The sequence below is a fragment of the Hesperophylax consimilis genome, chromosome 15 (genome assembly GCF_061612785.1).
Source record: "Hesperophylax consimilis isolate HC1 chromosome 15, BYU_Hcon_1.0, whole genome shotgun sequence".
Classification (NCBI taxonomy): domain Eukaryota; kingdom Metazoa; phylum Arthropoda; class Insecta; order Trichoptera; family Limnephilidae; genus Hesperophylax; species Hesperophylax consimilis.
The window spans coordinates 9,824,859-9,969,037 of NC_142850.1; the positions used below are offsets into that span (position 1 = coordinate 9,824,859).

Genomic DNA, 144,179 nt, shown 5'->3' on the forward strand with positions numbered 1-144,179 from the left:
CTGTGCAGGTTGATTCGCATTTTACATCCATTGGCATCTTATCAAATAAAAATGGCAAAAGATAAGAAAAAGTACGTTGGGCGTTTTTATTAGTAATTTTTGGAATGGAAAAACTTTCATTTTGAATAAAACTTGTGTTGTGTGTGTGATAATATCCCTAGAACAGGTAATATATTAACTGACTCATATAATTATTTTATATCTCTTCTTTGAGCATAAATACTTTTGTTTATCAAAAATTTAGTCATAGAATTTTGGATTGTTTGAATGTAACATATATATGGGTTATTGGTTGTATAACCTATAATGCAATAATATCATCAAAAACGGGGGAAACATGCATACAAAAAAGCAGTCATTTTCATAGTTCTGCCGATAAAATAACTTCAACACTAGTCTATCTATATTATATGACAATGAATGTTTCTTTGTTTTCTCCCTATAGACTCAAAAACTAGGACCGATTTCAATTTTTTTTGTTAATGTCAGGAGTATTCAAGGACTAGGAATGGTGGAAGAAGTTGGGATGCCCGAGGAACACTGATCGCTCTACTGGAATTAGATACGGAGTCAAATAATAGTTGATGTAATGTAGTTTTTTAGTAATAACAATTAAGTAGACAGTGGTAAATGACTTTATTGCATTAAAGTATGCAATAAAGTCAAATATGAATTATCTTTGCAATGAGATACTTAGTCGAAATAATGTGTTTTTTTTAATAATATCCACAAATCTGGATATCATGATAATACATGAAGTGGATGGTGGAAAAAGTCGGAGATGCCAGAGGAAGATATGGCAGGATCAAATAAATCAATTTGTCAGACCTCCTATGAAAAAAAGTTTTAAATACAATGCCATTAAGCTATTCAATTCTCTACCTAGTGACATTAGAAACACACAAACCGAAACTTCCTATAAAAGTAAAATCATTGATTACCTCCGATAAACATATACATTAGAAGTATTTCATAACATATTAAAAAAATTGTGCACACTGTGTTTATTTATGAACACTATGCCTTTTGATCAAAATGAAATTTTATTAAATAATTACTTAAAATTATTCTCGCTTCGTCTTCATCCTCTACATTCATTCTTGAATTGTTTAATTTAAAAATAAAATAAAATACTGATTTTATTTTATGTGGCCTTTTCATAATATTGTCTAAACAAAAACCAAGTTAACTACCACTCTGTAAATTGCCATCTCAACACAGGCGTTACACACCTAATGAGATGGGCAATACGTCATTATTGTAATTAAATATAATATTAAAATTATTAAATAATAAATATTTTTTTACTTATATGTTGTAAAATGTGGCATATGTTAAGACATGTTGATAAATACTTACAAAGTAAACAAAGTAATACTTATTCAACGACAATTACTGTGAGTAATGTTACAAATTACTGTGCTGCTATACAACTCCACTATATTAGACATTAATGTTTGTTTTATAATATGTTTTTATCAGTTATTCAATAATAGGCAATATGTATTCTTACTCTCCCTGATGAATAATTTAGACAAGATAACACATACTCAAAATAATGTACTCGCTCTCTACCTAATATACTACATAGGCCCAATAATAATTAAATGGTTGATTGGACTGGGTAGAGGAGAATCTCAAAAATGTTTAAAAACGTCACATAATAAATAGACATAGACTAATCACACACTATCACTAAACAAGAACTAATACTAATATTTTCTAAATTCAAACCAACATCTTCATCTGGTAGTGATGAAATCACAATGAAAACATTAAAATTTATACAAGATGAAATTACCGAACCGATACTCTTCCTAATAAACAAATCTATTACGGAAAGCAGATTTCCATCACAACTCAAAATAGGGACTATTACACCAATCTTTAAATCAGGAAATCGTACAGATATCAATAACTACAGACCAATCACAATTCTAAACACATTATCTAAAATCTTAGAAATAACAGTTAAAACTTAACTCATCGATTACCCAGAATCAAATAAACTATTATCACCAAAACAATTTGGTTTCAGAAAAAATCTAGGAACATCCAACGCCATAGCTTTAGTAATTGAATATATTAAAAATTCTCTAGATTCACATAAAAAATGCATTGGAGTATTTCTCGACCTTTCTAAAGCCTTCGACACAATAAATCACTCACATCTTTTTGAAAAACTAGTTAACATAGGGATCACTGATAATGAACTGATATTCTTTAAAAGCTACATGGGAAATAGAAAGCAAACTGTGAAACTTAACAACATAACCAGTGAGTGTATTGATGTCAAATGCGGGGTGCCTCAAGGAAGTATTCTGGGTCCGATTCTGTTCCTAATTTACATTAATGACCTATGCCACATAGAATGTGACGGAGAAATCATCAGTTATGCGGATGATACTGTTCTCCTTATAAATGGAAATAATTGGACAGAAACATTTAAGAAAGCAGAAGACACACTAAACAGGATTAAAAAATGGCTAGACTACTATTCACTTACACTAAATGCTAATAAAACCAAATTCATCACTTTCAAAATAAAAAATACAAAAAACTCTGAAGAAAACCTTAACTTGAAAATTCATAGCCCGCATCACTTAAATGAGCATTGTAATTGTCCCTCATTAGAAAACGTTGACCATATAACGTATCTAGGTCTAAAAATAGATGGAAATTTAAAATGGACCAATCACATTAGCTATTTAGATAATAAAATTAAAAAACTAAGTTATTTTTTCAAAACTATCAGGAATGTGCTCATTAAAAAAGACTTAATCAAAATCTACATGGCTCTCTGCCAATCACTGTTAGAATACGGTATCATCGGATGGGGCAGTGCAAATAAAAACATACTAAATCCACTTATTAAATCTCAAAAAGCCATAATGAAAATTATACTGAAAGTTCCTGTAAGAACTAGCACTAACGAAATTTTCACCAATCTTAACATCATGTCACTTAAACAACTATATTCTAAAACTATACTCATTTACATTCATAAGCACAAAACACAAGAAATAACAACAAACACGTACAATAGAAACACTAGATCTCATGATCAAAAACTAATCCAACAAATAATTACTAATACAACTTTTGGGCAAAAAAGCTTCTTATATCATAGTATTAAACTCTACAACAAAATACCACTCACACTCAAAAACCTCAACACTTTAACATTTAAATCTGAAATAAAAAGCTGGATACTTAACATAGGAAGATCTGAAATAGAAAATTTACTGAAATCAAACACAGACTAAAACAGAATCAACTGAACTATACCAAAAAACATTTCATATTTATAACTATACCAAAAAACACTTCATATATTAATATATATAAAAAAAAACATCTTACTTATTTTAAAATTATTAAAAAAAAATATATATATATTTCATGATATTTGTTCATAATTAAATTTATTTGTAACTTTGATGTAATATTAATTTTCTTATAATTAAATTATACATAAGTAAATGAAATCCTCAGCACGGGAGATACCAGTGAGGATATCATTATATCTATTTGTTACACAAAAAAAAAAGATAATAAAAACACTTATTATTATTATACTATATATATCTTCCACTATTCTAATTATTGCTCATACACAATTGAAACATACACAACAGCTCAAGTTCGACTCTATCATAAGATTGTAACGATTAAACATCACAAATTAAAACATTAATGAGATATATTGTAGACATAGACAAATCACACACTTACTTTCACATATTTTGGTTCCTTGGAACGGGCAATTTGCCTAGTTATGAACCATTAATTTCGACCTGATAAGGTGCAATAATCTATAATCATTAAAAATATTTTAATTATAACTTGTATCATATTTTACTGTGTGTGAATCTAAAGGAATAAATAGATAAATTAAAATTAGAAATATTTTTTACATCTTAAAAATAGACAGAGTTTTCAGGTACAATAGAATTCACAACTTTTAAACTTTATTACAAACCATTAATAACACCAAACAACGCCGGGTACACGTCAGCTAGTCGGAAATAAAACTGAAAGAAAGAAGCAAGGCATGTAATGAAATATCAATGTAACAGTGTATGATGATCATCTCAATTATTATCTCATTGGGGGAGACAATAATAGGGATTTTATATGCGGAGGGAATCTCGCACTCGCCGGAGAGCAAATTCGCTCGGGGATAATCTACGTTTTCGCTATCCTCCGTTTCAGCTATTTCAGAAGGCGCTTTCAGTCGCTTCCAGTTTCAGTCGCGTGAAAGCGTTCACACGCAGCGGTTGTATTCATCTTGCTACTAAGGCACGCCCACTGTGTCATATTCTTTGTCAGATGAAAAAGAATAAATAATTAAAAAAAAGTGAAAAACAAACATTTAAAAAAATAGCGTAAAAACAGTACTGTTTTGTTTTGTTGATTTAAAAAAATAGTTTTGCTTTTGATGCAAATCAGTGTCTTATAAACAATGTTTCATAACATCTGAAACTTTAATGTGTTTTAATCAAATAAATGATCCGTTCAAAGCTATTGCTACATTATGTGTTGTTTAAATGATTATATTTTAAAATGCGTAATTTTTTGAGGTGTTTTATTGGATGTTGAACTTATTAGATTAAAGTTGTGATTTTGAGAACAAAATGAAAACAAAATTAAAATTCATGGAGCCTTACTGGATAACTGTCACATTCCTTATTTTTCTTTTTGGTAAGTTGAACAAATTAATAACTTTAAATTAATGTAAAAAGTATTTCAAGTAACGTGAATATTCTCATTATGATAGGTACTCGTAGTTACGTACCCAATCTATGTCAAACTTTTTTGTTCCGGAGGAATAAATTGCTCGTCAAACGAGATTGATTATAACTGCTTTCGAAATCATTGATTTTATTATCTGCGTCCTTAAAATGAGGAAAGTTTTTTAATGTTGGTTTACCGCACAAGGATTGTAGTGTTACAAACCAGTGGTACTATGGCACACCTGCATTTGGGAGATGCTGTGAATCGGAAAAAAAGGGTTTTGACGATTTTGAAATATGTACCCGGTTGCTCTGATCAAAATATAGACAAATCCATTGCGCAAGTTCTGCATGAATTTTGAGCTGTTGTCTAATACCAGGACAATATTTATTTATTTATTTTTGTAAGAAACAAACAGCTTTTATATAATAAACAATGCTAGATATAAATATACAATTTAACTGAAGTCAAGCCACAGAAGTTTCTTATGTTAAAGTGCTTTCTTACTGGATAACTGTCACATTCCTTATTTTTCTTTTTGGTAAGTTGAACAAATTAATAACTTTAAATTAATGTAAAAAGTATCTCAAGTAACGTGAATATTCTCATTATAATAGGTACTCGTAGTTACGTACCCAATCTATGTCAAACTTTTTTGTTCCGGAGGAATAAATTGCTCGTCAAACGAGATTGATTATAACTGCTTTCGAAATCATTGATTTTATGATCTGCGTCCTTAAAATGAGGAAAGTTTTTTAATGTTGGTTTATCGCACAAGGATTTCAGTGTTACATACCAGTGGTACTATGGCGCACCTGCATTTGGGAGATGCTGTGAATCGGAAAAAAGGGTTTTGACGATTTTGAAATATGTACCCGGTTGCTCTGATCAAAATATAGACAAATCCATTGCGCAAGTTCTGCATGAATTTTGAGCTGTTGTCTAATACCAGGACAATATTTATTTATTTATTTTTGTAAGAAACAAACAGCTTTTATATAATAAACAATGCTAGATATAAATATACAAGTTAACTGAAGTCAAGCCACAGAAGTTTCTTATGTTAAAGTGCATTAAAAATGAAGTTTTAGTATCTTAAAATTAATTTGGTGCTAGGAAAGGGAGAGGAAGGGGAAAATGGGAAGAGGATAGGAGATGCTCCTGATACATTCCATACTCTTATATTAATAATCGATCGTACGCATTACTTCATATCGATATTTCTTTAGGTTATTACCAAAAATGTCAACAGCAATATTGTGCACATATACGAGGAATTGGGGAATTTTTTCGAATGTTTGTTCTACAATAGGGTACATAAAATAAATCAGATTGTCGGGTTGATCTAGACGGAATATGAAGATTTATTAAATTATTATTTTTTCGGAATAACTTATTGAGTAAAACCTCAAATTATAATATTTAAATACTGAAGACAATATTAGTGATTTTCGTTTGAAAAAATCACTAATATTGTCTTCAGTATTTAAATTTTATTTATTAAATTGGTTATTTCTGGTGAGTCCAGACCATTATTTAGGATTTTAAATAACAAGATTTGACCAAAAATTAGACGTCGTGTTTGGAGGGAGTTAAAATTATGAAATTTAATGGATTCGGTATAATTTGAGAAGTGTAAGTATATACTATATATATACTGTATGTAGTTAAAGAATGTATTTGTTGTCTTCTATATATTTTTATTATCTTTATATGTTTCATTGTTTGACTCAAAAACTACTGAACTGATTTGACTGAAAATTTCATACTTTGTTCTTGATAGTTTCAGGAGTGTTTAGAGAGTGATTTTAATGGTAGGAGAAGTTGGGGACACCCGAGAAAGCTTTAGAAATGCGTTATCTCTGCAATGGAGTGAGATACGGAGTCGAATTAAAGTTTACGTAATTTTTTTTTTTTTTTTTAACATTACTTAAGTGGATTTATTAATACTACTTGAAGTGAATGGCAGAAAAAGTCGGGGATACCCGAGGAAGACATGAATCAAATAATTATTTATGAGAAAATACGACGTAAGTGATGAACGAAGAACGAGGCATAAAGAGAATGTAAGACTTGGAAGTGCTTGGTTGAAGTCCAGAATGCCTGAGGAAGAAATGAAACGAATATTTATTACGATAAAATAATAATATTTCTACATTAAAAATGCTCCCTAAAGTAGTCGGGTACTTCATAACCTTAAAACTTTATCCCAAACCATTTATAGGTCCCCGAGTAACACCGGGTACACGTCAGCTAGTCATTTTTTTAATTGGAATTTTGTAGGTTCTTAAGCCCACAAATGATTCAAAGTAAACTGTATGCTTGTAAAAAGAATAATTAATACTTATTAACTTCGTACATTTTTTTCTTTGTGAACCTGTTATTATATATTATTCATAGGTCACCAAATACGGCTTAAGCCATTTTAAGCAACGAGCCATTTTTAGAACAAGCAATGGTGTTATTTCACCTGAGCGATACTGAGAGTATCTAATAATAATCTGGAACCTGCCACAAATATGCTTTTAATGTTTAAGTGTGAAATGACTTGTAATAATGAAATAAAATGTAATATTTCCGTAGACCACTCGACTTTTAGTCGAGGATTTTAACCACTTGACAACGGGATTAATATATAATAACCAAATAAACCATTTAATAACCGAAATGGTCTAGTTTTCTTCTTTGATCAAGATGTTATAATCTGAAAGGGAGTGAGGGAGGGATGGAGGGAGGGGGGGGGGAGGGGTCAATTTTAAGTGCATGGAGGTATGTCATGAATGGCTACATGAATTAATGATCAGAGAATGCTGTTAAATGTGTATACTTTCAATTCCTGTAAACATTTTTTTAAAGAAAAACACGCGAGAAATCATTATTGTGAGTGACAGTAACGTATTTAAAACATAATTACTATGGACGGGTTGTCTAATGTAATTTGAACAATTCATCAAATTTCAAAGTTGTTCTTCAAGTTAGGTGAAGGTTCTATTCAAGTTCTTTTATTATTTCAGTTTAATAATTTTAATATTTTCAATAATGACATAATAATAATAAAACTTGAATAGAACCTTCACAGAACTTAAAAATCAACTTGAAATTTGATGGATTGTTCAAATTACGTGAACCAACCCGATCTAAGTTTTTTATACAGAGTAGATGATTTTTCTAATCACAGGCCATTGAATTTTTTGCAATATCTTGTTTTTATTGGCAGTAAACAACGCTCGTCGAAATTGTAGCGCGGAAATTAGTGTAAAAATTCCTACCAATTATTCCATACTAGATCAGGATTGAAATTATAAAATTGCACTTAAGGCTTTTCATGTGAACAAAGCATACCTAATTTAAATAGAAGTCAAGAACTTTTGTCTTTGTACGTATCTTTTTTTTTAATTACTAAAAAAAGAGGATAAAAATAACCGAAATAGTATTATGAAATTCATGTGGAATAGCTTGATCCTGCTGCTTTAAAGATTATAACCAGTGGTGGTTTTTTCCTTTGTTTTGTAAACTCCCTTAAAAAAATAATGAAATTAGACAAACTTGCATTATAAAAACCAAACCAACGGGCGCTTTTCAAATTCTGCGCTAAAAAATTTACCCGTCTGTGTTAATACTGCTCAAGAGCTAGTCCTAAAGGAATCCATGCGTATATTTCAAAATCAACAACCATGGGCCTCTGTTCTAAGAAATAGTTTATACAAAACTTACGTACTCTTGGCGCTTCAGCGATAAACCGTGCGAGTGTGTAAACTTTAGAAATCCGTAAGCTCCGTAAATCCGTGCGCAGCGACTATGAGATTTGTTAACACCAAATTTGAACGGAACACCATTAGCGTTTTAAGTTGTTATTATAATAAGATTGTTATGAGTTGCTCTTATCCTCCATTAATCAAGCATAACATAAATGGTATATCAGTAAAACATACATAAAGTGTTTTCATTTTGATGGTTCCTCGAGAGATGGCCTGAAGTATTGATCACTGAGATTGTTATTAATTACCAGGTTTGAGTGTTATTACCATTGATGTATCATACTTTAGTCTATGGTTATTACATATAAATTATATTTATTTTAACAAGATGTTTAACAAATCCTTGCGTAAATTTAGATTTTAGAATTTAAAACAACTTATATAACAACCTAACGATATATTTTTTAATTTTTTTTTATTGTACAACAGAACATTCACTCCAGTTACAGTAAAATTTTACATATGGTAAAATTTTATATCATATCAGCATTTAGGTAAGTGACTCTTCAATAATTGTTTTAGGTCATTTAGAGAACAGTCACTTACATACAAATTCTTTGCTAGTTTGTTCAACAGCACCACTCCCCTCGTCATGCTATGCTTTGCCAGGACGTCGGTTTTGCCTTTTGGTACTCTGAATAAGTCATGATATTGACTTCGGCTGTAGTGATCTGGTACGTATAAATCATAGCATCACAAAAGGAATGGGCTATCAATAAAATTGTTCCAAATTTTGAAAGACATAATGGCTAGACTTGCTATACGCCTAGTTTCCAGACTCACAGAATTAGTTTCCTCAAGTAAGTCGAAATGGTGTATGAACCTAGGATAGGTTCCATGCGTCCGCATATGGACATACCTGAGGAATTTATTCTGTATTTGCTCTATCAAATATAATCTTTATTATATTCACTAGCCGTAATCAATCGCCAAATTGTATCTTGCTGTTATGTCACTAGCCTCTGGTGCAGTGATATTATGAAGTTGCTTTAGATCTAGTGAAAAATATAAATAATGCGGTATTTTCACAAAATACGAATGCTGTTAAAAATGTGTAAGGATTTAATGTTTGTTTTTCTGATATTGATTAACGTGCAAGAAATGTAACCTTAAAATAATAATTCATTTCAAAAAAGATCTAAACCGCACATTCCAAAGTGGTTTCAACTGACCACAATGACATAGAAAACGCCAATGTCTTTAAGAAGGCTGTCACCAACGCTGCCCGGCGCAACGTCAACGAATCCATCGAATCCACGAATAAAAACGAACTGGCCTTTTTTGCGGCAAATCGAAAATGTCAATATAAAAATACAGTAAAAATACCTTTACTATTGTAATTTTTTTCAAGTTGAAAAGATAGCGAATATCCCTAATTATGATATAAAATACCAACGTGGGATTTATAGATAATTGATTTTTTTGTCTCCCTTCTTTAATCTCCGATTGAACTCCAAATGAGATAGGTCGCCATGAACTCCTACCACTTCCTGCGAACCCTTCAGCGATCAGTGGTATAATAATTGGTTCATTTGTGGCAATAAAAATATTATTCCAAAGCCTTCTAACAATAATCATAGGCGTAAAATAGTAACGGATATTCTGAATGTGATGAACGAATACCGTAAATATAATTTTTCCTTTTTTTGTTAATGCTGATTTCGCCCTGTATACCAAATTTCAAATAAGCGTCTCTTTGCAGAGTGCAGCTGGGCAGAGAACTGAACCTAACGAGTTACGTTTGTTACATTCACTATTTTTTTCTCTTTTGTCACAACATTTTAACGACGATCTCCGACTTAAAAAAAAATATATTTTTATTTTTATTAAGTATTTTGTCTAGTATAAATAATTAATTACATTATTTTTTACATATTTTAGAGTGATGCATGCTTATAAGGATATTTATAACTAGGTAACTATTATAATAAAAAATAAAAATAAAATTGAAATATTATTTGATTATTTTTTAAATTTGGCTCACGCAGGAGCCCATGTCGCTTTTAGGGATGCTGTGTCGAGGATATTTTTGAGAAATGAACATGGGCCTTGAGGAGACTACTATTGCAGGAAGGAGGAAACATAGAAGCCAGAAAGCAGTGTAAAAGACCCGTTCTATAGTGATATACGTTAAGTGTACAGACGTTAGGTGCGCGTTTGTCGTGTTTCCTGATTGGATCGATGGGATTAATGACGCTATCTTTTTCCATTGAAATACTGGCGGAACAGGGACAGTATTCTCAAATGATCTCTAAATATTGCAATCCGTTTCATATGGGAAAATCTATCAAACGAATCGAGCGTTTATGTGCAAGAATTGATGTTTTTTCCAAGTGTTTTGGGGCTCCACACCAGAGGTGGCTGCCAAATTCAACAGTGGAGCGCATTTGTAATTTGTTCAGGGTCAGCAGATGTGCACTAATATTAAAGAAGTGCGTCCCTGTATAGTGCGCCCAGCTACTGATGGGCTAACTTGATTCTGGCTACGATGGAGCACTATCTTCGATAAGCATATCAATAGAAGGGATGTTGGAATAATAAAATATAAATAAATAATAAAAAAATATGCTACTAAGCTAACCGTTTAAGGCGAAGCTTAATGCTAAATCACTATTTTCGATTAATCTTTATAACGAATTGGTTTACATTATGAATACCAAAAAATGTGCTTTAGATACATTGAAGGTTTTTCTATCGTTTCCCTTGAGTAGAATACAAATAACATTGTTAATTTCTCAGTAAAAAATATAAATGTAAGCTAAAAAAAGTATTTTTTTCTATAGAAATTTATGAACACATTAAGGAAACAACTTAAATGAAATAGAATATTATAGCTATGATTATCTGTGACAGTTTCTTGATTCTTTTTTTTCATCAATTAGGTATTCTTTCTTATAAAATTATAATATTAAAAAAATTAATAGAATAAAATTATATAAAAACCAATTTGTGCTTGAAAACGAGCGTTCATAGACTCTGTCAAGCGTTTTTAATGCCTATTACCTATATTCGAGACGAAATAAGGCATACCAAGAATACTAATATTTTTGGCTTGTAGCTTCCTCTTAACATTAACGTTTTATTGCCAGTATAGTATGTTAGTAAACACGTTACAATAGTAACTAAAATGTTAAATGTCTTATTTTCAAGTAAATTTGGGTCCATTAGGAATTGTTGTAGCACAATGGGAATTCGAATCAGATGACGCCACATAGTTACCAATCTACCGCTGAAACATTTCCATCGGATTTGGAAGAAATATATATGTGCTCCAAGCCGATGCGTTTGAACCTTTCGGTTTTTGGATAATTTTTCTAATTGATTTATTATTAGAATTTTTTTTAATGAGATTAAACATTTTTTAATCCTTGTACTTGCTTTATAAATCACTAGCTTCAAAATCTAACATGGGCCTAAAATACGCGAATAACAAAGACGCTTTTTGCACATCAATAAACGTCAGAACCTTGGGTAGATTACACTGCATCCCAAAGCCGTGAAAAGTCACCAATAATAATGCAGATGGCCAACTACTTCACCTAACGAGATACTGCAGTGCTACAGATATGTTATTGGAAGGATGAATGCATTCTTTCAGGGCAATTCTCTGCCACCGCACGGGAAGCTTATAACTTCAGGTGAATGAACACGTGTTCCGATATGTTAGGAATTACTATTAGTTTATCAGAAAACGGCCTGCAATGCCGTTTTTAACCGGGTTAACAATAATTAAAAGAGATTTTTAATAAATTAGCAATACTCATTTGATCTTTTATGAAACATCCCAACCTGAGAGTTAGAGTATTAGAGGCATACCACATGATGACGTATAATTAATTATTTGTCTTACAAAAACAACAATGTTCAATTGCGTCCGATATCTAACAAGGCAGGGCTTGTCTAGTTTCACCCGTTAGAGGGCAGATGATGTGGGGGTTAAGCAAACTGTTGTAAGGTTATTACAGCATTAATCAAGGCTCCGAGAGATTTAATGGCCTTATTAGAGTTATAACTCTCCAATATTTCCGAAATGGCTACATTTCGGACTTTGTTAACAACATGTCCTTGAATTTCCTTTATGACTAAACATGGTCTTAGAGTTGTGAGATTCTGGCATCCGTAACGTTTATAGTACCTGCGTACTATTGTATCATTAACATTAATTTTAAGATGGGTTTCAACTCCCAATAAGAAAACGTTCTTAGCTTCAAACAGTATTACAAAACATTATGAAATCAGTATTGATTAAATATCGTAGAACAACAAAAAACTATCTATTAAGAAGAAAAAATATACATTAAATTACATTACATTACATTATACATTTTAATCAAACCCCGTTTTTTTGTTTGTCGCATGTTTTTACATTTGCAACCTCAGTATTAGTGTCTAGAAAATATTTTTTCCTTTTTTGGTAAACTTTGACATTATCATGCAGACCTTTCGCAGGACACGTTCAATAGGCCACGTGCAATGATTTTATATTTCCTGGATTGGAATTATAATCGTGATCAGATTAACTTAATAAAGTAACTGAGATTTTATTAAAATAACAATAAAAAACAACTAATAGTGTATTTGCTCAGTCTGTTAGAACCCACACTTTATAATTACTCATACACCTCATTACTCTACTACAAAGTTACTAGTTTAAAATAAATAACATAGCCTGGTTTATTTCAGTAAGTTAATTCTCATGTTTGAAATGTGTAGAAAAGACGTTTGGCACGATTGCGATTAATTGAAGGGCGTGTCACTATATATTTTTTTTCGAAATAATTGAAACATTCAGACTTCATCGAACATAAATTTAATTTTATCGTGATTTATTTTTGGGGTATTACGCCGTGTTGCGCTACCAACTTCTGTAGCGAACGTTTCGGATAGCATTACAGTATCTATCACCAGGGCAATGCGTAAGTATTTTTTTGAATTACGAAATATTTTAATGCATTTTATTTCCCTTCCGTGTTGCTTATTTTGTTTTTATTATAACAACAGCATGGCAAGTTAGATTATATGATAAACCATTTATAAAAACTCTTTAAAATATTAACAACTGTATTAGTGTAGATTTGATCATTTGGTAATTGAGACTGAATCTTAACTACTAGCAGTTAAACTAGACAAGTTTCCCGCTTGTACCACTAGTTTCCGGATACCATGTATAGAGGTAAACAGTATTGATAAGATATGATGTTTATGGTTTTAAAATACTCTTCTTCTAATATAAGATAATACGTTCAAAAAGAAAACATAATCTTTAATCCTTAGCCATTTTCCCGATAAGCCATTATTTTCCAATGCAAAATTTATTTTACATTGAAAATTCACCCAGAAAGTTTTCCCGTTGACTTAAAAGTACTAGACAAACAACAACGGATGCATATTCCCAGGTGCATAGTGACAAAGCTTATTTTAGGTAAAGTTCTTGGTGTTCCCACAGCCTACCTGAAGTGCTCTTCTCTGAAGCTTTTATGTTGTCGTTGCGGATAAAACGGATAAACTATCTAATCTCTCCTGGTATCGTAGCCTCAAGCCTGTATGTTTACCTTCAGACTTAATCCTTGAAAACAACCGTTTGATACTAGTCTTATAATATATTTATTTTGGTACTTTGCAAAATAATATCATATCGTTATAATATTCCTACTTGACATTCAATTTCAAATAGATTCGCTGGTATTCATCAAACCATTCAATAAACATTTTACACTTTAACTAATATGTATGGCGTACATAAGATCTTATCTCAAATTTGTAACTGTAATTCGGAATTCTCAATATCAAACTAATATTAACTGATAATTATAAGCAATAATTAGTCATCCGAAATACTAATACAAATTTAAAATATCTCCCGAGTAAAAATAAATGCCGCGAACGGGAATTGAACCCGTGCCTTCTGATGTCCGGTCAGGTGCTCTGTACACGTTGACAGATGACAACGAAACAAAAATATGTTTCTGACTCAACTCTCTGCCACTAAGTTGAAATTTTTTGTTTATATTCTGCTAAGGATAGTCTGACAGACGTGCATTTTAGAAATTGTTATTTTAGAAGTAATGAGTTTTTGTTTTTGAATGGTATTTAAAAAAAATATTTAATATGTATTTAAATAATTATTTGGAGGAAATGGTTTAACTCAACTCATTTATAAGAAAATATAAAATATGTTTACGAAATCAACTATTGCCAGAACCATCTTCAAAAAATATTAAAAAACATAAATAACAAAAATATAATCAAATAAATAAATATGTTTTTAGTATAAATATAATTTTGCTTTCGCCTGGCTTAAAATATTGCACTTTAAAATGTCTTTAGGGTAATTTAAAATCAGTTATAAATCTGGTAGAAAATTATCACAAAAAATTGCACTTTAATTTGGAGACTAATGCTTACAGATGTACTTGATATGTGTGTCACCAATTAACATTAAAACTCTTCACACTTTTTTCCCTGACAGGTTAATAAAATGAATATTCTGTTTTTTAGATTTTTGTAAATTATTTACCAATTTCAGTGGAAGGAAGAGAAAAATTAGCCAACTTCAGGCACACATATATGCGAAATATATTTCTGTGGCTTTATTTCTTCAGTATGATGGAATATGAACTTTATATTGATGAAAAAATTCTAAATGCCCAATTATAAAAAAAAAAATTTAACTCTCTTGCTGCCCCGTAGAGAAAAAGAATCGGATCTTTGCGATTATCGTGTTGTGTAAGCACCTACTTGTTTGAAAGCCGATTTCGTACTTTTCGGAGGCTTACCGGAAAGGAGAGGGATGGAAAGGAAATCATTATGGATACGTTCCATTGCTTTTGTAGTAGATTTTTCTCAATATTTAAATGTCTTCCCTTTTAAACGTATTTTACGATAGGAAGAGAGTCACTTTGACATATTTATTTTTTATTCAACCAAAAGAGAACCGAATTTCGGGAAAATTAAGACAGGGGCTCAATATTGGTCGAAGGTGATTTCGTTTGCGTTACTTGGAGATAGAAAACTGGCTGATGTTCCCGGCATTGCCCGGATTTTATACAAGGTTTTTTTAAATCAGACGTAGACAATCATTTTGAACGTCAAATAGAGAAAAATGACAATTTACATACCATGGTCTTACGATACACGTCAACTTTAACTGGTCAAACTACATTAAAATATGTCTAAAAGATTTGTATTGGGGAAATTTTATCAAAAACTCTTCTAGCAATAATATATTATACTGTATTTATAACGCATCAGCGGAATAAATTAAAGGATATAGAGTAATATGGATTAATTTACAAAACGTACTTAAATAAAATATAATAATATAATAAATACAACTCCATTTCCTAAAATTGACATCAGAAAGAAGTTTAGGAATTTAATGTACTCCCCACGCTGGATGAATTCCAGAACATGGAAATAAATAACAACAAAAAACCCGTGAACCACAACTACCCCACAAAGCAGATAGAAGCACAAATGTTTATAAATAATAAATCACAAAATATACACGTAGATACATAGAACAAAGAGGCATAAAATTCCTGAAATGTTTAACGCATTATCTGAAGACATAAAAAAGAAACACTTCTTTGGAAAATAAAACAAAAGTCAGGTCTCTCTACCTCCGTATAACATGAAAACAAATACCCATGCAACCATGAATGAATAATATTAATTAATGTGCATAACTACATACAATAGAAAATAGTACTTAGGAATAAAATTAATTTTTAAATACTGCAATATGCATCACGTAAAATTTTCATTGCTATAACCAAATCTAATTTAAATAACGTGAAATTTTAAACATAATGGAATAAAATGTAAAAATTATAGATTACTCGTACAATAAATCTGAACAATACACAGTTTTGTAAAACCCATGTAAAAATATAACCCATATAAAAAAGGTTGATGTACTTTCCATCCAAAATTCAATAGCTTAACTAAAATTTGCAAATGCCGAACAGTTTTTACCGTTCCATTAATGCATAAACAAAAAACTACTCAAAAGTGTGGTTTAAATATCGCTGGGCAGGTAAAGTCTTCTTAAATATTCTGTAGTGGCGGGAAGCTGGATAAAATTAAAAAAAGAATATAGCCTTAAGCATTTGAAAGTTTAACCCAAGCACCGTTGTTCAATGTTTAGCCTGCAAAAACACGTATCAACCACTTAAGCTTCTATAAAAGCAGGAGTGCTCCATTTCTATTACATTTGCAATGCAACTGGAAACGGAAAACGTAGGCGGAAAACTTTCAGCGGGTAATAAAACCAACTTCCGGTCAACAGGAATTGGCAGGTGAGAACGGAACCAGAAGTTGGAATGACTTAACCATTGCAACTAGATTTTATGCGTCGTTAATCAAGTATACGTATCTCAACTTTTGCTAGCGGAGTTGAAGATGGGATTCAAGATCAGTAAGGAGTGAACTGTTGGCAAGTTCCAGTTTGTTTGTCCCGAAAGTATTCCGATTTTCTTTTACGACTTCATCAATAAATTTATTTAATATATTCCAGAACGTTTTCAATCCAAAACGTCATTACAAAATTATATTATGCCCTTCGAAACGAAATTTAAAATACTATTGACATAAACAAGTTTAAAAACAACCTAAAATTAAAGTTATAAAAATTAGGAAGAAAAGTTATAATACCATCACAGCAAACTACAGCCAGTCTCGAAAAAGGAAACCGTAGTGATAAGGACTATGAATATCATAGGGCCACAGGGCTCGATTCTTGCACCTCTACTTTTCTTACTATACATCAATGATATAACTAAATGTGGCATCTCGGGAAAACTTCAACTTAACGCTGATGATACTGTGATTTACTACCATTGTAAAAATCTGAAGGAACTTGAAGCTTTAATGAATAAAGATTTCGCAAAGCTGGCTAAATGGCTTCGATTAAACAAATTAAGCCTCAATATTAAAAAAACCCATTACCTTACTTTCGGAAAAAAAGATAACATGGGTATGAATATCATTCTTGGAAATGAAAAGCTACAACATGCTCAAGTAACGAAATATTTGGGGTTACTCATAGACTCTAACCTCTCGTGGAACTCCCATGTTGAGAATGTAAAATCCAAAATTTCCCCGATAACCGCTGTACTTTATCGACTCCAAGGTGTGCTCCCCACATTTTTACTGCGTGCAACATATTATGCTATGATCCACTCCCACCTGAGTTATCTAGTTAGTATCTGGGGAACCATTACCAAAAAAAAAGTTCCGAAATACAAGTAATTCAAAATAGAGTCGTACGTAATATATATAATCTGCCATGGGATACACATGTCAAAGATATATACTCACAGACACAAATACTTCCTTTTACAGTCCTGCCAAAGTATAACATCACAACTGCCATTCTACAAATAATTCAACACTCCTCACACACCAACACTAAACCAGTCTTTAATTCTGACATACACCAGCACAAAACACGATCACAAAATCAAATACATTTATCATCATCTACTTACACGACCAAATTTGGAATTAACTCCTTACAATACATTGCACATAAACAATATAACGCATTACCTAGTAATTTAAAACTTCCGGCAACTAACAAAAAAACATTGACAAAAGCTCTTAAAAGATATTTCCTTAGCAGTTTCTTTAATGACTAACACAATCTTTCTCTGGTACTCCATAATAACATCTGCGTTAATTTATTTTAATGTATTTTATTTATTTGCCTTGTCCTTTCTAATGTTGTCTTTCCCGAAATGAGTTTTATAAACTCATTGGGAATAATACATTATTACTTTGTTATCATTATGTAATGTATTATCTTGTAATAAAAAAATAGTATATACATGAATACCTTCTAAAATACATACATATACAGTCGTCTTTGTATAATTCCTGATTTGAAGTAAAATATGTGGTACATAATAAAGTAGGTAAGAATTCAAGTACCAACTTAACAAATGTTGAGATTTCGAGACAAAATGCATCTATCTGCCGAGTTTTACCTCGATAGTATATCAGTGAGTTAATTTTCGCTTCCGATATTCTTTTAATTCTTTCAAGAAAACTAAATCACAATTTAAATGGTAGGTCTAATAAAAAGATGCAGATTCAGCCTTATTAATGTACTTACAATGCAAAACTCAACAAGAGGGTTAAAATATTAAAACGGAACTTCTTTCAAAGAAAGTAAAATTCACTAGAAAAATGGTGACTGTCGGAACTGTAAATATGTAAAATCACTGAGCTTTCATAAATTAGGCACGTAAATTACGTAAGTCTATATTTTGTGTTGTATTCAACTATTTCTACCTTATTAATTCCAAGTGAATGCTGTGAATTTTTATTAACACTCTGTTTTCCAGGCTGTGTAATTTAATAAAACTTTTTATAAATACGAGTAACAAATTTTAACAAACATGTGTAATTATTATTACTCGGTAAAATTTTCAGACAACATTGTTTAGCTTGTGGGGATTAGGTGTTCATATAAGGGCTGTAATTTTAAGGTAATTAATAATAATTGAGAGTGACGGGAAGCGGTTACCGCTGGTAATGTATGAGGGTTCACAATCTACATAACGTGGTAGCTGGTAGCGGTTAGCGGTTCTATTGATTTGTTTGGAGATAGGGTAAATATATCCTTCTAACCAGGTCTCCCCAGATGGTGTTGCGTGAGGTTAGTTATCTGCTTTCACGTATACGTGAGCTTTGCTTAATCATATTTCATTGTGCAAATACTTGATCATATCTTTACGAAAATACATGGTCCAGAGGTGAGGATCTTTTAAATTTATTTTTCAAAATTAGTTAACCATTCTGAAAAAAAGGCTTTATCTGTCTATGGTTACCCAATATTATTCTCACTCCTCTGTTGATCATGCCTATTTCATAGCTTTTCTGGCTCCGAGCACTTGTGTGATGTCAAATAAAATAAAATGAAAACTGCAGCCAATAAAAAGTTGTCAAAAGAAAAAAATGTTATCTTCTGTGAAGATATTTTATCAATGTCCACCAAATATAATATTCCACATCCCAACAGTTCTCAAACCTTGCAGCATCCATTAATTATAATAAAAAAACGTTAATACGTTTTGGAGACCGTAACTTCCCTGCCTAATACCAACGCTCTACGAAGGCAGCGGCGGTTTGAGCTTCTACAGCCGTGCGATTAATTTTCTTTAAATAATATTATTATTGCGTTTGCACAGCTTCGAATAGTTCAACTTTCATAACAAGTTCATTTAATAAAAAAATCAACAGTATATTTTATAATGCACAGCGTACCATTAATACCTATTTTTTATTAATTAAGAATAATTAATTAAGATTAAGATTAATTATTAACATTAAGATAAAGATTAATTATTGATTAATTATATAGTGTCGTGATAACCGCTTGCAACTTAACATAAGCAAATGTCAAATTATGAGGTTTCATCGAATAAAGAATCCAATATTTGTTGATTACTCCATTAAAAATATGTCGTTAGTATCTGTCTCGGAAATAAATTACTTAGGCATTTGGTTTGACACAAAACTTTACTTTATCAAGCATATTGAAATAATAACCAATAAAGCTTTGAAAATGTTGGTATTTATTTTAAGGGTATCTAGTGATTTCAATAATGTAAATACTGTAAAAACATTATATATGTCACTAGTAAGGAGTCATGTAGAAAACAATTCCACTGTTTGGTCCCCAAATTATGAGGTTCATTCACATGCGATTGAAAGAATCCAAAATAAATTTTTAAGATATGTAAATTTTAAAATGGGCATTCTTAGAGAAAACCTAAATTACGATAACGTACTTTGTTCATTAAATTTAATAAAATTATCTGATCGTAGAATTATTTCCGATTTATACTGTTTGTATAAAATTATTAATTCAATGTTTGATACCCCTGATTTATTATATGTAATCTCTTTTCATACTCCAAGCAGGTCGGTTACAAGACAGTACCTACCATATTATTGAAGCAATTCTATATCAACGTCCCAATATCACACTCCTATGCGACGGATTCAAGAGCTAGGAAACAAATACTACGATGATGTTGATATATTTTGTACATCAATTTCAATATATAAGCATACCCTATTGAAGTTTTTTTCATCAAGTAGTGGAATAATTTAATAAAAGTATTTAATTTAATTTGATTAACACATAATTATTTTTTTCAACTGAAACAGAAAAAAATATTTTGGATTTTTTATGTTTTGTCCCTGCATGCTGTGTAGATCAAGTTCAGTGATATTTTGACTTTATAGTTATTTTTCTGCAATTGTTTTAAATAGTCGCCTGCACTATTTTCATGTATAATTTCGTAAATATTGTTTATACATATGTATGTATAATAAATAAATGACTATAAAGTTATAGTCAACCCGAAAAAAAAACAGTTTTTTTACTATACAGTATTTTAAAATCTTTTTCAATAAAAAAAACAATGAAACATTGACCGGTCAGTGGTTGAGTGGGCATAGCGCTTGGGTCTCACCCGAGCGTCGCGTGTTCGATTCCTCGGCTGGCTAAGTCCTCCATCACAACACAAGCAACATTTTCGGCTTTCTGTGGTGGTAGTAGGAGATTTTCAAACATTGTTGGGTTATTCGTAACCCGGGAATGTTTGTCTTTCTTTTTAAAAAAAAAAATAAAAATGTATTGATTGAGGATTGAACCTTTAAACCCAGGAACTGGAGTCGACAACTATACCAACCTTAGGTAGGACTAACATTTATTTCGTATATTAACTGTTGTAATTTCATCCGATTTCGAAAAAAGATCCTTTAAAAAAAATTGAAAACATCCAAATTTTCCGATAAAATATTAGTCATTCATAATATATCGAGAAAACATGTTCTTTTTCTAATAATAATCATGACGGAAAGTGACAATATCAGTATGTCAATATCAATATCAATATTAGTATGAACCGTGTTCCGCCTTCCTCATTAAACATTCGCTTTTAAGTAATACTTCATTAGGAACTCATTCATCCGTTAAAGCAGTCCTTTGAATAGGAAAACAAATAATTTGACCAGATTTTTAATAGGTAAACTTTATTTTATACTAGTAAGTTTCCTCCTTGTACGTGATTGATGCATTGTCATCGATAACGAGTCTATCTATAGAGTTTCTGCTTGATCGGAGTTCGAGAAGTGGATTAATTTCCGCATCCAAGATTTGCATTCATTCATTCATAACTGAAAAAAAGTGAACTTCAAATAGAAATATTTATAAAATGTACATGTTTATAAAATGTACATGCTTATAAAATGTACATGCTTATAAAATGTACATATTTATATAATGTACATGCTTATAAAATGTACATGCTTATAAAATGTACATGTTTATATAATGTAAATGCTTATAAAATGTACATGCTTATAAAATGTACATGCTTATATAATGTACATGCTTTTAAAATGTACATGCTAATAAAAAGTACATGTTTATAAAATGTACATGCTTATAAAATATACATGCTTATAAAATGTACAAGCTTATATAGCTTATAAAATGTACATGTTTATAAAATGTACATGCTTATAAAATATACATGCTTATAAAATGTACAAGCTTATATAGCTTATAAAATGTACATGCTTATAAAATGTACAAGCTTATATAATGTACATGCTTATAATATGTACATGCTTATAAAATGTACATGTTTATAAAATGTAAATGCTTATAAAATGTACATGCTTATAAAATGTACATGCTTATATAATGTACATGCTTTTAAAATGTACATGCTAATAAAAGGTACATTTTTATAAAATGTACATGCTTATAAAATATACATGCTTATAAAATGTACAAGCTTATATAGCTTATAAAATGTACATGCTTATAAAATGTACAAGCTTATATAGCTTATAAAATGTACATGCTTATAAAATGTACAAGCTTATATAATGTACATGCTTATAAAATGTACATGCTTAGAAAATTCGTACGAATTAGAAATATTCTAAAATGAGTTGTTTTTCTTAGTCCTTGAAATACTTTTTTTTTAAGCTTAATCAACCTGGAAGACTGTTATACTCAACTTATGTTATGAGCTATCGAAATAACTTATAGACCAGTCGCGTTAAACTAGTACGTTCAATTTTCGAGCCATGCTTCAGGCTTCAATGAAATCCTCAATAATTGTTCGAATCAAAAAATGCGTAAACAATTAATTACCCTATCCCTAGGGCATCGTTTCGCAACCTTTTTAGTGTGGCGACCACAAATGGTTTTTCTCAAAAATGTTTTCTTCAAAACCAAGCCATTTTTTTTTCTTCAACGTGCCATCACTGGTCACTCTGCTAAGTGACCACCCGACCCCTCACCCCGTCCCTTGTCCAATGCCTACTATTTTTTTGAGTGTTTAAATTGTTTAATTGTTTAAATTGTTTAATTGTTTAAATTGTTTAATTATTAAATTCAAAAGTGTTTAATTTGAGTGTTTAGAGTGTTTAAATTGTCCACAAACAAATAAGCACAAACTCGACAGCCAAAATTCACACATCTTCGGATCTACCGGATCTGCCCTGATGATGGACACTGCAACGCTGTCCGAAACGTCGGCTAAAGAAGGAGTTAGCGCAACACGGCATAACACCCCAAAAACAAACAACAAAAAAAGTTTAAATTGTTGTTACAATGCCATTCACAATTTTTTCTCCAAATAATGTATATATAGCTAACGAACGTAAAATTTTAAAGTTAATTAATAGCCTCTTAAATCCGCATTTCAGTTTGTTTCTCAATATATATTTATCGAAACGCCCACTGACAATTATTTCAGTTAGTAAATTAGTAAAAAGATTCGCTGGAATTTGATAGGAAACATGAGATATTTCCTGCTCAATAAGTAATATCGGAAAACAAAAATAGAATCGTTGTAATAAGGAAAAATATATTCTAGGGTTTAAAATGAACCTACGCCCTTACATACACAGAATCAGCCTTTTATAAAAATAGTTGTCACCTTCCACGAAATATCTATCTTCCATCAATGTGGTTTCTTGGTAGGTTTCTATAGGAATTATAATTATTAAAGTTTAAAATACATTAAAACATATATTTATCTCACTTCTATAGAGGGTAATTCTTCCCAAAAGGCCTACGCCATCTTTAAGGGTTTTGTAATATTACAGTATACATACGTCTTATAAGGTAAATTTTAGCAATAAGACCAGAAACAAGGTCCTGCGCTCCAAAAAGTGATATGTATTATATGTAGTGCGATGAGTGTGCAAAAGATATATCGCGTGAGTGAGAAGGAATTCCTGCATATATTATAAATGTGTATGAATGTAATAAACAACTCTATTACTTAACCTCTACTCTTTTCATTTGAACACCATATTTGGCGCAGAATTGGAGAATCTTAGTTGGTGAACTTTAACAATTAAAAATATCCCGCGAGGAGTAGAAACGATGTACGTTTTAATGAATAATTTAGAAGTAATATTCATATAATGTACTGAGGGTTGACAAGTCTGAAAACCTTTAGCCCTTCTACCCAATTGCTTTTGGAATAAATTTGAATAAAATTTCCCCAGAACAGTGAATGCGATATTCATTTAGGTGGATTCCGATTTAAAGACGATGTAGGCTTTGATTTTAAATATTCATTGAAACGAAAATGAAGTCAAAAGACGAAAGAACATTATCAAATATAAAAGCTTTCAGTTGGTACTAAGGATTAAAATGAAATATTATAAGAATAGAGGAAGCAGCACAGCGATGAATATATTTACGATTATTTCCTACTACTTGTAAAAATATTTTTTTTGCAGTACCTATGTAGATTGAGCAACGCAATGCAGAAAGTATTTAAAAGATTTTTTTTGTAACATCACAAAATAGTGCCAGTATTTTCCAAATACTGACACGGTGATAATGTAAAATTACAATGTTATCATGGCAGCAGGAATTGAGAGATGTAATTAAGAAGAGAAAAGATGAAGAATTTGTGAAATAACCATAAAAATTCCAAACTTATTGATAAATAAAAAAATCACCTTTCGCCACTAAATTGAATTTTAAAACTCTGCCCCCCTAACATGAATTGATTTAATAAGTTTCAATTATCCAACGATTTGTAGTTCCTTAAATCTTCGATAAAATCAAAGGTCTCGGAACACATTAAGTGGATTTGGTCGATCGTAGAGGGCCGTTAATGTCATGACTAAATCATAATATTTATTTATTTAAAACCCTTTGGATTTGATACTATACTGATATGTTCATACTTCAATCAAGGGTAAAGGCGATTAGAAATTAGACCTAAGACAGAAATAATAAAGTTTTTTAATCACAACAACACCTTTGAACAGCACTACGAATTAAAGAAACAAAAAGAGGCATTCAAATATTTATTTATTGACTAAGGGTACCGAATACCATTTTAACTCGATTGTTTGGCATCTCATTTCAATGTTAATTACTTTTTTCAAGATAGTGACCGTATTAGTTTGTATATATTCTGGACAAAATACTTATGGTAAAAAAATAACATGTTATCTGAAAAAATGGTACAGTTTACAAAACAAAACATATAACTCATTACGAAAATATAATCAGCTGGCTCATGGAGAAAATTTATTGTCGCCAAGCGACGGGTTCAGTAAAGATTCTTTTTCCAAAAGTGAAATCGTAATTTTTTTTTTTTTGATATAAAAACACATTATAATAATTTACAAATGTTGATATTTCGAGGCTAATTGCGAAAAAAATTTTTTTTAATGAAAATGCCCGTCTCAATTGAGAAATTATTTATTGTGTTTGAATTGGTGACCATTGGTCATAATTATTCAATAAGTAGGAGAGTATTTAAGTACCTACTTACAAATCTTATCGTTAAGAGAAAAAAACATTTAGAAACCCACCTTTATGGTCGCGAAGTTTACTGTTCACAGAAATATCATTTTTTTATTGCATAATAGAGTCATGATGCTCAAATCCCAGAAATCTAAATGTTTTAAGCGTAATTAAACAACACATTCTCGTTAATTTTTGTTTCCCCATTTCTCTACCTATATGTATATAAATTCAATTGCAGAAGTGACTCGGCATCGCGTCAATGTCGATAAAATTCGTGTTTCATGTTTATTCTTATTACATATGGCAAAGTGAGTGAGAGGATCGCTTTAGACCGGGGTCCCGCTCATATTCTATCATCCCGTCAATTAAATTTTAAGCGCTCGAGCGATTATGGGAGTATTCATGTCATAAAATTTTAACATTGATTTAGAAAACCGGTTGGTTAAATTAAAAAAAAATCGCTTCCTTACATATAGTTTTATATGAGATATGATTATATTGCACCAATTATTTTGTGATCAATTCTTAATTAACTTTGTTTTTCCTTTAGTTAGGCTAGAATTGAGTTCAAAATGTTCTGTATAGTTTATCACTCTATCTAGGGGGTGGGATAAACCCGATCCTGCATTAACCCAGGTAATGAATCCCCCGAAAAAGCTGTCCCACAACCCACCTGCGCCTCCTCCATCGCTGTAAACTGGCCTGAGGTGTGACCATGCGGACTCGGTGCCCTTCCGCCCTGCCTCTGGTGACCCAATGCTCACTATTTTCTCCGGGTCTTCGGGCATTTTTCCCCTCTTTCCCACTACAGTTCGTTGAGGGCCAATCGGGAACCCGGCTAAGTGATGCGGAAACCAGTTTCCACTTGGGGTCTGGCTGATTACCGATTTCATTCTCAATAGGACTGCCTGGTGAAAGAGTTTAAGCTCACTTGGGTACGCGATGATGTAAGTACATTACCGTGTATACTTACGTATTTGTGTTTATATCTCAATTGTTTGTCTTTAAAATTATCACTTGTTACTCTTATTTTTTCAGATCTGTAATATTTGTGGCGTTGAGAGAATAATCCAGAATTGTCTCATTAATAATAAACAGCTTGACCTACTTAGGTATCTACTTGCGAGTTACTACTGACAGTTAAATTGTAAACAAAGCAACCTACCTGCTACAAGCATCTACTTGCCTACCTGCGACAATACGATTGCAAGTCGGTCTGGCACATTACGACAACTCACCAGAAGGTTCGAGCCTATCGCCTATGCATAATGTATGGTTATATGTATTTTTTCTATTATTTTTGTGAACTTGCAATCTTCAAAATATTACTCTTTTATGAACTATGTATGTAAAAGCCCAATGGGCGTATAAGTAAATAAATAAATAATTGAAGGGCCGCCAAAAGTTCCCGAAAGGTCCAGACTGAGCGAGTGTCTCCGATTTAGTTGCAATTCCACCTACCTTCTGTCGCCGCCGGCCGTACAGTATAAATAAGCCCGACTCAGCGAGCAGTCAATCAGTCATCAATCTGCCATCAGTTGACAAATCTCGCGAGTGACGACCGGCGTGTCCCGCGCCCCCGCGAAGGACAATACACCCGGTTTCGCACATACACATCATGGACTCCATCGAGACATCATCTTAGCGCCTTGGCCACCGTCCTTGGCCAGCGCTACACGGATTACAGCGCCCTGGTTCCATCGCCTATGACCAGCGCTTAATCCACGCACCATGACCACCACGAGGACACGCAGCATCCTCACTGGTCAACGCAGCTCCCGCTCAACCGCCTACAAGGTCCACCGTACCTTCGGCCTTCCCGTCAGCACTGGAGTGCATGAAGACCCACGTTGTTCGCCAGTGTCTGACCTTTATCGAGTCCCGGTCACCAGCGCCCGGCGTCGACTCACTGACCCGCGCTTGACCAGCCATCACAGCCAGCGTCCGGAGAATACCACACCAGTCCTACATCAACTCTCATCACGGCAAACTGACTCAAAAATAAACACTGTGACCTTCACCGACCGACTTTCATTTTGTGCCTCTCACCATAGATCCCCAAATATTCATTTTTTATTTTTTATATATTCAATAATATTGTTGTTGGGTTTATAAAAAAACAGTTTTTAAAGTGTTCTGGGGCTCCAGGCTAGAAGTGGCTCCCAAATTCAATTGTTGTTTGTACTTTAAATTTGTAAAGGGTTAGCAGCTTGAAGCAAATTGAAGAATCTGCTACCTCTACATAAGACGGCCAGTTTCTTGAAAGCCAGATCCAGACGGATTTTTATAGAGCCCCGATACTTGAGCCAGTCTGATATACTTACTCTAAGCATTTGGAGTCTATTAGGGAGGGTGCTTCCATCAATATGTACTAGATAGTTATTGATCTCCCTCTTTGCCAAAATCAGACACGCTGATAGTTTATTTAATTTCACTACACCACCGAGGAGATAAACTCAATGAAAGTGTGTTGGGGACGTTGTCTTAAAGTAGGCGCATTTTTTCCTTGGAAATTCTTTCAGAAACCTAAAAAAATGTATTTAGATCTAGGAATCGAATTGTTGATGGCAGTTTTCTTTCAAATCGCTATGGATCATATTTCTAGAAATTTCATGTTCAGTGAATGATTTATGAAAAATCAAAGCTAAATAGAATGCACTTAATTTTTTTTCTTACGTTTTTTCATCACTTTTTAAGATTTTCAGAAGTGTTGTTTTCTATCGTGGTACGAGAACATCCAATGGAACCCAGGAAGTACTATCTTTGATTCTTCTTCACATCAATTTATTTTAATTAAATATAAATACAAAAGTTACTAACTATCAACCATAGCCAAAATGTACTGTGATCATCAAGATCACTGAGTTTAGACAAAGGATCTATTTTCCCATAGTTTGTAGGTATTTGAACACCTATTGGCTAAACAACACTACTGGTTTGTGTAACTCAGTAACGGTCTAATTTCCCTTAATTTATAGGTACTCAACTACCTATCACTCCAATCAACTGCTGTCCTCCTGATACTGGGGCAATCGCTTCTTATAAACTATAAAAAATACACTAAGAAATTGACCTTACTAAGACCATATCCCACCCCCTGCATGGGTCTATATTAGCGTTGCCGTTGTTTAAAAAGCATCCGTGCAATTATATTACTTAGGGCCATAAACTCATACACTTTCTTTTTTAGAGGTGAATGGAATATATTTCGGGAGATTTTAAAAATGGAATAAGAGCTTCGGGAAGTGGGTAGGTAGTTAAGCTTCTTGGTCAATGAAAACGAACCTTAAAGCGATGCACTACGTCGTGTAATATTTTAAATTTAGCCGCTATCAATAACAACCCTTACGTAGATGGCGATAAGGTTTAAATTCCCACTTAACACCATCCGCCTGTTTTGATTTATGCAAGAAAAAAAAATGGCCAAAAAGTACCTTTTATTTTATTTTGTGGATGTTCAGGCATAAATATTAAATTTTTTTCCGATCATTTTATAAATAACTTAATTTGCCGCATTATACAATAAAATTATAACCGAAAATAGGTTCATCAGTAGGAGATTTTGAACTTTAAAGTAGTTTTCATAGGCCTGTACATTATTTTTTTCTTGGCTTATAAAAAGACTTATTTAAAAAAATACTCGATTATTTCAAAAGTCAAAATGTATTCTACTCGCAGTATTTAATTAAAGCATCTGAAACATTTCTAGGCGACCAAATTTTCAAACCAAAAACACATGATTTTGCATTACTACGTATGGCATCGCCTTAAACACTTACGCATTCATTTACAGTGAGCATTTATTTCTAAAATTCATGACAGCTTATTTCATTTTAAGGATTGGACCTTGTTTACAGATGTGTGGGAAATATGTTTTGTTTTTACGATAATACTAAAGTAAAAAAAATGGTGGTAAAATAAATCTTATGAATAAATTATAGTAAGTATTTTCACATTGTGGAATGAAAAAGTGCGTTGATTTATATATTAATAAAAAAAAAAACTCACCACAGGTTAAAAAACTTTTTTAAATATCCGATATATAGCCACTATTTAATGTTTTGGTTAGGTAATTTAAATATCCCGTAAAAACAGAAACAATCTACTCTATAGTGGGTTAAATACAATAGACACCAACTTCCATCTTGGCTTCACCTGAGACATAAATTGAAATCTCGATTGAAATCAAATTTAGGGCCACAGGGTATTCTTGTATACAGATGTTCAGCTTAACAATTATAGATAAACCGGAAATTTTTTTACAAAACCAATCACTAAATACAGTAGTTCAAACCAAAATTACAGCTGGGCACTACGTTTATAGTTCGCAACTCTAAACGTACTGCCCACATTCACTGTAAACTAAATAAGTGTTACAAAGTATCCTTAGTGGCTTACCATCACAGGGTGACCATACTGATATAGAGTAGAGGTATAACATGAAAAATTATTATCAAAAAAATAATAATATTTAAATGAAAATAAAAATGTGTAAATTCTAACAGGTAAGTAATAAAACGTCAATAATAAAGTAAATAATTACACGTAAATTTCAGTATTATTATAATGAAGGAATTAAGTTCATAATATTAAGTAAAAAATAAAAGTATGTAATTTATGTACATAAAAAAATTATAATTATTGCTTGCTGAAATTCATTCCATCGAAATATAAATTCCAGACATTAGCAGTTGTGCACATTTCATAACGCCAGAGTTCAAGGTTGGAGAGTATTAACTCCTCCTTCATTACACTGATTTTCTGCTACTTCGTTAAGATCTTAATTTTAACCTGAAAGTGTACATAACTGCAATCATAAAGTTGATGCACCAATAACCCATTATCTCTTTAACGACCCCTGCACCGTCATCGTCGACCATAAAAGTATAATAATGGTGAGAACGGTGAAGGTAAAATATTAATATCTTCCTCGGAAATCTTACAACATCGTCCGAGTAGCCTGTCTATGTCAGTAAGGTATTGATTATATAACATTTGTTTTTCCTACAAGCAACGTGCGAAGAAAAGGTTAACACCTTTTTTTAAATAATTTAATATGCCACAATAAACGAGAATACACTAGTGTTTCAGGATAACTTTCAAACAAAAAATATTCATACAGCTTGTTTTCCGTTTCGCGTAGAGCTACGAATTTGAATAATGTTTGTAACAGATTTAATCAAATTTGATTTCCAAGGATTTTGGATTCATATCCGCTGTAAAAAAATATTAACCGATGTGGTAATAATTTAGAGAGTGAGCTAGAATTAGAAAAAACAGTTCAAAATTTTAACCTTATTTACATGTAAAAAATATTTAAAATTGTTATCTACCAGTCAATCAGTGAGAAATAGTTAGGATGCAGGCGAATTCTCAAGTTATTGTTTAAGAAAATTATCTTTTAATTACTGTCTGTATCTGTGTTTTCTCCTTAAATAAATAAAAAAAAAAAAAAAAAAAAAAAAAAAAAAAAAAAAAAAAAAAAAAACATGTTCTTGAAATTCGTTAAAACTATACGGCAGGACCGTCTAGAAAACAGATTCTCAAACTTATTTCGACCACCGCTTTCAGATGAAAAACAAATCTAGTGCCCCATATTTTTTTACTTACCTTTTTACATTACGATCTGTTGCGTATCTTAAAAACAGGTATCGCAAATTTAATTTTTCAACGAGCATTATTATATAAATAGGATGTAAAGGGTGTGATCTATGTCCTTAAACTTGATTAGCCCTAATACGGCACGAACTGAAGGTGGCTAATCCGATGTAGTCTAACATAAAAACTTTGAGGAACCAATGACGGTGATAGAAAATATATAATTCCATTATTAGTGTTATACTTTATTTAAAAGACAAATTGTTAAAATAGTTAAGACAAATTGCAGTTATTGTAAAGGGTTTTCCAATAAGAGGTGTTATTTTGAAAGGCCCGCTATTTCGGTAGATCTTACTTTTGAAGCTGTCATTTTTTAACATTCGACAAGAAGAAACTACGCCATTCATAAAAATGGAACGATACACGCTTCAACAATGCATTTAAATTATTAAAATTCACTTGAGTGAATCAAATACAAATCATTTTGAGTGATGAGGCCCATTTCCATCTCGGTGGCTTCATCAACAATCAAAATTGTCGCATCTGGGGCTCGGAAAACCCAAGAGTTATTGTTGAAAAGCCTCTTTATCTTCGAAGTGTGACTGTTTGGTGCGGTTTATGATCCGGCGGAGTCATTGGACCTTATTTTTTCAAAAAATGAGGCTGGAGCAACAGTTACGGTGAATGGATTGCGCTAACGAGAGATGATTTTTTATGGCCGGAATTGGATGGTATTGATCTGGACAACGTTTATTTTCATCAAAACGGCGCTACGTGCCCCACAAGCAACGAAACCATTGATATTTTACGATTCAATATCAAAATAACACCTCTTATTGGAAAACCTTGTAGAATACATTTTGAATGTAAAATTATTGCAGTTATGTAATTAAAATCATTCCCAGCTGTACATTAATAATCTAAATTCAAGATGATTGCATCCATATAAGTAGGCAGAGAAAGATTTTAAAAAGATAAAATAAATACATAATATTATTTTATTTTATTGAAGTATAATTTTAAAACCTTTCGCAGAAAATTTATCAAATTAAATAAATATATATGAAGTTAGTTGCACACGCCCTACTTTGCCTAATAAAACATTCGATAATAATTTATTTTTATTACACTCACATGTAAAATACTAATACCGATAATAACTTAAAAAATGCTAATACCGATAATAACTTAAAAATACTAATACCGATAGTAACTTAAAAAATACTAATACCGATAATAACTTAAAAATACTAATACCGATAGTAAATTTCCTCAATTAAGATTTGCACATAATTTGGGAATACTTAAAACATAAAACAGAGGGAATAAGAACATTTTAAATATTGTTTTTCAAAGATTGTTTTAAATTATCAAGATAAATACCACATTCTTTTATAAACTTGAATATTTTCATCAAATTTTAGTAGCACGATTATCCTTAATAGTAGGTTTATATTGTAAACAGCACTACACATATACATACATGCCGTTGATTGAAGCACTAAAATTAAACTAAAAAGCAGCACAAAATTGTAATTTCTCATTACTTCAACTTTGGTGACTCGCTGTTCCTCCTGGCTTAGAACTAATTATAATACAATACTTAGAATTAGTTACGATATAACCATCTCTCTCTTAACGGGTTCCAATAATAGATTTGGTAATACCGTTTTTTGAGCTGGCTTGTTCTACTCGGACATGGTCTTCTGTGGAGCGGTACAGAAAAAAACAGTTTCCTGGAAAGTACTAGAAGATCCTCGATTCTGAGCACAGAACTCGTGGTTTTAATATCTGGTGAGCTGCAATCTTGGAATAAACATATTTAAAAAAGGAATGACGCAATTCTTTCCAAAATTGAAATTATTTTTAATTCTATTATATATATCATGCGAAATTATCAATACCGATGAGTTATCAGTTATAACTCATCTAAACCACATCTTAACATCAACTCAGAACGTTGGTGGTAAAATTGTATTAATTGGAGGCAAAAAAGTGGAACCAATTTTTCGCCTTGTGTCTCATCGAAATGGGATAGAATTTTTGACAAATCAGTTTTAATTTTGAAAACGGAAATTAAAATAATTCAATGTTAAAAATTCTATTTTAAAGATTGGTACTTTATATAATTCTCTAAAAAAGCATTTCCAATTTTGAAAATGAAACTTAAATTCGAAGCCAGAGTTTTAGAGTTTATTGTACCAGAGTAACAGACAGAGTCAAATCCGAAATTAGTATTTTTAATAAAGATCCCAATAGCTAATAACTTTTCAAACTTTGCTTTCATTACATTAATCAATATTGGGGGATCTTGGTCCACCGGCTCTATGATATTACGACTTTATATACTTTTTGCTATTATTATAATTGTTATAATGGCTGTGCCACTGTTATAATAAGGTTTCAGAATTAATAATATAATGATACTCGGCACATTAAAGATTAGTTTTATTTTTTAACCGTGCACAAAGATTACGAATGCACACTGTCTAGTTTTCTTGATGGGATGTGAGGGAGAGAGATAAAGCTAATACATGGACTTTTATACTGCTATAGAAAATCTGGCTCGCTCTACCCGGACAAAGATCAACTGATTTTCTTGTCCCACTTATACTAATCTTTGTAAAACAGATTCCAGAATATAAAAAAATATTGTTAAAACTATTGAGTAGTTAAAGATGACCTTTTATATCATGCATCATGTTTTTCAGTCATTACGTTATTTATTACATTAGCAATAGAGTTTTGAAACGTCTCTTTATGTTTAGAAAAAAATAACACGAGATGAAAAATTATTGTAACGTATTTTTTAAAATGTCATATTTACACAAAGAAGTAATATATTTTGAAGGATGGGGTGTAAGTATTAAGTATGTTAAATAAGTGACACAGTAAAATAATCCTAAACCAAGAAAGGTCTGTGGCGTTTTTAATCCCAGACCACAGCGGGTGATTACTTCGCAAAACGGGCCATTTCCTAACAACTTCCGAAGCTGAATATTTACGAAAAATCTGCATTTATAATTATTACATTTAAATATCTCGCGATAATGAAACAAGAAACCATCATCCATTGGTAATGAAAGCACCAGACGGTTAAAAATACTGATTGACTGAATTTAAGAATGAAGGTTTTTTTAAATAAGGAAACCAACATTTTATTTACTAGAAAATCACAACTAAATAATTTTTTGTTTTGCTTCGTTTTAATCTATGTTAATCTCAGAACAATATCTCTGTTGCGATATCAATTTTAAAAAATCGCTTGAAAATTTTCAGAATAGGAAGATGAAATTATTGTAAAACAAACCAAATGCATTGGTCCTGAGCTGTAACAAAAAATAATAGAATTCTATTATCTTTGACTGTAACAGATGCATTGTAAAGTCTTCAAGGTATAATATGTGAAAACTGTACGTAATGACAACTGAAATTCTCTTTAGAATTCATAGAAGTTAAAAATTCACTTGCCATTGCATAAAACATCAAAAACAACGCGTTGATATTTTACCGGGGAATAACTTATTGAAAAAAACATCGAAAAGTAATATTTAATCATTGAAGTTAATAAACAACTCTCAAACGAAAAAACGTTCCGAGAATCGACCGAAACTTTTTCTGCTTTTTTTTAACTTAAAATGGTCTGTAAGATTTTTTTTAACTCACAATGGTCTTAAATGGATGCCGTATTATCTATTAGTTGATATATTAAAGTGTTGAAACCTCGGACAAGACGAACTGGTAAAATGGCCATCATTCCCCTACAGATTAAATTTAGTTTTCATAAAAACAACCAAATTTAATTCATTTTTATAATATTGAAAATGTTGTGTGATATTAATTTAGAATTTTATTTCATTTTTAAAATTCCCAAAAGGTGAGAATCTCACAGAATTTTTGCGGGTTTATATTATATTCTTGGTTTTTTTGATTAAAATAATAACTCGGTAAATATTACGCAACAGTCGTTCTAGCAGTAAACTTTAAAATAACACAGAACATTCGCAAAAAACTTTATTAAAGCCGGCGGAAGGCTCAAATATACATTTTATATTAACAATTTACAATAAAACCAATGAACAGAAATATATTTGCAACATGCGGCAATTTTTATTAACGAGGAACAGCAGTAACAGCACTTAATCAATAGCACACAATTTGATTCTTAATACTAATAAAAAACGTTTTTATAGGACAGTAGTATCCGTTGTAATGAAAACGTATACCTCGTTGTTATTTAATTTCCTGTTTTCTACTTTTGAAAAATACTTACTAATCAATTGTGTCACATGTGTGTTAATCTTATAATACTCGTATAAGTTTTTACACAGTTCAGTATCGTCGTTAGTGTTGATTATACAGAAAATATATAGATTCCAATAATCGTTCGTTCTTTTGGTAGTTTGTCCATAGGCCGCTAGCAAACATAATAGTTTTTTGAGCAATTACCGCACAAGAGTCCCAACAGCTCCCAACCGCCTGGATGCAATGAGACTATAGCATCCCCTTTTGAGATATGTTGTGAGGCTGAAAGTAGAAGGGATAGGAAGGGGAGGGGAAAAAGGATGATGGGGGGGGGGGTATCTGGCTATTCAGATCTGGTAACAAAAAACGGCTAAAGCAGTTTTTTCAATTCCGAAAATTGGTCTTACGCCAGGGCGATAATCAGAATATTTTCCACTCAGATTGTCAAACTTTAAATTTTTGATTTGAGTACCTACCTGCCCAGGAGTACCTACTTCACTCAATTTCACACACAACATTTTTTTGTTACTGTTTTGATTTTGAAATGTTTGAATATGTAGAATTTTTATATGGGTGAATGTGTATAAATATTATATTGCCCATAGGTAATCCAGTAAAGGTTGACTAAATATGGCAGGTAACAGTGTATTAAAAAACGTAAATTTAAATCCAATAAACAACCCAATATAGATTTACTAAGTAAATAATATCCTGTTCTGTGGAATATGAAAAATATTTATGAACCACAAATAATAATATTAATAAATTTATGCTTGAAGTCAGTAGTTACTCTGTTTATCTTATGTATTCATAGCAACCCCGACAGTGGTTGTAGAGTTACACACGCATTACATATTTACCAGACCGTAAAATACGGCTTTGTGGAGACCAATCTGGCATATTTTTTATCAGAGTACCTACCTCATCCCACTAAGCATTTATTTTTCATTATAAATCTCAATTTTCAGAAGAGATATAAATCATTCTTTTTTGCTTACATAAACAGAAAAGAAAGGGGTTCAAGGGTTAACGAAAACAAAAATCCCAATTTTGTCTTTGGGAATTTTTAATTGTCGTATAATAAATCATTCGGCAAACTTTTTAGGGAATAAATACACAGACCGGAAAATTAGATTTGTTGCCATTGTTTCCTAATGTCTTTCGGTTCTGATGAACCGTGCAAAAAATAATTACAAAACTCTTCTCTTTGCTCAAAGAAGAGTCAACACTGCTGGCTTCTTGGCTTGAGCTTAATTAATACTATTTTTTGTCGTTTTGTCTTTCACCGTTAGCGAATAGATCACATTAATCATGGAAAGGATTGGCACAGGACATTGAAAATTTATAGTAATAATATTGAAACCGCTCAAAAAAAAAATTGTGTTTGCGCAATATATAGGGGATTGTTAGGTATGCATCCACAGGCTTAATGGACAAGTGTAATGTCAATAAAAAATCCTGTAAATGTCTTACCTACCCTTTTACCCATCCCAAAATGTCACCATAATAAAATGATTGTTTATTTATTTAATATCAACGGTATAAATATACCATTGATATTAAATAAATATAATATTAAATAATATTAAATTGTTGCGACACACTTATGATTGTTGTTCGTAGTGATTGTTGCGACACACGTAAAATCGGACAAGTGGCGTCAGTTGCTCATCAGAGTTCGTAGTGATAACTAATATCAGATAGGGCGATTATATATTTGTGAAGTGAATTCATCCAAAACTTCTGGAGAAGTTTGGTAATCATCAACGGGTGATTCCATCTTTCCTGCATTCCAATCTGGGCTTATATCGTGCTCCAGAAGCCCAGATTTATACCTTGACTATTGCACTGTCCATCGGGTTTTGTCGGATGCATAAATCGTCCCATAACCTAGCATTCGGTGTAGTTTGGGACTGGTCCTTTGAGCGTGTGGCATAGGGCTTTGCTCTGCACCACCTTAAAAAATATAAATATTCGAAAAATAAGGAATATTTTTATATAGGTTCAAAATAAGGAATAATTATTTAGGAATAATATTCCTTATTTTTAAATAAACATGTAAAATAACCAGTAAAAAACCCAACTTACAAGAAAATTAAGTAAATACACATAAATACTTGTACCATTTAATCAAAACCACGTAAACACCTCAGCACAGGTTCTCCTAGTGAGGTGTTCATGAAACATATAATATTATCCACCACAGTGTCACCACTCAAACCTACCTTACACCCAGCATAAAACAAACACCATATTAACAACAGCTCTAAATATAATATATGTATTATTTACAAATGTAAATAATTTGGTAGACACTGTAAAGTATCTATAGAAATAAATAAAAAAATTTTATACAGGTTTCACTTCCTTGCCATTTCTGAACAACGCATTGAAAAATAGAGAACAAACAAATCGGCTTGACTTATTTTCAGATATTTTAAATTCTGGAAAAATAAGGCAGTTGCGTTGACACTTATACTTTAACACCCGATTTAAAAAATCTTATTTCACGATCTTAGAGCTCATTGTTAAAGAGATTTGACTGATTCTTAGAACCAGATCTCTGATTTTTTGATAAAAATAATGTTGCATAGAAAATTTTCTGTTGCGAATAATAAAATATATAGTTAATAAATTATTTACAGTAAATAAAACAAATTATTGATGAGAACCAATTTTCACCAAGGGTTATACTATTATGTAAAGTGTTTTTTAAAAATGCGAATGGTTTCATCCTTTCTCATGTGACTTTTAACAATGTTACGAAGCAAAAATTTTCACAATAATAACCAATTTGAAATACCCAATCACGTTTCTGTACTCCTGTATGTTCTAGTCGGCACTTTTTAAAAATTATTTTGTATATTATGTAAAATTATCACTGCGGAAATTGACAAAAATTACCCTGTGACATTTTTGTTCTCCTGGTATTTTATTTCTGTCGACATTTATGCTCAACAGACCTAAGAAAAATCACGGATTATTTCAGACTAACGACAATTTTAAAAATTGCTTTTAAAAAAATTTCCCATTGAAAATATAAAATTATAGATAGGTACTTTATCGCTTTTCTGAATTTTTAAACAAACAATTAAATTTTTGGTAAAATGACACTTAAATTCAAAGCAAATCAGAGTTCTAGGGTTCATTGAACTGGGTTACAGGCAGAAAACTGAAATTAGTACCACAATTTTCAGATTTTCTCTTTTTAATCTCTTAGTTAATATTTACGAATCGAATTATATTATGGAAAGAAGATACAGAAGCCGTAGAGTTTTAGAAATAAAATGTTTTAATCGAAGATACCATAATCTGTGATATTGTAAGGAACCAATATGTCTATGTTTGTATAATAGTTATCGAGAAGACTTATCGCCTAGAAGTGTAACTGACAGTTGCGGTCGATAGTTCCATCTGATCCATAGATTCCCAAATTGTTTATTATTTTAAATATTACAATATAATTTTCCACAAAAAAAACCTTAAAACTATAGTTAATAAAACGATTTAGGAATAAATAAACACTGAATGGAAAAACTTTAACTCATCAAGCAAACAAAAAAATCATTAAAATTTGTTGGAACAACACAAATTAATATTTGTGGTCGAGGTAAGGCTTTAAGACTAGGAAGCCAAAAGTCGCGGGTTAAAATCCAGATACTCTCAGTGTCACCCTGGTGTAAGACCACCATTCAGAATTGAAACGTTGTTTGAAATGGCTTAAGCTGTGTTTGGTGACCAGATCTGAATGGCCAAGTACTCCCGCACCTCATCTTCCCCAGCTCCTTCCCCTCCTCATTACCTTCAGCCTTAAAACATATCCCAATTGGGGATGCCATATACTCACTGACTCCAGATGGTTGGGAGCAGTTGGGACTCATATAAAAAAATCATTAGTCATCTCTCGATAGCGCAATCCATTCACCGTAACTGTTGCTCCAGCCTCATTTTTGAAAAAGTAAGGTCCGATGACTCCGCCCGACAGTAAACCACACCAAACAGTCACACATTGAGGATAAAAAGGCTTTTCAACAATAACTCTTGGGCTCTAGCTATAACTAAAGGTTGAATAGCTATTGTTTATTATAACCACTTGTACTTACATTGAAATAACGATCCCTAGTACGTTTCGCCTTTATTGATAAGATAAGAGTAACTAGTGTCATTGATCCCTTTGACACTGGTGCTCAGTCGGGATACACGCGGTTTTTTCACATGAGAACTGATCGTTTATATGACTCTCGCTTGAGTTTGAGTTGATAAAAAGATTTTACGGCCTAGGTGTTTCTACTAAAACAATTTCCCTAAAGGCATATGACGTCTTTAAGGATGCTGTGTAAAGGGTATTTTAAATTAAGGAAAGAAATTCTGGGAAGGAAAAAGGTACGAGGGATAGGCAGGACTCAGGGGGTCAGTGTGTCCAGCCACGATGGACTTGTGAATCTATTCACTGCTGAATCTATCACAGAGCCATGTTCACCCCAAAAAAATGTCCACACAGCATCTCAAAAGATAACATAAACCAATGAATTATTATTTTTAAAGAGTTGATTAACAAAAAATAGAAAAAAAATGTTAGGCTAGGGATTTAAAGGGATATTATACCCAACTAGCTGACGTGTATCCGGTGTTGCTAAGGGTTACATAAGAGATAAACATGTACAATTTGTCTTTTTGAGATATACAATTCCATGGTACATTATTTTGATGTATCTTCTAAGGTTTAGCTAGCGTTAGCAATGTAAGCGCCCGAAAATATTTTTCTTCGACTTATTTACGAAACATTGACTTTTCTTTACTCTTTATAAATATATACATTTTTTTTAAAGTCGGAGGCGGTTTACTTACGTTCCCCGCGAGCACTTAGGCCATATGCCCATTGTACTATCTCCCATTTTACCTCATTCCCTTGCCAGTAACCCGGTCCCTTTTATGAAGTTCACCAGGGCTGTCATTGGATATGTGGCGATGTCTTCTGGTTCCACACTGTGTCTTCCCAGGTATCTGAGCCTTATTCCCAGCAGAGCGGGACATTGGCACTATAGGTGAATTAGAGTCTTCTTCCTCCTCTTCACATTTCCAACAAATGTTGGTGTTTTCCACTCCCAACAGTTGCATGTGTCTCCTGAGATAGCAATGTCCCGTTAATAGTCCTACCAGTTCCTTCAGTGAGTTTCTGTCCATATCGAGTAGTTGCCTGGTTCGGTTAGGGTCCGGTCCGTTTATGAGTACTTTAGATTGCCTCATTCCGGGTGCCTTCTTCCATTCCTTCCAGTGGTGGGATTTGACTTTGACTTTGACTTGCCACACCAAACTACATATCTTGATATGTAGTTTGGTGTGGCAAGCTGATACTCCTACGGCCGGCTCGGATCCCGCAAGTGGTGCTTTCGCCCCTTTCCTTGCTAGTTCGCCAGCCCGCTCGTTGCCCTCAATACCTTTATGTTACCCTCAATACCTTTGACGGCCGGCATAGTCCAGTGGTAACGCATTGGACTGCCATTCCGAAGGTCACGGGTTCGAACCCGGCGTGCGCAAATAAATTTTATTTGATTAATTTGTGTTATTTCACAATTAATTAATTAAAATAATATATAGTATATTTGCGGCACGTTCCAGAGTGGAAGATACTACCAGTATCGCCCTGGTGTAAGACCACCATTCAGAATTGAAACGTTGCTCCAAATGGCTTTAGCCGTGTTTAGTGACTAGATCTGAATAGCCAGGTACTTTCCCACCTTCCTCTTTCCCTTCCCCACTTACCTTAAGCCTCACAACATCCCCCAATTGGGGATGCCATAGTCTCACTGGCTCCAGACGGGAGCAGTTGGGACTCTTGTGAGGTATTCACTATAAAAATAAAAAAAATGTCCTGGTACCCAGAGCAGGGTTACTTTATTGATGGTCGCCAGTTCAATAAGGATAGTCCTGCATTCCATCACCAGTCTGGAGTCGCATCGGTTACTTTCTAGTGCCATTAAGGCCGCCTGGCTATCCGAACATATATTTATGTTCTTATTTTTGTACCCGATACTCATATTCTCCTGTGCGCAGGCTAAGATGGCTTTCATCTCAGCTTGAAACACAGTGCAGTGCATTCCTAGAGGTATACTGAGTTCCCTCTTAGATCCCTGTAGACAGACCCCGGCCCCTGTTCCTTCCTCCATCTTGGACCCGTCTGTGAATCAGATTAGTTCCTGTTTGGAGTTTGGACCTGGGACCGTGCTTCATAAATATAATTGGCAAGAAATATATATAAAACTTTCAGAAAAAAAATTCTAAATGATACTGAAAACTTTTTCAAAATCCGTTGCGTAGTTTAGGAGAAGTAAGCGCGCACACACACAGACGCGGATAACGAGGTTAGTTTATACTTTTTAGAGATATTAACAACTACAAAATTGTTGTATGACGTAGTTGGTAGCTTTATTTATTTGATAATATAACATGTCTGATTCGTTTGATATATGGCGTTCCTGTCCGACCGTAGATTAATTTCCCACGGGGTCAATGTGCGCTTGTTTCGGATATTTTACAGAGATTAAACGTAGGTATATAATATACAAGGGTGGCTACGAGTTTTCCAAGTCCCAGTGGATTGAAAAGTTAGTTTGGTAAAGCTCCTAATTTATCACGAGTTCCTTTGGTCAATAGCAGCCGAGCCAGAAGAGGATTGGATCCGTAAAATGCCGAAAATTTCCCAGTAGCTTCGACATATTATTTAAAGGTTTAAATTCAGTGAATTCATAATTTGTACCCGGCTAATTTAATTCCATTTCAAGCAGGGCGCTTGATCATAAATTAAAAATTCTGTTTTTCTTTAAATCTACCTCTCAATGTCAGTTAATATGTTAATTGAAGCGAGTAATCATTGCGAATCCATATGATATGCGATGTATTAAATGTGGAAAACGATATATGAGGTTTATTACATTATTTTTAACGAAAATAAAGCTGGAGACGAGCTCGTAGGTCGGAGGTACTTAACTCGGTCTAGCGCAAATAAATAATGAGCAGTTTTATTGGAATACGTTTTGGAGATTATATACATCAATGTAATACATCATTGAATAATAAATTTAAACGAAATATGAAATAAAATAAGGCAAAGAAAAATAAAAAAAAGGTAACGGTGTCAACTGGGAATCGAACCGAGGATCAACTTTATCCGAGAAACTAACTAGGTTACAAATAAATTTTTTAGAACTTTGTAATTATTTAAAAAGATATCAGCCAAAAATATGGGAAAAATAGTTGAAGATAATATTATTAATTCTGAATTTGAAATATGAGATCGACGACAATTATGTAAAATAATTGAAACACGTTGTAATTTGGTCCCAATGGCCGAGTGGTTAGAGGTATTGTCCCGGTAAGACAGAGATCTTGGGTTCGATTCCCAGTTGAGACCGTTGCTTTTTTATTTTTCTATGTCTTGAACTATTTCATGTTTCGATTAGATTTATTAGTATTATCTTCTCCTTCAATGATAAATAATTAACGCATTATGTATGATTGCTCACAAAAAGGAAAATTTATTTGATATAAATAACCATTCCCTATCCGAATCATTACTTCAGTGACTTTGCGAGAGTTAGTATTGATATTCTATATACACATTGTATCACAATGATCCAAATACTTTTACCTGCGATTCCTGAGCATATTAATAAATATCGATGACAATATGCTGGCAGATGATATTTAAATAAAAAAAAGGTTATTTTATCACACGTCACCACTGAACACACTGCCACATGTCGCAACGAATCACGTCATACGCAATCTTTCTCGTTTGTTCCGTGCTGCTGGAACGAGACGGAGTAAGAATCACGTGATGCGTAGATTAAACCCAGTGGCGACGTGTGACGGAAAAATATTTTTTGATTATAATTGAAAAAAATTTTGTCGAACAATAAAAAAGTATCTTCATTTTTTATCCCAAAATGTATTTATTACAGTCTTTCGGGTACGTGCTGATACACCATGTATGTGTATGTGGAATTGCCACAGTTTCATTTACTTCCAGAAGTTGAAATCATTAATACAAATAATACATTTCACAGATAAAATAATGTATTAGGCTCGTACCTTCTTCACTCTATCGAGAATGAATTAATTTATATGCGAATCTTTCCAAAAATAGTCTTCCGAAAAAAATATCTAATGTTATTATTGTGAGGTTATCATAAATATCTCCTGCAAAAACAAGTTTGTTCTGTAATCTACTATAACAACTATCGTACTGCTATGGTTAGTTTTAAACATTATTAACCTCGTGAAAATAAAAATAAAATAGTTCTTATGTACCTAAATTATTTATTGGGCGACAGCCGTTTTGCTCTTCAAAGGCATATTGAAATTACGGTACGGCCATTTTGAAATGATTTCCAATTTAAACAATGAAGGGGATAGTTATGAACATAATTAAAAATCAAACATAAGTAATCATGAAAAAAGGATTTCTACAAATTAAATATATAAACCCAAAAGTGTTAAAATGTTCTTGTTATTACAGCTTTTTGGCGATATCGATATAAAATCTACCTTTCTTATGATTTATAAAGCGATACTGTCAGGTCCCACCAAAATGTTTTCTTTGAAAAATTATTTATAAATACTGTAAGCCACCTAGAAAAGACAAAAGAATATTGTCAAAAATATAATAAGCCTTTAGCTTTCGTCAATATTATGTCAAGCACGATAAATAATTCAGCGGTTAAGTTGTACTCAAGATCGTTCACAATTTCATTTCCACTTTTCGAGCAATTTTTTTTCGAGTTTTTCGATCAATCCTGTCACGATTTGAAACATCCAGTTTTTTTCTGATACACGACAAATAAGTAAGTTTACATATAAACAAAATTTGTAGGGATGATCTTTTCAGGATATAACAGTAAGCATTTGGCAGATTTTTTAGTTAATTAAATAAACGTTTTAGAAATATACAGTTTTATGAAAAATAATTAAATTAATGAAATAATACTTGGCTACCAATGTTGATATTATTTAAGAATGACATAACACAATATTATATCTACAATAAATACAAGATATAATATTGTTTAATTATTGAAGACAACATTAGCGATTCTTAAACGAAAATCTGAAACAGAAAAAGAGAGGGTCACATCTAGGACTCGAATACAGGACCCTTGCCTTACCGGGGCACCGCTCTACCAACTGAGCTAATAGGACCCTATCTCCTTCGGTCATATTTAACTGTATCATACTTCCAAGAAGAACTACCGACATTGCCTTCAATTTTCTTACCGCACATTTTTATTTGCAACTACCTTTATGTATGATCGCAAGATTCAATCCGAACTAAACGCAATCTAGACAGCGTCTTTAGATGTATAGTAAAATAAAAATAAGATATGTAACAATTTGAGGATTTACTCACTAAGTTATTCCAAAAAATAAATATAATATTGTGTTATTGCATTTCCATTACATTACAATACAAGATGTAAAAATAATTTTCATGATTTATTTACATACGCCATAACCACTAAATGTGTTTCCCAACTGCTCCCAACCGTCTGAGCCAGTAAGACAATGGCATCCTTAATTGTTGTGAGGTTGAAGATAGTGGGGAGGGGTAAGAGACGGGATAGCGGAAAGTGGGATATACCCGACTATTCACATCAAAAGCCACTTCAAGCAACGTTTAAATTCTGAATTGTGGATTCTAAATGTGGTTGCATTAACTCTACACAGGAGGCCATGAGGATAGTCGTTTCCCTCGGGGCCTATGTCACTTTTGGGGTTGCTGTGATCAGTGTATCCAAATGTTTATTTATTTATTTATTAACGCCGATTATAGCAGCTTTTACAAAAGAATAACAATTGTTATACTTATTATAAATACAGAATATACATAGATAAAAAAATATAAATATAAAATATATAAAAGAGAACAATAGAAATAGTTATTATAAATACAATACAACAATATGTATATATAAATATATAAACAATTCATTTACAATAAATCCCGGATAAATTAATACTTTAAAACTGTATTTGGTTATAGTCAATCAGAGAAGCGCTGACATCAGTTTTAATTAAGTAGTGTTTGTATGAGGTTAAACTAGCAATGTTTATAGATTCATCCAAAACATATTTATTACCAAGTACATGTAGGCGATTCATTATGGAATTGAGTTAAGCGTTAGATCCTGTATTGTTGCAATGATAGGGTAATTTGAAACGAACTGATCGACTAGGTACATGGAAACATATTAACGAAAGAAGTTCAGGGGAGTTCAACAGGTTGGTAACGATTTTAAATAAATAAAATAGGTCAAAACAAATTCTTCTTTCTTTGAATGTATCGAGTCCCAATAATTGTAACAGAGAGGGGTAATTAATGTTTTCGATGAATATTCCCAATTTAAAATTAATATAACGTAAAAATTTATGTTGGACTCGCTCAAGGGAATTCTCATGTACACTGTAGTAAGGACTCCAAATGGTGGTGTTAAATTCTAGTTGGCTTCTAACACGTGAAGTGTAAAGTAATTTGACAGTTTTTAAATTTTTAAAATCCTTTGAAATCCGTAAGACAAATCCTAACATTTGCATTGCTTTACTGGTTATATTATTAATATGTTTAATGAATGTTAATTTAGTGTCAAAGGTTATACCAAGGTTTCTTTTTTCATCAACAGATAATAAGGTGTGATTATTGAGAAAGTAGGTGAACAACAATGGGTTTTTTTTTCTGTGGAATCTCATAAGTTTACATTAAGACAATTAACATTTTTTTACATTAAGTGTTAATTTGTTTATAAGACACCAATCGTTAAAGCTATTAATATTAAATTGAAGTGTTAGACAGTCCTCGATATTGTCAATAATTCTTTATGTGAGGAACAAATGAATATACCCTTCCCACTGAGCAGGCGATGGTTTGAGAAACCATTTGGTGAGGTCTAAGGGTCTTTCCAAACCAGCTTCTACCGATCTGACACGCCACGCAGCAATTGGGCAGGCTCATCCTGCTAAATCAGCAAACTAGCGAACCTGTGGCAGAGGTATTTGTTATCCAATTTATGGATCCAGGGGCGGTGGTACACAAACATGCCTTCTAAATTTAAGCAGATGTCTGGTTTGTTCTGATTCAAAGTCTTCATTTATAATGATTTCAATAAGTGAAACCAACTGCCACGCAACTGATGGGCAGGCGCATTCTGAACACATCTCACCCGGTAAAACCTGGAACCCCTGCTAAAGGTATCCTACAAGGTTCACACCTGAGACCTTTATTATTTATCCTATTCATCAATGACGTTACCAGCATTTTCTACAATGTCGAAGTTTTACTTTTTGCTGATATGAAGTCGTTTAGGGTCATTAATGATGTGTACGACTGCATAATCTTGCAAGAGAACCTTAACAACTTTTCAAATGGTGTTATAAATAAACTGTAACTAAATATTAACAAATGCCAAGTTATGAGGTTCCACAAAATCAAACACCCAATAATGTAAAATTATTCATTGTGTAATGTCGACTTAATCTCTGTAATCGAAATACTTGACCTAGGCATATTGTTTGATCAGAAACTCTGCTTTGTATCTCACATAACTTCTATCGCTAACAGGGCAATGAAAATGTAAGGTTTTATAGTAAGAATTTCCAAAGATTTTTAAAATAATTAATAATTCTGTTTACATCTCTCGTTAGAAGTATTCTAGAATACAACTCTACAATTTGGTCACCTGTCTTTAATAATCACATTAATATCATTGAAAGAGTCCAAATTAAAAATTAAACAATAACTTTGTAAACATCACTTATAAGTGATGTTTACAAAGCTATTGTTTAATTTTAAATTATAATGTCACATCACAAAGTAACCGCTTCATATGAAGAAATATAAATTATCAGTTTGAAAGCCCTGACATATTAATGTTGATTCAATTTCATGTACCTACCATTAGATCAAGGTCCTCTAGTATGTATAATTGTGACAATTATACCACAGTCTCGGGATATAACTCTGTTATAAATAGATTGCACACACTTGGGCAGATACCTTTAATATTCCCCTTTAAAAGTATAAAACAACACATTTTAACGCCACTTAATTTAATGAGGTCAGTACATAACAGGCTATTGTCATTGCTTCTTTCTTTACTGTTCTGCGATGCCGGAGAACTTACATGGATAGCAGATGATTAAACCCGCAACGCATTTGTCAACTCAGCTACTAAATAAGCTGCTTGGCAGTGATCTCCGTACACCTAAATAAATTAAAAAAATGTTTATTTTTTCAGGTGCCTACACTATTTTTGATCGTTGTTAGTTGTTCGAATCGTTTACATGTTAATATTAATGTTCAGTCGACCTTCCAAATTAGCTTTGAAACCTGTCATAGCAAGCTGTTAATCGGCATCGGAACTGATTGCACAGCTACGAGACGGCTTAGTAATTGGGCCGAATATGATAAGGGACAGTCTTACCTCAAGTCGTTCTTGGATGATTCCCCTAACTAACCTGTTGAGCTTTTTGTAAGACGGAAGTTTCAAAATTCAGGGACAGAGCATTTAAAGTATTAGTGTTACATTCATGGAATAATCACGACATTGTGTTCCGAGTTCTCAACTAACTTATTAGTACCTACTCAAAATAAAGCTATTAAATTTTCCTCAAAGCTTAATTTGAAATAAATATAAATTTATACTATAGTTGGAGTGAATACAGTTTCCATTAAAAACCTTGAAATTGAATTGAAATCAAATATTACAACTGTATTTTAAAAAATATATGTAATTCATTAAATGGTGCAAAATCATTGTAGCTTTTATTTTTCTGAAAACTAACAAGCTTTCTTAATGAAGTTAATCTCCGTGTGACCTTACCTTGAAATTCAATAATAATATTTTATCTAAAATGAGCACTGCTTTAACTTATCGAAGAAGGTCATACTGTATTTCATTGGTGGCTCTAATAACATATTTTTACATTAGCTTGACACAAGAGGCCTTGAGGAAAAATATTCTTTTAGAGCCTTCGTCGTCTTGGGGATCCTGTGTGGAGGGTTTTTTTAGGGAAAGGAAGGAGATCAAGTTCTGGGAAGGAAAAGGCATGAGGGGTGAGGGGTGAATGCATTCCTCCCACTGCGGTGTAAGGCGATGAGTCGAGAGAGAGTCCGGCTTAAGAGGTAAAAAGTTCTCCCTCAACCAGTCTCTCCCGATCAGTGAGAAAACGCATCCGCCGTCATAATCTAGACAAACCTCATCCCATGAACCCGGGCACCTCTGCTAAGTTACCAAACGTATTGAACCACTTGGGGTGATCTATGGCAGGGGAATTAGTTATCGAATAAATTCTTCCCGGGGCGGCGGTACCCATGGCATGGCGGTAGTTGATCTGGAATGGAATTAACGTTTTAAAAAGGTGGGCAGCTCACTGCGAGTATGATGGTAGTTGTGGGAGTTAAGTCGACTATAGCCTAGAGCAGTATCTCGGATAGTCTTCTCGTGAGATTTTCTTATGGTCAATTATTTAGTATAACGTAGAATCAACTAATTTACTTATTTGCCCAATGTACAGCAGACTTGGGCAAAACAATGTATCACGATTATTCATTTCCCAAACAAATCGTGCAAACATGCTCAAGATGCTTTTAAACTACATTTTAAAGATATTATCCTATCTGGTTCGGCATTGAGAGATATTAATTAGTGAAATATATGGTCCTAAACATATCTTTAAAGATGATCATTTGCCGACATTAAGAGAATCATCTATCTGTGATTGAGAGAAAAGCGTTCTTCTGTCACCCAGAAATCATTGTGATAGTACATGGCTTTCCAATAAGAGGTGTTATTTTGATATTTAATCGTAAAAGATCAATGGTTTCGTCGCTTGTGTGGCACGTAGTGCCGTTTTGTTGAAAACAAACGTTGTCCAAATTAATACCATCTAATCCCGGCCATAAAAAATCATTAATCATCTCTCGATAGCGATCCATTCACCGTAACTGTTGCTCCAGCCTCATTTTAAAAAAAGTAAGGCCAATGACTCCGCTGGATCATAAACCTCACCAAACAGTCACACGTTGAGAATAAGGAGGCTTTTCAACAATAATTCTTGGGTTTTCCGAGCCCCAGATGCGACAATTTTGCTTGTTACGAAGTCACCGAGGTGGAAATAGGCCTCACCACTCAAGATGATTTGCATTTGATTCACTAAAGTGAATTTTAATAATTTCAGTGCGTTGTTAAAGCGTGTATTGTTCCATTTTTATAAAAAACGTAGTTTTTACTTGTCAAATTTAAAAAAATGACAGCTTCAAAAGAAGCATCTACCGAAATAGCGGGCTATTTAAAATAACACCTCTTATTGAAAAAACCTGTAGATTAGAAATAACAAAAATGATATTTGGGTTACGGGAGGGTAGGCACGAACGCTCAATCCAAAGGGAAAGTATATTAAAACTGTAAAACCACAATTTTTACGAAAATTTTAGCAATAATGCGTGAACTCAAAATGAAACGAGTGATTTAAAAAAAAAAAATCAGGCATCAAAAATGAAATACTAGAGATACATATATCAGCTATGATTAGAGATTTTTACGGCCAAAAGTATAATAGTGATTTATTTTTATGTATTATGTGGTGTTGTGCTACCTCCTTCTTTAGCCAACGTTTCGGACATCATTACAATGTCAATCATCAGGGCAGATCTGTGGCAGCATCATGGCAGCTGAAGGCAACACGGCATAATACTCCAAAAATAAATCACTTGAATACTTACACAGATGTTAGAAACCAAAAATTTCGCCCGTATAATTTTAGCGTGAAGTAAGAATTTTGTATTTTTTTCCAAACTTTAGGTCCAGTGCTCAACTGAAAATAAAGCGTGAGATAGTTAAAAAAAATATTTTTCATTGAGTAACGTGCAAATACACAACTCTTAAGCCTTAGATATATACTAGAGTTCGATACTCGATAAATCGACTTTTTCACCCCAGTCTAATGTAGATACGCCCTAGAACGTATTTGTTGTTATTTTAGTATAAAAAAATCCTAGCTGATGTGTACTCAGCGTTGCTTGGGGTTCTAGTGTACCTGAAAACAGTGTCTATTTTTAAAGTGGATATTATATTATTCTAAAAAAAATACTTTTCATAAATTTTCATTTCACTTGATCGTGCCATGTCTTCCTCGGACGTCTCCGACTTTTACCAATCATACTGTATACAACATTGTGGAGATAATGCCTTCCATAATAATAAGTCGTCTTCGGGCGCCTCCAACTTCTTCCACCATTCAAACCACCCTTTTAAAAACACCAAGAATACTACGTATAGACACTAATAAGAACAAAATTTGAAATATTTAGCGAAATCGGTCCAGCAGTTGAGTCTAGGGGACAAACAAAGAAACATGTTTTGTAATTGATAATAATAATAATTATTATAAAATGGGGGCCTCAGCACGGGTAAACAACCCAGTGAGGCCAACATTACTGAATTAAAATATGAAATATTGTAAAATAATGTATCAACAATAAAAAAAAAAATAAAAAAAAATATATATAGATTTTTTCTTTTTTCTTTATTCATAAAATATATTTGGATACAGGTTTTTTACATGCTTTTCGACTACCACACTAGACACATGTCCGTATTATGGTAGTCGAAATTTGTGTTTAATTATATAAATGTAATACATGATTCATTCAGTTGTAAAATAGATATAGGTTAAAAAGGTTTAACTAAAAATAAGAAAGGGATGAAAATAAAGATAAATTAATGAATTATTTTAAAAAGAAATTTTAAACACAATTGAAATGAAAAAAAATAATAATAAAGCAAATGAACTTACAATAAATACACATAAATTATGATGAGCCACAAAGTGAATGCTTTTTATAGTTACGCAAATGAACTTTATTTGAGAATAACTTAAAATAAGAATATTTTTATTTCTATTATCGATATATCGATAGATTATGAATAAATACGGCTTTTTTTAAAATTTAAAATTAAAGGCATTAAAATTATATAAAAAATAAGTCCGCCTCTGGAAAAAGATGCTAGAAGGCGTTATGTGGCTTGTTTCACCTTAGCTGGAGCTTTAATAACGCGATGTCAGGGATTTGATGGTTATGTTTGGAAGCTGACGGGAGCTTTTAAGAAGAAAACCGTGTTAACGTACATTTACTGGGTATGATATTGTTTAAACGACTTTACTTTATTTCGACAAGGTGATGTGACTTTTGGAAGAGTTTAAATTACTAAGTCTACGTACCGAAATAAAGTTAATAATTGTAAGAGGTTTTAGCACCTATATACATATATGAGACGAAGATGGCAGCAGTTCATTTTCAAGGATATTAAATACGTAGTTTTATAACAACGGGATAATAAACAAGTTTCTGGAGCTAAGTTTTATTTAGCCGAGGACTTCAGATATAATAATCACCAGCTGTTATATTACCCGACGTTGCTCGGCGCCAGGGATGGTGTGGAGTAAAGTTTTGGGGTGAATTATATCAAACTGAGTGTAATATCTTAAGGCGGACGTAAAAATTACTTACTGTAAAATATTTATATTTTCAATTTTCGACCTAATTGCGCCATCTCTTGAGCCGGCTAGTATATTTTTTATAGTTTGACCGAGGACTGAACCTTTCTCCCCAGGGACTTGCTCTTAAACTGCTGTGTTTTAAAATTTATTTTACAACTTTAAAAAAAATTGACAGGTGATTGCGACTACTAAACTTTAAATTTACAACATTGGAAAAAAGAAGACAATTTGCGGACTTAATATGTTTATATAAAATTATTCACGATAAACTTCTTACCACTAATTGTCTGAGCAATATTCATATTAAAGTCCCTAGTAGACATAATTTAAGGAGCCAAAATATATTCCATATTGAAATATTTAATAACAATATTGCATATTTTAATCCACTATCTAGAATGTGTCGTATGTACAATACAGTTGAATGCGACCTTATAGATATATTTGCAAACAGTCTCGCATATTTTAAAAAACAGATTAACAATCTTCTACCATGATATGTTATAGAGAACAATTAAGAGATATAATAACTTTATTATTTTCTTTACTTTTCTTCCTTATCCTTTCTCTGTACATTTACTATATTTTATATTTCATATTAAATATTCATGTTTTACATTTCTTTTTAATTATTACTATATGTGTATTTTTTTTCTTTCACTACTAGCATCTCCGCCTAATATCAACTAAACCTTGTTTACGCATGCTGTGAACATTTTTAATTGGGGTGTTAATATCTGTGCACATTCCCACCCAAATAATATAAATGTAATAATTGTTAACACTCTGTAAATGTTTCAAACAATAAATAAAAATAATAAAAAATTGCTTTAACCTTCCTCCCCAGGGACTAGAATCAACCGTTTCAACAATGAGCTAAATCCCGATTAGGTGGAACTGACATTTATTTCGTATATTAACTGCTGTTATGTAATCCAATTTCAGAGAAATGCTTCTATGTCTGCTTGTGTTTGCCTAATTTCCACTATAATACGAGTATACTGATAGAATGGTCAACTCACGTCAAGAACTTGATTTTTTTGGTATAGTCAGAATGTTTTTTGTCGCTCACTACGCAATTAAAGATATTTTGTATCACTTTAGTTTTAGCAAGGTTTTGACTTGACTTGACACTTCTATTTCATTTCTATTTTCTTATGTTTTCCCTGTCTGACCCTGCTTTTATATACCATCCTTTACTCTTGCATTGTACATTGTCCCAAATCTCGTGTCGCTTTGTAATATATTGGACATAAGTCCGTTAATTAATTAAAAATAAATAAATAAATAATAATAGAATGCACTGTCATCGACAACGAGTCTATTTGCAGAGTTTTGTCAGGATGGAATGTCGGGAAAGGGGTTATCTTCCACTTCCAAGATTCGCATTCATTCATTAATGAAAATAAAATATTTTTAAAAAAGCAACCCACAAAAAACATAGTTTTTTTACAAATTTTTTAAAACATAAGATTTGAACGAGAATTGAACTTTCCTACCCAGGATCTGGAGTTGACAACTACCACCTCTCCTAATGCCTATCGGAGACCGATATATTTATTTCGCATATTAACTGCTGTAAAGTCATGCAATTTCAAAAGAATGCGAATATGTCTTGTGTGTACAGAATACATAAATGTCATTGACAACAAGTCTATTTGCTGAGTTTCAGCTTGATCGGATGTCGGGAAGTGGGTTAATTTCCGCTTCCAAGTTATGTATTCATTTATTACAAAAAACAAAATTTAAATCTAAATAGACATGCTTAAAAAGTGCCTGTCATAAGTAATATCTTTGAGCCGTACTTTAAACGACTAATAGTAATCTCTAGGTTCAAGAAGTCCTGGAAATACGACTACACGCATTTTTTCCTCCTATACAACATATTACCGGTATATCGCCGTTCCAATTCAAGGCATTACAGTCGTTACATTGCATTGTCAGTCCGCCTATTGAAAATATGTCATGCCCGGTATAATCCAATATACTGTCATTGTGCATTTTGGAAAAATATTCGAGTTCAGCAACCTCCTAACCCATCTTACACCAATACAGAACCATATCAGCCGAGAACTCTAGAATTTATAAAACATCCATACATATATATAACGTACATCAAAATTTGTATTATAATAGTACAGCGTTTTCCGCCTTGTATAGTTGTAAAGAATTACATAAGCAATTAAGTTTTGGTTGGCAAGAAAATCTGTTAAAAAATTTTCCATTACAACTTTGTACTACAATGTATGGTATTATGTACAATATATACGTAAGCGTTGATGTTAAGCTCGGCTTGGTTGAAATGTTGAGCTAAGCACGGCTTGGAAAATAATCCGTATATAGGTCGTAAGTCTAGATATCGGAAACATTACACGTATTGTCTATGATTTTAATAAAGTGACGTTTTTGATTTTTGTTTTTCAAAATCAAACTACTGTCTACGTGGATGGTTGATTTACGCTCTGTAAAGTCATCGCGAGATCGCAATCATTAAAAAAAAATTTTTGGTGGGTGTAATTTACTAGTTGATTTTTGATAAAGTTCCCCACTTCAATCAACATGGTGCTATATGCGAGGATACTTAATTTTAAAAGTGTTTGTTTTGATGGAGTCAATGCACTATTTGATCTCCTTTTATTATATAGAATTGTTCATTTAAGGTTGGACTGCCCTGACACTATACATTTGTTAACTTTACATATTCCTCCAAAATATATTAGACGGAATATTTTATTCTACAACAATATCTTCGCTACGAATTCTGTGTTAGAAAGTATACATAGATTGGGCAATGAACTAAGTGATGTCGCTGACATATTTAATTTAAACTTCAATACATTTAAAGCCAAATTAGTCCACCATTTTTAAATGTAAATAATTTATGAGAAATCATGATATTTTATTTCGATTTTCTATTGTTTGTTTTATACTGTTGTTAAAAATGAAATTTGTAATTGTTATGTACTTAAAATCCAAATAGGGCGTCAATAAATAAATAAATAAATTTACAGCACAGTGTGATGGTAGTAGGAGATTTTGATATATTGTCTGTTTATTAGTAACCTGTTAGTCTTTCTTTAAAAAAAAAAATGAAAATTTGACCAGATTTTTAGCAATATTTTATGTCAGTAAGTTTTCTTTGTGTATATTACGTTTTTGAACTCGCTCCGTGCGTCGTGTCGTAATTTGTTGTATTGCTATTAAACAGCTTTAAAAAATAAGTTTAAAGCTTTTTGCCACTAAAATCTAGAACACAAGGGATGAGGAGCATCCGAAGCATGTGTAGAAGGACCGTGCCCTATAGTTAGTCATTTCTAATGGCTTCGTTTAGAACTTGCATATTTATTGAATTGCCTACAGCCTCACAGTACCTGAGAAGTTATTAAGGACAACCCTGCTCAAAATTGAATTCGTTTGAAAATTTAAATATAACATGATATAAATATATGGTAGAGATGTAAAAGTTTTATTATTTTATTATTCAGAAAATTTAAGAAAATTAGGAAAATGTAATAATTTTTTTTAATTATTTTTTTGGTAAACTAATGTTTTAAGACAAGGTTTTTTATGCATAGCACAAAGGGTAACAATTATTTTACAAGCAATAATTATTCGCCTGAAACACTCATCCACATTGAAAAATTTCCTGATTAAAGATACATGACGCCAACGGGACTCGAACCCGTGTCCCTTCGATTTCCGGTCGACAGCTCTGACCACTGAGCTATGGCGGCTTATCTCTTACCCGCGAAATGATTCAATATATATTATACTAGTGTTTCATTCAACAATTACTGCTTGTTAAATTTTTTTTTTAATCTTTTTATGTAAACGCGATGAGATTTGCTTTGTTCGAATAATTATAATATATAACATGATATGGAATATGTAACTACTTATGTGGATCCAGTAGTTACGTAATTAATAGTTACGTTGACCTCCGTGGTCGAGGAGTAAAGCTCTTGACTAGCAAGCCGAAGGTCGCGGGTTCAAATCCTAGCTTAATTTTATTTGTGTTATTTCACAGTCAAATCATTTCAATAATATGAGGTATAGATGCGGCACGTTCCAGAGTGAATTATACTCTCGGTACCACCCTGGTTTAAAACAACATACAGAATTGAAACGTTGCTTGAATTGGCTTTATTCGATTTTGGTGACCAGATCTGAATAGCCAGGTACCCACCATTCTCTTCCTAATCTCCTTCCTCATCTCCTTCGCTACCTCCGGCCTCAAAAAATACCCCGTTTGAGTATGCCATAGTCTCAGATCCATATGGTTGGGATCAGTTAGGACTGTGTGGTATTCACATAAAAAAAATCCCGCATATATATTTCATTAGCGATTGTACTAATTATTGTACTTGTTCTTTTAGAGAATTACTGGATGATCAAATGAACTATTAATGATGGGTAAAATATATAATATTGAGATTTTGGTATAAAATGTACGAGTATACTCTTTATTGTCCCACTGTGGAAAAATATTCGAGTTCAGCACAATAAGTATCAGTTGCAATAAGGAAGATATATATATTTATAAAAAACGAGATAACAAAGAGACACACCTTTTTTTTCGATTGGCATAATCATGATGTCTCTTTCATACTTTAAGACATCTTTTCATTACACAGGAAAATTACACTCACAGAAATGGGACAAATATTACAAGATTTAAATATTGAATAAGACTGCAATTTTTTTCATGTGAATATCGCACAATAGTCAGAACTGTCTGGAACCATGGCAGGGTTACTGAGACTATGGCATCTCCAATTGGGGTATGTTGTGAGGCTGAATTTAGTTAGGAAGGGAGGGGGGATTAAGGAAGGTGGTGGAGTACCTGGCTATTCAGACCAGGTAACCAGACACGGCTAAAGCCATTTCAACCAATGTTTGAAATCTGAGTGGTAGTCATACACCAGGGCGATACTGACAGTATCTTCCACTCTGGAACATGCCGCAAGTATACTTTATATTATTTTGAAATAAAATAAATACAATTTACTTCCACACGCCGGGATTTGAACCCGCAACGTTCGGATTGCTAGTCGAGAGCCTTATCTCTCCATCACGGAGGCCGTCAAATCTACTATCGACTTTGGTAAATAATTTTTAGTATTTTTTGTAAAATCCAGATATAGTAAGGCATGATACTCGTAGATGTGAAAGCCTTTCTCTGAGAATGTAACTGGATATTTATTTTCCCAAAGCAAGGATAAGACTGTATTGTTGTGTCTCGAAGTGATCTTTACTAGGAATAGGGAATGGTTCGATTCCTGCAAGCTTTCCAGCAGAATTCTGAGAGTAAAGATTAGTAAAGCTTCTGCTGCTCGTTGATGCCCAGTCCGACGCCTTCTGATATCATACCAGAAGGTGAAATGCGGGTAGATCGGATTTCATTACAAAGTCGGACGTAAAGAATAGTGGGAAGAAGTAATATTGGGTTACTGAGATTATTAAGTCAGTCCACAGTCGCACAGTGGATCGTCTAGAACAAGCCAGCATGACAAAATTATTTTCATTTCTTTTATGTCATATTAAATGCTCATTTATTAAGTGTCATAATAAAAAGGATTAACGCTGGTTTGTTAATAACATGTAGCGTCATTAATGATTTTTGAAGGCACTTAAATTTCTTAGTCCAACCGTTTCCTCAATTATCATTTTTTTCTCTTCTTTCTCCAGTCCTCTGTAGTAACTCAAATTTCCCGTCCAACGCTAGACAATTTGTTTTTTCCTGGTTTCCCAGAATGTTCGCTTCATTTCAAATTCATATCGTTTCCTCACTTTTCCTGATCTCTCAGTCGTTAAGATTATGCGTTTTGACATTGATATCTGTACATCTTTTCTATTTCGATTCATCTGTCATCAGATACTGTCATTTATTTCCATGTAATTTAAAAAAAATTGTAGAATACATGTTCTGAGTGCATTTTGAATGAGGTATTATTATAATTATATAGTTGTAAATCGTGAAAAAGTGGGTGAATCCATTACAAAATTTTAAACCACAGCACTGCACAAATAAAAATATGTTGTTGATTGAAGGACTAAAACCAAAGTAAAAGGCAGTTCGAAATTGGAATGTCTCATCACCTCAACGTTGGTGACTAGCCGTTCCTTCTGGGCCTCGATTCTAGACGAAGTCATTCCATTTGAATAACGAGTGGTTTGACCTAGTCGTTGATCGAGTGGAATGACTTTTGACGTTTGGCGTATGTAATTATGTATCCTCGGCGAGACTCAAGAATAAGAATACTTTTTGACGGCTATTGCGAGCGGCCTGGATTGGAGAATCGATACCCGGGGTTGTGACTAATTATGTAATACATAGAAGTTTTTCTATCGAACTATCCCTTGACGTGTTTCACTAATCGATTTTGTATTATCGAGTATGCCTTTTGTCGAACTCGCTTGTTCTTCTATGAGCCGTGTAGATAGTGATGCTTTTATTTTTTCTAAGTATATTGTGAGCGCATCTACGAATCCGAAGTAAGGTCAATTTTTAATTACATCCGTAGAAATTGGTCAAACATTTTCAAATACTGTAATTCTATCCTGAACAGAAAAATATTTGAATTGGTCTGTCAGAGAAGATCACAAATTTGAGATTCATGTAAGTATAAAAGGTCACGGAGGCAGTTTTTCTATTTTGTGACATACGTCAAAAGATAGTTGCTGAACTGTCTGTAAGTAATGTTGAACATGTTGAGGGGCAATGCAGAATCGTTAAGGAGTTTAATCGCTTGGTTGATTGGCGCGTTCTAACAGACAAAAAAAGTGTATGGAATCTCCCACAAGTATACTGGTTAGGCACGTATAAGTTAACCTTTTTCAATATTAGTGGAATAAGATATATAACCTAGGTAAATAGATATATAACCTAGGTAAACTTTTAATTAACTCAAAAGATAAAGAAAATAATTTAAGCCATTCTGGCATCTATAAACTTAAATGTAAAGATTGCGAAGCATTTTACATTGGTAAAACTGCAAGAAATGTTCAAACGCGGGTAGTTGAGCACTTGAGATGCTTAAACAACGTAGGTTTTTCGGAATTTGCAACACATTTAATAGATAAAGATCACTCATTTGATAAGCCTTCAGGTATAGAAGTATTACATAGAAACGGAATAGGTCTACGCCTCAACAATTTAGAAGCACTCGAGATAAAAAATCCCTTAAAGTCAATTAAATCAATTTATTAAATAAACAATTAGATTTAACAAACAGCCCCATTTTAAATATATTTCCATTTCCTGCACCTATGTTTACCCCCTCTCTCCTACCTAAGTCTCCCACCAAAGTTGATGTTCTCTCTCCCTCTTCCAGCTTAACTATAAGTACCCATACACCTCTGTAATTAATTTAATATGTTTTTATTAACCCTGATGAAGGTTCGGGTTGAACTGAAACCGGTTGGTTATAAATATATACAATAAAGTGGTATTCAAACAAAGTAATTTTATTTTAATTATTATAATTATGTATACCCACAAAGTGTTTGCTACAAGTGAAAAATGAATAAGATATAGTTCAAGGGGTTAGTTTAATAAAATTTTTGCCTAAAAATATTTTTCGGCGTTAGGTGTTGGAATCGAGCATTCCTGTTAAGATAAAAGATGGATACGGGAATAGATAGTGCGTATATTACTTTTTATATATAGGTAACATCATTGTAATTTTTCTATTTATAGGATATGGTTTTGCTCAGAAAGGGTCCAAATAATGGAGCTATCGTATATTCCAGGATTCTGTGAACAAGGGTTTCATAAATCCAGACCAAGCATCAAAAGTAACGAATGTGAAATAATATCTGATAGTATTATTATCATAATGACTGTTCAGTTTAGGATTGTTGCAATCGATAGTGGCACCCTCTGTTATTTTTAAAAAGAACCACAAAAAAATTCAAACCGCGGCAGTGGTTTTTTAATATTCTTGCTTTTGGTTTTTATATAATCTCCTAGTTTTTATTTTTGAACAATCAGCTTTAGCGAGTTACTTTAATGTCAAGTGATGGTGTACTGAAATGTGTATCTTCACTTGTGAAAACATTTAGTTTTTCTTAAATTTTTACTCTAGATCTTCGGAAAATTTGTGATGTAAAGTGTTGTATGAATAACAGAAATCCTTCGCCTTAGAATTTTGAAATCTATCGTCCATAATATGGAGTTTAAGTACCATGGGGAGCTAACATTTTTTTATACGAGAAATATTATACAAAAAAAAATACACATGGAATTCAAGCCAATAATTACAGTAAGACTTGGAGATGATCTTATTTTTTTAATGTTATCCAGTTTTATTTGTAGAACTCGATTTTTGTTTTAAGTTTCTCTTTTATGTATTCAATAATATTATTATGCAATTGACAAAATACAGTTTATTTATTAAAAAGTTCTGCTGTATAGTTATAATTATGCTTGACAGCTGTTTTGCCTTCTGTCTATAAATTAAACTTTGATAGTGAAGGCGAAACAGCTGTTAAGCGTTAAAATAATTATTCTCGTAAAAAAATTGTTCATTTAATAATAATATTACAGAAATTATTGTTGAAGAAAAATTTAAAAAAATATAAATTTAAATTGCTTTTTTTAATATTTGAACAACCGACCAATACGAACAGGAAAAGTTGAATAGTTTTTGAGAGCCTTTTTTTCATGACTTTAAAACGTTTAAATGTTAAAACGATTAAAACTTTTCGACAGCATTTAAAAAAAATTATTAATAGTAGTTTTCCAATGAAAATTTTAAATCTGACACTAATTAAAACTATTTGTTGAAAACGCTTCAAAGTGTATGTCATTCTCTCAATAAAGCCTTGTCTTAAGTCTTTACCATCTAAAGTACCAGATTTATTCTTTTGCAATTTAATAATAATACAAGCATCTTTCAACAACTTTCGGTACGATACCCGAAGCAATTTTTCAACAACCGATCACAAACGTTCCTAACATAAATAAACTAGTTTTACTGTTCCTCGAAGTCCTAGTTTTTCGAAAACTATTTTATGGAACATTTTATAAAATGAAGATGGAACAAATAAGAAAGCTCGTTTCTTGTTTTAAAATAGCTAAATGGACATTTCAAAACAACAAAGCACTTGAAAGAAATGAAAAATTATTTCGTTGACCTGGAAATTTTAGACACAAAAAGTTGTGCATTTTCATTAAATACGTTGTTGAACAAAAAAATCATTTTGCGAGAAACACGTGCTTTATATTATTTAAAGAGCAATTGCAATTTATAGAGCAGTGCACAATGGAGTGCTGTTACCTACCCTGACATACACATGGAAGCGATGCATGGATCTGTCAAAGAAAGGGTGAAAGTAGACTGAATGCTGCAGAAATGAGATTCCTGAGGCCTATGTGCGATAAAACCATGCATGATCGTATGAGTAATGTGGAGATCCGCAAACAGTGCAAGGCTCATGTAAGCGTAATGAGTAAAATTAAGGAAGGGACTCTTAGATGGTTTGGGCATGTAGAGTGAATGAGCGAAGAAAGGAGTGTAAGGAGAATATATGACGCAAATATGAATGGTAGCAGCAGTCTAGGACGCCCGAGGAAGACGTGGCACGATCAAGTGAGTCAGATACTTGAGTCGACCCATGTCAAGAGTCAGAATAATAAAAAAAGAAAGTATGTTTGAGACGATGTATGAATGTGAATGAGGCAAGGAGTGTACGCCAAAACCAAATTGTTTGGCGGTAAGTCCTCTCTGCCTACTAACGGCGTAATGGTTAGTTAGTGATAGAGCAATTGAAGAAATAATTTTTCAACGGTATAGAATACATCTTGGCCTTTGAAAAAATCGATTATTTTTTAGATAATTCTTTTTATAAGCCCAGAAAAAATAATGTATAAGGCCTATGAAAACTGCTTTAAAGTTCAAAATCTCCTACTTATAAACCCATTTTCGGTTATGATTTTATTGTATAGTGTGGCAAATTAAGTTATTTGTAAAATGATCGAAAAAAAAAATATTTGAATCTGAACATCCACAAAATAAAATAAAAGGTAGTTTTGGCCATGTTTTTTTCTTGCATAAATCAAAACAGGCGGATGGTGTTAAGCGGGAATTTAAACCTTATCGCCATCTACGTAAGGGTTGTTGTTGATAGCGGCTCAATTTAAAATATTACACGACGTAGTGCATCGCCTTAATGATTGTTTGTAAATTGCAGTTATCCTCCGATTGCTATCGATCTAAATCGCTATCGTGAAAAAATTGTTACACCCAATATATATAGACAAAGAGACAAGAAATGTACAACTATTGTTTAGTTGACAGGGTATACTTAAAATTAAAGGACTTACAGGGTTCCTTAATATTATGGATAACAGTAGTGCACACTGCACAGTGACAGCACTCACTTTACGGAAAACAAACGTTTGATATTCTTCTAATATCAAATAAGTATGCCGAATGCTGGAATATTATGTACAAGTAATATTTAACAAACTAAAACAGAATTTGGGAATGAGAAACATAGTTAAAAACAAAAAAAGGTGGATTATAAAAGATAAAGGTGAGTAGGAATCTGGTGGTTAGTGTGTCCAGGAGTAGCGGACGATTGAAATCAAGCTGCAGTGAAAGGGAATATGTGGGGAGAGTCTTGCTGAAGAGGTAAAAATATCTCCCTCAACTAGTCTCCGTCTCACCACACAGTAGGTGGGCAGACGTATCCGCCGTCAAGACCTAGACAATCCTCACCACATGAACCTGAGCACCCCTGCTAAGTCACCAAACGTAGCGAACTACTTGGTGTGACCTATGGCAGATATGTTCGTTATCCAACAAATGGTTTCCGGCGTGGCGGTACACATACCCGCCTAATATTTTTTTTTTTTTTTTTTTTTCTTTAAAAAGAAAGACAAACATTCCCAGGTTACGAATAACCCAACAATGTTTGAAAATCTCCTACTACCACATTATTATACAATCATTATAACGATGTATAATATTTGGCTAATTAATATGGCGCCGTTTTTGTGAAAAATCATTTCAATATTGTGATGTTTTGAACATCCACATAAATAAACGATAAATAATAAACGAACGTGCTCTAAAATTTTTTTGTTTGGGCTAACAGATGGGATTTGTTGACAGACGGGCTAGAAGTGCCATGTTCCCACGGGAAAGGAGCAGAGATCGATGAAACAGTCGAGTCTTGAACTTAGATACGTTCACAGCTCCGAGAAATAAATACAAATCAAAAGTGTTGTGTGAAATTAGAGTTAATTAGTGAATTCAGATGGTGTAAGAAAGCTTTGTTGGTTTTTGAATTAAAGTGAAAGATTATTGAACCAGTGTTTGTGTGAAGTGAAAGTGGTTCGACTCAGTGAGAAAATAATAATAATAATGATTTCGTTAAAACAGAGTGAACGTATATGAAGGCAGCAAGTTTTAATCGGTCTAGGGAGAAATTGATTTGGCGAGATCTATCCACGGAGACCGAAAACCAGAGGATCAAACAAATTATAAACTCCGGTTCGAATCCCAACAGAGATTAGGGAGGTACAATTGTATTTACAGAATTATTTAATTACCCTTTTATAGGCGTAGGGAGGAGGTCGAAAATTAAAGTGATTTAGCTATATAGTGTAACCAGGTAAGCTTCACGCTGAGAATGAGAGATGACTAACTGGGTGAGTTTTTTATATTATTTATTAAATTTCAGAGGACCCTTTTAAAAGACGGATACAACCGAGGTACAGGAACTAAGTTTACGACACCTGCCGCCCAAATAATGTTATCATTTAAAGGGATGTGCTAGGCGAAATGTCAATCAGCCGTGAGCGAGAGACGAGCCAATGACCTTTTCATATATAGGCCGAGAGGCGCGGTGTACAGTCGGTCAAAGGGGAAGTTTTGCTGGCGTATGCCCTCCCGAATTGAAAGCGATCGGATGCAACCAGACGGAACAAAATGAAAACTTTTCTTCCGTTATTTGACTTTCTAATTTAATACTTTTCATCTATTGTTTGACTTTCTAAGTTACGAATTGGGATGCACAAAAACAAATCTAAAGTCGAAAGAGGGAGATGGTAATCTCCGAAATAAAACTACCAACCGAACAACTTTTCTCAACAGGTACCTTTCGAGAGGTAGGCAGCCTATTTAAATTAAATGCAAAAATCAAACCAATTATCCGTTCATACCTACCTGAGAGGATAGGTATTCAGTAGGAGTTACCCATACCTAATACACGAGGATGCTAGTAACCTCATAAAATAATTACTAGAACCGAATATTAAAATACAGACAGTCCTCATCCTAAATTTGGCATTTCGAGTAGACCTTACATATATCTCACATGATAATTGGCTGAATGGGTAGGCACACAACCTATCGTTAAAAAGCAGGCTAAATGTCGACAAGATCGTCGTGTGTTATCTATGTATTGACCTAGAAAGGGATGTAAATCCCCGACGGCGTGGGAGTTACAACGTTTTCTAGAGGTGGCACGTAACTTAGGACCTTGCGTGTCACATTTTCGCGACTAGATTCGTGACAAGGGATGTCATGGTTTTCCCCTTCTACACTCAGTAAAGTAGATTTTCCTGGAGGTGTATGAGATTGGGGCAATTCTGAAATTGGTGATGAGACCTGGTTTTCTTTATTCTGGCGTGACGGTTGCCGATTTGGAACAAGGGGAGACCCGGCCGGTTGTGATATCCAGACACGCAGATATCGATCGCCTTGCTCAAATTATCATCCATCAGTTTTGTTTGGTAAGAGGAGGAGTCAATCTTAGCTTGAAAAAAATTCATTTCCTTTCCTCTCCCTTCCCTCCTAAAATATATACATGGATGGCGCCGACAACTAACACCATAAATTTATCGTATGTATATCACATATATAAAATCTAACACTTTATTATACTCACATTACCCTATGACAGGTAGAATCACGTAGCTAGTTTGAAGAGCAGGCGACTTTAGAAAATAAGGTTTATGAAATGGTTTTAAAACACAGCGATAATGGATTCAACTCACTCTATCTCAAAAGAACCAAGGGATACCACACATACATAGATAACTAGGTTTCTAAACCGAGAAACAAAAAACCAACACAACGTTCGGTGAAGCCTTTTTATACTGAACCGTCACGTGAAATGAGTACGTTCAAGGTCGTACGTCACGTGGACAAACTAGGATGTACACACTTGAAGGGGTGTGTAATAAAGAGAGGAGCAAAGGCTTGTAGAGACGGCAGGGGAGGAATTTTCCATCCCTGCGAACACATATGCAAAGCCTTATGGAAAGGTTACCTATGGGACTTTAAAGAAATTTATCGTAGAAAGAAGAGAAGGAAAAGTTTGAAGTAGAAAGGGCGGATCATTACAATATGTACAAATATAACATTTTAAAATATAAAATTTGAAAAAAGCGATTTTCATCATGAATTCTCATTGCAGCTGCAAAACTCTAATTGAACTTTTCATAATTCGGCAAATCCTAAAAAATGCCTGCATAGCCTCGTAGTTAGAATCCCTCAGTAATAATTATAACAAAATCTTTTCCAATTCTGCAAGATGAGAGTATAATTTTTAGAAGATAAAATTTACATTTACGTTTAAAAACGTTCTTGCATACGGTCTACTTCGGCAAGCCATCATTTATTCAACATTGATCTATTGCAAGCTATATCTCTCCTCACAGTCTCTTTATCTGTCCTTCGCTTAGGCCCCCTTCGCATTTTTAAGAACCGAAAGAACACGTTTTATCAATATTTGTTGGCATCCTTACCGTAGACTCCGTCTAACGTCCCTTAAAAGTAGCGGTAATTAAGTTTTGCGCGAAAACTGCCATTAATACAATATTGATCGTATGGATAACTTTTAAAGTGATTAAAATAACTTAAATGGATAAATTTTAAAAAGCTTGATTTATTTAACAGTGAAAAAATATGTTGAACAAATTTGTGGTGAAGTATATTTTAAAATAACTATACAGTGTATACATGTTGTAAAGTAGCGCCCTCGAGGTGATTTTGCACAAAAACTGCGCTATACAAATCATCTAAATACTATTATTTTTACAAAATATAAGAATAGCATAAAAAATAGTTACTTACCACGCAATACAAAGCTAAATAATTTGTCGATATCCAAATTGATTCTGTTCAACAACAAGATTGCCTTTAATTTAGATTAAATTTGATAATATTATTATTAAGTTCTGCAAGTGTTTTAGTTTTTTATTATTGTGACAGCTGTTTCGGCTTACAAGGCCATTTTCAAACTGTGGTTAGTCCACATTGAGACGACGTTTTTATACTATTTCAAATGTAAATTTTGAAGGTGCATACATTGATTTATTACTGGTTACACCGATGACATGATCTATTGTTGGTTAAACCAATCTATGTTTTCCCCTCAGTAAATGGTAATGGGTTCTTAATTATTTACTAATGACTTTATTGCTATGAATTATTTGGGTGCATTATACTGCTTGGGTTTTGTGAAAATACTAAGAAGTGGTGAGTAAATTATTTTCCGTACTTTATTAATTAGTGTTAAATTTGGGTCATTCGTTCGTTTATTGATTTCTAATTGTTCAAGTAAATTTAATCTTATGCCCTTTTTTTCTATATGCAATGGTTTAGGACCCTTGTTGTTAAGTGGGGTATGATTATTCACCAAGAGATGTTCTGCGAATTTTGAGGATGTGTTTTTATTATTATAACATCGTATATGTTCTTGGAATCTAGTTGAGAATGCCCTCCCCGTTTGTCCGATGTAAGTGGCGTTACAATCGGCGTGGTCACATTTTAATTCATATATGCCACTGTTATTGAGTATAGGGATTTTACTTTTAGAGTTTTTAAGGCTTGTTCCTAAATTATTGTTTGTTCGAAAAGCTATATTTAAACCACATTTTTTAATTTCTTTTGCAATTTTTTCAGATATTGGGCCGAGGAATTCGAGACATGCAAATTTTTCTATATTTTTGTTATTTACCGGATATATTAAATTGATTTTATTTTTATATTTCTTATTTTTTATTATTTTTTCAATGTTATTTGCCTCATAGCCGTTATTAATCGCGATCGTTTTTATCTAGTGCTGTCGGAAACGGGACACATTGCTTCACTACATAAAGGTGATCCATTCAGAATTAACATTTAAACTTCACGCATGGGAATTTGATACCCTAGATTTTGATACACGTGAACATATTAACGGAATTATATTTGAAAAATTTAAAACACAACAAAATAAACTTCAAAATTTGATTGATAACAAAAATAAAAGTTCTAAAATAACTAAGATTCCCACCAGGAAAAATATAGAATTTTATAAAAAAACTGTGAATTTGTCGAACACTGCATTTGAAACGGATGAAAATAATTTATTAGATAAAGGCTTTAAATATAAAATCCCTAGCGAAGTAACACCCAAACAAATAGAATCATTAGCTATCGACACTGAAATTTCTCTACGTAAAGTGGAAAATAATAATTTAACAAAACACGTCACGGCAGTTATTTTAGAAAAAACACTAAAATCGATAAACAATAAAAATAAATATGCTGTCAGTACAGAAACCCGAACATTGAAAGAAATTAGAGATAAAATTAAAAATAATAATCTAACTATAACCAAAGCTGACAAAGGTAACTCAATCGTTATTTTAGATAGAATTGATTACATCAGTAAGGTGGAAGACTTCTTGTTACCAGAAGATTTTAAAATTTTAACTAAGGATCCAACCAATAAAATTGTCAATAACGTCAACATCCTTATAAATAATTGCAATGCCATATTTCCCACCGAATGGTCAAAGAAAAACGTAAGGGTCATGAACCCAAGAGCCCCAGCTCTGTATGGCCAACCTAAGCTCCATAAAGCGAATAATCCAATAAGGCCCGTAGTATCTTTTATTAACGCCCCTACATCAAACCTGGCTAAAAGACTTAACTTCATCTTCAAAAAATTAACAAATTTTTCACCACGTTACAGTGTCAAAAACTCGATAGAACTAGTTAATAAAATAAAAAATTTTAATCTCCCGCATAACTGTAAATTCATTTCTCTAGACGTAAAATCCCTATTTACCAACATCCCCATTAAAGAATGCCTAATAATAATTGAAAATATCTTGGAAAAATGCAATATCAATCCGGTAATAAGAAAAGAGTTATTCCAGCTCATAAAAATCTGCGTAGATACAAATTATTTCCTTTTCAATGATATATATTACCAACAACATGATGGTCTCCCCATGGGGTCACCATTAAGTCCACTTCTAGCGGAGATATTTATGGATTATATTGAAAATATAATTCTTAAATCTCCCTTAGCTAAACATATAGTATACTATGTCCGATACGTAGACGACATCCTTATATGTTGGAATGGTACCAACCGACAGTTAGATATCTTTACTAATTGGGCCAACACCGTTAATAATAAAATCTGCTTCACAGTTGAACATGAGATTGAAGGTAAAATAAACTTTTTAGATCTGACAATTGGTAAAAGTAATAATAAACATACCTTTGAAATATTTAGAAAACCAACTTTTACAGATACAACAATAAATTCAAATTCAAATCATCCTTGGTCTCATAAATTATCAGCGTACCATTCAATGGTACATAGACTCATTAACATTCCCTTAGACAATAAAGCTTATGTAAAAGAAAAGGAAACGATAAAAACGATCGCGATTAATAACGGCTATGAGGCAAATAACATTGAAAAAATAATAAAAAATAAGAAATATAAAAATAAAATCAATTTAATATATCCGGTAAATAACAAAAATATAGAAAAAAATTGCATGTCTCGAATTCCTCGGCCCAATATCTGAAAAAATTGCAAAAGAAATTAAAAAATGTGGTTTAAATATAGCTTTTCGAACAAACAATAATTTAGGAACAAGCCTTAAAAACTCTAAAAGTAAAATCCCTATACTCAATAACAGTGGCATATATGAATTAAAATGTGACCACGCCGATTGTAACGCCACTTACATCGGACAAACGGGGAGGGCATTCTCAACTAGATTCCAAGAACATATACGATGTTATAATAATAAAAACACATCCTCAAAATTCGCAGAACATCTCTTGGTGAATAATCATACCCCACTTAACAACAAGGGTCCTAAACCATTGCATATAGAAAAAAAGGGCATTAGATTAAATTTACTTGAACAATTAGAAATCAATAAACGAACGAATGACCCAAATTTAACACTAATTAATAAAGTACGGAAAATAATTTACTCACCACTTCTTAGTATTTTCACAAAACCCAAGCAGTATAATGCACCCAAATAATTCATAGCAATAAAGTCATTAGTAAATAATTAAGAACCCATTACCATTTACTGAGGGGAAAACATAGATTGGTTTAACCAACAATAGATCATGTCATCGGTGTAACCAGTAATAAATCAATGTATGCACCTTCAAAATTTACATTTGAAATAGTATAAAAACGTCGTCTCAATGTGGACTAACCACAGTTTGAAAATGGCCTTGTAAGCCGAAACAGCTGTCACAATAATAAAAAACTAAAACACTTGCAGAACTTAATAATAATATTATCAAATTTAATCTAAATTAAATTTATAAAAAAATTAAATGGAGTTCTACGAATTAAACACAAAAACCATAAATAAACAAGATTGCCCTCCAAACTGTAATGAAAAATTGGCATCTTTTCAATTAATATGATAATGAAATCTCAGCTTACTATCTAACATGATTACACAATTTTTATTTTGGAGGTGCATTTTAAACTTCGAGGTCCACTGTATACTGGTAATACCAGAACACGACTTAGTGAATGACAAAATTCATTATATAAATTCAACTATATTGAGTTCAATTCGATACCTTTTCTTCCAGTCAACAATGCTATATTTATCTGATTGGAGTCGATTGCCGTCTAAATTTTGTATTTAAAAATAGTTTTGGGTCATCAGCAGAGGAAAGACACTTTGAGTTCAGAATATCTTTGGAAATATCGTTAATACCCATGGAAAAGAAGAGTGGGTCTGAATTAGTGTCTTGGGGTACTCTCGAACGTACAAAAAAATATAATAGAAGTGAATACTTCTTTCTGCAAGGCTGGAAACAATGTTGAATGGTCGTATTGGAAATGATATTAGGTATAGCCAGTTTATTAAGGTATAGTGACAGGAACAGTGTGTATGCCTGTGACTAGCGCCCTCGAGGTGATTTTGCACAAAAACGGCGCTATACAAGTCATCCAATTGTTATTATTATTATTATTATTATTAAGAGGCTATGAAATACCAACTTAAAAATATTATGAGGCTGAAAAGAGCAGGGTAGTACACGGAAAATCACATCTTATCACTATACGCAACCAAAGTAATTTTCATCAAAGTTTTCATTCTGAATTTTGGTCTCTCACCAGGGCGATACTGAGAGAATAGGAAATAATGTTTACACATCAGAAAAAAAACAGAACACTGTTAATAGCCGAAACTACAATGTACTTTTTTTTTCTTTATTCATAAAATATATTTGAATACAGTTTTTTTACATGCTTTTCGACTACAACGATTTAAATCAGGTGAATAAAAATAAATTACTAATCTATTTTGTTTGTATAATTATGCCTTGGTTATGTAACATAAGTCAAAGTAACATTACATAAATCCACCCTCTTGTTTAATAATAATGTATTAAACTTCACGCGAAACATTTTTGTTTAATGTATTTTATCATAGTTTTGAAACCCTTTGCGGTTTGAAATAATTCGGTACCAGAATTTTATTAGCAAATTTCAAAAAGATTTAATAATGCAGGGTGGCAACAAAGTAAACTATTACAGTTAAATACATACAAAATTAATTTAAATAAATAAAAATAAATTTTAACTAGTTGAGAGCATTACCCGTCAACAACGGATGCCATCATATTTAAATTACACCATAATGTAATTACAATATAGATATTTTGCCACCATTTGTTGCCAAAAAAGTAAGCTTTCTCAAAATGTTTGGTCAGTGGTTGAGTGGGCATAGCGCTTGGATCTCACCCGAGCGTCGCGTGTTCGATTCCTCGGCTGGCTAAGTCCTCCATCACAACACAAGCCATTTCAAACATTGTCGGGTTATTCGTAACCCGGGTACTTGCTATATTGTTCCAATAATATTTTAATCTTTCGTTTTTCCCCTTTTATCCTTTGACATTTACCTTTTTTAACATTACAACCTATACAACAAAACTCTGGTTGGAATACCCAGCATAGTTTGACCTGGTTGAGTAATTATTTTGGGCAGTGTAGTTTTTAGATATATTTTTTGAAGTTAAAAAACTATTTTTTAACAAGTTTTTGTCAATTTAAAAGTAAGAATTTTGTACATATTTCATCCAACCGGAATTTTAGAAATATGATGATGTATTAGAATTGTGCCGTTTTATGCGAGTGCTGATTTGTGACACAAAAAATATTACAATTTAACTGTTAAGTTATATTATAAAATACTCTAAAATAGAGCCAGAATCTTAGCGACGTAAAGTGAAGCTGTCGTGCACGAAAATTAGCGACGCGCGGCCCTGCGGTTAAATTTGCCCTATCAAATCAACAAAATAATATGGGAATCTTAACGAAATAAGTGATGATGCCGGGAGAAAACAATATTAGGGGCACGGCCTGGCGTAATGGACGGACCTATTGTCAACTTTGCCCTAGCGGGCCTAGGAAATCGATCTTTCCGTGGGGTATATTTTAATTATTTCTGATGAACATATTACTAAAATCTCAAATGTTTCTAGAGGGATCCCTCGGCAAGTTACTAATTAATCGTCTTTAAAAATATAATCCCGTGATAATGGTTAATTTTGTAGTTTAAAAACGTTTAAAAAAAAACGATTTTGTAGATTATTTTAAGATCCTGTTTTTCTTAATCTTATATATAAATAACTTACATCCATAGGGAGCCTTCTGGAAACATTTAAGATTTAAGTAATACGTTCGTCAGAAATAATTAAAATATGAGCGTCTAGCAAACCCCCGTCATTAGAGTCTTATGTCGTCTTAACATAAAATCGATTTAGTTGTAAGTAAATTTCTGTCCACTCGATCTTTTAGCAAAACGAAACTAAGTTATAAGCCGGCGTAGATATCTAAATATTATTACGGCATAACTTTATGTACAATATTTTTATAGGAGCGGGGGCGAAGTTGCCAGAGCGCGTATTAATTAACTAATGAAAAGCTTAATTGAACTTGAAACTCCGAAATCCTCGAACCTCCAAACCCTCAACAGAGGCAGATAAATATTTATACTTAAAGGCAAACAAACTGACTAATATTGCGCCTTTGCTAATATAATGGATCTCAGGAGAACTTCAGTAGCAATAAGCATTTGATTATATTCGGCAAGAGGTTTCTTTGTCTTTCATTTATAAAATAAATAATAACCAATGGATTGGATGGTTCATTGCCATGGTAAAATACAATAAACAATTTTTCAATTCGGTTTTTAAAAAATATTTTTAAAAGTACACGCAGAAAACTCACTTATAATTTATTAAAAATCTGGTTATTGAATTGTTTTTTTTCCTGTTAAAACGGGACTGCATGCATATAACGAATTAATTGACAGAGTTCCTAACAGAGTGTCAGTTAAAAACGAATATTTTATGAGGACGGCGCAATACGTGTTCATAGAAATACTAATATGTCATATGTCATGATATTTACTAGGTAAAGAACACGTGTTCTCGATATATTCGAAATGACTAATATTTTATCAGGAAAAAGGCATTTTATCACTTTTTAACGGGATCATTTTTCTCCGTGTGTATTATTTTGTATAACCGTTGTAAAATTATGATTTTTATTTTAAATTATTTTATAAATTTTCAAATTTAAGATTTTTATTGATTTTATTTAATTTATTTTTTTTTAAATTTTATTATTATTATTTTTTTTAATTATAAGTAGTATTCCAAAATATGAGTCCGTTCGGCGCCATAGAGTCTGAGAAAATAGCTATTTGTTCATTTTTTTTTTTTTTTGTATAACGTAAAATAAAATTCACATTTTTTAACAACCTTTGAATTATTATTTTTTCTTTTATTTTATATTATGAACAAATAAGAAAATCATTTAATTTGAAACAAAATCATCATTTTTATTAAATAGTGGTGTAAACAAAGTTTATTATTTAACATTATAATAATAAGAAATATCAACATCGAAAAAAAACCGAATGAGAAAATGTATTATGCCTTAACACGTCAGATATTAATTTGTTACATGTTAAGTTGGGCAGCTGATTCAAAATAATAGTTTGTATCTCTTTCTATTTCTCTGAACATTTATGCTAATCCGGTTAAATTTTTTTGTTTTCGAAATATCGAATTGATTAGAGGAAAGAGATAAGGAATATGAGGGTCAGATAAACATTGGCTTTCCTTTTTTTAAAGAAAGACATATTTCCCAGTTACGAATAACTTAACAATATTTTAAAATCTTCAATATCATTAAAAGCGGTAGATGTTACATGATGGACCTGATGAAGTTCCCTACGCATTTGTCGAGTCAACCACTCACCGATCAAATCAAGTAACTAAACATTGCCAAAGTCATTTCAAGAAACGTATCGAATTTAAAATGCTGATCTCACCGGGGTAATGAACGGATCAACCACTGCCCCACCATCGCGTAAAACGATAAACCGTGTAACGTAAATTACAAATTTAATGTAATTAAGTTTAATAGTTACAAGAATTCAATAAATTTTGTGAACGAAAGCAGGAAAAAAAGTTAAAAATACCTTTCGTACCTTTTCTTTTTGTTCCGCTTTCGGTGGATTTCAATCACCGTTGGGGTGCAAATCCGATTCCGTTGTGCGTCCACAGTTCCGTTTGGTGACTTTCAGGTAACTGAAGCATTCATGCAATTCTTTTCCGTCAACTGTTTCGGATATTAGTTCGTTATATGCCAGAACGCGAGGGATGTCACGTGTTGTCAACAAGGTTTTAGAATGTTGGTATGGTATATCTTTTATGTAAATACAAGCTGTAGTACAACGGCCGTACACTATTGAAATTCTTCCCACATTGAATGACTTGCCTACGTATTAACTTTCATCTTAAAAACGATCGTCTCCAAGAACAACACCAAAATATATTTTTTAAAAGAATTAATTAATTTATTTAAATACTAATATTATTTATACTAGCAGAACCCCGCCGTGCTTTTCAGTGGCTCAGTATGTCTGTGCAGATGTTGAAACAATAGCGTGTATTGCTGTTACGTCCAACAGAAGACATTTTTTTTCAAAAAAGCATGTTTGTCCAACAGATGGCGCTGTTTTTCAAAAAAGCATGTTTTTACCTATCACAGGTAACATCTATATAATATAGGTAAATACAAACTCACGCGTATTCGAATGCAACGTTTTGTCAAAATTTCAAAGCAATCGGAGATTTAATATTTTGAACAAACGAACATTAACATTTTTATTTATATACATTAATATATTACAGTATATTATTTGCGGCACATTTCTTGAAAGTAGATACTCTCAGTATAACCCTGGTTGGTGAAGGACCACCATTCGGAATTCTATTTTAATTTTTTTATTTACTTTTTCGTAATTTTTTCCCCGCTGGGATTTTCGGTGTTGGAAAATACATTTTTCCGTATTTTATTCAATTAATAATATAATATAAACAAATACCACTTACACTACAAAGAATGAGTGCTACAATTTTTCTATTTCGTATTACTTAAAATTTTACAATGTGAATCTAAAAATAATTTTTTGATCATACTTATGTATATCATTTCAATTGATCTGTGTTTTTTGAAATATTATATCAATTTTGTATCTTCCTGTATCCCTGATCCATTGTTTTATGAATGTTGTAAAGCTTAATATCTTAGTAACTTGAAAAGTTGTTTCAAATCTGAATAGTCAGGTACTTTCCAAACTTCCTTTTTTACAAACTCTTACCTCCCCACCTACTTCTGCACATACCATAGTCCCATCTGCTCCGTATAGTTGCCAGTAGCAGTACACTCATATCTGTTTTCACATAACAAGTTTTATTCTGTACCTATCAAATTAACCGATCTTATGTATTTGAAGAACTCGTATATCAATGAAATAATCTTACAATTTTCAGGCCATTTCTCTTCTTTACTTTCTCTATGCAAAAAAAATTTGCGCTGGGAACGAAAAATAAAACTAAATAGTATTTTCCATTTCTTAATACAGGCAGCGAGAAAGCATGACCTACTAAAATATAAAAGTTGAAAATTCCATATTTCGCCAGCATTTCTACGCGAACTCGATTTAAATTACAATGGGAAAGATCGAGAGAATATCGAGTGATTCTGTTAAAAGAATCTTGGAAGACTTTCAGAATAAAATATTATGTTATTGAAATATACTTCATGATATTTATTATCAGTTAGCTGAAAAAATTCTATATTCATTGAAAATCTTTTAAGGAAACGGCTTGCAATCCCGCTTTTACCAAATATGTTAAGAAATTCTAAATAAATTAGCAATACTCATTATTTTTCGTGTTCATAGAAAATATTTAATAATATGGTGGGAGTCAAAAATACTTACAAATTAAACATTGTACTACACGTTACATAATGTAGCAGAATTCTATTCGTAGCAAACGATGGATTAATGAAACAAATTACTATAGTACAAAATAGAGCCATACTGAAATATATACGGAAATCAAGAAAAGGAGTTAAATATTTTGTCATTTTTATTAGAAATGATTTTTTTTTTTTTTAAAAGAAAGACAAACATTCCCGGGTTACGAATAACCGAACAATGTTTGAAAATCTCCTACTACCACCACAGAAAGCCGAAAATGTTGCTTGTGTTGTGATGGAGGACTTAGCCAGCCGTGGAATCGAACACGCGATGCTCGGGTGAGACCCAAGCGCTATGCCCACTCAACCACTGACCGGTCAATTTACTTCAGTACTTTATTTTTAATTATAAATCTACAAAATAATCAATCGTGATACATCAAATGTTATGTGATATGTGTGCATTTTCGCTAAAGTTTTTACATGTTTTCTGAATTCCGTTTCGTTACGTTCCACTAAGTTTTCATCAACATGGTTTCAGAATGGAAGTAACGGATAGGACGTGATTTTTTCAATGTTTTTCCAAAGTTACTTAAAAACTGATTTCTTAAAAATATGTAACGTACATATGCTATTTGAGACACACAAAATTAATCTTATACATCTGAAATTAATTACGAAATCAGACTTCGTTTACTTGAATGTAGAGGTGGGACATGGTTCCGTGATAGCTCAGCAAAATGGAAATTCAAAACACCTTTAAAAAGTTGTGTCAAGTCAATAAAGCGATGAAAAAGGATTAACCCGTAAACCTTACCTATGTACATACATAACCCATATAAGTTTTTATTTCATCACTTTTCATGTCTTTAGATAAATTTTTAAAGGATTTGTTAAATTGTTCGAAAATAGTTTTTAAGTAAAAATAACTACGTTTTGAATAAAATATGTATTTGATGTCAAATATACACATTTAACAGTATATAGTTGTCTTAAATAAATTATTTAATTTTACCTATACAAATATACATAACTTTCTAATATTCTATTGCATAATTATGAAAAAATCAATCTTGGTTGTGGGACATTTGGCGAAATACGTACAAAATATAAACAAATTTAATGGAAAACGATTTTCTTATTTTTAAATAAAACTTTTGACTTTAAGGACCCAGATGGGATAGTAAAAAAAAACTTAAAATGTATAAAACGAATTACGCCAAAGAGTCACAACTGCCTTAAGTTCATTGGGGTATTCCGTGAGATAAATTGGGGATGGGTCGGAGATTTGAAAGCGGAAGTTTTAGATGTTTATTACTAGCTATTCGGATCTACTCACCAAACGCAACAAAAGCCACTTTAAGCATCGTTTCGCGATTCCGAATACTACGGAAATTTTGCAAGTATCTAGCAGGTTTGAATGTGTCGCAAACATTAATTATGTTTATTAGATTCAAGACAGAATTTCGATATTTGAAAGATAAAATTTACTTTACTCCGGGCAAATGAACTGTTTATCTCCCAGCGGTAAAACCCAAACTAAAAACCTCGCTCTCTGACTTCAATAACAATTGTTCAATAATAAATGATTGAACCCCAAAAGCGTTGACAATGTTTACAAATTACCTACAAGTTTGTTTAGATGCATGTTAGTTTAATATTTACTCACAAATATAAATAAAATTAACAAACGACATTTTATGAAATTATTGCATTATTATGTTACTCATTAAATGGATGTGTAGTTAAGCCAGTTCACGTTGATGACAGAAATGCATATTCATGATAATATATTTTGTTTAGTATTTAAAATTATAAGATTCATTTTGAAAGTATATAGACTTACAACTGATAACACCACTGGAAGCTCTTCCATTTACTTATATCTAAAACATACCATACAGTAACATAATATATAAAACAACAATTATAAATTATTACATCTCAGATGTTACAAGTAACAGCAGAACCAGGATCATTATTAAAACGTCCATAATTATTATTCTAAGTAATAATTCTTCAGTTTTGTAGTTAGAAAATTCCACTTCTGAAAGTAGGAAGTATATTCCTTAGACGGCTTTAACCAAAGCGGAGTTAAATGAACTGAAACTTGTCTTGGTGGGGGGTCCTATCATGTATGCATTAACTTTGTAATTATTCATTCAAGTCCCGTAAGGGAGCGTCTCTCTACTAATATTTGCACTTGCTAAATGCAAAATTCTCATTTTCAGGAAGCTACTATACCCAGCGGTTTAGTAAATGCAACACTAATTACTATACCCCAAAACAATTCCTGTTTATGGTTTACGAAGAGGTATCCTGAACGTTTGGTTTTTACTAATTAGACTTATTATAAATTATCTTGATTCAATTAGACCGGTCGGTGGCTGAGTTAGCATCGCGTTTGGGTCCCACCCAGGCAACGTGAGTTTAATTCCTCGGCTGGCTAAGTCTTCACCACAACACAAGCAACATTTTTCGCTTACTGTGGCAGTAGTAGGATATTTTTAAGTATTGTCAGGTTATTCGTAACCCAGGAATGTCCGCATTTCTTTACAAAAATTAAATAACATCATAATATTTTTGTGTAACAATTTTTAAAAATTTATTTATCTATAGGAATCATTAGAGACTTCAATGCGTATATCGCGTTGACTAGAAATTCCGATAGAAATTGGTGACATTTCTCGAAGTACATGTTGAGACGATTTTTGCCATTTGTTACTTTGTTGCCAAATTCCAATAGATGTAAATCTACAGTTTTATTCCGAGGTTGATGAAATTTTACACACGTGACCTTCCGAATAAGAGTAAGGTCACTGTATAAGATTTTTAACCCTTAAATGCATGATTTATTTATTTTTCTGGAAAAAAATATATTTTGTAGATATTTACATGCATATGTAAGGAAATATAAAGAATTTTATTTTTTTGTAATTTTTTAATGATAGGTATTTGATTAAATAAAATAGTTGCAGGTTTACAACACCATGTATTTAATAAAAATTAATATGAACAATTTACGTATGAAAAAAAAATAAAAAACCTAAAAAAATTTCTCAAAACTAATAAGTTTACCGGAAAAATACGAGTTATTACATATTAGTATTGTATTATTGTATCTACTTACCTAAGAAAATCAAAATAATAACAGCAAAACAAAACTGTAATTCTAACCTCCAACCAATTTTCGAGAATCTTCACTTTGTTAAGGAAAAAGTGACATTTGACATTCGCGAAAGAAAAAAAAGGTGAAGCCACTCGATAAAATATATTACCGTGAACTTGATAATTCTAAAACGGCATGCATTTAGTATACACCAAAGAGTTAAAGGTGGTTTGAACGGTATGTTGCCGTTTTGCAACAGTATGCATTTAAGGGTTAAAAACCAACCCCATCCTCTTTCCCACACTTAAAGCAGTATTTTGATGAAATTGTGTGCACTTGGAATTCAAAATAAGAGGAAAATTCCTATCTAGATGCCAGGGACTTCAGCAATGTATATTCTATAAACTTTTATAAAGAAATGTCACGCTGTGGACTTTTTTTTATACAAATATATAGTTTTTTTCTAGATTGACGAAAATTTTCTCATTTGATCTTCATAACAAGAGGAAGGTCACTGTCTATGTCAGATTTCGATAAACCACCCCAACCATTTTCCCACCCCCTAAAACAGAATACATCCTAGGCAACACCTGGTGATTTTGTTAGTTGTTTATTAAAACTATGATTTGATTCGTAATACCGTGCATTTCTACTTGTGCCCCATTATTTATTCTTCTGAGCGTAACCTTTTGATTCAACTGGGAGTCAATTTCAAGTAAGTTTGATAAATAATTAAGCTTTTTATCTCATAAACAAGTAATCGAAAAAGTAAGAAAAAATTACTATCGAAGGTAGGTTCTTACTTTGTCATAATATAATTTACGAATTGAAGTCAAATTACTCTATTTGAATTAATTTATAATATCTATACATGTTTCGACTACAATATTATCTTCATCTTGATGAGTCCGTTACTTAAGTTAAATATAGATAAACGTTGTTATCATTTGGAAAAGGGTTAAATAGCGGAGGGAGGAGCATTCACAAATCGGCAGAAGAATTGATCTTGGTATTTTTTTTTAAGTCACTCACAGATGAGAAAGGCTGATGAATTAAAAAAAGACTTCACAGTGAAAATCGCCAAGAATAAGCACATCCCAAAAAAATTGAGAAAGTCGAATAGAAAAAAGAAAAAAGCTGGACTTCAGAAGTTTCACGAAGCAGAAAACTATTTATTATGGTTTGAACATCATGTTACCTACCAGAACTAAATTTAGAAATATAATGTCTTTTGGAATGCTTATGTACTAGGTAAACACGAGTTATTCTCAATTAGCGAGGCATTTATTAACGGCTTGGAATATATACTATATAATTACGCTTATGCAGATCATTTGAAATAACATACTGTTATACACCCTCATTGGACGGTTGATATATATATACTCGTACTTTGTTATTTCTTTCAAATTTTCTTAATATTAACCCTCTGTCTGCTGTACACTTACTGATGTTCTTAGTTACATCTATCAATATGTTTTATTTGTTATCTTCTGTTAATAAAAAACATAAAAAATAATTAGACCAATATTCATCAATAAACCGAAACTTTTTCAAGGTAGATTTATAACGTTTCACCGGTGGAGCTATTTTTAGTAAGCCACTCCGTTGTTAGTTTCATGTTTGTATACTCAAGAAGATACTTACAGGTTTTCAATGAGCTAAGCGTATCATAATGGGGTAAATCCTCACATAAATAAATCAACGCTTCGTACATCCAATCCCGCATGACTTTTCAGTTTCATAGGTAAAAATACATCCTTTCAGGTAATAAAAATGTTAAATAAAGTTAGGAAATGCGGAATTTTAATATAAAAATAGCAGTATTTTAACATCTGTGCATTTGTTCATTGTTTCATTATTTTTATACTTTATTTATTTCAGAAAAGCAAAGTGGAGCATTATTTTATGTTCGTGTGTTTGTCAGAAGAATGAAAAATACCGGAATCAAAATAACTTATCTAAGTTTCTGGAAACGGTAGATGACTTTTTACGAGACGAGGTTACTCACTTGAGATGTTTTAAAATATATATTCAATAGACAACTGAATGCAGTAGTAACATATTTTCAAATGAAACTATGCTAGCAGTCTGCAATTGAGTGTCGATTCCAACCTTAATCTATTGCAGAGAGGCATAGCACTTGCAGAGGAAGTATAAACAGAGACAATATACAGCAAACATGAGATAATTTTATTTTTTGAAATATGTGAGTGCCACACAAGAGTCCTACTAACTACTCGCAACCGTTTGAAGCCAATGAGACTATGGTATCCTCAATTGAGGTATTATTGAGTGGGAAGGGGAAAGAGATCTGAAAGAGGGAGGTAGCGCAGAATCGATCTATTTAGATCTGGTCACAAAATACAGTAAAAACGATTTGTTTCGATCCTGAATGAGGGTCTTTTACCAGAGTGATACCGAAAGTATCTACCACCCTAATTCGTGCCCGGAATTAATTCATGCACGCAAGTGAATTGTGCAGTTATACAAGTGAATGTAATATTATTTACTTGCGCACGCCGGGATTTGAACCCGCAAACTCCAAATTCGTAGCCAAGGATCGAACCACTGAACCACGGAGGCCGTCAAAACGGTGCCTACGCTTTTTTATCCAATCTTTCAAAATGTATTTGATTTGGTTTCCCAAAACTTGTTCATTTTTTCCGATTCACGGCAATTCACAGCAATACAATTCAAAGTATTTCTCGAATAATCATTACAATGCGAACTTACGCTAACAATTTGCAATAATTAATTGTGAATTTAATAACTCATAACTATCAGCTAACTGTCGGAATTTGGAACAGTAGTTTTGGCAATCCAATTCATACTTATTCATGTTGTTTATTGGATTTTTATTGACAGCTTGGGAGCGCGAAGAACAAAGTCTGATAAATCAGCCCCGCCTTACCCTAGGGTAGCGAGAGGTAGCAAGGGGTAGTATGGGGTAGAAAGGGGAAGCTTGAGGTAGCTATGGGTAGGTTCGTTGTTTAAGTTTCCAGCTACCGTTTGAAATGTGCGCTTCCCCGAAACTTGGCAAAGACGGAAATTCCTGAGAGGAAATATTGTGAAAAACCGAAAGAAAAATATACGAAGACGTCAGGAGTTGTCATTGATTAACTCTCCGCTGCAAGATTAATACGATCGGAAAACGAAAATAATGGAAAATCATCTCATTGTTATGGAAACATTATGAATTTGTAAAATGTTATTTCGATTTGAACTTATTCGGGTCGAGGTATGTATGTATATATGTTGTTTAGTAGTAAACCAAAAAATCATTGTGCTGAAGTTGAAAAAATCTCTAACCACGCAGAAAATAAGGGTTGCTAATTTATTGTAATCCTGTTAAAACCGACTTTGCAGGGCGTTATAGACTGAAATTACAGGTTTCCTGATAAAATTTTAGTACATTTCATATTCATCGAAACACGTGTTCCGACATCTGATAATATATTCGAAATGTACTAAACGTTTATCAGGAAACCTGTTAATTCATTCGCTAAAGGCCTACAATCCCGTTTTAACCGGATTACCAATAATTTGAATAAAATTCTTAGTAAATTAGCAACACAAATTTTCCTCCGTTGGAATTCTGGCACTAGACAATTTTCAAATACTTAAAAAATCTAAATATTGAAGACAATATTATCACTAATATTGTCTTCAATATTTAAATATTACAATTTGAGGTTTTACTCAATAAAGTCATTCCGAAAAATAAACTTAAAAAATCATACAAAATTGACTCAAGGCAATTGTTTTGAACCTAAAAAAAACGCTATAATATTGTGTGTTACATATAATATTCAATCGTTCAGTATAAAAAAGAGAAATTCAAGACGACCGACGTACCTAATCCTTTTTTTAATTAAAAATCGAGCAAAGCCAGGTAGTAAAGTAATATACATTTAAAATTGTTAAAGTGTTAAATCAACGAGATATTACGATATCAACATTTTTTTTAAGTAAATGTTATTTTGTTGATCATTAAATTCATTCAGTTAGTTATCGGAACGTTTTAAGGAAATAAAAATAACAGCGCAAAAGCACGAAATTTATTTTAAATAGTATGTAGGTATTAAACTGAAGGTATGTTTGAACAAATCCGTGACGTCATTCTGCAAACTGCGTCACAAGCAGGCCATTCGGTGATGCCCATACTGTTGTCCAGGTCACACCACACGGATAAGTGGGATACATTTATTTCCAGTGGTCGTCTTGCTTAAATTCTATAACAAGGCAATATATGTTTTATTCTAAAATATTATTTTTTAATTTTCCACGGCTGAAAACATTTTGTATTATTTTAAAAATATATTTATTAAATTGTACTTATATATTAATAGCTGAATAGATGGTAACCGGCGTTGCTGGGAGTTACCCTTAGGAGATAGATAAATCATCGAAGACTTTTTTGTAGACATTTTTTATTTATTATTTTGATGTATCTCATAAGGTTTAGCCAGCGCTAGCAATGTAAGAGCCCGAAAATATTTTTTTACGACTTGATTATAAAACATCGACTTTTCTCTACTTTCCACAAATATAATATGCATGTGTTTTATATATAAACTTTCCGAAAGAAATTTTCTAAATGCATGGTTTTGAAGAACTAAGTGCACAAACATAAAGACGCGGATAGTGACTTTGTTTTGAACTATAAGAGATTTTGTATTTTTTGTGTGTCCTTTAGAACACGTTATAAAAATCCTAGTTTGGTTCAGCACAGGATCTCCTAGTAAGGACGATTAATAAAATACTCTCTATTTCTATTTATATTTCACATGTTATCTTCTTAAGTGACCTACTACGTTTAGCCGTCAAACACGATGTTTAAAATTCAGTACTCCGTCTTTGTTAAAAAATAAATACTCTAATCATAGACATATGAATATTAGTAGACCTGCCCTAAGTGATTAAAAGCGTATTATTCCCCACTCCCCATACCGGTTCCATTGGAGCCGGCTGGGCTCGCGTATGGCTTCCCGTGAATCTTGAGAATGTGACGTCATCATTCTTGTTCGAACTAGCGTCGAGCTATGGTCGAGGCATTTTTACGAAATAACACGGCAAAATGGTGGCTTGTTATATGAAAACTTGTAAAAATAGATGTGAAAAAGAGAATAAACCCAATTGTCGTATTACATTCCATATGTAAGCATTATTTTAAGCTTATTCACATCGTATAATATGGATCAGTTGTAGAAACATATACTATCACATCGAGATACATCTGGACGCAAAATACAAAGCCGTGTGCATAAGAATCAGGGATGTGCCTTTGCCTTTTGCGCTTTAGGTACCACGTGTTAGGTACGCGCTTGTTTCGTATGTACGGTACTGCTGGAACGAGAAGGAGTGCATATCACGTAATGCGCTAGGTTATACCGAGTGGCGATGTGTGATAGAAAATCATGTTTTTTGTTTTTAATTGAAAAAATGTCATCGGAAGGCAAAATGATGTCCAAATATTTACTCCAAATACTCTTAGGAATCGCTGGTAAAAACTGTGTGTATATAATTTCATTTGTTTTTAAGTTGTTTTACTTTTCTTTCTTAAAGATTTCAATATTTTATTATTAATAGGAATATAGCGGTTGTGACAACCCTCCAACATTGGTCGAATGTAGCGATTCCCAAGTGTGCGCATCGTTGTTACTGGGAAGTAAATTATGAACACTTATAAAAGTGTCTTAACTAAATACGTAAACAAAATATTCGACTCTGAAAATAGAAGAATTTTTTTTGCCGAATTTGGACTTCGCAAATTTGTTCATAACGTGGCGAGTAATTTGCGCTCCCGTGTAAAAATGTCTATTCATTCAAAAGCAGATTTTATTTTTAAGAACTAAATGGTGATATTAAAATGCGAGATGCCTATATACTGTCAGATTGATTTATTGACGAATCACAGTCAGCTTTACCCCCTTCGTTCTTCAACAGTTGATTTTACCCCTCACCTTTAATTTCTAGTCTATATATTCATATGTCTGTGACTGTAATGGTTTTCTGTGATTTACTCATAATTGTGTACAAACCATGACGAAACCATGTGAAACACATTTGGAAAATGAACATAGTAAGGATGATATAACTATGCGAAACAACGATAAAGGGTAAAATGACGGCCTCCGTCGTAGAGGGGTAAGGTTCTCGACGAGCAAGACGGAGGTCGCAAGTTCAAATCCTGGAGTGCGCAAGTAAAATTTAATTACTTAATTTGTGTTATTTCACAAAAAAAGCTAATTAAAAATAATACATAGTGTATTTTCGGCACATTCCAGAGTGGAAGTATTACCCCAGTATTACTCTGGTATAAAATCACCATTCAGAATTGAAACCCTGCTTGAAATGGCTTTAGCCGTGTTTAGTGACCAAATCTGAATAACCCGGTACTTCACCACCTTTCTCCTCACCATCTCTTTCCCATTTCCACTACCTTCAGCCTTACAACATACCCACATTGGGGATGCCATAGTCTCACTGGCTCCAGACGGTTGGGAGCAGTTGGGACTATTGAGCGGAGTAACTTAAAAAATTAAAGTGTCTACACTACTATTCAAATATAGCTAAACCTTATTAAGAAATGTTTCGATTCCGAATGGTGGTGGTGTTTTAGCACGCCGCTACTGATCTAAATTTTTATTCTCTTTGAAACTAATATCCAAGGCTGCCGTACATGTCCAGATATTAATGTTTCAGTAAGGAATATAATATTGTTCTCTCCTTTGTTCCAGAAACATGCATATCACATTCCATCGTTGAGCTGGTAGTCCCAGCCCTAGCTGATCCGAGGGACATGGCCATTCTCAGCTGCAAATACGACATGGCCGGGGAGCGGCTCTATTCTGCCAAATGGCTGAAAGATGGTCAAGAGGTCTTCAGATATATGCCGGGAGGAAAGGTATGATAACCTTTTCCATGTTTTCTTCTCCGTTTGTTATATTTATCTTTTGACCTCTAGCTAAAACCTAGCATTCACGTACGAACGTGTCCGGCCGTGCATAACGTTACAGGATATTTTTTGTACGTCTGGATGGATACATGGATAGAATATGTCCAGATATGCTCGACGCTCGGCCAGTGACGTCATGTTTATCCGTGAATACTAGGCTTAACTGACTGAGCAATATTATGCTCAGTATTATATGTCAGCAATAATATGCTATATTAAAGATTTTTGTTGTATGTTTTTGGGGTGTTATGCCGTGTTGCGCTAACTCCTTCTTTAGCCGACGTTTCGGACAGCGTTGCAGTGTCCATCATCAGGGCAGATCCAGTAGATCCGAAGATCTGCCCTGATGATGGACACTGCAACGCTGTCCGAAACGTCGGCTAAAGAAGGAGTTAGCGCAACACGGCATAACATCCCAAAAACATACAACAAAAATGCTTTTGGCCGTGAAAATCTAAAAACTTACCTATATTAAAGATAGTTCAGAAAAACAGGTATTTGATCTCGTCGGATTTTAACATTCCGTAGGCCTCAACCAGGGATTCGAAAGTGTTGAATATTTCATTTCCCGTGATACAAGACCTAAAATGTTTGATTCCTGGAAACCGGTTCCATGAAATGAGATTTTTTTTTTTCTAAACATAATGTATTTTTTGTGTGTATTTGTAAACACTATGTAGATCTGATGCACAGCGTAATTATGTGCAAAAGAAACAATCAAACTACTTATGTGTTTTAAAGAAGTGAACATGGTTTATAAGTTATTATTATGTAATTAAAATAATATAACGTTTTGAATAGACTAAAACTAAATTTTTATTCAAAATCATCTTATTCACCAAAAAAGATTCTCGTGGAAATAAAAAAAATGTAATTAGAATACAATCTTAATTTGCGTAAAAAAAGACATTGGAAATTAATAAAATAAAAATCAGGAAATTTTTCTTCGAAGTTTGATAATTAGTTTTCAAATTTTCAAGGTTTTTAATAAGGTCCGGAAGCCGAGGTTTGATATTATTTAGAACGAATTTTTCATTAGTGGAGAATAACTTTAAAGTCTCAAGCCTCCTGTTTGTTCTTGTGAAAGCTCCGAGACTCGAGACTAACAAATCCTTGGATTCCGTGAATTTATTCTCTGGTTGTCTCGACACATAATCCTTAGACTTCGGGGAAGCGCTCCTCTCGTCCACCTATTGTTCTGAGATAAACACGTCTAGTCTAGGATAGCTTAAGGCTACTAACCGGGTATTTTTTCATCACAGTGAAATGGAGTTTATAATTATAAACAGGAATCTTGGGTTCAGTGTTTGTTAATTAAAAAGAGACAGACCCATCGGTTTGTCACCCTTTCTTGTTACTATTTCTTGATCCACCATATATGAATATAGCTACCATACCCCACTTTTCAGTCAATTCTAAAGCCAAAATGAGGTGGATAGGTATTGTAAGGACATGTAGTTAGCTAACGATAAAAAACGGCATTCCGCCTCCAGATGACGATGTTTGATCCATCCGGATATCAGTCAAGCACTAGTATTGTTCATGATTTGAATACCTTTGTCTTTGCTGGGATTTTTCGAGCTAGACTAAGGATCTGGTCCTTTGCTACCCCACATAAGTTCGTCAATGTTTTATGTCAGCGGAATTCTTGAATCTGAATCTGATGCTTGCTGTGCGCGAAATTTTACCACTATTTTTCTTCTTATCCTTAATTTAACCCGTATGCCAAATCCGGGGCCGCTCAATTTTTAAAGAGCGAAGAGTTTAATACAACTGTAGAAATTATGGCTTCTTTATTGGGGGATCGTTGTTATATTGAAGTAGGAAATTAATAGGGAAAACAAGATCACCAGCAGGTTGAAAAGAACCAGTTTGTTCGGTTCTGGTCTCAACAGTGTCATCGGGATCATCAATGAAGCTCTCTTCTGGACCACTTATAATGTAATTTAGTTGAGAAATATATAAATATTAATATATCAAACCTGGGACCCCTAAATTGTCTAATCTAGTCTCTTTATTGGATTCATGGTAATAAATACAATGGATCATTTGATCTAACTGGCTATGTTTGTTGCAGCCACCAGGTCTACCCTTTCCAGTGGCGGGGGTGCGACTGGCCCGCCCTCCCCGCTGCTCCCCAGTGACCTGTGACCTGGAGTTGACCAACTTGGTTCCACACTCTTCCGGAATCTATCGCTGTGAGGTCTCCACGGAAGCACCTACCTTTAAGATTGCGTACAAGAGCGCGAACATGACAGTTGCAGGTAAAAATAAATTTTATGTATATTATATTAATCCACTCTTAATGTGGATGAATGATATTTTTATTGGATAAGTACTGTTCCTATAGACATACATAACGATAAATACAAATAAGTTTTGTAAAGGCGAAATGACAATGTGTCATCGTAATGTCATGGTGATGATATGATTTTGAAATTAGATTATGTCTGGGTATTAGACAAATAGTAACAATGAACATAATTTATTTAGTAGCGAGTGATAAAGAAATAATGTATGTATGTTAGTAAAATTTTTAACTTTAACAAATGATTCTTTTTTTTTTGTTTTTTTTGTTGGTTTTTTGGTTATTTTGTTAAATGAGTTTTACTTTTCTTTTTTACTGTTTGATGAATCATATTGAGTCTTGGATAAATACCATTGATAAAAACATTTACTTGCCGTAACATCCGACTTGCTGTAACATCTGACCTGATGTAACTTAACATTTTTTATTTTATTTTTTTTATTTTTTTCAATCATGTCTTTAATTGTAATTCAGTAAACACTGATTTTTCATTTTTTCAATTCTATTTTCTAATCTTCTACAAAGATAATGTATGTATGTGAGTAAAATTTTAACTGTTAATAAACACAAGTACACCCACGAACTGGCGATGCCTATTTGGGATTTTTTTGGTTAATCTGCTAAATGTATTATTCTTTACTTTTTAACTGTTTATATAAAAAAGTGTTTCCTTTATTGCAAAATTATACCAATGTATGTAAAAGAAATATTATTAATAAAAAAAACTTAAATATTAATGTAAATTTCAACGATTCAACTTATGAGTTCGTTTACAATATTTGCTAAACGATTAACGATTATAATTTAGAAGAATCATCAGAAATAATTGTTTTTAATTATTTTTCGATGACGATAGCGTAGCCCATCAAAAAATATTCACAGGGTTTTCAATACATCATTCTTTATCTCTCGACCGCTTCACACGAATAATTTTCTTATAAAGTGGCTTAATTTTTTGAATTATTGAGCGTAATATTTTTTTATTATTAAAAAAAGTTTCCTCAATGAGTATTTATTGACCATTATGGCAGAGTTATAGTCATTATTAACATAAAATATGAAAATTCTCAAAAGTGTCCTCAACGTTTATAGCAGGAGTATTTTGAATATCTATTTCTGAAGTAGAAATCCTAAGACGAATATCATATGTTGAAATAATTTTTCTTTTGCCAATAATTATTTTTTTTATTTTTTTTTTATTTTTATTATTTTAATATACATCATATGGGTTACATTAATACATACATATTTTGCAAGATATAATATTAAGGTTCATAATATTGGTCATGTATACCTTATCAGAAAAGAGGAGCTCTTGTGCCTGATAAGGGACATTATTGAATTGTGTTTTGAGTGCTTTTTTTATTCAAAGTCAGGGTTTGCAGATTTTTACAAAGTTTCGACAAACTACTCTTTTGATTCAGTAAAAAATAATTATTTTTTTTTTAGAAAGGGATATCGATATTATTATTTAGTTTGTTTCCCGGTGTAATATTTGATCTCGTACCTACTCACGGAAAGATCAAAATTGAACAACTTGACAGATTTTCTCTTGACGGGTCTCTTCCTACATTAAATTTACAAGCGTTTGTAAAGTTTCTGTTATTCTCATTAGCTCTGATAGCGGAAGCTTAAAATGTTTGCAAAGATTCAGCCAAAAATACGACACGACAACTGTCATCTTCTCAACTCCTTTGTAAGTCCGTGACATTTGGGAAACTTTGATGTTGTTAGTAAATGATACCCAGATATTTCTTCTTATAACTTATAATTAATGACTGAAATTATAATTGAGCACAAAAGCTTTGGCAATTATTAATTGTTGTTATAAAATTATTTAAATGGACAAATAATATTTAAGTTTTTGTAATTAAGTTATCTTTGCTGGCAAGCAATAGACCAACACCATTTTATTTTTTTTATCAGTTTCAATAAAATAAATAAAATATAATATAAGCATAATTTTTTTCACAGTCCTCCTCACTAGGGTTTTCTGTTGGCGGCCTGTATATTTTAATCGTTTGTATTTAGTTTCAAGTAGTTTTTACATCGTCTTCATAATGTTTGTAAGTTGATTATCACTTAGGCATGTTTTTTTAAATTTTTTTAAATATATTCATTTCTGTTATTTCTTTGTTTGATTTGGTAGAACATTGCACAATTTCGTAGCATATAATTAATATTTCTCTGTCGAAAAGATGTATTCAAACTGGGAGTAACTAGTAAATTTTTGCTTATTGCTCTTGTTGAGTATTTATGTTGGGTGGTGGAGTATTTAGTTTAAATAACATATATTTTTTAATAAAGTTTCTGTACATCGTAGACTTGGAATTTTTACAAATATTTCTTCAGCTAGCACTTTTACATTTCGTCAATTCGTAAACAGCAGGGTGGCGCAAAATAACCCTGAGCGGATCTATAGCCGTAGGGTATATTTGTATGTATGTGAATCATTATTTGTCGTTATGCTCCTCTGATAACTGAGACAATGTTTATCGTTACAATACAATCTCAACTCAGCGCATCTGATAACATGTTGAAACTGGTAAGCTTAAAGTTTTAAGTAAAGCTAAGTTTTTCGATTACATAATATTGTTCAAGAATAGCTTATTTCCAGTTAATTTGATATTTCAACATACTTACATTATATTATAACGCAAAAATATATATATTTTTTCTTTTTAAATATTATTCATGTTTGTATTATTACATTTGGCTTTTCATATTGCCATTTGGAAATGCATAAACAGTTACATTTAAAGAAACTCTGCTATTTAAGAAAAAAATATACAATGCTGAAGGAAATGCTAAGAACGAAAAAAATGTTAAAACGAAAAAATAGAAAAAAAGTGTTTTTAACATTTTTCAGTGCGTCCTTTCCGATTTTTTCAATCGTTGTAATTTCATATAATTACCATTTCGTCTCTACAAACGTATTTATATTATCTTAAAAAATAATATTAATTTTTTTGGAACTTAAAAACTGAAAGTGTTCAATTTGGAATGCCAGTACTAAATTATCCCAGAGCTCCAACCGTTTCTATTTTCGTAATATCTTACTTTAAAAAAATGACGTTTTTGTAAATTGTACCGTCTCTCCAGATATTATTTAGTATTTACATATTTATGGTAACAATATATAATCTACCATAAAAAGTTCCCCAAAATTGCCAGTCTTATTCGGATATTATTCAGTATTTATGATAAAAGTATGCAATGTACCATAAATAGTTCCCCCAAAATTGCTAGTTTTATTCAAATATTATTTATATATTTATGATAACAATATATACTCTACAGTAAATATTTTCCCTAGAATTGCTAGTTTAATTCAAAGAAATATTCAATATTTTTTGTAGTTGTAAGTAAAGCCATGCCGGTAGACAATATTTTATTTTTATTTTTCTTAAAAGATAATACATTACAAAATGATAACAAAGTTATAATGTATTATTCCCAGTGAGTTTATAATACTCATTTAGGGAAAGAAAACATTAGATGAAGGACAAGACAAATAAATAAAATACATTAAAATAAATAAACGCAGATGTTATTATGGAGTTCCAGAGAAAGATTGTGTTAGTCATTAATGAAGCTTCTAAGAAAATAGCTTTTAAGAGCTTTTGCCAATGTTTTTTTGTTCGTTGCCGGAAGTTTTAAATTACTAGGTAATGCGTTACATTGCTTATGCGCAATGTATTGTAAGGAGTTAATTCCAAATTTGGTCGTGTAAGTAGATGACGATAAATGTATTTGATTTTGTGATCGTGTTTTGTGCTGGTGTATGTCAGAATTAAAGACTGGTTTAGTGTTGGTGTGTGAGGAGTGTTGTATTATTTATAGAATGGCAGTTGTGATGTTATACTTTGGCAGGACCGTAAAAGGAAGTATTTGTGTCTGTGAGTATATATCTTTGACATGTGTATCCCATGGCAGATTATATATTTTACGTACGGATCTATTTTGAATTACTTGTATTTTGGAACTTTTTTTTTGGTAAATATAACCCATTGCTGGAGGCCATGTCGAATTTTCTATCCACCCTAATACAGAATATCAAACAAAGCGTTTATAAATGCAAATTAAGTTTTGTATAAAAACATCTTCCCCAAAACTTTGAATCCATCTTAACGGACCGGCAATTCGTCCAGAATGCTAAGATTTAGATTTTTCACAGTTATTCAAATAATACATAAAATCTAATTTAAAATATAACATAAGGATGCAACATCAAAAGTCATCTAAAATGTTACAACAAATATTACATCAAACTTAACATCAAATGTAAAATCAAATATAGCATCAAATGTAACATCGCATAATTGTAACATCCCATTTTGTTTTTTGATATTTGAAAGGTCCCAATTAAACGTCTATTATAGTCCCGTTGCAGATTTCTATCAAATTGTGACCAGCTGACAAGCATTAATGTTCACGCCCAATTCACCACAATTAGTTCGAAAACTGCAATGTCAAAATACATTTCAAATATTGCAATGTTGCAAAAGATGCATAAACAAAATGGCGAGTAATGGTCATCTGATTACAGTCTTACGTTTAAATTTCTGTTACTTTTCACAACGTAATAGACTTGCACTATGAATCTGTGTCTTCCATGTCCAGCCTTGCCGCAGAGAGATCCGTTGGTGGAGGGGGCGGCCACTGTGTACTCCCTCGGGGAGGAGATCCGACTGAACTGCACGTCTGACCCGTCGCTGCCTCCCGCCGATCTGTCGTGGTTCATCAATGATGAAGAGGTGACGAATTTTTCTAATATGCTTTTAAAAACCATGAAAATATTGGAAGTTATTGGAAATATGGAATGCGCAAGTGGTGAAGGGGGTAGAAAAATATTAAGTGGTTAGGCCATCTCTTTTTTGGTGGCTTTGAACTGAACTGGAGTGATTTTTTTCATGTCAATACCTCACAAAAGTACCAACTGCTGCCAACAGTCTGGAGCCAGGGAGACTATGACATAACTAATTTCGGTATATTGTGAGGCTGAAGGTAGTGAGGAGGAGAAAAACGTGGGTAAAATTATGGTGGGGGAGAACATGGCTATTCAGATATGGTTACCAAATACGGCCAAGCATTTTCAAGCAATATTTTAATCACCACTGGTGGTCTTACACCAGGGCAATATTGATAGTAACTTCCACTCTGGAACCTAAAATAAAATTTACCCGCCAACGCCGGGATTTGAACCAGCGACCTTTAGATAAATAGTCTAGGGTCTTACTATCAAACACGTAGGCCGTCGTTTGTCACGACATTCCTCAATATTTTTCAAAAATTAGGGAACCTGAAGAAAATTACTAATAAATATTAAGAAAAATCTAAAACCTCGGTTCTGGATTTTGGAATCCTTCTTTTGGAACCTGGTACTTAAAATCCGGATCAAAGAATCAGGTAGAAGTTGAAATCGATCGCAGCAAAAGAATATGGCGCAACGGTATCGGTTTTTGTTCAGTGAGTAATTGTCATGTTACATGTTGTTACAAAGTGTTTAATTTTGTACACATTTATTAGCTAAAAGTTCACATTTTAATATTAATTATAATAGATTAAATTTTCATCAATTTCATCCCTTTTTTGCTTCTATCGGTATTATTTTATTTTTATCTTAGATAATTAACTTTCGCCAAAACGACGACCAAAATACAAACTACCTGTCTCTTTTGAATGGTTCCGAAAATGAATTTGAAAATAGCCGTCACCATGTCAACTTTGTGGCCGCCAGGCCAGTGCGTATGGCGGCTGTATTAAGTCGGTTATTTAGTAAGTTTTATTGTTTTTGAGATACTTACTGATTACTAGTCATTTTGACAAATGGTTATTTCTACGATTTTTGTGGTTTTAATGGTTTTTTCTAACTTGCGCCAAAACATAAGTTATTCTATTGTCATCGTTGATTTATATATTTTCTCTTCGCGATATCAAAGAAAAAAGGCAATTTTTTCTAACTATTGTTCTGTGTCATAAAAAGAATTGTCTTTTTAGATAATATAGTACTTAAAACTTTAATAAAAATACGTTTTATGTTGTTAAATTTATAACTTAATCATTCTATAATATTTTATTAGATAAAATAAAAATTGAATACAACATTAGGACTTCCAAAAATGGTCGTCAAAAAGTCGAATGGTTAGCTTAGTGAGGCACAAGAATAACGTTAGTAATTCAGGGTTAAGAATGCATTTTATCAAGTTCGTGATTACTTATTGAATAAACTGAATTTGATAAAATATAGTACCTACCTAAAAATATAAATGCGTTTATTTATTTAATTATATTAATCGGTGTTTATTTGTCAGGCGCAGTTCCCCTTCCTGGATGAATCCACGGTGACGGGGTCTGATACGTTGGGCCTCTCCACGCGATCCGTGTCCCTGCGCCTGCGCGCCGATAGGTGGCTCTTCAGGTCTGTGACGTCACCGGGCTCCCCGGCGAGGGAAATGCTGATACTAAGGTATAAACAATCACTGAAAAAGATAACTGGCATATCTTCAATCTCCGAAGATATGTAAGACCATTATTGGCTCGTAGCACGATTGAAAGATGTCCGTTGAAATTGCAATACTACTTAAGCTTAATTATGATGCCAATTTGTGTACAGTCAGACAGAGCCGGCCTTTTGCCAAATGGCGCTTGGCGCGAGTTAAATTCTAGCACCTCTTTTCAAACCCAGTAGACGCCTAGATAAGTGATCACTGTAATCAATAATATTTGTCTGATTTGTATTTTTGTGCAACGCCGTTTTTAGGAAAAACGATATCTAAGGCTACGTATTAGGACTGTTAAGAGTTAGATAATATCAGTGCTTTGGAGCCTTGGAAATTCGGCACCCGGAGTGGACTGCTTCAGCGCCCGCATAGGGCCGGTCCTGCATCCAGATCTTTGAATACTTAGTTTTTGTAAGAAGAAAAACATCAAAACCATAAAGAACAGTATCGTCTCCAAATTTTTTGTTTTGTTTTAATGGAAATTTTTGATATTTAAAGAGTTAATATGACTACCGAGAAACAACTTTTTTGACATCTCCAAAAACGACGAAGTTAAATGTATGCAGTTTTGTCTCGTGATGTCGCACGAAGTGCATTTCCTAATTTGAGTGGCAGTGCTGCAACATGTACCGTGATGTTACATGCTTTTCAGCCGGAAGCAACTTTCATCTTTAAAATTCTGTTCTCGGCGTGCTTTAATCAATGTAATATAATTTTAAATAATTTGAAGTTGTTTTGAAACTTCATTGCTTAGAACTTATCGTTTTTCTAAGCACCATCAATTAAACCTTAAGCCTAATCGTATCATCCGTGGCACCTATAGTAATGTAACACCAAAAATGAATGAATATTAATATCACTCTGGATGCCTCGAAGGCCTATTTCATCATTGGGTATGCTGTGTGCAGGGTCTTTTTGAGGAGAAGAAGGAGTGAATAAGTATCGAGTATCGAAGGGATCCATGGCTTAGGAGGGAGGAAACAAAGGCCAGAAAATCATTCCACATCCAAACTGTTGAACCACACAAAGAGTAGCAGAAGCGGTCTATCCCCATTGACAAATAATGTCAACCATTCACAAATGTTGTGCGTGCTTTTGGCGTGTTTTCCAATAGAAAAAAGGTGTCCAAGATTTCACGACAGGCTCTGAAGGGATCAATGACTTTTTCAAAAAAAATTTAATGAAATATCGGTAGAGCAAGGACAGCATAATAGGGTTTTCGTTTTTAAAATCTTTATTTTAGTCATAATTTATCGGTATCTCCGATTATTAAGGCTAAAAATTCTTTAAGTAATTTTTTTTTTTCATATCTCATTACACAAGTCTTTTTTTCAATAGGTGCGAGTCCACGATGCCAAAGTGGTTGCCCGGTGGTCCACACAAGCGCCAATTCTCCATAGCAGCCTCCCTCAGGCAGACCTCCCAGCTCAATAACCAGAAGCTTGAATGGCCCGGCAGTAAGTCATCACTTAACTTTACATCCCTTTCTAATCATTTCACCGAGTCTCCGCCTTGATCTTACCAAAGAATTATTGTTTAGAAAACGGATGATGTATCTTTTTGTTCTGGGATTTTGCAGAGTTTGAAACCAACAGTAGTTCTTGAAACATTTTTTAATAATTAAAATAAGTTATTTTAGGTCAAGAAAGTAATCTCCAATCGACGAGGGTAAGAAATTATATCACTTGTCAAATCCACTTCATTCATCGTTACGAAGAAAGACAAACCGGTTTGATATTTAATTTATCGTATTTTTTTCTGAAATAATTTTTATACGTGCTAAATAGCATCTTTCACTTTGAATTATTTACCTTAGACATTTTATTAAAATTAGACGTTTTATTATGACGGAAAGGTCTCCTTGTTGAGCTTTGTGATAATCCTTGGCTCTGAAACAACTTTAATTTCAATTGAAATTAATATATTGTTATTTCAAATAAAGTCATACAATTTTATTAATTTAAAATGAAGGTAGCATGTTTGTATCTTGATCTGCATCAACGCTTCTTTTTGAGACAGCTAAAGTCGCACCTTACTTGAAAAAGCTTTAGCTGTATTTTCATAGGTCTAAAAAGCTTAAAGTCTTAAAAAGTCAACGCTTTCAAATGCTAACTTGTCCTTTTTCATTCCATCTTTTAGTTTTTCGAGCCTCAAAATAAACCCCATATTTCTACCATTCCAAATATCGGAGCATATTCCACGTTAAACCACACAAATAACGTTTTTCATGACTGCGTTTGACATTGTATTTAAGTGTCCAACCATGGTAGCTATGTTCACATAAATAGCGGATACATTTGGCAATTTGGAGCGCATGGAACTCATTTAAACCACGCCGTCACATAACGTGACATTTTTGTTGCAAAATGTTTTTGGTGACTTCTAATGTAATTTCAATAGAAATTGAAAATGCCTTCACTTGTATAAATATACCCACCACGTCACACACAATCAAAATTAGAAAAACTCTGCTGTATTAAGTACATTTAATTTTTTAATTATTTTCACACAAAACTTTAAGTATCTTCTGTAAAGTTTTTCCAGCCATCTCAGACATTGTTCCTTTTACGTGTTTGTTCACCCCATTAATCATGACCAAGTCTGATGGTATTTTTCGTTTTGACATATTGTACGCTGCGTAAGTTAAAAAACTTTACCATTCAGAAAGACAAAATAAGATAATAAAAAAAATTCTTTGCTTACTATCCTCACCAAAAGTCTTGTAACAGAGAATGTTCAGGTATTTGTTATATAAGGGTTTGTTTGAGAGCACTCGCTATAAAATATCGCAAAATGACATCGCTTAAATTTCTAAGTAGTATAAAACAAAGTCCCTATCTGCGTTTCTCTGTTTGTGCGCTTAGTTCTTCTAAACTACGGTTTGGGGGTTTCACTATCATTTAGAGAATTTCTTCCGAATTTTTTATAAACATAATAAATGCATATTATATAATATAAAATTCTCCGAGCAACGCTGGATATATGTTAGTGTTATATATTTAACCCATCCAAAAATGTTTTCAGTAACGAAAAGCTAAATTATCATTGAAATTCGCACTTAAAAAACTGTTTTATAGGTAATTCCTTGAAAAGAAACGGATCCTTTTTCATTACAAATGTTTTTGAAATAGAGTTTAGATGCATAGCTCTGCCTTTTTATATACATATTTTTATTATTATTTAATAATAGTAATGCCATCAGATTTCTTGTTAAGCAAATAATTATGCAATATCAGAACGAAAAAAGTGTAGGTAAGTGAATGATAAGTTAAAGACAACTTTAAAAAAAATCCTTGATTCAGCTTTGTGTAAAAGTGTTTCCCGTATTTCTTTTAGCATTTCAGGTATTAGAGATCTATACAGACAAGAATTGTGTAGAATTTCACAAGATCTCCAGAGTTAAAAGATTCATTTATTCAAACCCAATACGCTCTGAATAAATATGTGTATATTATGTAGCATCCATTTAACGATATACCCCACTTCCCACAAAACCTCTGATGTAATAAACAATTTAAAAGCCTTTTATTCAAATCCGAACACGAAAAAGGTACAATTTCCTCGGGTTAGACATATTTGAAGAGGCGCCATCTCTTCCAGATCAGGGTAAGTATTACGACAAATTGGATACCTTGTATGTATATTGTACATAATACTTCCTGAAATTTTTACGTGTTGAAAGCTTTCATGTCATATATTTACGCACACGAATGGTTTTTTAACAATTTTCTCAAGTTCGACAGAAGGGTTAGTGCGGACGTTTTATCCTATAGCCATTTGTACTTTATTTTTTTAATCCTTCAATGGTCTGAAAACATGTTATTTTTTCAGTTCTAGAAATATTCTCATTGAATTCTGTGACATACATATTTTTCAAACTAAGTTAGAAATTTTGTGTAAACGTATCCACTTATCCCTGACATGTAAAATGAAATCGAATCTTTGTATGATGGTTTTTATTAAAACGAATAAAATTCTTTATTTAAGTATTGATAATTTTAATTACATAACAAGTAAAAAAAAACAGGTTGGTGAAAAACATTAAATTATTGACAGGTTTGTTTCATAAGATTTAAAGATACCCTTATTGGCAGTGATAGTGTTGAACTGATAATCAAACCCCTGAAATAACTTAGGTGTGTTCAGCAACAAGGGTTTTTATATCCAAGACATTTTTTGACATTCTGAAATACGCTTTTGTACTAAATAGGACGTTGTTAACTTTGTTAAAAAAGGAATGATATGGAATCGAAAAACGGATATGTCAGTTTGTTTGAGATTTGTCCTAAGTAAACGAGCCTTTTAGATTCAATAATAAAATATTAAGTCAAATACTTGGTATTTACAAGAAAATTCGAGCATTTGAATAGCGTAAAGTGGGGCCGCTGCTTGTTTTATTCTCTTCTTAAATACATCTGTTTCTATTTTGTTCAATGAATGCAAATCGTGGAAGTGTAAATTTACCCACTTACCGATATCCGATCGAGCTGAAATTCGGCAAATAAACTCGTTGTCGATGACAATGCATTCCATCAATTTTTGGTGATAATCACGAATACACACACTGAAATATAAGCCATTTTCTGAACAGCAGTAAATCCGAAACATACAAAACAAATATCAGTCCTCTCCAATCGGGAATCGGCTCAGTTGTTAGCGCGGTTGTTTTCAGTCCTTGGAGAGGAAGGTTCAATCCTCAATTAAACCAGTTTAAAAAAGGTAAGTTTTTAGATTCTCACGGCCAAAAGCATTTTTGTTGTTTGTTTTTGGGGTGTTATGCCGTGTTGCGCTAACTCCTTCTTTAGCCGACGTTTCGGACAGCGTTGCAGTGTCCATCATCAGGGCAGATGATGATGGACACTGCAACGCTGTCCGAAACGTCGGCTAAAGAAGGAGTTAGCGCAACACGGCATAACACCCCAAAAACAAACAACAAAAAAACAGTTTAAAAAATGTTATTTTTTATTTTTTATTATCTTCGTTGGTAAAAAGAGATGTTTTTTATTACAGAAACAAAATTTTTTAAAAGATGATTTTTTTTTAATTCTACGAATTGAGACGTTATTTGTTAGTACGTTTTTCATTGGAATAAACATGTGCGTAAAGTTCGATAATAGTACAAACTTATTTATAAAGTAGGCATTCAAGCTAAATGACTAATTACATCTCCCGACGTAATTACTCCGTAATTAGTCAAAGTCTCGCATAATTAAACGAATTTAATCACATTTAAATGCGGTCTGCAAATTGAAATGGTTTCGGGGACTTAGCGACTAGCGACTGTGATAAAATGAGCGTTTGCCGGAAGAAGCTTTTCATAAACCTTCCCACGCAGCGAAGCCTGAATCGGAAGCGAGTCGGCCCGGAAGTGGATGTCTCATCAACCACCGAAATACTCATCTTTTCATGCTCAAAGTTCCTGGCTTCGGCTCCGTCTTCCGAATGCAACAAACTAAAGTAGTCACAGAAGTAATGGCTTCGATATGTGTCTGGGAAGTTCACAAACAAAAATACAAACTAGATATTTGACAGGGAAACAGGTGATTTGAACAAGAACAGACAACAAACTGTCAAATGTGTCATTATTGTAGCCTTAACAGGTCATTTTTATATATTTTTAGTTATTTATTATTTTGAAAATAATTATTTTTATAAGCAATAATTGTTCGCCTGAAACACTCATCTACATTGAAAAAATCTCCTGATAAAAAATACATGACGCCAACGGGACTCGAACCCGTGTCCATTCGATTTCCGGTCGAAAGCTCTGACCACTGAGCTATGGAGGCTTATCTCTTACCCGCGAAATTATTCAATATATGCTAGTGTTTCATTCAACAATTACTGCTTGTTACATTTTTTTCACCTGAGAACAACCAACTTTATTTTATATGAAAAAGGCATTGTAAGTGCTAACTCTCTCACTAGATGGCGTTGAGACAAATTGTCTACATTTTAACACGGGTTCGAGTCCCGTTGGCGTCATGTATTTTTTATCAGGAGATTTTTTCAATGTGGATGAGTGTTTCAGGCGAACAATTATTGCTTATAAAAATAATTGTTATCCTTTGTGCTATGCATGAATAAAATCTTGTCTTAAAAACATTAATTTATCAAAAAAAATAATAATTAATATTTGACAAGTTCAAGTATTTCACCTAAAAATGTAGACAATTTGTCTCAACGCCATCTAGTGAGAGAGTTAGCACTTACAATGCCTTTCTCATATAAAATAAAGTTGGTTGTTCTCAGGTGAAAAAAATGTAACAAGCAGTAATTGTTGAATGAAACACTAGCATATATTGAATAATTTCGCGGGTAAGAGATAAGCCTCCATAGCTCAGTGGTCAGAGCTTTTGACCGGAAATCGAATGGACACGGGTTCGAGTCCCGTTGGCGTCATGTATTTTTTATCAGGAGATTTTTTCAATGTGGATGAGTGTTTCAGGCGAACAATTATTGCTTATAAAAATAATTTTTATCCTTTGTGCTATGCATAAATAAAATCTTGTCTTAAAAACATTAATTTATCAAAAAAAATAATAATTATTTTGAAAATAGTTAAATTTTATTATTTTTTTTTTGTTTTCCAAATAACTCAATGAGTAAAATCTCAAATTGAAATATTTAATTTTTGAAGACAATATTAAAATTTTTTTAAACGAAAGTTTGAAACAGAAACATCAGAAAAAGATACGGTCGTATATAAGACTTGAACTCAGGACCTTCGCTTTTCGGGTGCTTTACCGATTGAGTTAGTGGGATCCTATTTACTTAGGTCATATTTATCTGCATCTTTTTCTGATTTTTTGTTTAAAATTTCCGTTTAAAAATCGCTTATTTTATTATCAATAATTAAATATTATTTATTTTTGTTATATGGACCTCACTCTGATAATCGAGAGGAAGATTGGTATATAAATACTTGTTAATTTAAGTGAATTGTTCCAGATTATATGATTATCCTTAGGGTGATTTTGTCACTGAACGGTGCTAAAAAATTTGAACACTATACAGGGTGTCCGGGGGTATAAAAAATATTTTTACGTAGTAGATTATTTATTTTCCCATACAATTTTTTTATTATTTTTATCTAAGAACTACCTTGAAACGTTGGAATTTTCGAAAAATGATAGAACAAGTAATTTTTTTCTTTTCTTTAACTGTCATTTAGAATCACACCTCGAAGTAAGCGCACCTTACTCCCGGAAACCTCTATAATATAAAAAAAAAACAAAGGAAATGTATAAGTCTATTCTTTTCTCTTTCTAATATTTCTCATAAAACTTCCTCGATCTTCATCTGTGGTATAAACGATATTACATGTTTTTGGTCTCGCTTTATTTCTCTTTTGAATCATGTGATTTTTTGGCACACCCTTAATAATTCTTCTTAGTCATATAAGTCACAAAGTTGTTTTATTTTAGTCCAATAAATGAAATTCACGATTATGTTAGCATGTGGTGGAAATTATTTCAATAACTTTTGATTCTGAAAAATTTTAAGTTGAGTGTTTTAATTTCGCTTCCAATTTTGTACAGATTTTTTTTTCAGGATTTTATTTTTATTTTATAGAATTTTAATAAAACTCAAGATCGAATTCAGTTTGGTATCAGTTTTAATATCAAAAGCAAGCAGGTACTGCCAAAACGTCAATACGTACTGTCAATTTTTCAACCTTTAACAAGCATAAACCCTCGGGAAATAGAGGAGAACCAGTTCTATTATTTTCTTTTGAAGTTTATTAATGTATTTGTTTTTGTGTTTTTATGATGTACACCTTTTATAGATATACCATTTCGGTGAATCTTTTTAACCAACGAAAAACATGCAGACAATTGTTTTGTTGTTGTTAATAGTGTTAAAATAGATGTTGTTATTTATTTACGTAACACCATATATAATAGCTCTACCCGGAATCAGACGGTAAATGTCACCCTTGAAATGGAATTCATGTTAAGAAGAACAAAATAAGGGATTCAAATGCGCAGGCGATGTTAACTTTTCAGAATTTTGTAGGTGCAGTTGTTTAAAGATTTTATTCCAATTTTCAAATCCTAACAGCCAGTGGGTGAAATTCAGAAATAATTTTAAAGATCATTTCTATAACTACTTCTTATATAAGACGATTGAAAAAAACTTGGAAGAAGCTAACAGTATTCACATTTCTTCGTTGATATCATCTTGGTCTCGTTTAAAGCCCGCTTCAACAAATCATTCCCTACAGCAACTTCTTCACAACACTTTACCAAACCTGTTAACGATAGAAACAATAGAGTTCTTATGAAGTCAAATGAAAAAAAATAACACAAAACCCTAATCGAAAAAAATTATAACATACGTATTTTAAACTCTACTCCACGATAAAGATAATGGTGTTATATTCCTTTATTCTTGATATTTCCGTAGTTGTTCTTGATAGGATATTGATTGATACAGATTTATGTTTCTTTTTTCAAGCACTCAGAATATTTACAGAAATATTTTTTTCTTCACAGGTTCAGCAGAGCGACCCAGGGCCGCCCACCAATATCTCTTTCATCTATCAATCGTCGTGTCTATTTACAAAATCAACACATCATAAAATAAACCAAAACGATTTGTTTATCCAATATCCTCCCAATAATAATATCAACAGTGAATTTTTGTTATTTTGACGACAAATGTATTATTCGGGCGTTATGGTATCTGTTATAACAAGTTTCTTTTGTAAATAAATAATATATGGGAATTTATTTGAGTAAGTTACGAAGCCAAATAAATCCAGCATCTGAGAAAATAGCTGTGAAGCGAGGAAACGAAATCATCCACTTTAAAATAATATGTATTTTAAATTAAGTATTTTTGTAAAAAAAATATATAATATTTATTGTGTATCTACCTAATATGAAATGATTGTTTATGAAAACATTTGTTCGCTTGTGGAATAATTTGTTAAATTATTTTTTTGAAAATCATCGACTATTTGATTTTGTGTCAAGAAAACGGTTCTCAGTTTCACGACTTACAAGCAAGCATTAAAATAATTTTGTCATATATTATACTTAAGGGTGTAACTAGCTATACAACTTAGTACACGAGGTTCAGTAGTAGGTGACAAAATACATAGATTACTAGTTTCTCGAACATTACCAATATAGTTAAATTTTATTGAGTAAATTCGGGGGTTTAGGATCACAGGGTCCTATCCACCAAAACATAGTTGTAGAGATAAACGCAAATACAGATTGGAATGCTCATATGTCGAACTGTATCTGTATCGGCTGTGTGAACGAGATAGAGCAAGATAATCATATTTATTAGTGACACGAAGTCACTAATAAATATGATTATGGCATTACCAAAACTAAGCGAAACTGAAAACACCAGTTTTTGTAGTTAGGCCGCTGTGATTCTAAGCCCCGATTTAACATTATACTATTAATTTGGAATAACCGTAAAAAAATGTGTTTAGCTTAGCAAAAAACGCTAAAACTAGCTGAGATGGCGATAAAAACCTGTTGTTGCTATTGCTAGTCGTGAAGCTAGGAACCAATAAATTATTTCACTGTGATAAAAAGGTATATTGTCAAACAATCCTTGGAAACCGTTTTAATATTTTATTAATTTTAATGTCCGATTTAATCAAATATCATTTGTTATCCGAATATATACGGTATAAACTCGCATAAGAAATTATATAAAGATATATACAATATTCATGCAAATATATATTGAAAATCAAGCTTTCTTTAAAATAAATATATTTTTATTATTTCTTGAAAGCACTGTATGATGAACAGACAATGTAAATATAAAACATTATTTCGAAACATTTATTCTAATTATATAAAAGGTAAACCTTTGCGAATTCTAATGTTTTTGTAAATAAATAAATAAATAAAATATGTATTACAATTGAAAGTATGACTGAGCTGGTATTACAAAATATTTGTAAATTACACATTTCCATTATTAACATACATCATTCAAAACAGTATCAGCTTGTGGCTTTTTCCTTGCTGGTGGACAAAAAGTTATTAAAAAGGTTGAACATTTTTCTCTCTTAAAATATTTTCTATTTCTTCATAAAGCTACAAAGAAAACTAACTGATGTGAAATATTGCTAATTTGTAGAATATTTTCAATGTTTTCGTAATATGATTGAAAACGGGACTGCAGGCCCTTAACCTATGAATTGATAGGTTTTCTGTTAACCTTTTTTATAAAAGACTGTGGAAATCTACTATCGCGATGTCGGTATTTGTGTTCACAAAAATAATAATATTGCAGATGCAGGTTCATGAACGTGTTTCAATATATTAGTAATGTACTAAAAGTTTAACAGGAAATGGTCTACGATCCCGTTATTACCGGATTATGAATAATTTCAAGAAATTCTTAATGAATCAGCAATATTCATTTTTCTCCGAATGGAAAAAAGGTTACCATTTTTTTTGCTAAAAAAATGTTTAAAAAGTCACAATTTATTTCTGATCAATGGTTTAGATTTTGAATAAAATTTTAGATAATTTTTTTATTTTCTGATACAATATTTTGAATAAAATTTTCAGTATGGTGTATGATGAGCTTGAGTCCCTTGTTAGTCTAGTAAAAATATTTCTAGTTGATCAAATACCAGGTCCTTGATGAAAATGTCACTCTCGTGTGTTAATATATCAATGATTACAACCAAAGAAAATTTCAAAAATCCAAAATGTTTAAAATATTGATAACTTAGTTAATAATATGTATAAAACACCTCTAAATGTTTATAAGCACAATAAATAAAAATCATGAATTAATTATGTATCATACAAAAAAATCTTTTAATCACTTTCCCTTTCCGATATAATATTATTTTATGGTTTTAAGTTAGAATAACGAAGGCATAGAACTATCAAGTTCATCAAATATATGAATATATATGAATGTCTAAGACGATGTATGAACGACAATGAGAAGCAACGCGCGTGTGCAATTTAATCCAATAGCCTAGCGCTCCGTCTTACTTACACTCACCTGACATCGTAGATCTCTATCCCATTTCAATTTCGTAAACACAATTTTGTATTGGAAATTTAAGCCTCGGGCCTTGGCACTTCTTGTGTTAGTTAAAAAAAAAAATATATATTTTTATTTCTTGCAATTCCGATGAGTTACAAAACTCATTGTAGGACGAGAAAAACTTACAATACATAGGTGGGAGTAAATAGGTACAATTTTACATTGGTATTTTGAAATCAACATTATAAGTTGCACAAACGAAACAGTACAAACTATACAAATATCGCAATCGCAATAAGTTTCACATATCAAACAGTACCTAAATAGAAAAAGGAGGTTCAGTATAATGAACAAGAAGAAACAAAAAAATAAACAAACAGGGATATACACATAAGCACAGAGCCAAGGTAGGAATTTAAAAGAAGGTACTTACCCACTAATACATTGGTAAAAATAGATTATGGTCGATTAAAAATACAGGGGATAGAAAAGGAGAGAGAAAGAAACAAAATAAAGTATATACCACACGACAAGAATTCAACGTATTTTCGTTTTTATATGTTTAAAAAAAATATTATTTTGAGGCCTTATTTTGAATTTTCGGATTTTTATTTTGGATTCTTTATACTGTGTGGTACACCCTTTCAACTCACTCCTCTGTAGTTAGTTAGTTATTTAATGGGGTTACAATAAATGAAAATTAAATGAATGTTTGTCTTTCTTTTAAAAAAAAAATATATATATATATATACACTAACGGAAGATCTATGTGCTCCCTGAATTTCGGCCATTCGGTTATAATATAACAGAGAACAATATTTGTATATTTATATAGGTGTGCATAACAAATGAAGAGCGATATGAATCTTTCCAGAACAGTAGATCGTTTTGAATATCGCTCACAGAATTTTACGAGAATGTTTGCATATTCTAAAGCTAAGGTAAAAGAAATGCTATGCAAATTTAAGCTTAACGCGATCGGCGCTCGGATTTTTACTACCACACCGGAAGAAATGGTTGATTCAATGACATTTTTTTTATTTTTTTTTATTAAATTAACTCCACACAGGAGGCCCTGAATAAAATAATTTCCCTCAGGGCCTATGTCATCTTTGGGGATGCTGTGTGGGGGGTCTTTTTGTGGAGAGGAAGGAGTGAACATGGGTCTTGAAGAGGCCCATGTTGTAGGAGGGAGGAAACACAGAGGCCGGCAGCTCGTTCCACAGCCGAGCTGTTGAACTTAAGAAGGAATCGTAGAAGCGACCCGTTCTCATGTGACAAATCTTAACCGTGTACAAATGTTGGGCGCGCGTTTGGCGTGTATCCCGACTACGCACCGGTGCCGAAGGGATCAATGACGCTAGTTCCTCAGAGCATCTTCCATTGTAATACCGATAGAACAAGGACAGCATACCTACCTGACGCCTGTGCTCTAAAGATTGCAGTCCGTTTGTTAAGATTGGGGAATCTATCAAACGGACCGCCCGTTTTTGCACAGAGTCAAGGGTTTTTTTCAGGTATTTAGGGGCTCCGGACCAGAGATGGCTGCCAAATTTAACAGTAGGGCGCACTTGCGATTTGTACAGGGTCAGCAGTTGTGTACTATTAAAGTATCTGCGGGCCCTGTACAGTACGCCCAGCTTCTGAGAGGCCAACTTTACTCTGGCTTCGATGGAGCCCCCGTACCTGAGCTGGTCACTTATAGTTACACCAAGCATATCAATGGAAGGCCTGTTCGGAAGATTTTTTCCGTTGAAGGAGACTAGATTATCATTTGGATCCTTTTTAGACGTAATCAGACAGGATTGGGTAGGTACCCCAGGAGGAAATACTCTCGAGATAACCGTCCATTCTCTGCTTCAAAGCCCTCCGAGCCGTTGGAGTTTGTGTGCCCTTTGGGGGCTTGTCAAACAAAAAGCTATCATGAATTGTACTGTCATCCACGTAGCAATGAATCGGTGCACATGTAAAAAGGTCATTGATGTGCAACAAAAACAAAGTCGGAGACAGAACCGATCCCTGTGGGACGCCAGCATTTATAGAGTGCGAGGAAGAGGTGAAACCGTCAGCAACCGCCTGAATCGACCTTTCCCTTAAAAAGTCAGCAATCCACGTACACAGGGATGCGGGAAGTCCGTAAGAAGGCAATTTGTTGACAAGTCCTCGGTGCCAGACCCGGTCAAAGGCCTTGGATATGTCTAGTGCGACCGTTTGGGTCTCACCGTGACGTTCCAGGCACCACCCCCAAACATGCGTCACATACGCGAGAAGATCACCGCACGAGCGGTTCCGCCGGAATCCGTATTGACGGTCGTTGATAATTTTGTTCTTCTCGAGGTATGTGAGCAGTTTGTCGTTGATCACATGTTCCATCACTTTGGACAGAACTGATGTGATCGCTATGGGGCGGTAGTTGGCTGGGTTGGAGCGGTTACCTTTCTTGGGAATAGGGTGAATGACCGCTTTTTTCCAACCAGAGGGCACAGTGCCACACTTCAGGGACATTTTGAAGAGCTTTGTCAAAACTGGAACTATTTCCGCAGCACACCTCTGCAATACCAGGGCAGGTATTCCATCAGGTCCACTAGCTTTGTTAACATCGAGCCCCCGTATAACGTGGAGTACATCCCGATGCCGGATCCTTAGCTTTTTCATATAGAAGCCACAGTGAGGAACCGACGGCGGAACAGCACCTCCGTCATCGAGGGTTGAGTTTTCCGCAAACATTTTCCCTAATAGGTTAGCCTTTTTGGTGGCGGTGTTTGCTAGTGAGCCGTCAGGTCTGGTAAGAGGTGGCAAACTGGGTTTGCCAAAAATTCCGACCTATTGAGCCCGCAAGCGACCAGAATGCTCTGCTGGCATGCGGGCAAGTAGCCAGCTTTTTGCTGATCTGCAGGTCGTGTTCAAACTTTAACCTATTAATGATTCTCTTGCATTCCTTTGCTGATTTGTTGTATGCTGATCTGCTTTCGGGCGTTCTAGATGTGTTGTAGGCTCGGTAAGCCGCGTTTTTTCGTCGAACCGCTTCGGAGCATTGTCGAATGAACCACGGCTTTGAACCCACACCAGTTTCTTTAGTAATCGATTGTATGAAGCCACTCATCGCTGATTTGATGACTTCACTAATCTCCTGGGCACATCTTGAAGGGTCCGAAGTCCGAAAACAAACAGCTGACCACGGAAAAGCGTTTAAACGGGCCCGCATACCGAACCAATCTGCTGACCTATAGTGTCCCACTTTTCTCCTCAGCCTCTCATTGGTTGGTCTGAGGCTAACGGGGATTGATGTCGTCACTAGGCAGTGGTCGGAGGATCCCAGAGGCGCTGTGACGTCAATATTATAACAGTGTGGCACAGTAGTTAAGAATAGGCCTAACAGATTGGAGCGGTGAGTCTGGACATCAGGAACTCTTGTAGGCTCCTGAACCAGTTGCTCTAATCCGTAGCAAATGGCAAAGGATTCTGCCTGTCGGCCAGCCGAGTCCATTGCCGACATTCGTGATGGCAACCCGTTTATGTGATGCTGTGTCTCCAATTCATCACCTACTCTTTTTCCTTTTTCAGGTGACGTTCAATAAAACTTCTTTATCAATAGATATGTACCTGATATCCAATGTATTGTCTGACATGGTAGACCCACAGGTATTTTATACATAGATTTGTATCTATTATTCATTACATTGTCTGACATGGTGGACCCACACATAGTTTGACCATCAGCAACTGACTCGTGGCTGACGTAATATCTGGAAGTTTTTGAAGTGAAACTTCTTTAGGCGCGTAATGGATTTTCGGGGACGGAGTAAAACCGAGTCAGGATCGACACGAAAATGCGGGTACCCCCACCACCGCTCACCGTTCACTGTCCCTCTCTCACCATATGCGCTTGTTGAGGTGGGGGAGCCGCTCACGAACGTTCTCTCTCTTCTCTTCTTTCCTCTCTCTCAGACACCAGCGAACTGCGCCACGCCAAGCATCAGCTGCTTGGTTAGTATACTGCGTCGTGAGTGTAATACGAGTGAAATACGTAATTGATTGTGGTTCATACGGTTTGGTACAGAATTTCAGTGTTAAAAATGAGTAGTGACGAGATAGAGGTGATGAACACATCATTGTCATTGTAATTTCTTTGTAATTTTTAATTGTAATATTGTTATTTATGTAATATTGTATACTTGTGAATAAATTGAAAATTTTTGGAACTATACATTAATCGAACGTCATTCATCTATAAGAAAATATTAGAAAAAGCAAATCCATGCTTCGTCGTTGAATTATTTAACCTCTAATTTTCAAACTAACCTAAGAGAGAAAATAGAGATGATGAAATGAAAATAGAGAGAGAGGAATACTAGAAGTTTCACTTCTGTCTTGCGTAGGCTTGACACACCCACTTTTTTTTTAACAACAATGGGTTTCCTAAAAAAAGGAACAGGAAGTTTCAGTATAAATGTGTGTCATAAAATAAAATAAATATAAAAACTCCGAACGTCAACACAAGCTTTGGACAAAGACACCACAAATACCAGGTAAAAAAAACTTTCAAAAATCTTTCACTCAATACAAACAAAGAGATAAACAATACATATTCCATGTACAAAATGAAAAAATTGATTAAATAATAAAAACAATATGTCAAAAAAATTATAACGTAAAAGAAGAAAACACATACAGGGTCTCCGGGGGTAAGGTGTGCTAACTTCGGGAGGTGATTCTACATGATGGTTGTATTAATAAAAAATAAATAACCTTTTTCGAAATTCCATAAAAAAAAATTTTGCATAGAAAAATAAATATTTATTTTCCCATACAAATTCAATTTTTATTAAATAAAAACTACCTCAAAACATTAGCATATAAACAAGGTTTTTTTAATTTTTTTACTATACTTTGTTAGTGCACCTAACCCCCGGACATCCTGTATACGTCCTACAAAATTCCATTTCTACATATATACATTATTATATACAACCGTACTTCATAATATTTACCGATTTTTTTTAAATTACTGACTTATATTATATCTATATTTATTATCTTTTATTTTCAATGTATATTATTTTATTTCAACTTCTTATTTTATATTACAGTGAGGTTCACACTATCAAAAAAAAAATTTAAACGCCCTGATGAGCTTTCACATGATACATATTTTACTGCATAATCAAAATGGTAGTTATGTCTTTGATAAATAAGGAAAACAATATCGGTCCCATATGAGACTCCTGTGGAACGCTGATGAAGACTTTAAACTGGAGCGAAAAGTTTGAATTGAGTTTAACTGATATTTTTCTTTAGTGCAGATAACTTTCTAACCATTTCAAAATATTTTCCGTTATTCCAAGGGTTTTTAATTTATTAATTTAAATTTTATGTGACACTTCAAAAGCCTTCTAAAGTCAGTGTACACTACGTCTGTTTGAAGACGCTTGTTCATTGTATTAAATAATTATTCCTGATAAAGCATTAAGTTTGTTAGACTAGATCTATTTGCCATGAAATCGTGTTGACGGTGCGAGATTATTTTATTGATTTCAGGCGAGAGTTTAGAGAACAGAGCAGATTAGAATAATAAGGGGATTGACGACTACATGATTCTGATATACATACAGGTCTATAGTTACACATATAAGATTTATTATCTTTCTTAAAAAGTAGAGCCAAGAAGCTTGTTTTCCATTTTTTCGGAAAGGTGCCAATTTTTAGAGATAAGTTAAACAGTTCACTAAGCGGATAAGTCAAGACTGATAAACATTTTGATAAGACGATTGGAGGAATATTATATATGATGTTAGAATGTTATTATAATGTTTTAATGTAATGTAAAGTTTTTTTATCTAATAATCATAATAATAAATAATAATAACAAAAAATTATAATTTGGTGTCTCACATCGGGCAGTAACAACTAGTGCTAGTCACATATCTTCAGTCTAGATTACATAAGTATAGGTACAAACAAACGAAATACACGATACTAAATTTAACCTGACGAATAAAAAGGTATTGGGGGAAAAATGCGTATTCGGCATTAGAGGATCATTCATGTTCGCATTAATTTATTGCCGATTGTGTCTCGTACAAGCGATCCGATTTTTCTATAAGCTTTTAACGCCGATGAAACGTGTGAATCTTTCCATAAAAAGGAACACATTATTCGTACAAACAATAATATTATTCACGATGTCGCTGTAACTGCAACTAGCGCAGAATTCCACATTTCGTATACGGTAAAGAGCAGTGGGTAGAACGAGCTTTCAAAGGAAAATTTATGTGTAAAAGTTTATTAGCATAATTGTGTTTGGAGTGTTATCAGGGGAACAACCCTCATTCCTATATCGAATCTCATATTATTATAGAAAGGAAGATGATTAAGTATTGGTAAAACCGCCCAATGAGTAAAATTTGTTACATATTTGTTTGGGATACATACACAAATAATTGAACTCTCGCTTGTTAATTAAGGTGAAAATGAATTGAGAACTTTTAATTATTTTGTATGACCCATATAACTTATAATATCTGTATTCTACAGAATAATGTTTAATTGTACAAAGTTTTATAATAATGATACAAATATTTGCATGATTTGTATAGCGCTGTTTTGAATTGAAAAATCAATTCAAATGCGGTGCGCAAATATTTTTTTTCTAATTTTTTGTCTTCTTTTTTTTCTTTTCATATTGACTGCGGTTTGATAAAACTTTTCAATCCACAAAATAGCAATTTTACAGGAGACGACAAAAAAGAATACAAATTCGTGAAACCAATTTAAAATCTTGAAGTTTACATAAATACTTTTTTTTTTTAATTTCTATTTAAAATACTGCAATAAATCTATTAATATGAGAGATTTGATGGTAGAGTATTTTCATCTATGGCTTTCACAAAATAACCTTGAAAAACTATACATACGCATACATTTTAGTTTATAGTGCAAAAAAACGAATTAATCAGCAAAAATTACTTCATTTTTTTGTACTTCAAAAGATTATTCCATACCCACTGAAAAGTTACATTATATAAAAATGTGGCTTGAAGTGTTTACGAAAACACAGTCGATAATATAATGTATTTTACAAAAGAGTTCCCGGAGCCGAGCATCTCTCAATAAATAATGTTTATATAGGTTTCCAGGAAAATAACATGTTTAGTGTAACAAAAAATGGTTTACGGATATCCTCGGTGATCAAATGTAAATATAAACCATACCTCATTACTATCGTGTTTATGGTACTGCCAATAACTACTCTGTTAAAACCTGTTTTTCTGTTATATTCGTTAAATAAAGAAACAGAGGTTAAGACTGAGTTTTCAGGAGTAGGTATATCCATATTGACCAAGATTAATGAACTCACTGCAGCGCTAATAAAACCAACTCCTCATTCAGACCGGGAGTAAAAGGACCCCGAACTCAAGCGAGCGCTCTACGCTTTTTGATATAACCGCGCTGTCAGGGAAGCGGTAACATTTTTACGGTGGAACACACGACGATTTGAAGTGCCAATATTTTCAAATTCTATTTTAGTTCATTTTCTCCCACTATCCCACAAATGATATACTTCACAGAATGTTATATCGGAGTTCCCAGCATCAAAACTGTTCGTAAGTATCGATCTAAAGTTAATTGAACAAATTTGAATAATGGCTGTCATTGGTTGCTTGTTCGGTCAGCAGCTAACTTCAGTCTAGTGCTTTTAGTATCAACATTCCGAATTGTGTAAAGTGTGGACACATACAAACTATAGAACATATTATCGTAAGAATTTCTACTTCGCTAGTTTCTGGGAGGTACATATTTAAGTGCTGTACCAAGTGATTCATGATGGCTTCGATAAACCACACTTCCAATTACGACTTTCACCTTTTTTTTTCCACCATAAAAACGAAAAGAAGAACACAAATTGACCTGAAAAAACGCCAGAAAAAATTGCATACCCTGTCAGATTTCGCTCATAATCAATACGGGAATAATATAATTATGCATTTCACCAAAATACATCCCTTTTGTCAAAGGTTCATGTCACGTCTGAAAACGGCATTCAAATAAATACGTCCGCGTTATGCAAGACGGTCTTTTTGCTGCGCGGCAGGCTGTGACAAAACCTAATCGAGGCATATTTTAGCCATGGGGATTGGAGGGGTGGTTACCGCATCGCGTCGCGTCGTGTGAAAGCGTGCAATTAACCACGGCACTGTGGCGGCCGTTAAAAATACCTTAACGTTTCGTGTGAACTGTTACTGTTGCATTTAAGAATATCAAAATAAATAGGGTTTTTTTGCGTTTCCCTACAAAGAGAAAAGTTGAATCGATATTAAAACCAGCAGTCTAGGATTTGAGATAAACGGTATATTAACTTTTTTTTATTGCAAACAAGATATATTTTTTTTCATGTAAGTTTAGTCACTTGATATCGTATGTAATAAAGCCTACATTTCGGGTTTCGGCTCATGTGTGTATGCGTTGTTTGCAATTGTATTATGCGTAATGCATAAAATTATTCAAGTTTAGCGAACTTTAATTTTTCAAAATTGGAATTGAAAAGTATAAATCATATGAGACAAGCAATAAAGTAGAATCCAAAATGACTGAATTAATTAATAATAATTTACTTGAAACGTGCATTTATTTTGATTATTTTATTACAGATTTACTTTTATTATTTACATCTGCTTTTTATATTCAATTATTATTGATATTATTACATTGACTAGAGCATCAAATTTAACTGTGGCTCTCAAAAAATGTGATGTTTAATGTTGAAAATTGACATCATTTATTTGTTAATGAAAGGCAACGAGGTTCACAAATCCCACAATCAATATTATCCCTTGATTTTTCACGGGTTATTTATAAAATTGTATTAAGTCATATTAAGGGTGACGTACTTAGAAGATGCGAAAAGAATTATCTGAAATTTGTAACTGGATTCTATAAAAACAATTAAATATGTATTTTACTGAGTGTGCGTCAAGCGGTTCAGAAATCATATAAAATTATGATAATTGAGACTTACACAAGTATTTAACTAATGTGTTACTACTGAACGTAATATTTTGGCGCTGAAAGATGTGCAGTTTCATAAAAGTCATAGATCCACATAAATTAGATTTTGGTTGTGTAGCCATTGTAAGGTTGATAATCAAATACGGGGATTTTTCCATAAAAAAATACCAAAAATTATTCGTTCTTTATTTTTATAGATTTTCAAAAGTGTTAATTATCTAAAATTTACAAAATTCTTCTATTGATTGAGCGTAGGGTAGTCCTGTTTTACTTTAGTCTGTCCATATATTTATTTGTAAGTTCCGTTTCGTTTAAAGATGGTGATTCTTGATAAATGAGAAATCGTAGAATTTATTTGGGTTCTCGTATTTGTCTTTTATTCAATATTAATTGCATCTACCTGTCTGAAGAACGTTTTAATTGTCATTGAGGTAATGATGTTTCTTTGGACATATTAAAATAAAACACAAACTTACAAAAATATATATTTACAATTACTGAGGTTGATATTTAAGTACCTACATATAAATTTTATGATTTCACAGTAAATGTGTTTTATTTTATCATAAAAAAATTGCAACATACTTTTTTTAGGACGCGAGGTCTACTGTTGAAAGAGTTACTGGTGCTTATTTTAAACGACCACAATTGCTGATATTTTTTGTGTATTTTACGTGTGAATAACAGGTTCTGCGATGACTCGTGTTTACAATGTTGCCATGAAACAGCTTGTCAGTTTTCAACAGGTGAAATATTAATTCGCAAAATTAGCAACATCAAGAGTAATCAATTTGGGAGACGAGTGGATCACCACCACACCTGCGACAGTTGACCCAAGTGGTTCGCCACCTTCTGGCAGGGGGTGAGGTTCACCTTTATGGGGTGAGGTTTGTCTAGGTCCTGGCATCGGATGCGTCTGCCCACCTACTGCGTGGCAGGTTGGATCGGAAGAGACTGGTTAAGGGAGCCCTTTGACCTCTCGCGCCGGACTCTCTACCCATCGTCTTGCACCGCAGTGGGAGGGATGTATGTATGCGTCCGTCACTCCTGGATAGATTGACCTCCAGATTCCTATCCACTCCTCACACCTTTTTTCTTCCCAGAACATCCTTCTTTTCCCTAAAAAAACCCCCATCAGCATTCCCAAAGATGACATAGGCTCCGAGGGGAATTATTTTCCCCAGGGTCTGTGTGGAGCCAATGTGAAAAAAATGAATCCTACAAAAAATTAACTCATTTGGTTCGTCCTTAATATAAGCGTAAGTCCCATACGAACACTCCAAATAATGAAATAGTCCTCTATCTCTTGATATGAACGTGTCATCAATAATTAAATAATATAAAGTATGTTTTCAGCACCTTCCAGAGTGGAAGATTCTCTCAGTATCATCCTGGTGTAAGACCATCATTCAGAATTGAAACCAGTGGCGTAGCTACCTAGGGGCTACGCGGGGCAGTGCCCCGGGGCCCTCAAGCTCAGGGGGCCCTCGAATCCTTACCAGAAATCTCGATCGAACTGAACTTTTGGAAATTTCTCCAATTTTCAAATTCAAAATAAAAATGACAGGTTGCAACTTGCAACTCCACTTTAATCATGACAACTCAGTTGAGAGAAATTCAAAAGTTATGCCTAGGGAATTCCCCTAAATTCTTTCTGTAGGTTGGCAGTGTTGTCAATTTGACGGATAGTTAGGTATATGTGCCTCATTCCCCAACAACACTTGTAGCGTATTGAAATATAGATAAAAAGAAGAAACCCAGTGTTGCATTTAAACGCAAACAACGCCAAGAAAGAGAAGATAGTAAACAAAAATTGACAAGATTTTTAGTCAGCCTTCTGCAAGTACATCTGGCCAAAATATTTCTATTGATAGTGACTCAAAAAATGTGGTAACTGCAGTGTTGGTTGAGAAGCCTACTGAAGAAGATTAGACAATTATTGCAGTTGGAGATACCTCCGCCGCCGATCATGTGAACGTGGATGATGTTTGCATGACACACATAGGAGCGGAGGGTTTGGAGGAACCACATTTCATATTTTTATTTGATAATACCTAATCAGTTTACATAGCAGTGGGGCCCCATTTTTTAATTTGCCCCAGGGCCCTTGGTTACCTAGCTACGCCACTGATTGAAACGTTACTTGAAATGACTTTATTCGTGCTTAGTGACCAGATCTGAAGAGCGAGGTACTTTCCCAACTTCCTCTTCCCCTTTTTCTTCTCCTCTTCACTACCTTTAGACTCATAACATACCCCAATTGGGTATGACATAGTCTCACTGGCTCCAGACAGGTGGGAGCAGTTGGCACTCTTGTGCGGTATTCACATAAACAATTCACAATTCAAGAGTTCGAAGCCAAATCGTGTTGAAATCAAAACATAATGTATTATTGTTGCATTGTTACTAAAATAGCGAAGGTTTCTACAATAGTTTATCTGGATGTGATAATCTTCAGGACGGAATTCAAATGCATAGTAAACAATGTCAAGGTATGCGCTCTTAGAATTTTCTAACGCATTCAACATATAAACTTGCTGTCCCTTTTCCGCTAGTCACAATAAGTAGTAAACGTAAACTAAACAAAGGACATCGCGGGACAAAGGCATTTTCTATATCGTATATTTATTAGTAGTCTGCTTAGTCCAAAGAATAAATGAAATAAAAAGTAAAATAAACAAACTGTAGCAGAAAAACTGTGACGAATGGTTTTGGTTTATAAAAACTACTAATAACGAAGCGAACAAAAAATAATGAGAACTGAGATTATTTCACTCACAATATCATGCACCTGATTGAACAGGTGCCGATATGAATAGTAAACACTATAAGCTTCCTTACAATATTCTTTTATAAACATCGTATACACTTGAAGTCTCTCTTTCGCTAGTGTGACAATAAGCAGGGGTAAACAAGACAAAGGGCTATTCCGCGCCGATGGAAGCATATACCGATGCATAAATACGTTCAACGCTAAGCTTTTTTATTGCAACCAACTCTCACTTCGTTACCTATACATGTGGACTCGTACGAACATCTCTTGAAATGTACGCGTATTTCTTATAGAATTACGTACGTCTCTAAATAAATAGGTATGTATATATCTTAAATAGTATTTAACATGTACGTGTATCTCCATAAACACGCATAATTCTCAATAAGTAACTCATTCTCAATGAGTTTTATAACTCGTAGGTACATGTAGTGTGTTAAGGGATGCACCTTAAAAACTTTAACCAGCGATTCCTGGCTTTATTCGAAGTTGAAATAAATTATGAAATTTTGCCTTCATGTAAATTTTTAATTTTTTTTTCAAATTAAAAATGAAAATGTTATCACATGTCGTCAATACTAACTCAAAATAAGTAGTAAAGGACCCCCCACCCCGATCCCAACTCTTCAACAAGTACTTAAAAATATTTTTTTTTGTAATAAAAAAATCACCGCTTACCAAGAAGTCTTCCAAACTTTTTACTAAAAATAAGCCCAGGAATCACCGTTATAAGTAAGTCAGGTACGTCTCTTAACATCCTGCATAATTTTTGCATGTTTATAATAATCTCACTTTTTTGTTTGCGAAGGTGACACTTTTTTCTCTTAATTTCTATGTGGTAGTAGTCGTAGATACTGTACAAAGACTCGGGCCTTCCTGAGTGGAGTTATAAAAAATATTCATAATAAGAACCATAATAACATAATTACATTCCCAAAAACGTCTGATGTTTTACTCAGCCACATTATTATTTCGTCCTTGAAAAACGTGCTAAGTGGCGAAACGGTGATTCCTAACGTAAAGCTGGGCTACTTTGGCCGTGTAGCGGTTTGCCTTCGAGTCCCTGGTCGCATATTCATAACTCCCTATTAAAACTTAAGAGCCTTTTTGGGTAGTTGTGTCTCGCGACGCCACTTTTACCAGGAAATTTATTAAATTACATCAAATTCACCATGTTTTCTGGCGTAGATAGCCGCCGTAATTTCGAAATTTTAATTAACACACCTCGCTGAAGGTTGTACAAGCCATTATAAATTAAATGCTAATGTTGTTATATTAGTTTTGTTCGGAGGGCGCATCTTTCATAATGAAGAAACGTAGTTGGTAACACTTTTGTCGGAAAGTTTAATTTATTGCCAATGTATTCCGCAAAATGAAAATTTGCGAAAATCGTTGTCTCCGTATTATTTAAATGTGATAATTTTTTATTTAGACATCACATCTTTATTAATATTTGAAAAAAAGACCAAATAAAAATTTTCACACTTTATAAGTAGACCGCACCAATTTCAGTCTGAAACAGCAATTCTCTAACTGGTATATTTCCATTAAGTACGTAAATATTATATTTAAATATTTTGTGGTCAGAAATGGATAATATTAGAATGTGGAAAAATGTTTAACATTAGTTTGAAAGGCCATGAAATTCCTCCTTTAATTAGAATTTTCTGTAGTAAAAATATAAAGGTTAATTTCTTGCTGGAAAAACAAACAGCAAAATTGATATTTATTTTCAAAAAAATGTTTTAAATTTTGTCCTTTGACGGAAAAATCAACAAAAATAATTTAACGTATGGTAAATTGAAGCGTTTCTTGTCACTGAAATTCTGCACTTCTGTTGCTCAAATAGAAATGAAACGCTATGTTGGGTGACTGGTAGGTATTTACACGATGCAAAATATTATGGGATGCATTTAAGGTAGGTACCTATTCAAGTAAAATTTGTGCTTATCCAATATTGAATGTTGTAAAACAATTTTAATTTCCTTTGAAATCGGCTATTTATCGGAATATGAGTGCTCTATGGCCTTATTAACATATTGCTGTTGAGTTAATTTGGTTAAAAAAAACTGGATGGTTCTTATGTTAAACTTATATCAAATTTCTCTGAAAATAATTTTTGTACATTTCAGACTGATAGTTTTTCTGTTCGTGGAGCCTGAAAAAGCAACATAAAGAAAGTAAGTATAATATAACACACCAAAATTAGGGAGGCGGGTACGGGTACCGCCATCTCGGGAACCATTTATTGGATAACCAACACATAGGTTATAGGTTACCCAAAGTGGTTCGCTACGTTTGTTAACTTTAGAAGGGTGCCCAGGTTCAGGGGGAGATATTTGTCTATGTCTTAACGGCAGATTCGTTTGTCCATCTATTGCGTTACGAGCCGAATCAGGAGACTAGTTGAGGGATACCTTTTGACCTCTACAGCTAGAAACTCGAAGATCCATTACTTTGATCTGCAATGGGAGGAATGGATTCATATACACGTCGCTCCTGGACACATTGAACCCCTGATTCTTACCCACCCCTCATACGTTTTTCTTTCCCAGAACTTCCGTTTCTTCCTTTCCATAAAAATATCCTGCACACATAATACCATCCCCAAAGATGATCTCAAAAATGACCCGTTTTCTCAGGACTCCCTGCGTTTTTAAAAAATGTACATCTGTACAATAATAGCTGCGCCAGTATTAAATCCTTGTTGTACCATTGCAGTATTCAACAATCATGGAAATATCTTGGAAATGCTGGGAATCTGCAGTCTTAGTTCTAGGAGGGATGTAGCTTTTTTCTGATGGCTTAAAAGCTTCTGAATGTTTTATGATCAATTCCAGATATTCTGGCTAAAATATGATAAAATGTTACGGATACTTACACGCGAGGCCGCTAACACAGGCATTTTAATCTTCTGAGGTGCAAAATTAACTTACCAATGGTGACCGACCTTGGAAGACTTTCTAGGTTAATTAACTGCCCCGCAGGAAATGTGAATATTTTCCACATACCCTGTAACTATTTAAAGCACTAAGTATTATTTAAGGCGATGCACTTCGTCGTGTGATATTTTAAATTGTGCCGCTATCAATAACAACCCTTACGTAGATGGCGATGAGGTTTAAATTCCCGCTTAACACCATCCGCCTGTTTTGATTTATGTAAGAAAAAAACATGGCCAAAAAGTGCCTTTTATTTTATTTTGTGGATGTTCAGCCATAAATACTTTATTTTTTTCGATCATTTTATAAATAACTTAATTTTCCACATTAAAAGCAGTTTTCATAGGCCTTTACATTCTTTTTTTCTGGGCTTATAAAAAAACTTATCTAAAAATACTCGTTTATTTAAAAGGCCAAGATGTATTCTACTCGCAGTATTTAATTAAAGCATCTGAAACATTACTAGGCGACCAAATTTTCAAAAAAAAACACATGATTTTGCATTACTACGTATGGCATCGCCTTAACCAACTTTGTATACCCACAGGTTCTCTTTTTTGTTTTAAATGTAATCTTACATATTTATAATGCAAATTTTTTTATTTAATTTCCTTATTATTATTGGTTTTCATTCTTATTCATAAAGAATTAATGACAAGTCTAGCTTCACTTTGGTAATATATTTCACAGATAAATGTAAGGCATATACGATTCACACCCGAAAGTAGCAATACTGGTAGATTAGAAGTGGTACCCACACATTCCGCTCTCATTTGTGCATCCCTATCTTACTCTACCAAACACACATATAATAACGCTACAATAATGCTATTTAGCCAATGTTTTAATGTGCTTAGGTACATATATTATGTGCAAAGATTAACATCTTATTTGTACACATCCATATTGTGAAAATTACAATTACCTACGAAATGTATTGTCACCTCAATAAATTGATAGAAAAATCAAGCTACACATTAAACAACAAAATAACATATTTAAACGTACCTGAATTCTTCACATACAAACAGGATGTCCTTATAAGGGGATTGCATTTATTTAAAAATTAAAGTCATTATTTTTAAGAAAAGTTTTATTTCGTTCTAAAGCACAAATGTTTCAATTGTGAATACAATAAAATATCTGATAAATGCGTCCATCGGCTATCTTTGCAAAGACTTTTTTGATGAAATTTAAGATACCATCGTTGAATAATAATTTTAGTTTTTTTTTTTTTTTTTTAACATTATTTCTGGCTTTCACCCTTCAAGGGTGTTCTTGGCCATCATTTAAAATTATTGAGAAATGAAAGGTGAATTTAAATATTAATTTTATTTAAATAGGCAAATTTCAAAATTATAATGAAAATTGGAGTCGAGTTCAGACTTAAAAGAGATGAAATGTTGAATGGAGGGGAGGCAATTTTAGATAAGGCTTGATAGAATAGAGGATATTTGTTTAGAGAGGGACAACCAAAAAATATGTGATCTAAAGTTCCCACTTCTAGACCACAGAATGTACAATCTGGGGAGTCAACAACGTGAATTTTAAAAAGATGGGAAGGAACGGAACAATGTCCGATCCTCATTCGAATGAGTGAAGAAATTTCTTTTTTGGAAAAATGAGGGAATTGCTGAAACCACGGTTTTGATGGAATAGTCCTTTGTATTGAGGCATAGCAGGCTCCCTTGGATTGACTAGCAATGTGCCAATACTCCGACCAAACACTGCGGGATCTATCTTTGATGATGGAAAAAATGTCAGATAGGGGAATGTGGTTTACGAGGGTAACAACAGGGTTGGACGAATAATTTTAGTTCGTTTGGGAAAATCTCTAGTTAGATCTCCGCCTTGTTAACTAATTATTGTTTGTGACGTATTGTCTTGACACGTGACTTCAGAAAACCACAAAGAAAGAAGTCACGTCGTGTCAAATAAAACGATGTTGCTGGCTAATTCTGATCCGCATTTCTTAATATAACTAGACCAGGAATTTTCGAAAATTTTCCGAATTTTTTTCCGATAGAAGAAAAAGAGGTAAGAAATTTCTTCAAAGTATACGAACTATTTCAGAAAAAATTTCTCCTCTTTAATAATTAGCAATATTTACATTTTCGTGCGGCGTTCTATATTCGGCGGCAAATTTATAATTAAAGAATGGTGTGAAATTTTAATTAAGCGTTCTTATTGGAATATTCTTTGTAATACGATAGCAAGAAAAAAACAATCATCAAAGTGTATTTTTTAAACATCCAGACAAAATATTTGGCAAAATGGTGGCCTCTGATTATTTACTCGCAGATTTTCAAGGAAAAAAGGGCTAGATTATTGAATATTAAAATAAGAGGTCTTGATTTAAGAAAATCCTTCGATCAGGTACTAGTTTTTTTATGTTTTCAATAAACTGTATAAATTTCATACAACTTTATAAATAGTATTAATTCAAAAATCCGTCCAGTGATTTTTGAATTACAGTAAAAACTTAATTGAACAAATACGGCAATAACTTTTATATATATACTATATTTTTATCAAAAAAGTTGAAACATAATAAAATAAATTTGTATTATTCGTTTTATGAATCAAATAAACTACTGTAATTTATAGTGATTTGTTTTTGGGATATTATTCCACGTTGCGCTAGCTCCTTATTTAGCTAACGTTTCGGACAGCATTGCAGTTTCCATCATCAGGGCAGATGTGTAATTTTATAAATTAGAAACGTTTGCTAAAGAAGAAGGTAGCGCAGCACGGCATAATACTCCTAAAACAAATCACTATAATACCTTTGACCGTGAAAATCTCTAATCATACCAACTGTAATTTAAAACACTTTTTTCACGCCATTGACTACTCCTAATACCTTCAATAAACTAATAAGACTATAGAAATATTATTTATCATATGTCGTGGGTTTCAAAGTGATATTTTTCAAGAATTTCCTATAATTTTTTAATAATATATCATATATTGAAACGTGTTTGTGTAAGCTTTTTCATAGGCTGCTGTTTCTCGAGTATCCTTGTGATTTTTAAAAGATTTTGAACGCCTACACAAACTACTTAACATTCGTATAAAAGAAAAAACCCTTTAATCGTTCAGCGTGGGCTCTCTGAGTAAAATAAACTAGTCTTGTTTTTTCATGGGATATGAAAGGAAAGCCTTTTCCACGGGGAAAGTAATCCCCATTCCAGGAATGTAATCCCCCGTGATATTACGGGGGATAAAGGCGAAAAAATCTTTGCGTTTAGAAAAAAATAAAAACTTTTAATTTATGGAAAATACGTTCCACAAATCGCCCGCCTGCGGAGGTTCCGTTTCGCGATGGATTTAACATTTCCACGACGGGTAACACTAATTTTCTTTTAAAGTCATCACAAATTTTAATAACAGAGACAAGTTACGGTGAACGATATGTAAAACGAAAAAGTTCCAAAGCCAAAAAAGCAGTTAAAAGAAAATGTATTTTAGAAGACCTAAGAAGAGCTCTCTTGACTGTAGGTAATGTACAAATCTAAGTAAACTATATCGCGATCTGAATAAGGAGATACTTCACAATCCTCTTAATCAAATATAAAATTATATTTAATGTAAATCAAAATAAATAATGGTATTATTAAATTCTGCAAGCATTTCAGTTTTTAATTATAGAATTACACCTGTTTCAGCGTTCAAGATCATTTTCAAACTGAAGTTATGCCACGTTGAGATGACTTATTTATATGCTTCTATCTACCTCCGCCAAATTTTAATTTTAATTGAATTTTATTTTATTCTTCATCATTAAACCCGCTAAACTACAAAAACAGCTTGAGGGGCAAAATAATTTAGCAATTCTATTACCAACACATTACGGCATAATTTTACAAAAACATTTAAACAAGTTGTCTAATTGGTGTATATGCAATAAACTGGCACTTAACATTAGTAAATGTCAAATAATAAGATTTTATAAAATAAAGAAACCGACAATTTATGAATACAATCTTGACAAAATTATATTAAACTCAGTAGAAACAATAAATGATCTAGGTATTATTTTTAACTCAAAACTTACATTTATTAGCCATATAACTAATATTATTAAAATACCAATGAAGATTTTAGGATTTATTATTAGAATAACCAAACAACTTTGTAACATTGATACTATTCGAATTTTATACCTAACGCTAGTGAGAAGCATTTTGGAATATAACTCTACAATTTGGGCTCCACATTACAATATCCATATTCAAGCGATTGAAAAAGTCCAGCATAGATTCCTTTGGTATATTAATTTTAAATTAGGTATTCCAAGAGAATCCGTGGACTATAATTTGTTATTAAACTGGACTAATCTCGTAAATTTATCAGATCGCAGAAAAATCTGTGATCTATGTATATTATAATTCTAAAATATAATTATAAATAATTATAAAATAATTGACTCGGTCCTGGATACCCCTGATTTAATAGAACTAATACGATTTCATTGCCCTGGTCGCGCTAACAATAGACTGAATCTACCGTTCTACTATAATAACACATATATTATCACATTATTACTCACCAATCAGTCGATTAAACATTTTGGGAAATGAACATGCTAACATCGGCGACATTTATTTCTTAAAATTAGCGCAATATAAACATGCACTCAAAAAATATTTTTCCATAATGTAACTTTATATACGCAATATGGACATGTTGAAATGAAATGATGACATTTCTCATTGTTCTTTTTTTGTTACTTTTGGTTGTGATACACAAAATAATTGTATAATATGTTTAAGTTTAAAACTACTATTATGTAATGATTTTATTTTTCTTACTTTTGTACTCTATTTTATGTTTATTTATAAAAGGCAGTATAGCCGTTTATGTATAAAAAATAAATAAAATAAAAAAATAAAACACGTAATGCTAATTTCACACGAGCGCTTCACTCTTACGTAGCTTGGCCTGTTTTACTATATCCATTGGGAATGTATAGCGAAAGATATGGTGAAATAAACTACACCCTCATATTAAATATTATGAGAGTATAGAGCTCATGTGAGGCCCGCATAAATAATTTTCAATAATATTATATGTGTTGTTTCATTATTAATTCATTAAGAATAATGTATTTCAAACTAAATAAACCCCCCAGCATTGCTTGGGGTTCACAGTGTTTTATAATCAGACTTAGACCTTTCTCTTATTTTGAACGTCAAGTGTACAAATTTTCATCAACCTTGAAATAAAACTGTAGATTTGCATTCAAATCAAATCTACGCCGTCCGCCCGATGCGACAATCAACATAATAATAATATTGATTCGATTATTCGTAAGCGCCGTTTTCTGAGAAAATCATCTTAAGGGCGCTTGAAAACTTAATTTATACATTTAAGGCGATGCCATACGTAGTAATGCAAAATCATGTGTTTTTTGTTTGAAAATTTGCTCGCCTAGAAATGTTTCAGATGCTTTAATTAAATATTGCGAGTAGAATACATCTTGGCCTTTGAAATAATCGAGTATTTTTTATAAGCCCAGAAAAAAAATAATGTAAAAGCCTATGAAAACTGCTTTGAAGTTCAAAATCTCCTACTTACGAACCCATTTTCGTTATGGTTTTATTGTATAATGTGGCAAATTAAGTTATTTATAAAGAGATCGGAAAAAAATATTTTTTTTTTCGTAAACATCCACAAAATAAAATAAAAGGCACTTTTTGGCCATGTTTTTTTATTGCGTAAATCAAAACAGGCGTTAAGTGGGAATTTAAACCTTATCGCCATCTACGTAAGGGTTGTTATTGTTAGCGGCTAAATTTGAAATATTACACGACGTAGTGCATCGCCTTAATCTATTTCTATCACTTAGACTTATAAGTTATTACTGGTGGCTTATAACTAAATTAGATAGCTAGTGATCTATAACTAGTGGCTTATAAATACGATTAATGTCTAGTGATTTACAAATAATACTTAGTGCCTTAAAAGTATACATATTTTTATGAACGAGTTGTTATTTACACAAAACTTCTAGAATATTACATACAACTACGGCTTAGGTTAGATATTTACGACTAGCATACATATTTACGTTCACAAATACAGATTGTTATGATTTCTACTGTGTCTATCTGTGTGTTGAAATATATAAAATTATTACACAAAAAAAGTTAACGCATAATTAATGGTTATTACATTAAAGTGGGTAGTCAAGGAGAAAGGTAAATCCTTGGCATGAGCATTGATATTGAAAAGGTGAGTCTTTGGTTTTGCTCTTAACTCAGATGAGCTGTGGACTATATAATAGATTTTCTCCATAATATATTGTATCAGCGCCCTTGAAGTGATTTTCCATAGAAACTGCGCTATTCAGTTCAGCCAAATATTATTATTATTTATGGCACGTTCCAGAGTGGAATATACTCTTAGGATCACACTGGTGAAAGACCACCATCCATAAGTGAAACGTCACTTGAAATGACTTTAGCTGTGTTAAGTGACCAGATCTGACTAGCCAGATACTTCCTCACCTTCTTCTGACCATCTAGGCTTCGTATTAAGAACAACTAAAAACTTTAATTCTTTGCAAGCCATTAAACTATTATACGTATCTCTAGTAAGAAGTCTAATTGAATATAACTCAGTAGTTTGGTCTTCATCTTATAAAATTCACATTAACAACATTGAGCGAATACAAAAAAAAAATCTACGTTTTATAAATTTTAAATTAAATATCCCTGTCGAAGACTTAAAATACAATTTCTTATTAAATACTCTAAAAATACATACATTAGAAGATAGACGTAAAATAAACGATTTAACGTTCTTATTCAAAATACTTAACTCTAAATTCGACTGTTGTGAACTCCTGCAACTTATAAACATACATACACCCACAGTAACAACACGACAAAATACAATATTCTACAGCAGCACACATAAGCGTAACTACATTGCCCACTCTCCGATACAACGACTTCACACCATGGGAAATCATTACTTGGGTGATGTTGACATATTCAATACCAACTTGGCAAGTTTTGTGGATCATTTAAAACATTTATTTCAACAATACTCCTAAACACATCATGTAAACCAACAAATAGCTGTAATTTTCTGTTTTTGTTTCTTGTGTTTGTATGACTTGTTACATAGCTTTTATCGAATGTAATTTTATTCTTATTTTTTATGTTTGAAAGTATTTGTCAAATTAAAATTATACTATCAACCATGTAAAAGCCCTCTGGGCGTTAAATAAATAAATAAATCTCCTTCCTTTCCACACCACCTTCAACCTCACAACATACCCTTATCCGCATATTGGATCTGCCATATCTCAATATCTACAGACGGTTGGGAGCAGTTGCGAATCTTATGCTGTATTCACATAAAAAAATATAAGTTAAATAAGTGATAATAGCACACCAATCAGAAGCTAGCAATTTTGTTGTAAATCATAACTTGCTAGAAAATATTCTGAAATCCTTTTGGAGATAGTATGTAAACTCGGCCACCCTGACAAATCATTAATTTCATTCGCATAATGAGCATTCATTTGAAACCCGCCAATACGAAGACCCAAAACACATTTAAATTCAAAAAAATCCCCATTATGATTGGAATAAGTTCAATATTTCTTGGGATCCGATAATTGACCACTACACCAAAACTAAACCCAGAAAACTATTTTTAATAATTATTTTTTTTAAATCGCTTCCATACCATCCTATAGGATCTGAGTTGGCAACATGGTCTCATATCTACAAGCATAAGAACAGACACACTTAACCGCAATCTTTACACATCTGCCCTGATGATGGCTGTCTGAAACAAGGGGTTAAAGAAGGAGGTAGCGCAACACGGTGTAATACCCCAAAAATAAATCACTATAATTCTTTTAGCCGTGAAAATCTCGTATCAAATTTAAATAATTCGACTTAATTATAAAGAAATGACGAACACGTCACATTCACGAACACATTCACGAACACATTCACGCAAGCCTGGCTTTATTTTGATTAGCAAATCTTACATAATTAATATATAATCTACTCAAACGAAACGAAATGAAAACTTTCGATTTATCTAAATCATATTGTTGGTACTCATAATGTACAGTGTACACCAATTCGTTAACATCATTAAGCAAAATAGTGATTTAGCATTAAGCTTCGCCTTAAGTGAAATGATTATTATGTCCATGGTAACATATTTTCTTTAAATGATTTAAAATTGTTATTTTTAATATAAATACAAAATAAAAGGTTATTGGTATTTATGAAATATTTAATAAATTATGTAGTAATATACCACTTCCATTGTAACCTATGTACCTACCGAAATACAACATTTCCATCATTTTTATAAAATACGTAGCTATGTTTGAACAAAAAATTGTACATCCAGGGTTTTCCAATAAGAGGTGTTATTTTGAATGGCCCGCTATTTCGGTAGATGTTACTTTTAAAGCTGTTATTTTTTAACATTTGACAAGTAGAAACTACGCCATTAATAAAAATGGAACGATACACGCTTCAAAAACGCATTGAAATTATTAAAATTCACTTGAGTGAATCAAATGCAAATCATCTTGAGTGATGAGGCCCATTTCCACCTCGGTGGCTTCGTCAACAAGCAAAATTGTCGCATCTGAGGCTCGGAAAACCCAAGAGTTATTGTTAAAAAGCCTTTTTATTCTCAACGTGTGACTATTTAGTGCGTTTTATGGTCCAGCGGAGTCATTGGACTTTACTTTTTCGAAAATGAGGCTGGAGCAACAGTTACGGTGAATGGATTGCGCTATCGAGAGATGATTAATAATTTTTCAATAGCCGTAATTAGATGGTATTGATCTGGACAACGTTTACTTTCAACAAGACGGCGCTACGTGCCACACAAGCAACGAAACTATTGATCTTTTACGATTGAATATCAAAATAACACCTCTTATTGGAAAATCCTGTAGTTGATGGGGACGGGAGTATATCATTAAATTATTATTATAACAACTCAAACAAGACTTCAGTTTGAAGAGTCAAATCCCAAACCCTAACATAAATAAACACTCCGCTTTAACTCGAAACAATCAACTTGCCTTAAATGAACAGAGAGTATAATAATATTAATGTCAATTTAGTGAGTAATTAACTGAAAACACGTAAACATCGAAAACTTACATGTCAAGTCAAAGGCGAATAATAGAAGTTTATATATATTAAGTACATGATTTTTTAATGATCAATGGATTATTTGTTTAAATTTTACTGAGGATTGAACCTTCCTCCCCAGGGAATGAACTAGGCATATATGTAAATATCTAGTTACTTTTTATGGATCTGTCATGACAAAATACCTTAACATATTACTTGCTTTATTTATTTATAAGTAGTTCGATTTCTATAATGGTTTGGAGAAAAACTGTTTTGTGTTTACCAAGATGACTAAATATTTCCCGTAAAAGTAAAGGAAAGTTAGAATTTGTAGATATCATAAAAAATACGTCACATTTTCAAAACGAAAAAGATTATAAAACCTTTTTTTAACATTTTCAAGAAATAATCATTAAAAAGACACTTCAAAGAACTTTTACCCAAGGTCGTAAAAATTATTTTCTCCTTTATGACTTTATTTTCATTGTACCCCAGTGATGAAAACAATGTTAAGTTATATAAATAAATGTGAACTTGGCCAAGTTCAGACACTAAGCTCCAGTGACAGTTAATAGCGACGGCAAATTAAGCCAAACATTTTGTTATTTTGATCGATTTATAAAACAAACAGAATATGACAATCTTGAACATAAATTAAATCTCCTTGTCTGCCTTAAATAACTTTCATAGTTAAATTTAAGCACATCATTTACTTTAAGTATTACATCATTAACGTCATAATTATATCATTTCTCACTTTTAAAAATATTTTTCTTATTTAGATAAATCTAGATTAAAACCTCTGACGATATAAATGAGCAACCGTGTACTTGTAATTAGATGATATTTTGAAAAGTAATTAGTTGTTTAAACTTCAAAGGACTCTCAGGGTCGAAAAGACACCCTAAGCCCAAAACATGACATTCAAGAATAATTATCTGTTAAAAAATATAATGAAGGTTGGTAGTTTATCGCTTGTCTGAATTCTCCATGCCACACTTCAAATTTTGAAAATGATGACATTTAAATTCAAAGCAAATCGAAGAGTCCATCGAAATGAAGTAATAAACCTTCACATCTGTGATGTCACGGAGTTAACATTGCATTAATATATTTCACGATTTTCAAATGTAGTTAAAAAGCAGAATCAATTTTTGAGTGAAATATCGTAGATTTCGAGCCACTATCTAAAACCTATTTCGTGAAAACCGTTTTAAGGTTAGTAATAGCAAAAATAAAGTAGTATTACGATCAATAATTACAGAACATAAAACTAATAAGCTAGGAATGGTAATAAAATGTTGCAGTGAATTAGCTCCCCGACAAGCTATAAAGTAAACTAATTAACCATCACGCTGTTTCTCCGCAGGGGTAAGCAGAGAGGACGGCCCGCCAAACAACTCGGTCTTGGCACACGCTCCTTGCCTCATTCGCATTCATACATCGTCTCATACATACTCTTCTATTATTCTGACTCTCGATATGGCCCTACTCGAGTATCTGATTCACTTGATCGTACCATGTCTTCTTCTGGCGTCCCAGATTTCTGCTACCATTCGCATTTGCATCTCCTTACACTCCTTTCTTCGATCATTCGCTCTATATGCCCAAATCATCTAAGCGTCCCTTTCTTAATCTTACTGATTACGCTAACACCCGCCTTGCACTCAAAGCTACAAAAAATTTAATAAAATTTATGCTCGTAGTATTTCGTTTTAGTACATGTAGAAAAGGATACAATTTTGTAAGTAGTTATTTTAATTGGCATATTTGTATAGCAAAAAATTGGATAATTGAGTGGAGTTCAGGCTTTAAAGATATAGATTAAGTAGAATCAAACACCCACTATCAGATTTTTTTAATGATATAAACGTTCTTTGTATGATTTTTCCTAAAAAAATGTTAAATTAATTATCCAACATTTAATATATCAAGTTTACATTGGTGGGTAGCCAAAAAGCTCCTGCCATTTTTTTTTAGCCAATGACGGCATTTAAAAAGATTGACAATGATATTAATTACAAATATATGAAAATGGCATTTTTACCATTCATATGAATTGGTTTGGGTTCAAACTGGCAGTAAAAAAACATTTTTTCACATGAAGCAGATACTTTTCTGATGTGATATTATAATTTAAAATAAAACAAATTTGTAAACACTACTTTAATTTATATACATAATGACGACCGGGTTTCGCTACAACATCAGGACAGTATAATACTGTACTTAAAGAAAATTTACAAGTAACACGTGTTAAAAATAAATCATGCTTTTACAGCGGGTTATAAAAAATAGGTTAAACTCCAGTGGAGGAGGTAGGAGGAGGTGGATGTTTGGGAGGAAAGTGCTTTTTGTCAATGGGAACAACCTAAGTATCGGACTTTTATTTAGGTTTATTTGGTTGTTAATGACTCGGCTATAAATGTTTTTGGCTTTCCGACCCTCTAGTGCTTCTAAGTTATCTAGTTAAAGTAAAAAATCATCTAGATTATACTTGCAGATTTTAGTTTAGTCGAGTATAATACTGACGAAGCTAAGGTTGTAACGAAACCAGAATGTATAGCACGTGCGGTCGATAAAAGCCTACGTCAATACGATATTGACTGAGTTCTTGATCTATGGTCAGATAAACAATAGACAAAAAAGCCCGCCAAATCTACATAACGCGGATCCTTGACTGTCAATTAAATTTCAGTTGACTGTTGACATACGCAACATTGTTAATAATTTCGTTTTTATGAAAAATTACTTGTTTCTTAATGAACGAAATGATGTCGTAAATATTTGATTTTACAAAAATTACACAAATAAAATTACTGGCTTATTAATGAACGGAGCTCTCGAGAATTGAAAGAATTCTAGTTTTATCGGTTTGGGCCAATGACTATGCATTTGTATGAGCTCGCGGAAATGAAATTCACCTAACAAGTTGTGAATAAACACCTCTGTTGGTACCTAGTATCGTATTGTTGCCAACCTACCCAATTCTTACCTATCCTATGCTGACTTAGTGTAACTTCAGTTCAGTTGAAAAAATCGTCCTGTCAACACCTAAGCTGTGTGTGATTAGGGAGCCCCTCTTTTCGACCGTGTCGAAACTTGAAAAGCCATCGTGAGCTCGTGCATTTTGGTGAAAATTAGTGTATTACGGTGCTTTTCCATCCCCAACAACCTCATCAACCAAATAACTCCCTTTTTAATGCCAAAAAGTAAATACGGATTGCCAATGCATATTTAGGTTTTTTTTATTAAAAATTCCTAATTTATTTATATTTTTTACGTTTGATGGAATGTCAAATACCTCCAGTGTTGCCAGTATATATCAATAACTTTTCAATATCAAATCGATAGGCGGAATTACCGATGACTTTGTAACGATTTAGCTAGCACGGTTGATACGTAGACCAATATCGGTAATGCTAATTCACGTACTGCTCATACTGGCAGCTGGCAAATATAAATTAACGTCAAACGGCTACGTAAAAGTAAAAAATACTAATAAGTTGACAGTGTCGAATTTAAATTATAACTTTAAGGTACATTGTCACTTCGCTTGTACTTTATGACACTAAAAAGGGAATTAATTAACTCATGAGGTCTTTAGTTATAACCTACAACTTTTGTTTTATAAAATTAAAAAAACACACTATTCAGAAAGGAAATTTAGTTCATTTAAGTTGCTATTGTTAAAAATACATTCATCAGTAGAGGGATAAGTTTCAGGAACATCATATATGTACCTTAATTCATAGTACGTGTAGAACACCGCAAATCATTGTAAATCATGAACACATAACGGTCAAACAACCCTCCTTCCTTGTATAGAAGATTGGAATAGTTGGCTTCTGGTGTACTAAGGTACAGAGGCTCCTGTACAAACATCGTTAACGTGATTAGATTACCTTCCCTAAAACTTCCCTCTCACTTCCGCTGACGTACAGAGCGGATGTGTGCAGTTGTTTTGTTTGTTTTTACTAGTGATTTGTGTTTGGCATTCCGAGAGGTCATTTTAACAGTCATAACATGCATAATTATTTTCAGAATCAATCCAATTCGAAATCGTCAACTCAATACCTACTTACTTCCACAATTAATTTGATGCAAAATTTAAACCCATCTCGCTCCTTGTAGTTTAGTTCAACGAGGTCTTAGTAAATTTTGTCATATTCAAAAAAAATAAATTGGTTCTCCTGATAAAATATGTCATCCCACCTGGGTGCCTAATCTCTAAAAAAAACACTCAAAATGTCCATGCCGCCGGTTTAGCCTCGTCACAAAACCCAAATTAAACCACGAACTTACCGATTGGTTAATCCGAAAGATATAAAAGTAACACATTTGACCTGAACACTAGCCCTAGATTAGTTATTTCAGGAGAAGAGTGCAACAACTACCACGTGGCATAGATCAGATAAGGACATGTTTTGAATGTGCGAATAAAAGGACCACAAAACTTTTTTTTTTTTATTAGTAAAAAAAGATACACGAATTACATTACACAATATAGTACAGTTTTTAATTACATACTATAATATTATAATATAAGTGTTTGATGTACCCGCATAAATAAGCAGGGCTTGTGTGTATGGGGCTTATGCTTGTATGTATGGGACTTATCAGCAACTTAGTGGATAAAACGTAAGATTCCACAAACAAAATTTTTTGCTGAAAAAGTTGACTCGATTATACTGATACCGAAGAGACAAAGAGAAAATTCCTATGAAAAATAAATCTCTCAATGGCGCAATAAATAACTAATTTGATAGGAACAGTTCAATCACTTAACCCAACCACAAGTATATATTATTATTTTATAGTAACAAAAATCGATTATATCGCCACACCGTAAGTAGGTAATTGGGCGTATAATAAATATATATATTTAAATAAAGAAATAACATGTTATATTTACTTCTACATAGCCATGAAAATATATACCAGAGGCGTACCACCTTTCTCCATCCATCTCTATTCCCACCCTTCACACTTTGAGTAGTTTTCCATTGTTCTACATTTACCAAACTTAGGTGTCTTTGTTTCATCATCTGCCTTGTACAACACGTCTGTGAATAACACACCACAACAGTGAAACACCTCATAGTTGAAACAACTCCTTACCTTCCAAAAACTTGACTCCTTTTGTCCATCTGAAACCAAGACTCAACTTTTAATTTTTGCCTCTTTTTGTTAAAAGGACTGTTTCTTTCCCAAATATAATAAACAAGCTTTGTTTAACTCTCGATCTACAACGCCTTTAAATTATTTTGCATTTTCTATTTATTTCTGAGAAGCTCTGCATTCAGCAATAATCAATGCCGCAAATTGCGAATATTTAACCGGTCTGCTGTAATAAATCAAAATGAACGGATGAACGTGAAGGGCTTTCATTTAAAATGTTCATCAGTGAGTTCGAAAAAACAATCATTTACACCACTCTAAAGTGTTGTTTATATAAAGTGTTGAAAGTTACCCAAATATCAGGCCAAATTGATAGGTTTGTTTGGCAAAGGTGTATTCGTGCATCAAAATAAAGGTTGTACAAGAGTTCTCTACAAATAATCCACGGTGAATAATATAGTTTTCCACTTTGTTCATGTTTGAATTTGGGAGGCGGGTTTGTGTACCATTACCGAAACCTCTGCTATAGGTCAGCCCAAGTGGTTCGCTACGTTTGGTGATTTAGAGATGTGTTCAGGATGCGCCTACTCATCAGCTGCGTTGGGTGCCAGATCGGGGGAGGATGGTTTGCGGAGATCCTCGGACCTCTCCAACTGGCCTCGCGACCCATCGCCTCGCAGTGGGAGGGATATGTTCATATGTCCGTCACTCCTGGACATACTGATCCCTAGATTCCTACACAACCCTCACACCTTTTACCTTCCCAGAACTTCCCCTCCTTAAAAAAGACCCACCATCCCAAAAAATTACATAGGCCTCCTGTGTGAGGTTAATATTAAAAAAAACGTGTAAATTGTTTCGAAGATCATTTGAGAAAATATTGTGAAAGAATTCTGCCGATATCGAGTGAAATATCTGTCATATTTCTTTAGCTGTCAAATTTAATATGCCTTGATAGTACAATAATCGAAGCTTTCTGCGTCCATTTTTTTAATACTTTTATTAATGACAGTTACGAGCCAGATTGACGAAAGGTGAAGGAATAAAATTTGAATTGGGTAGTGATTGATCAGGAATCCACTGCCAATCGGAAGTTAATTGAGACATGAATAAAAATATCCCTCTTAGAATCTGGGTAGTTTTAAGCGTATTCTTTATCTATGTTTTTTCCTAGTTCACCAGTTTTATATAAATAAAGAACATTTCCTGTGAAAACAGTACGTAAATCAGAAAAGGTGATTTAAATTCATCAAACATAACGGCCATCACACAAAAATACACCCGTTGTAGTCTGCTTACGCAAGAAATACAATGAATTATTTTTCTATGATTCTATCCGCGTACACAAGAAAACTGGCTTATGAAAAATACTGTTAATTTATTAAAAATCTAGTCAAATTATTCGTTTTCCTATTAAAAACGGGACTGCAGGCTTTTAACGAATTAATTGAGTTCCTAACAATATATCAGTTAAAAGCGAATGTTTTATGAGGACGGCAAAATACGTGTTCATACAAATGTTGATATTATTGCATTCCGTCGCGATGCTTGATGCTTTGAGGAAAAGAACAAGTGTTCTCGATATATTCTGAATGACTAATATTTTATCAGGAAATTGCCTCACTTTTTTAACTGGATCAATTTTGAATTAAAATATTACAGATTAAGGATTTTTGTTACTGGAAACTTTACAAGATTTTCTAACTACCCGTGTGGAATTTACAAATAAATAATTTGTTTTATTGCTTGAGTTAGCAGACTATAAAATTTTGCAAACATTCCTCATATTTGAAATATTTTTGTAGATGCTACATTTCATTGAATTGCGTCATTCCCCGTTAAACGCCAATTCTCTTTACGTTTCAGCTATTGAAAACGGCACCAAGACCCCGCATTCCGAATTACTACAGATTTACAACATACAAGTTTTTAAGACCTTAAAAAAATATTTTTAATTTTTGACCATGTTCCTAATTTTGATACATTTGAGTTGAAAAATAGGTAAAATGAAATTCCACTGAAGAAAAAAAAAACATTTGGATACTTACAAGTATTTTATTTAACAAATTTGAGGTACGAACGAAATTAATTTTTGCTCCATTTTAAATAAATCTGCTTTAATAAATATTTTCAGTTATGCCTTTAAACTATAATACTTTTTGATATTCGCGCGCTCCATCTAAAAATAGTATTCATGTATCTTCCTCTCAAACCATCTTCTTCTTCCTGTTGAAGGCATTCTATGGAGCTTTAAGAGGATCGGCTGCGAAGCCGTTTTCATACAAAACTTAAATTTAGATTTGAGGCCAAAACACTTTTTAAAGTTCAGAAAATATCTAGTACAGATATGTGCTACTTTATTTATTTTTATGTTAAATTATAAAATCTATGCATTTAATTTTTCATGGTTTTAGACAAAACTTCATTTTTTCGGGAGTTAGTGGTAAATTTTGAAAAATTAGTCTTGCCCGAAAAAAAATACAATGCAACATAAAATAAAAAAATAAAATTTAAAATGGCGTATTTTGGGTTTTTTTTCCATTATTTCTGGCTTTCACCCTTCAAGGGTGTTCTTGGCCATCATTTAAAATTATTGAGAAATGAAAGGTGAATTTAAATATTAATTTTATTTAAATAGGCAAATTTCAAAATTATAATGAAAATTGGAGTCGAGTTCAGACTTAGAAGAGATGAGATGTTGAATGGAGGGGAGGCAATTTTAGATAAGGCTTGATAGAAGAGAGGATATTTGTTTAGAGAGGGACAAACAAAAAATATGTGATCTAAAGTTCCCACTTCTAGACCACAGAATGTACAATCTGGAGAGTCAACGACGTGAATTTTAAAAAGATGGGAAGGAATGGAACATTGTCCGATCCTCATTCGAATGAGTAAAGAAATTTCTTTTTTGGAAAAATAAGGGAATTGCTGAAACCACGGTTTTGATGGAATAGTCCTTTGTATTGAGGCATAGCAGGCTCCCTTGGATTGACTAACAATGTGCCGATACTCCGACCAAACATTGCGGGATCTATCTTTGATGATGGAAAAAAAGTCAGATAGGGGAATGTGGTTTACGAGGGTAACAACAGGGTTGGACGCTCCTTGTTTTGCCAAGGCATCCGCAATATCATTACCCATGATACCAACATGTCCAGGAATCCAAATCAGAGTTACAGTTTTACCAGAGCTTTGAATGGAGGCTATCATCTCTCGAATAAGGCATACAAAGTGATCATCAGGATGAAGAAGAGGACTGGATTTAAGTTTTCAGAGGGAACTGAGAGAGTCGAGAGAGAGAACGAGGGAATGTTCAAAATTATTTTTGATTATATATTTGAGAGATTCTATTATTGCAATGCACTCGGCTGAAAATATTGAAAATTAATTTGAAATTGAATGAAATATTCTGTCATTAGAATTATTGTGGTAAACGTTAATACCTATACCACAGTTAGGAGAGTCGGGAGATTTGGATCCATCAGTAAATAAAAGAGAAAAGTTGGGCCATTTAGATGAAATAATGTCATTGAACATACTATTAACAGTTCGGGCCGGAGATTGGAATAACTTTTAAAGATTCCGATCCCTTCTATTATTGTTGGGGATAGGGTGACGTGACTATATTTTAATTTGTATAAGGGAAGTAGATCGTTTTGGATGATGTGAAGCTCTGAGAGAGACATAAAATTTTTACAGTTGTCAGGAAGAGGTTTAGTTGAAGCTCTGATTGTAGATGAATGGGTTGAGTCAATGAACAACGAGACGCTGGGGATAACCTGATGACATTTAGAATTTAAACATTTAAGAACAAATTTGTCAGCAAATAGTTGACGCCTTAAATAAAGAGGAGGATCAGAACATTCTACTTGAAGGGAATTGATGGGTGACGATTGCATCGCTCCAGTTATAATTCGCAAAGATTTAGATTGAATTTTTTCTAATTTATGAAGTACATTTTTTGAGGCAGTACTAAAAAGTGGGCAGGCATAGTCGAGATGGTTTCGAATAAGTGCGTTGTAAAGCAACTTAATGCAAGTAGGGTGAGCTCCCCACCAAACGCCAGATAATGATCTGATGATATTTAAATTTTTTTCGCATTTAGTAACTAAATTATTAATATGGGAAGACCATTTAAGTTTCCTATCAAATGTTACTCCCAAAAATTTTACTTCAGAAGCGTTGGGGATTGGAGAATTTTAAATAAAATTTGAACGGAAGGGGTTTTTATGGCGGTTTGAGAAGGTGACACACTGAGTCTTTTGGATTGAAAGTTCAAGACCATTTAACGTGAGCCATGTGCAAAGAGCATTCATGGCTTCGTTAAGATATTTGACGGCGAGAGGGATGATTTTGGATGATAAGAAGAAAGCTATGTCATCTGCGAACTCAATAACTTTTACTTGTGGGGGAATAGTGACATGCATATCATATGTGTATATATTATACAGTAAGGGGGACAATACATCGCCTTGTGGTAAACCCTTCCAAATAGACCTACTTTTGGAGAAATATCTGGAAGTTCAATGAAATTTTTTCTATCTAGAAATAGATTAATAATAGATTGGACAAACATGGGGGGAAGGCCAAGGCCTAGAAGTTTTCTTTTCAGGATTGGGATGGAAACATTGTCAAAGGCGCCTTCTATATATATAACGGCAAGACAAACTTCCTGTTTAGAAATTGATAAATTAATATCAGTACTGATGATAGCAAGGTTATCTTGAGTGGATTTTTTTTTCCTAAATCCCAATTGAGATGGAGAGAGAAGCTGTTTACTCTCGACAAAAAATTCTAATCGGTTTTTAATTAATTTTTCATAAAGTTTACTGAGGGTGGATGAAAGAGCGATTGGCCTGTAGTTGGATCCAGAATTTGGTGATTTGTTTGTTTTTAAAATAGGGATGATGATTTGACTACTCCAGTCATCAGGCATTATACCAGTCTGGAAGATTTTATTTAAGATGCTTAAGAAGTGGTTTAGAACATTATCATTACTATTTTTGATTATGCTGTAAGGTATACCATCTCTGCCTGGAGATGAGTCCTTGACTGTTGATAAACAATTTTTTAGCTCAATTAAGGTGAACGGAGAGTCTAGCCAATGATTAGACATAGGAGTATTATAGATTGGCGTTATTTCATCTAAGTTAGGTACAGAAGGGGGGGCAATTTTGTCGAAGAATTCATCTATCCATTTAGAATGAGACGCTCGAGGAGATGGTGAACTGAAGGAGGATCGAAATCTTCGGATCATAGACCAAACTTCCGAAATTGGAGTGTTCGGAGATACTGAACTGCAGAAGGTGTACCACCCAGATCTTTTTTTTGACCTCAATACCCTTTTGGCATTGGATTCAGCGTTTTAGTATATAAGATAGTTCTCCATAGTCATATTGTAACGATAGGAAAGAGATTTAGCTTTCCGAATTCTTACTACTGTGATGAAAGGCTAAAATCACAGTGAAACCAGATAGACCATAGTTCCCACTTCGCGGATTAAAAATATACGAAATATTTATGAAAACGGACATGCTGACGACATCTGGCGGAGAAAGAATTGATCCAGCTTGCTTGCAGTAGACACCTGTAATAGTTGGAATTATATCGAGGTTCTAAGACGAAAGCAGAGAGGTCGTAAAATCGTCTAGGACTAGACAGGGCTTCCCCTTTTCTAGGCCTAAAAATAAATATTGAAGGTTGTCGACCAATTAGATCTGGTCGAGAACGATAAAAATTTTGAATAACCAATCAGTGAACGGAGAGGCGTACATCAACAACAGACAAAGGAATGAATTTTGGATCGGGCAATAAAAAGGATAAGTAATGGCTTCTTCTTTCCCACAAGAATTAGAGGTGAACGCACTATAGAATAAACATCGACTTTCAAGGTGACAAACTCCTGGGAATGTTTACAATAACTGAGAAATTTAGGAGGTAGCGAACCGTTATAATCGAGTGCTTTGAAGTTTTCATGTTGGAAAAACACACACACGAAAATGCAATGAAAAAAATTATAAACGTGATAGTATAAAAAAAGGACGGGAAAAGCGAAGGAAAGTTACTGGCGGAATTTCAACTGTAGTGCAATTATTTATGATAGAAGGAGGGTGTCATGTTCGATAAAAATCGTACTAAAGAGAGGTGAGAGTTTTGGAAACAATGGAAATTAATCGTTATCAATTTAAGATGAAACGGACATATTGGTAAATCAATTTTGAATGAAAAATCTCGCAAAAAAAATACACATTTTAGAAAAGTGCGGCGACCGAATGGAAGGATAATACAGAGATTTTGAACTGCTACGAAGGTCCTAGGGACATGAAAATTGAGTATCAGAAGAAGACAGTAAAACTAAACATATAGCGATAGATTAGATTCAGGAAACGTAGGCATTTTACATGATTATTAGGTTAGATAGATATTAGAGCTACACAAGATTACAGAGGGATCGAAACAAGATAAAAGGTTGACGGTCTCATGTGTATTTTGGAATATAAACAATCGAAATCCGAACATGATTTTTATTTACGTTAAGGTAATAAACGATTAGAAAAACGATTAACTTTAACGTGGACCTTATGGAATGTTTATTTAAAGCAAAAGAGATTAAAAATAATGGCTCTAAAATTAAACTAAATTTACGGCCGTAGTACATAAAATCTGAGACGTAAACATATGTCCAGACGTATAATTTATGTGAAATCTTGTAAGTGAGGGATGGAGAATGGGCGGAGATTGGATCAGGCAATAAAAGTGACAGATATCCCAGAGTCAAATTAGGTATATCTTCCATAGAAGTGTGGAAAAAAATATATTAATTAATAATAAATGAAGTATGAAATTTTCCTGGAGACCACACACATCGGGAAAAGTGAGAGAAAGATAAAAGGAAGGGTAAAGAACGGAGATAAAGAATAATCCAAGTGGAGAAAAGTGATACAATTCAAATTTATCCGTAAAATAAATAAATACGACTTGGAAAATAATTAGTTATAGAGTTATGAGAAATAACAAAAGAATAAAGAAGAAAATTGTGCAAGAAAACGCCGCGGATAAAAGAAAATCCAAAAGATAAGGAAAAACTTGAATCTGCGACATAAAGATAAAAAGTACGGGTGGAAATGGAAAAGCTCATATAAGTGACAATAAAATTAAGTAGAATTTAAACAAATCGAAATTCAAAAATGCGTGGTAAAGATTTCGACATGGATTTAAACAATTTTCGCACGAGATGCATAAAATTGAGATCTATATATATGTTATTGAGGATGGACCTATCGCGAATTGGGAAAAAAAGGAACGCAAAATCATGAGATTTTAACTACATTTTGTATGAACGGAGGACAAAGAAAGCTTGGGCGACTAACGCGGACTTACCCGATTCGGACCCTATCGATTTAGAGTTGTGAGATGGAAATTGACCACCGCCCAGAGCTGGAAAGCAGAACATCTTATGGAAGCACAATCGATATTGATGGCAGGGATGTTCGGATTTGCGAGTTGGTAAAAGATGGAATCGATCATCAGAGGAAATTCAGATACGTCTTTTGGAATCTGAGAAGGGTATAAAATGACGGTGCAGACCAGTTTTCAGACAGTCGCGCCGAGGATTTGAAAAGTTGTTACGTGGCAGTACTACGTCTATTGGTAAAATTCTAGTGAAATTAGAATAAATTCTGAATTAAGTTTAAATTCTGAACAAGTCCCTGGACTTAGAAAGTTTTGTAAAAAGTCTTAAATTCAGTTTCTAAATTCCTTTGAAAACCCTACCAGTGAAGTTTTGTTAAATCAGTTTAATTTGGTTAAACAGTGAAAATAAATATAATTTAAACTCAGTGCTTAAAAGTGTTAAGTGAAGTGCAGAAAGTGATTACGGAATTAAGAATTTAATTTAAATTTAAAAATAATTATTTCATTCAAAGTGAAAACATTCAAATTAAATTTAAGAGTTTGTTATCGTTAAATTAAAGTGGATGTGCTCGTGAATTGATATTTAAAAATAGATTATAATTTTGTTTAAAATTATTAATAGTAAATACTTCATCTTAGGTTAAAAGAAACACAAAAACAAAAAAAAGGATTCGATAATAATAAACGTTTAAACCTTTGTTCTAAAATTAACAGTTAGAAAAAAATTTAATTTATTAAGAGTCGAGTTAATTAAAAGTTTGCACAATTCGGAATAAATTTTCTTATCAATTTATATAAAAAGAAATTTAGAATTAATAAATTGTTCAATTAAAATCCATCGTGCGTATAGCGACAGTGTTAAAAGGGTTTGTCGTTTTAACCGGAATTCTAAACATCAATCTACCATTTCGAAAAAAGTATTTGAAACAGCTATCATTCAAAAGCCTAAACTAGAAAGGTGTTATTAAATCAACGGGTTTTCTGGATTAGGATTTCGTTCGGAAGAAAAATTAAATATCAGCTAATTTATATGATTCAAGCGAGAATAAAATATTATATAGGAATAAATAGTCGAAAAGATTTATTTTGAAATTAGTTGAAAAATACAATTAATTAGGTAGGATTTCTTCATCAAGGTTGTTGTGTACACCCAACCGGAAATACCTTGATTGGGGTAAGTTTTCCATTTATAAATAATTTTCAGGTCCCAGGAGACACAGAAGGGCTGTGAAATGGAAGTATATCAATTGAATATTAAAGAAAAACAACAAAAAGGAATTACACACTAATAGATGTAATATTTGTATTTATCTATAAAAAAAAATAAAGTAATTTATTGTATATAAAGAATATATATATGAGTAATGTAATTATATATATGTATTTTATTTATTAATCGAAGCATCGAAATGGTAGCGATTTTTAATACCTACCCGAGGACATATCTATATTATTGAAAAAAAAAATGTATTTATTAATATTCAAGACTATGTAGAATCATATATTTTATAATTATTTATTAATATATGTACTCCTTTTTTAACATATTTTGACAATCGAGATATGTGTACTTATATATTTATATTTATTCTTCATTTAACCTAGTAAATTTACTAAATTCGGAAAATGAAATAAATAGTTTAACTTCAATAAAGGAATTAAAAATATTTAAATTAACTATGCACAATAAACGGTAACAAAACTGAATCACAAGGAGAGCGCGAGAAATTTTAAAATAAACAATCTCACATCTGGGTTAGTGGGTCGGATGAGATGTTTACATTGTTCAATTTGTTGATAAAACAAGGGAACACTGAAGAATTGGGTCAACCGCATAGTTTGGAAACGACCTTGGCCATAATTAGTTAGTCACAAAGGATTTTATTAATTACCCGAAACAGCTGGAAGATGCGTGTTCTCAAATACCTATCAATCACAAACGACAATTGAAAAATCACGGGTTAGCCAGATTTATATCGAAAAATTACATAAAACATTTGAATACCATTGATTAGATAATCGCATAGATTTTTATTAGTTACCTAAAACAGCTGGAAGCTGCGTGCTTACAAATACTTATCATTCACAATCAACAATTGGAAAATCACGGGTTAGTAGGATTATATCGAATAATTATACGAAACATTTAAATATTATTGATTGGGTGCTCATACAGAACCCCATCAGTTGCCTGAGACATGTGAGAGTCGAGTACTCTCTAATGTGGCAACCAACTACTTGAAACAATTGGAAAATCACGGGATAGGATGAACAAAATTAATGTTGAACCCTGGAGGTAAAATTTAAAACAAATACAGTTCATCCAATAGGAGGCAGTGGTCGCTCCTATAACAAGACCATTAACCAAACCAAATAGAGATGGCGATTCTCTTAAATAAAAACGTCAAAACCAAACAAACAAAAAGCCTGGAGTTCGATAGCTCTCCAAAACAAACTATCATAAGAACTTATTTTACTAGTATTTATTAGTATAACCTTATTCTTACGTATATATTCGGTTACCAATCCTAGAGTTTCGCAGAACTCTTCGCGCGAGATCCGAGCTTGGAATGCGAGGTAGATAGCCTCGTATTGCGAGTTATAAACCTTTCCCAAACTGTATGTATACATATATTTATTCGTA

At 32.9% G+C, this 144,179-nt stretch overlaps 1 protein-coding gene across 2 annotated transcripts; it reads left to right on the plus strand.

Moving 5' to 3' along the window:
- Nucleotides 1–4,268: 4,268 nt before the first annotated feature.
- Nucleotides 4,269–104,876, plus strand: LOC149417285 (uncharacterized). 2 transcript variants are annotated; one of them, XM_089639973.1, is made up of 7 exons: nt 4,269–4,704; nt 85,135–85,301; nt 87,430–87,616; nt 92,284–92,417; nt 93,975–94,129; nt 95,502–95,620; nt 102,662–104,876. In XM_089639973.1, the coding sequence occupies exons 1-7, from the start codon at nt 4,638–4,640 to the stop codon at nt 102,745–102,747; spliced, it is 915 nt and encodes a 304-aa protein (XP_089496099.1). In that variant the 5' UTR covers nt 4,269–4,637; the 3' UTR covers nt 102,748–104,876. The 2 variants fall into 2 exon arrangements, with proteins under 2 accessions (XP_089496099.1, XP_089496100.1); XM_089639974.1 differs by having other exon boundaries at nt 93,981–94,129.
- The last annotated feature ends 39,303 nt before the right edge of the window (nt 104,877–144,179 follow it).

Coding starts and splice junctions, on each gene's coding strand:
- LOC149417285 (XM_089639973.1), top strand. CDS start 4,638: ATGAAAACAAAATTAAAATTCATGGAGCCTTACTGGATAACTGTCACA. Junction 4,705..85,134: donor ATTCCTTATTTTTCTTTTTG/GTAAGTTGAACA, acceptor CCTTTGTTCCAG/AAACATGCATATCACATTCC. Junction 94,130..95,501: donor AGGGAAATGCTGATACTAAG/GTATAAACAATC, acceptor TTTTTTCAATAG/GTGCGAGTCCACGATGCCAA.